This window comes from Neomonachus schauinslandi, chromosome 5, assembly GCF_002201575.2.
Source record: "Neomonachus schauinslandi chromosome 5, ASM220157v2, whole genome shotgun sequence".
In the NCBI taxonomy this organism is placed as follows: domain Eukaryota; kingdom Metazoa; phylum Chordata; class Mammalia; order Carnivora; family Phocidae; genus Neomonachus; species Neomonachus schauinslandi.
The window spans coordinates 73,935,219-74,064,811 of record NC_058407.1 but is presented as its reverse complement, the minus strand read 5'-3'; the positions used below and the strand labels follow the sequence as shown (position 1 = coordinate 74,064,811).

General features: G+C 35.8%; 1 protein-coding gene across 1 annotated transcript; it reads right to left on the bottom strand.

Annotated features, from left to right (window-relative positions):
• Positions 1-11,229: 11,229 nt before the first annotated feature.
• SYT10 (synaptotagmin 10) lies at positions 11,230-76,850 on the bottom strand. The gene is made up of 7 exons (XM_021690387.1): positions 76,700-76,850; positions 57,519-57,876; positions 43,056-43,623; positions 20,373-20,493; positions 17,288-17,459; positions 14,308-14,437; positions 11,230-11,301 (listed from the first exon to the last, which is right to left on the bottom strand). Exons 1-7 carry the CDS (start codon positions 76,848-76,850, stop codon positions 11,230-11,232), a joined length of 1,572 nt encoding a protein of 523 aa, XP_021546062.1.
• Between the last annotated feature and the right edge of the window lie 52,743 nt (positions 76,851-129,593).

Below are 129,593 nucleotides of genomic sequence, written 5' to 3'. Positions count from 1 at the left end.
ACCTCTGGCAGCCACCAATCTGTTCTTTGTATCTATGAACTTAGTAGTTGTTTTTTTTTTTTTTTTTTTTTTTTTTTAAGATTCCACACATAATGAGATCATATGGTGTTTGTCTTTCTTGGTCTGACTTATTTCACTTCACATAATGCCCTCGAGGTCCATCCATGTTGTTACAGTAAATGGCAAGATTTCATGCTTTTTAATGACTAATATTCCATTGCATATATATTTCACATTTTCTTTATCCATTCATCTATTGATGGACACTTAGGTTGTTTCCATATCTTGGCTATTGTAAATAATGCTGAAATGAACATGGAGGGGGGTGAGTGCAGATACCTTTGCAAGTTAGTGTTTTCATTTTCTTTGCATATATTCCCAGAAGTGAAAATGCCGCATCATATGGTAGTCCTATTTTTTTTTTTTAAGATTTATTTATTTAAGAGATAGCTCACACGAATGCGGCAGTGAGGCAGGGCAGAGAATCTCAAGGAGATTCCGCCCTGAGCAGGGAGCCTGATGCAGGGCTCGATCCCACAACCCATATGATCACAACCTGAGCCTAAACCAAGTCAGACGCTCAGTTGACCGAGCCACCCAGGAGCCGCTGGTAGTTCTATTTTTAATATTTGAGAAACCTCCAGACTGTTTTCCATAGTGGCTATCCCAATTTACATTCCCACCAATGGTGCTGGAGAGTTCCCTTTTCTCCACATCCTTGCCAACACTTGTTATTTCTTATCTTTTTTATAATAGCCATTCTAATAGTGTAAGGTGACAGCTCATTGTGGTTTTGATTTGCATTTCCCTGATAAGTAGTGATGAGTATCTTTTCATGTGCCTGTTGGTTATTTTAATGTCCTTTTTGGAAAATCTGTTCAGTTCCTCTGCCCAATTTTTAATTAGATTGCTCTACAGTTATTGAGTCAGAAGAGTTCTTTATATATTTTGGATACTGACCCCTTATCAGATTTATGACTTGCAAATATTTTCTCTCATTCAGTTGGTTGCCTTTTCATTTTGTTGGTGGTTTTCTTGGCTGTGCAGAAATTTTCAGTTAGTGTAGTCCCATTTATTTTTACTTTTGTTGTCTTTGCTTTTGGTATCAAATCATTAAATGTAATATGATTTATTGGTCTTTTTAAAAAATGTCAAGCATATTTTTTAGCTTAAGAAACCATTTCTGTCTCTAAAAAATTTATACTCTAAAATAAAATTTTGAAAGTTTTTGACATTTAATGCCATTTGAAGTTGAATTTAGTATGTGGACTCTATTTTTCCCTATGAATAACCATTCTTACAAGTGTAATTATTAAATAGCTCCATTCTTCCCACAATCTAGTATGTCCTCTGTCACATATCTAATTTCCACATCTACTTGACATGTTTTTGCTCAATTTGTTTTGCCAATTTGTCTAACCTTGCACTATTGTCACACTGTTTTAATAACTATACCTTCAGAATAAGCCATGATATTTTTAAAGTCTCAGCTCTTCCTCCTTCTATTTCAGCAATATGACTGTTCATAGACCTTTGCTTTTCTAAACACATTTACATCAAGTCCTATTAAAATAAAAAAAAACCTCATTTGGGTTCTGATTAGAGTGGCTTTGAAACTTTGAGTTGCTTATCAATTTGGAGGGAATTTAAATCTTTCCATTTTTAAGACATTCCATAATTGCCTTGGGCTATTTCTAAGAAACTAGAAAGTTTTAGCCAAGTGTGCCTACCCCAAGTCATGAAGATATACTGCTTGGTCTTTCAGAAGCTTTATAGGCTTAAGACTTAAAATTAGGTCCAATATGTCTGAAATTAACTTTTATGTATGATATGAAGTAGGTTTTCAAATTATTATTTTTAAACTGAATTTCCAGATGTTCCAATACCATTCTTTTCTGCTTTAGGATTCATTTAGGGTTCTTGTGTAAGGATATGGGATGTACAAAGATATATTTCCTAGAGGTGGCACTGGGCAGTAGAGAGTGACTTCTATGAGAATCTGGAGGTTTTTAAAACAATTAGCAAGATTTATAAAACTCAGAAAAGAGGTTTCATGGCTTGAACTAGAATAGTGGCAGTGGAAAAATAATTTAAAAATGAGATATGATTAGCAGGATCTTATAGGACCTAAGTTTTTTACCATGCTCTTTCTCTTCCCTTCTTTGCCCTTTTCTGTAAGGTCAGGGTCAATTTGGTATCTCCTCCCTTCTTTTTAGCAACTTGATCTTCATGTACACCCAATTTATGGCTCTTACAAATATCTATCCCATCCATAGACATTAGGCATTAATGATAAGAATGGTATTGGTGACAAAAACCAGTACCTATTTGCATAATGGTTTACACATTATAAAAATGACATATACATTAACTAATCAGTAGGTCAAGCAGACAAAATTGATCTCAATTTATAGATGAGTAAAATAAAAGTCAATGAAGTTTATATATCTTTCATCTTTGTGATTTACCTACAGAGGCAAAAGAAGCCAATAAATTCTCCTTTGTTTCATAGCATGTTTAGTGTTGTGTTCTGGGAAAGCATCAGCTAATAAATTGTGCATGCAGTTTGAGGGCCAAAGACCTAGATTTGAGGCCTGGTCCCACCATCTACTTCATGACTTCGAGCTTTCATTTAACCTCTCTCAATCACAAACACCATCTTTGGGAAATGGGAGTGATAAAACTCACACGCTTTGTGGTAAGGACCAAGAAACAGCATGTGTGAAAAAAGAAAAAAAAAAAATTTTTAAATTGCATAAATATTAGCTTTTATATTTCATGACTGTAGAGAATAAAAGCCCAAACCATTTGTTCAAAGCTGTGCTCTACCATTAAATATTATGTATATCCACTTAATTGATCTGAACCTCAATTTCTCCATTTAAAAAAGGTCATAATAATACTTCATAGGGATTTTGTATAAATAGGGATAAGGTATGCAGTGAGCTCAGTGCTTGGTGCATAGTACATGAGCTGTGTGTTTTAGGCAATATGCCCAATTTGAAACAAAACACAACAAAAAAACTCTCCTTTAATTCTTCACCCTTGCTTTCAGTTATAGCTTCTGGTTGAGGTAACTCTATAGCTTTTAGTACTGCTTCTCCGTTGTTGTTCACTAATTTAAGTTGGTTAGATTTGTGTGCTCCTGGAGGCACCATTTACATACACTACAGTGTGATCAATACCCTCAGGAATTGTGCAATTTGGTGGCCTGTTTGTGTTTTGTGTTCTCAATATGATCCTTACATGTTAGTTCCTTTATGTTCTGATTTGATTTCCCATCTCTGACTCAGGTGTAGCTTCCCATTTAAGATAAAATGTTCAGTCTTATTCGTTCTGAAATTCACACACAAAAAATTGCTCATGAAAATGCATATAAGCTAACAATTAAACTCACTAAGTGCATTCAAAGTGGGAATTGATTCTGTTTACATAATTCATACTCATATTTGGAACTTTGGATGATTTTTTCCATTTGGAGGAAAAGTGGGTTAAAAAACCAGAAACTGTCAAGTGTCCTATTTGCGGTTACTATTCAGATTTTTGGTTTTATTCTCTGTAGACATTAATGGATATATATTCCTATTGTGTTGTATTATTTTATAAGAGTGGATAGAATCAAAACTGTTCAAATCTCGCACACAAAGGAATTTTAAATAGCTTACCCATGAATTGGATGCTTTCAATTTGTCAGATACATTGGTGGTGACAGCCCAAATTGTCAAGATAGCAACTCATGCTTTTCAAGAGATGATAAATTTTGATTACAGTTTGCTTTATATTTCTCACATATATTTTTAATGTATATTTTTCATCATATATATTGTATAAGTTGCCTATATGATCATAATCTAATTATTATGCCTTCTGGTTAGCAGAATGGAGCTATGTTTAAGATGTGATCATATGAAGAATTTGTATGCATTAAAAAAATGGGATAACAACCTCTAACAATCAGTGAGGAAGAAATTTAATAGAAGAATGGGAAAAGGCTTAAATGATGAAATCCAAATTTCCAATCAATACATATGAAAAGTGATCAATAACACTAGAAAAAAAGAAATAAAAATTAAAACATTGAAGAGATATCATCTTTGTCATGTTCAAATCGGCAAAGATTTGAATAATAACACTACCAAGTACTGACCAGGGTACTTAGAAACTATCTTATATTGTTAGTGGAAGTGTAAATTTTAAATCAGTGTGGATAGAAATATAAACGTTTGTTGAGATATTTGGAAATACTAACAAAAACAATCTTTAAAAGTAGACATTTAATTGCTTTTTTCAGAAGCAACTTGGATTTCATTTAGGTGCTGCACACCTCATTTAGGTTTCTACACACCATTTGGGTGTAGAAACTTAAGTAAGGCCAGACAGGTCAGATCACTAACTCTTTATCTTGCATTCTATCCAGATTTATTTACTTGCTTCTTCTTATAAGCTGTTTTTTTTTTTTTTAAGTGATGATTCTAGTATAGCACATCTGGTTTATCAATGATCATGATATCCTTAGGTGTTGACCACCTAAGACTAGTTGTGACACAAATGTTCCTTATGAAAATCACTTTGAAAATCTGAAGAAAAACAGAAGCAAATGAACAAAATAACTGGTATACTCCAGCTACTGGATCACTTGCTATTTATAGGGACTTTTTGCAGATGAAAAAAACGTAACTAACATGCGTAGGTAGTATTTACATTTGATTAATGATTGTTTCATTATTCCCTGATGGAAATAATCCAGGACCTTAAATTAAGTTTTGCAAAAAAATGGTGTGTATTAAATGAGATTTTTAAGATACATTCAGTTGCTCGTGTTAGTGAATTATTGATAGATGCATCACACAGCTCTCTAATGAGTGGCAAAGACAATGACTACTAAAGTAAAACTTAGCAATACAAAGGTCTCAAAATTAAATCTTAAAAAGGTATTTTCTTCAAAGACAAAAATAATTTATAATCACTTTATTTATTTTTCAAAATACATATGAAACCGTAAAATTATATTTCAAGTGCTTTTCCATTTTCTTTTACAAAAGTAATCATAAACTGTACACTTCATAACAGCTTTGAGGTTTCATTGTTACATAATTCATCTGAACCTGACAAATATGTTCCCACACATTCTAAAGAAGACATTGTAAAAATACTGAAATGTATAACATCTTTTAAAGGTGGTTGCAAAACATTTGTTCTAAGTAATACAATTATATGTGGTCAAGTTTCACAAATGTCTGGTTACCATGTACAAAAACCCGAAACACAAATTTCAAAAGATTTTAAAATTTCTGCTCTATAATGCGGAAGTCAAAGATATTGATTTGAACAATGGCTACGTATTACATCACAAACCAGTTAAAAAGTCACCTTATGAACAATGACTGAAGGATACCAAAAAAGATCAAATATGATGGATCTAAATTATTCAATATCATATGTGAATGAAAAATGTTTGTGTTTTCTGGCAGTTTAGATAATTGGCAAATATCATGGACTATTTGTTGGTTGAATCATCACATTTACAATGTGAGGCAGCTCTTTTCTATTTTGACATCGATTCTTCATTCTGAAAGAAGGTCTCACTTCACTGTGTTCCATAACTTACCCATATACTGCCGATGAACCCCATCACTTCTCTCAGTTGGAAGGGTCAATAGAAAGTCAATGCAAATGACATGAACTTGGGTTGGACTCCTTATAAAAAACTATAAATGCAAATGTTTTTTATATTAAAGTTGGTTCACCTACTTCTTTCTTATACAGTGATAGAATTTATGAAGCTATTCATACTGGGGATTACTGTCTTTTAAATGGAAAGCTTAAAGGGTCTTTTTAAGGAAAAAATAAAACCCACAAAATGATCTATATAGAGTAGATACAGATAGTACAAATAGAGTAAATCATGCAATATTTATGGAGACCGATTCTGTGGCTAGCTTGTCCATAGCCTTAAGGATTATAGTGTTTTTGTTGTTGTTTTTGGTTCACAAACTTTATTCTACAGCAAAATTATTGCCAAACATAATTCTGTGTATTGATGGTCAGACTGGGGGAAAAAAAAGTTTTGAAATAGATAACAAAAACAAAAATCCAATGCATTAACCATCCAACATTGAGACTTACTTCTCTTAACAATTTTTCATTCATTTCTATAATATGCCTCGTTATGCATTAAATTGTTTTTGAGGGGACAAAAATATGAAATTGAATAATTGAAATCCACCACCCTGTACAGTAAATAGGGATTCTATGCACAGCAGATGTAAATCGCAACAAAATTTCTGAAGAAAATGACCTATTTTTACCCTTTCATAAGATCAGGCATAGTTTGCTCTTTGGAGAGGGTTCTTATGACCCAGGTGAACTCAGAGGAGATTATTGTCAGTTGAAGATGAAAACATTTCCATGTAAATACTATCTGTACCTCTAGATCTATCAATAGCAAGTCATTTCCAGTGTTTCAGTGTAGATAAAAATAGAATTATTCTAATCAATTCCTCCTTGTAGGAGTGTATTTAAATCATTTCAAGCATAAAGAAGCCTATCTTTTCTCTTAAACACCTACTTGTTTTTTAAATCACCATTTCTAGTATTCAAAATGTTTGCATTCAATAAATCCTTAAACCTCACTTCAGCCCTTAATTTAGCTCTTTCTTGTTAAGTATCTATAGCATGATATTGTCATGCCATCAAATCCAACCCTGGTTACCCACCTTCCTGATGAACAGGGTGAAACGAAAATGCCTTTTTACTTTGATAAGAAAACACTTGAACTGAATATTAATTTACTGCCACTGTTCAAATAGACATCTTTTTGGTTAACTGTTAATGGAAGATGACAAGTATTACCAATGCATCTTTTTAAAAAAAATATTTTATTTATTTATTTGACACAGAGAGAGAGACAGCAAGAGAGGGAACACAAGCAGGGGCAGAGGGAGAGGGAGAAGCAGGCTTCCCGCTGAGCAGAGAGCCCGACGCAGGGCTCAATCCCAGGACCCTGGGATCATAACCTGAGCAGAAGGCAGACGCTTAACAACTGAGCCACCCAGGCGCCCCGCCAATGCAACTTTTACTAAATTACAATTCACGCTAATTAACATAAAAATGAGTAAATATAGGAAAAGTCTTTTAATGAAATAGAAAATTCTTACCTTAAAGAGCATCGCTAAGTAATACATTGGAAACAATTTCGTTTAATCAGCTGTTTCCTATGTAAAATATAAACTCACTATTTTCTTTTAAAGAATGAGTCTTAGTAGGTTCAGATGAATCATATCCTGAGCCATGTCACTGAGGAACTATCAAAATTCTGTGTCATGAGTTTTTTTTAAGCAGTATTAGAGGATTTACCTTACACTAGAAGTTAAAGGTGGCACAAAGGAGATTTCAATTTTGCATTCAAAATCTTTATTTCTATGTGCTTTAAAATCTGTGTTTAACTACCATCTAGTTATGTAGACTTTCACTTTAAATTATTTACTTTCTGTGCTTTTGCATCATCTCTTACTGGCAGCAATACATTCTTAGCCTAAAAACTACAGAAGTTTAGATCAATTAAAGTACATCAGAACAACCAGAGCTGCTTCAAGAAAAGTTGTGAAGAAAACAGATCTCCACATTTTCTTTAGATTTAGTAGAGGTTGAATGACTTTCTTAACTCCTTATCAATTCTTTTTTTGTTTTGTTTTGTTTCAATTATCAGGTAATTAAATTACCTGGTAATAATCACAACTAAGGTGGCAAGAAATAATCAGATGGAACTGCATTCCATGAAAATATATCTACTTAGTTAACATCAAGTACTCTTTTTAAAGAGGTAAAGAAATGACTATGTGTTCAAAGTTAAGATTTTGTGTCTCTTTATTATTAATAGCCTTTGGCTCTTTTGAGAACTCATTCTGAAATAAGTTATATTCTGTTTTATGGATAACAAAAGCTGAGAAGGGAGTGAAAGTTTGGCTTTTTCATTTTTAAAGCAATTATTAAGTTAAAGTCTAATGAGATTGATAGTTCCTTATTGAGTCTGCAAAATTTTAAAATAATAAACATTATATGAGAATAAACACGGGTGGAAATGCCAATTAAATATCACAATCAAATAAGTTCAAATATATTTGCTTTTATCTAAAACCTGAGTCAGTATTGATCAGTTGTGATCTCCCTGCAGTAACTAGAACAAGCACACACTCCCCAAAACTGCATAAGAAAGTGGATGCTTGGCTCTGCATTCCCGTCTCTAGTTCCCTGGCATAGTCATAATGATATTTTTTACTGAACTGTGAATATATTAATATCATGAGTTTTTACGTGTGAAACAAAATTCCAGAATGGCTAGCCTAACAAAGAAAATTAAAACTGTCAAGAAACATATTATTAAGAAACCACTGTAAAAAAAAAAAGCATCCGTTCAGATTTTTCTGAGATTATACACTCCTCAAACATTAGTATACTTTTCATATTAAATTTCCTCATTCCTCTGATTACTTAGTGAATTGGGTAAAATACATAAATAAATAAATAAATAAATAAATAAATAAATAAATAAATAAATAAATAAATAAATAAATAGATAGATAGATAGATAGATAGATAAATAAAATTTAAAAACCAAAAAGAACATTAGTATTGTTACATAATGAATCAAGACTTGCTCCCTTTCCCTAGACTTAGGTTTGACAAGTCCCTGAATAGTCCCTGAAATTAGGTGTTCATTATATACCTAAACTTCGACTTCAGAATCGGTCAGTGCTATCCTCAAAGTGTGGTGTCCCACACAAATTAGTGGTGGATATCTATAACATCAAAATTTATTTTAAATACTGAAATTAAAAACATCCTTCTTCAATCACACACAGGAGGAGGATAATATAGGTTTGCATGGATGTCTCTGTGTAAAGAGTGAGGGTGTATTGTATTGAAAGTGCTAAGATTATGTCTTTATAACATAAAATATCCTCTAAAATGATCACAATTTATGGATAGGAGGGTACACCTCCCTCATGCATTGCATGAGAAAGTTGTGGTTGTTTCTCCTTCATCTCCCTAACAGGATCAACAAATATTGGGCATGATGAGCTTATTCTAGTCCCTATGAAACAGTTTTTAAAAATTACCTTAAAAACATATTCATATTTTAATCCATAATCCCCACAGTAAAGTCTCCTGTTTGGCTGGTTGTTTGTGTTTTTTCATCACAAGCATTGGCTTTTTCTCCATAGGAGGCAAAGAAAAGCAAGAGTTTCTAAGAATGCATACAAAGTCCTTTAAATATGTTTTCAGATGAAAATAATTATTATGCTCAGGAAATATAGTTGCTACCTAATTGTAAGCTGCAGCTATATCTACTAATAAAACACCTGTCTGCAAAAATGTCATTTTATTAAGAGTATAACTTGTCTTCCCATTTGACAATTTTTATTTCCTAGTAAAACAAAGAATTCCAAAATGGAAGTGTCATCTTCAGTCAGACTGTCTATAACAAATGGTTCTTTTAGGCTTCATAAGGTAGCTACGTATTTTCAAACAGTTTCCTTCTATTATTTTCTGTCAGCTAATGCTAGCTAGAAATACTTGCTTTTACTAGGATGATACAGGCATTCTTGAAAAATTTTAGGGGATTGTGTTTGCCTTTAAAATGTTAAAGTGTAAAATGTTTACATCTGAATTAACAGTAATGCCATCATATGAGAGATGCCACAAACAAAATTTCACAGCTTTTAAATTTTTAATATTTAGAAATAAGAGATTTTACTAAAATCAAAATTTTATAACTGCTGATAAAATTTTCTCATTCTGATGAATATGTTTTTATATTCTAAGTACAGATTTTCTTGCTCTTTTTTATTTTTGTGTTCTTTTAACCTTCTATCTTGGGATAATCTTGAAATATGCACTATCCATAGTATATATCTCAAAAATAAGATTGGGGTCATTCAATATGGATACCTTCTGATAGGGCCCAGACATGAGACAATAAAAAGTTGACCTGATTTAAAAGAAAGTCCCGTCATGTAAAAACATTTGCATAGTTTTTACAACTCCTGGCCTGATCCTTGATCCTTTCATGAAAGGACTATGTGTCTTGGCCTTTAGAATTATTTTTATTTTTATTAAATGTGTAAGTTATGTTATTTATGGTATATTTATATAATTTTCTGAAAAATAAGTCATCCCTTCTTTAGGAAAATACCCAATTCTAGTGATTAGTTTCTGATTGGGTTTAGAAGTCACTATTACTATGTACAATCTAATTGACAATGAGCACAGACATTTATTGTCCCTTTGGTGTCTGTTAGTATGTTCTGTCAGAAATATGGATCTACATGATAGTTTCATGTCACAAAATATACATGTCAGAGTACTTGAGAACCTTACAAACACTTAAAAAATGAACAATTTCTGATTCTATTCATTAGGAATACTAATGCTACATTTGAGATAAAGAGTATTAGAATTTTTAAAGTATCAGTTAAATAGTTCAACAGATGTTTGAACTAATGTAACATTAAGACAGTATAAAATGGTAGCCCAAATGGTTCAACCTCCATTTTCCAGATGCTAAGTATTACTTCTTAAATTTAACTCAAAATTGTTCTTTAAATTATAACATTATCTGTATGTTTTAAAGAATGAGCTTGAGAGACAAAGTTCTGAGTTTAGCAGAGCCAAACCTCACTGAGGACGTAATTTGCTGAGAATGAAAGAATATATTATCAGATAAGTAACATTAATTTGCACAAGGATTTAATGCTGTGTAAGTTAAGTTCAAAATTTCCATTAAGGTTTATATGGAACCATCTGCACAACTAGAGATTAACATTGTTGTAACAAGATCAAAACCATACATACATGACGTGTGGTACTTTATACAATAGCAGCATAAACTATATTTAATTTTAGATAAATACAGATTCTTTTAAAGGTACGCATTTCTTTAGTTATGCAAAGAGTTGCAACTTAATGAAAACACTCTTTGTGCTAATAGGCATATGACATGAAGAATAAAATGCCTTATGCAAGTAAGGGATATTTGTATTCAAGTAAGATATATCAAGATGTCCAAAGTTAATGAACAGACAAAAAAAGTAAATGAAAAATTATATGTCAAGTTTGTTCATTATCAAGATATATTTTAAATGAGGAAATCAAACCTTCCACTCTTTTTCTGATCTGATGAGCACAGGGTCCTGGTTCCTTATTATAATGGTCTTTATTTTGGAGGCATTATGGTGTGGAAGGTGGTTTGGGTGATGGACAGGATCCTTGACTATCAAAACTGGTTGCTCGGCCAGGTAACTGAAAGACAATAATTTCATAATGCATGATCTAGTGCAAAAAAATAATAAAGTGGGTAGTTGCTGCTACCTTTTACTAGTGCATATTCTACCCATGCTATGCGTGTCTCTGAAGAGAAGATGGACATAATTCCCCCCACCCTCGAGAACTCACCTCCTCAGGCAGCATGATGGGGCTCAGGCGTCTCATGGAGATGTAGGCAGAGCATGATGCAAACTGGCAAGCACAGCAGCACTGTACACACAACTATTCATGACTGCAGACTCCTTTCACATTCGATGATAGGCTTTTAATTCTTACTGTCAAACAATTAATGGTTTGTGGTAGTGGGGGGGGTGACTGCTAGGTAAGAGCAAGAAGGCTCAAGGTACAAGAGACTGCACTGCACTTGCTCTAAGGCAGGAGGTGATTTTTCCAGGGGCGAATGATGAGACAAGAGGGACTGACTTTGGCTAATGGGAGCTATGAGAGTTGATGAATAATTTCTCATGGCCCCTAAATATTATGCGTATTTAAAAAGTTCCGTTACAATGGGATCACCTTTTGACTAGGTACAAGTAACCAGATTTTCCAAATGATGCTTTAGTCTCTGTCCCACCAACTTATCCAGTTTTCAAATAATTGTCCCCTTCTCATTTTAATCCCTTCTTTGGCAATAAAACATATGATTATACACTCACCACTTTCCCAAAATGCAAAATCCAGCCAGTTCTTAGGTCTCTAGTCCATATATTCTGTTTGACCAATGAATGTAGGTGCAGGAGTTGGAAAAAAGGAGCTACTTGCTGGAGAAAGTACATTTACATAGTCTTTTAGTCCCATTTGTCCTCTGATACTCAGCCGCTAGAAAAATATCTGGGATCTTCTTCTGATGCCCATATGTAGCTTGTTCTTTCTGTATGTCCTACAATGACTGAAAAGTGTTCACATGTCCTGAGACACAAACATATGCCTATTCCAGAGCTCCCCTTCACCAGATAAATGTGTAGCTGCTTATGTAACAGTCATCAGTATTTATAATATAATATACCACCCCTGTCTTTTCATTAGTGAAAAGTTCTTGCTCACATTATCTCTTTTCTCCTTACATAATTCCTGTGAAGTCTGTAAGGGCATGCATTTCTATTTGCATTAAATATGGAGAAATCCAGCTGTAGACAGAACAAGTGATCTGCTCAGGATTAGACAGCCAGAGGAGCAAGGATTAGATCCCACATCACTTTTCAGTGTGGTTCTCTGCCCAGCAAACTTTACTCTCATGTCTAGATTCTTAGAATTAATATTCGCTTTTCAAACTTTAATTGAAAGCAAGATGAGAAGCAGGAAAAGGATAGTGATTGTATAATAAGGAGAGTATACTTTATACTTTAGACAATACACACCATTGACATGAAACCCAACTTTCCCAAGACTTGCTGAATACATCTATTTGTACTTCTGAAGCACTCTAGGGGAAAGTGCTGTGTGAATGGGCATTCATGTTTGTGTATGTGTGTCTTTTATGATTTACATTAAACGAAGTGAGATAAAGATTCAGAACATTAATATATATAAGCAGATATCTTTTTTTTTTTTTTTTTAAAGATTTTATTTATTTATTTGAGAGAGAGAGAATGAGAGACAGAGAGCATGAGAGGGAGGAGGGTCAGAGGGAGAAGCAGACTCTCTGCCGAGCAGAGAGCCCGATGCGGGACTCAATCCCGGGACTCCAGGATCATGACCTGAGCCGAAGGCAGTCGCTTAACCAACTGAGCCACCCAGGCGCCCTATAAGCAGATATCTTATCCATGAGAATATCTGACCTCTCTTGACTGAGCATGCAGTGTTCATACCGTGTTCATCAAATTTTCCCTATAATGTCCTGGGTAACACAGCCAAGGTCACATTTTTCTGACTAAGCTGAAAAGAACCTGGGTCCACTGACATTTAGTTAATTACACTGTGCTGCCTCCTGCATGTAAGCCAGTGCTTAAGGCCAGAACAAGAAGGAGAACATGAACAGATGGCAGTGTATTCTTCACTTACTATGTGGCCATCATAACTGTTCTTTTAATCGAATGGCAGAAATTCCATCATCTACCCCACATCCTTTTGTCAACCTGCATTACTTCTCAATCAGGTCACATAAAAGACTTACTTTGTGACTTTTCAAGAGTCTCCAGCAATTATCTTTGGGAAAGAAAGTCATTCCATCTAGCAACATTCCGTGTATCAAGTAGACTGACCACTAACTTAAAGGCTAAAAATCCCGACAGAAACTGGTGTTGATACTTCTGGTTAATATAACTATTAATAGTAGTTATAATCAGAGCTAACATTATGTCAAACTCTGTGCTAAGCACTTAAAATTTGGCATTTTATTTAGTTTTACTCTTTGAGTTTGCTACTATTACAAACTAACAGCAGAAATGTAGAGAGGTTACAGGAACTTGCCCAAAGTTCTCCAATAAGTAGTCACACAGCAGAGCCAGGCTTTGAACTTGGGCAAGCTGATGCCTCAATATTTTAAAAATCTGTGAGCACTTTTACTTACTGCCCAGAGTACTGGGAGATATACCTGTCCCTTTACATAGAGGAGTTGTATTAGAAGATAGTACTTCTATTTAGGGATTCTAGGAAAGTTTAGGTGAGGTGGCTATTTTCACAAAAGAGAAGCAGCAAAATTCAGTTTCCAGTTAGTAATGAATTTACTTGACTGCTCTATCACTCATCGATACAAGCTTTCAGGCTATACAAAGAAAATGACAGACTTGCAATTTTTATGAGCTTACTGTCCAAAGGAATATCAAACCCAGAAAATTTAGTGGTTTCTAAAATCCTACAAGGCACACAGAACTTTGAATACTGGATGAAAGAGTATGTGGGATGGAAGTAAGAGCAATGTTTAAAAAAAAATAGATGAATATATAAAATGACAGACAAATGTTAGCAGGTAAATAATATATAAGGCAAAAGAGATAAAAAAAAAAAAAGAGAGAGAGTAGATGCCCGGGAACCACAGCATACCTCCAGCAAGGGGTGCCAATGTGTTATTGGTTTTCGGTGATAGGCCAGCATTTCATTCCAGTGGTCTCGCCCAAGACCTTCAGCGTCCAGTCCTGTTCTACACACTCCTATGACCTCATTGTGTCCTACCCTATGATTTGGAGAATATTACACTTTCACTCCAACATTCAAAGATAAATGGAGTTTCACACAGCTTAGCAGAATTTTAAACATATGATTTAAACACTAGATTTTATGATAGGTTCCAAATGATCCTGCAGGTTAAACTACTGTAGGTCAAATTAAAAATCTTAAGTAAACAAAATATACTACACAGGATATCAATTCAAATATGAATTTGTAAAAGGAGCACCCACAAACCACTTTAGTTCTCTGTAACTTGAGCACATTTTACAAAAAAACTGAATGAGAAATGCCGGCTGCTCCTTACCTATATTGTTGAGTTTCCTTTTTAGCAGCACTACTATTAACTTTAAGTGATATAAATCAGATATTGTTTTTTTCCACAAGGCTTAATGTTTTATAATGACGCTTAGATTTCTTACCAAGAGCTCAATACCCAATTCTTGTACAAATGACCGTATTTAATTGCCTCTCCGTGACATGTCACCATATGTCACTACTTGTACTACAATTAAACAGGGTAGGGCTATCTTCAGTACTGTGGATTTGATTTATTAATGCACAGCAACAGAGCATACTGCACATCATTGCTATTTTCTATTCCTGTCCTGTTTTCACAGCAACAAATTATTGTTATTTGTTATTATTATTGTTATTATTATTATTGTTAATATTATTGTTATTATTGTTATTTCAAAATGACAATGATACTTAATAATTTTGAGAGCTTATTATGTGCCAGACACTGTTATAAGTAATGTAAATGTACTGAATCACTTAATTCTCACACCATGACCATGAGTATCATTATCATCACCTCATTTTACAGATAAAGACACTAAACACCCAGAAGTTAAGGGACCCACCTCTACACAGTAAAAGGCAGAGACAGGATTTGAATCAAGACAGTTGACTCAAGTGTGCATGTGCTAAGTTGCTTCTCAAGAATGGAATGTCATTTAAAGGCATTTCTGCAGCGTTCTTTTGACAGACTTCTCTAAGGAGACTTTAGAGATGATTTTAGGACCTTTCATTACTTTCTTCCTGTCACTGATATAGATATGAATGTTTAGTTAGTTGTTTCTTCCATATGAAGTTTCCCAAACAAGCATATTTTTTTAAAGATTTTATTTGTTATTTATTTGAGAGAGAGACAGAGATAGCAAGAGAGAGCAGGAGCAGGGAGGAGAAGGAGAAGCAGGCTCCCCACTGAGCATGGAGCCCAATGCAGGGCTCGATCCCAGGACCCTGGGATCATGACTTGAGCCGAAGGCAGACGCTTAACTGACTGACCCACCCAGGCACCCCCAAACAAGCATATTTTTAGGAATAATTTTTTAAATCTTTCTTTTGTGTATATTGTCAAGATCCATTTCCCTGAAATTGTCTGCATGACAAACGCTCTATCTACCTGCAATCACTGTGAAAAATCAATAACAATACTTTTTTGGAAAGCAGAACAAGGGCTTCTGATGAAAACACTGCAACATTTTTAGAGTTTGAAATTTTAACTAATTCAAGACTTTTCTCTCTCTAAATAGTGACAGTTTTTTTTCCAAACTGTGATATTAATTAATTGCAAATAGATGGTATAAATCATTTTACTTTTTTAGTGCTTCATTTTCTAGCTCTGAGCCAGAGAATAGCATATTAATTTCTCTAGGTTATAGGGTCCTGGTTACTACTATTTTCATGATACTATAAAATGGAGCACTCCTTTTGAATACATTAGTACAAAATAAACATAGTAGAACACTGTCTATATGCTCGTAATTTTGTAGGTTAAACATAACAGTATACCTTTCCAAAAGGTTTATAAATATAAAAGGTAAAACAATACAAAGAAGTATATAACAAGGGCCAAATAAGAGATCTGAACCTTTGGTGGGACAAGAGTTCAGAGGAAGAAGAGGTTGGTTAGCTGAGAAAGACACAGAAGGGGTGACTTGAGCAGGGTTGTGAAGCCTGGGTGGGATGAGATCACAGAGCAGGGTGACGTTTCAGACAAGGCAAGAGTGGGAGAGTAAAGCTGGAGCTGAAGCAGGAAGAAACGTCAGAGCTGCAATTGGGAGTTTGCAATTTATTTTATGGAAGAATTGACTCAAAAGGTGTGAGCTGAAAGAATTACCTACAAAGCACATTTTTTTTTAAAAGATTTTATTTATTCATTTGAGAGAGAGAATGGGAGAGAGAGCACGAGAGGGGGGAAGGGTCAGAGGGAGAAGCAGACTCCCTGCCGAGCAGGGAGCCTGATGCGGGACTCGATCCTGGGACTCCAGGATCATGACCTGAGCCGAAGGCAGTCGCTTAACCAACTGAGCCACCCAGGCGCCCTACAAAGCACATTTTAAGATTGATGTGAAGGCATCAAGGCTGTGTCCCTATGGCCATTATTCACCTTCCACCCTTAATACTCACTGTTAATGGTTCTGTATTATGCTAATGTCTTTCAAATGGGAAAAGTGAATCCCAAAGATTTTACATAACTTGCTCTTGGGTAAGAATTATGATATTCATATTCCTGCCCAGTTGGGAAAACAAACTCCATTGATTGTGATTTCTGTTGTTACTGTAAAAAGACGTCACTATAGTGCTTTCTGTAATGGGTTCCATATTACTTCTGCACTACTCTTTCACCAGCCCCAGGTGTCCTGTTCTTCGACTTAAGAATGACGTCTTTTGGAAAAGAAAAAAGAAATATTATAACATGGGAAAAATGAATTTTGAATGAACAATTTTTTCCTCTTCCATTTTTAATTAAAACTGTTAGAGCAGTAAATAACCTGGAAAGTTGAATTTGCTCTGCATATGACTAAACATGGCTGTTCTTCAGTGAGTGAGAAATACATGTACATACCTATCGTAATCCATGACCGCAATGGAGAGGCTGACCTGGTCCACATTTTCTGGAGGGATATCGAAAATAATGGCCTCATTGTACACAGGGTTTAGAGTATTTTTCTTTGTAGTTGTTTTCCTCTTTTTTAATCTTCGACCCTCACACATCAGAGACACTTTGACATAAGGATCTAGGAATGGTAAGGTAATTTCATTAAAATGAAAGTAATAGTACAAAGTATAAATAAAACTGTAGTTAATTGCTACTAAATAAGAAAAGTGGTATATTAAGCCTTTTAGTGTTATCAGTTTTAAATTCAAAATGACTTATTTAGGGGCAATAGACTAACACTTTCTTTTAAATGTAAGAATTTATCTTGAATGAACCAAAAAAGCACTAACTTTATCTGTTTTTAATACAACAGAGAAAACCTAGTCTATCAAGAGCCAGTGCAGAACTGTAATAATGTCTTCTAGTCACAGCTATTTGAAGACACATTTTGTTAAAAGTGATTTCTAGGGAATGTAATCCTAACAAGTAAGTATAATTGCCTTAAAGTTAATTTCCTTCAAAATGATTTAGGATAAGAAGACTAAAATTTGTGAGAGTAACATTGTATCTAGTGCATATGTGTGTGTGTGTGTGTGTGTGTACCCACAATGAGTAGAAGTTAGAATTTCCTCAGTTGTTGGAAAGGTACTAAAATAAGAAGTTTCATTTTACAGTCATAGTGTTGGTGCTTGATAAGGGGCTCAGGCTGAAGAAATGATCACTACAAATATATTAAATACATTGTGTTTAATTATAAACAATAGTATACAATAAAAAAGGTAATATTTGGTTTAAAGATGTTCTCAAGGAAGGTTCTTGACATGACATTGTCTATATGATGCTGACTTGAAAGGGAAAAAATTAGTAGGGGTATATTTTTATGGGCCAAAGGGGTCAAATAAATGTTTAACAAGTTCTACCCCAGTTGACTGATCTCTATTTTTACTTCTCCCACCTTGAGTAGGAAAACTGTTACAGTATTACAGAAAATTATGCAGTATTATACGAAAGTTTCTATAAAAGCCTTACTTTTGTACCTTTTTACAAGAAGGAGGTATGGCTTTGGGAGGGGGTGTTGGCACTGGGGTGAGAATGCTAGCTGGTTAAAACAATCAGTGTCTGCTCTACATTCATTTATTTTTCCCCATTTATTCTGGTGGCCCTCCAACAGTAGCACCACCACATCTTTCTCCCTCTTTCCACCAATGTAGTAATACGTCTCATTTCCTTAGAATAAGCCAAAATCATGGCAGTATAAATTTACTTGAATTTATGCCTTTTAAGCTCTAGAAAAATGTATCTGTATATTGCATAAGCATTTCCATCAAGGAGCAAAAATATATTTTCTGGCTAGAAATAGGGTATGTAAAGGAAAACAAAGTAAAATGGCAATGTTCAATGGCTGTTTCCCATTTACTTCTCAATTTTTAAATAATAGGCAGTATGTTCTAAGGAAGAAACTCACTTCTGTGATACTCTTTTGTGTATGAGGCCCCAGGCCTAGACCTCTCATTAACAATGGGAACAAGGCATGCTTTATTCCCTGCCACCCCCATCATATCTCTGACGACATTTCTCCACCAGTGGTAAGGATAATTTACTGGTTCCTTAGTTGATTCACAAACCTCTTGTGAGAATTAATGAGGTGGTGTTCTCAGAGCAGGCACTCCTCCCATGAAAAGCTTCATATAAACAAAAAGTAATCTTGCACTTAATTACAACTTTGATGCTGTCTGCTTGTCTCAGAATTTGATCTCTTTTGATATATGGTAGAAAGAGTAGGATAAACGATAATTTGCAGAGTACACTGCTTAAATTCTTCAACATTTACTGACCCAGGACTTTTTCACCAAAATAAATGTGGAATTTACTTTCTTTCTACATTTATATATCAATGGTGTGTTGCAAATTTTGAAAAATGAAAAAATTATTCACAAAACAGTTCGAAAGTGAAGATGATAGAGAACGACCTACAATGAGGAGGCTCCCACCCATCTGTTCCCACATGTCTCTCTCCACCCCTAGTTTTCCTGTGTCACTCTGCTATTTCTTTTTGCAAATAGTAACAACATAAATATATATTGTAACACTCCCCATTCTTACACAGAAAGGAGCATGATATCCATATTTATTTTTGCACCTCACTTTTTTTTATTCACTTAGTATATCTTGGAGCCCTTTCTATACTAGCACTTAGAGTTCCCTCATGCTTTTTGTAACGCAAATTTAGTTTATTTCTTTGTTCTGAAGAACCACAAAGTTATAGATTCCTTTCCCATGTCATCCTTTCCTGTATCTCCACTACCATTTCTTATTTGTTTAATTTGACAAATGCTTACTGACCTCCCTCCTCTGTCCTAATCCATTTTTTCTTCTATAGAGCTGTGCCAGAGTTCACATGTTAAGTTAACACACACCCCTCCAGACTGTAGTGATATAAATGAAGGGGTAAAAGAGCATGATGTGGCTTTACCTTTTCATCCAAATTAGCACAGAAAGAGAAATTTCCTCCAAGAACATCTTTAAGAAACTTCAAGAAGCATTCCTTTACTTTATTATTTCTTTCAGTCCCTACACTTGCCCAAATTTTTATTTTGAAAGATGGTAAGAATGCAAATGCAAATGATGGCCTTGGAAACTTGTTATTTCTCTGCAGATCAGGTGAGGGAGATAAATTCAGTCTACGTGTGTTTCCATACTTGTAGGGTAATGCAAACTTGAGGTCAAGGATGTTGTTTTATAAGCAACTGACTAGTTAGAAGTAGGGCAGTGATTGGTAAATTATGAATTTTTGAGAACAAAATCGGTAGAGAAAGAAATAAAAATCCAAGTTCATAGTCAATCTATTTGATAACATCTTTTAAAAATTTTGTAATGATAATGTAAACACAAGAGGTGATTTGAAGTACTTTGGTAATTTCTTTTTCTACTTTGATATTAATACCCCACTATAAACAAATGAACTCAAATTCAATAGCCATATATAATTTTGGATACAGGAAATGTTTTATTTGGAATGTACCCTTGACCCACTAGCCAACTGTGTACATACCTGATGAGCCAGTGATGTCCATAGCCTTCAGATTTCTGCACTTGATGACCGTCAATGTCATACGTCCAGCAGTTGGCAAATAACAAAGGGAGAACATGATTTCACCCAGATCTATACTTTCCTAGAAAGGCAATTGGTAATGTTAGTAATTTCAAACACCAGATAGTGAAAACAAGATATAATTGAAGAGGCTAAGTGAAAAATCACTTCAATAGAATATTTGAATGTCATTCTAAATTGTTTTATTAAGGATACAGATAATATTGCAAGAAAGCTGTTCTAAACAGAGTAAGAAAAGAAAGTATATTCCAGCTCCACTTGTGTTTTTAACAGGAATCTCAAACTTAATATGGTCAAAACCAGACTTCTCATTCCACTCACTCCCATCTTCCGAAACCAATCCCTCTGTCAGTCCTTCCAAAACCCAGTCAAGGATGTCTTCATTCACCAGAGGCAGGAGCCAGAGCCCAGCAGGTGCTTTTATTCTTCTCTTTCCCTCACCCTTACACATCCAACCCATGTCTTGTCTACACTGTCTACAAAATAGATCCCAAATTAGTGACTTCCTTTTCAGCTGTATTAATACCATTCAAGCCAATATCACTTCTCAGGATTACATTATGAGTCTCTAAAGTTGATCCATCTCAGAAGCAGCCAAAGTGATTACTTATGAAATGCAAATCAAGTTATTTCATTCTCCTGCTTAAAACCATCTAAGGGCTCGCGATTATACTGGAATAAAATTCAAACTCCTGGCATATTAGCGGGGTAACTATAAATCTTGGTATTTATGAGAAATTCTGGGTTTATACCCATTGTCCTGGTATAATTAGTAGGAACATCCCCTTCAATTCTTGAATATGTCTTTGGTTTGGACAGTGCATCACAAGGTCACACATATAAGGCCCTGTGTGATTGGGATCCTGTCTTTCTTTTCTTTTTTTTTTTTCTTTAAAGACTTTATTTATTTGAGAGAGAGAGACACAGTGAGAGAGGAAACACAAGCAGGGGGAGTGGGAGAGGGAGAAGCAGGCTTCCCGCCAAGCAGGGAGCCCGATGTGGGACTTGATCCCAGGAACCTGGGATCATGCCCTGAGCTGAAGGCAGATGCTTAATGACTGAGCCACCCAGATGCCCCCTACCCGTCTTTCTAACTTTATTTCTCGCCTCTCTTCTCAGCTTATTCTGATACAGACTCAAAAGCCTTTTTTTTTTTTTTTTTCTGTTACTCAAACAAATGCAGTTTGTTCCTGCTCTTGCCTGGTGCATTTTCTTTTTTTCTCATGTATCTTTCCATGGATGACTCCTTCTAACTATGCAGGACTCAACTCAAACGGCATCTCCTCGGTAAGACCTTCCCCCTTCCTATCCTATGCTCACCTACTCACAGATCCTTCACATTTTTTTTTCATAGCACTTATAATCATCAGAAATTATCTTTTAAATTCATCTTTTGTTTCCCCAATTCCCATATATAAGGTCTAGGACAGCAGAATTCTTGTCTTTTGATTGCTACATCCTCCTGAAGTGGCTGGTACATAGCTGGCTCTCAGTGCATCTTTTTGAAGGAATGAAAAGATTATAGTTCAGATGGACAAAAACTGACCCGCTTTGTATCAAATATGAATTTGAACTGTCCACAGTACCCTGATATATATTTCCTCTCCATAGCTGCACAGATGGTGGACAAACGAAAATGAGTGTGAACAATGCATATTTAGGATGCTTGTCAAAGAGCTGTTTACAGGATTTAATCAAATCATTCCTGGTAAGACAATATGTGGGAGATTTAATTTGGCAGGAAAAAAGTTGCTATGCACCCAGGCCCACAGAACTAGGTTCCTAAAAATTCTTTTTTTTTTTTTAAGATTTTATTTATTTATTTGACAGAGAGAGACACAGCGAGAGAGGGAACACAAGCAGGGGGAGAGGGAGAGGGAGAAGCAGGCTTCCTGCCAAGCAGGGAGCCCGATGTGGGACTCCATCCCAGGACCCTGGGATCATGACCTGAGCCGAAGGCAGACGCTTAACGACTGAGCCACCCAGGCGCCCCGGTTCTTAAAAATTCTTCATGACAGGGCGCCTGGGTGGCTCAGTTGGTTAAGCAACTGCCTTCGGCTCAGGTCATGATCCTGGAGTCCCGGGGTCGAGTCCCGCATCGGGCTCCCTGCTCAGCGAGGAGCCTGCTTCTCCCTCTGACCCTCCCCCCTCTCATGTACTCTCTCTCATTCTCGCTCTCTCAAATAAATAAATAAATCTTTAAAAAAAAAATTCTTCATGACAAACTATTAACCTTTGTTGGACTTACTCTTACAGCTTAGGTTCTGATTTATGTAATTCCTGTTTCTTTATTCATGGTCTAGAAGTAGTAGAGCCTGCTAATTAAGAGCATAAACCTAGAGTCATTTAAACTTGTGTTTGACTTCTGTTTTCTACTTCCTAGCTGTGAGATCCTTGGAAATTTAATTAAGCTTTGAATCTCTGAAACTTCATTTTCAAATTGAGGAAAATACCCACTCAACCATGGTTTTAATCATTAAATGAGATAATGTAAGTAAAGTACTGACATTACATGTAAGTAATGTAAGTAAAGTCTACGGCATTTAACACAGTGTCTGACATACAATAAAGGATGTTGTTTTATTCATGGCTGTATTGCCATCACATGGAGCAGTACCTTACACAGATCAGGTGCTCGGTAAGTACTGGATAATGAGAAAAAATTAATTAAGGAAAGCAGTTATTACTTTTTAAGAACTTTAGTAAAAAAAATATTTTAAAGCAAAGATATATCCAACTGGGTCTCTTCTGGGCTGTTGGAATGCTGCAAACCCAAAATAGTGAGCAAGATCCAACGGGAGAGGCCTGAGAAAAAAAACAGAAAGAGTACAACCTCCTACTAAGGATTCATTCTTTTCACCACCAAGCAATTACTGAGTATTATTTGATAGGTGTGCTGGTAGGTGCCATACATACCAAGATAGATTTGGCATGAGTCTGTCCTTGAAAATCTCAGTTGAGAAGGGAAAGAGTAGGCTCTAAAAGGCTAAGAAAATAAGTCTGGATCTTATTTTATCTGATGATTATCTTCCTGTTTCTCTTTCTATCTCTTTTCCAGTGTTTCTTTAGGCTGAGTCAATAGAGTTTTCTCTGAAGTTTTCTGTCTGGCAGCCACCACCCCTCCCTTTCTCTCACTGTGTTTTTCTCCTTCCAGGAACTATCTATAAAAGTAGGCATATTTTGGGCGCCTGGGTGGCTCAGTTGGTTAAGCGACTGCCTTCGGCTCAGGTCATGATCCTGGAGTTCCGGGATCGAGTCCCGCATCGGGCTCCCTGCTCAGCGGGGAGTCTGCTTCTCCCTCTGCCCCTCCCCCCTCTCATGCTCTCTCTACCTCATTCTCTCTCTCAAAGGAAAAAAAAAAAAGTAGGCATATTTTGTCACCAGCTGGTAAAAAAATTAAGGGATCCCTTTATGAATGTAGAGAGCAAGTATTAAGTTCTACCAAGAAACATGGTGGGAGGGGCGCCTGGGTGGCTCAGTTGGTTGAGCGACTGCCTTCGGCTCAGGTCATGATCCTGGAGTCCCGGGATCAAGTCCCGCATCGGGCTCCCTGCTCAGCAGGGAGTCTGCTTCTCCCTCTGACCCTCCCCCCTCTCATGCTCTCTATTTCATTCTCTCTCTCAAATAAATAAATAAAATCTTTAAAAAAAAAAAAAAAGAAACATGGTGGGGATGGCAATGGAGAAACTAGGGAGGAAATAGGGGACATGATCTCAGAGATGAAGTGATTACAGTCCAAGAGGGAACGTACCACATACAAACAGACAAAAGTACACAGACAGAGACATCTAAAGGGATTAGTAAATAAAACATATTTTTATGTGTATGATTGATATGGTTTTACTTTTACACATGAAACAATCTGTGGAAGTAATTTTTCTACTTCTCTAGATATATCACATGCTTACTGGTTGGAACAAAGTTTACTGTATTTGGTCCCATCTCTCAAAGGTCCTTTCTATCCAGCTGCAACATGATTTTGACTGTCTGTTATTAACAGGTATTGGTAAACATAAAGAAGTTAAACTGAGGAGCTGACCAAAGCACTAGCCTAAATAAATTGAAAGCAAAGAGCATGATTAAAGAACATTCCCAGGCAGCTCTGTATGACAGGCTAGCTGGCTTTTTGCCTACTGTTGTAGTAAGAAGTCTCCTTAAATATTTAAACTCCATGAGGTCAGGAGTTTTAATGAAACTGGAATGAACTGGTGGTAAAGATTAATGTATAGTATGCATGCATAATAACTGCACAAAAGTTAGATTTTTCATTAGACTAGATATTTCCTTCAGGAAGTATGAATGTGAAAGAACTGAAATTGCATACACACTGAAAAGGGCAGAATACTCTAAGGTAAATACCAATATTCTACAACTTTTTAAATCTGGAAGCAATCTAAGAGATAATTATGAGAAATGAACTTAATGAAGGTAAATGGCTGTATAACCTTTAAAAAGGTCCTGTAACAAATATAACAGCAGAACTCCAGATTTTGGCTACAGTCCTACGAGCTAGTGTGCACTAATTGTTGGTAACCCCACTGAGTCTGTCTCTGTGTCGATGGCCCAGCTCCAGAGAGTGGGTTGAGTTTTCACTTCTTCTCTGCCCAAGATCACTGCAATTTATAAGGCCATACTCAGTCCCAATAGTCTGAACCCCCTCCTGCACTGCAAAGACCCAGAAAATAAGTTAAGTTGAAAGTTCTCTGAACATATAGCATAAATAGAACAAAGTTATATGGTGAAATTCTTTTAAATGAGACTACCTCATTTCTTATTCATTTACTATTTACTTATTCATTTACCCATTTACTATTAGTTTTGACAAAATTCTAACAAGAATGTTTACTTTGGTATATTAATCTACAGCAGGTCAAAACACACACGTGGAATGTGGAGATGGGGAAACTAACAGCTGTCGGTCTGGTGAAGGCAGCAATAAATGATAGCTGGAAAGACACTACTCATACAAGAAAGAAGCAAACATTTGAAAAAGGATAACAATCTGGAATCATTTTGTATCAAGAGGAACTGACACTAATAATGCCTCACTAACTTAAAAACATCATTTTATTATAGATTTCAACAGTAATTAATATTCAAAATGATGGTTTTTGAGTCACTAAGCTTAGAAAAAATATTCTATATGTTCTAAGAAAGTAGAGAAGCATACACTATTTTTTTGGAGTTATTTTTATCCAAAATCCTTAAAATATTTGAACTGGTAATTTTGGGTTTTAGTTTCTTAAAATGAGAAAGGCTTTGGGTTTCTGAAAAGTTTAATTATGGATAACCTAATTTATTTCAATTCTATATAAACATGAACTTCCCATATTAACCTTGGAAAAACCATTGTATCTTTGGGCAAATAATCATTTGAAACCCTGCTTTAAGTCTAGCATATAGTGTTCCATAAAATTTCTTTCAAGTACGAAGACCATTCTCATACACACTAATGTATTTGTTGGAACATTCACAGTGACAATCTTCTGACTGTATTGTGAAAAAGGCTAACACTGCGGCTGGGTCAGGGACTTACATTTGATTTCTTCATCCTGGTTCCACACATAGAGCTGAGTAGATAAAGATCACTTTCTAATAATTGGCTAAAGTTAACCTCATAAACCTAGTCACAGTTATAAAGATTTTTCCATGTACCATCTCTCCAAGATAGAAATAAAAGTCATTGGAAAGATAAGTTGATATACAAATAGTTGCGTTGTACATCTTATTTCAGGACTGAGCTAATAGTAAGATTAAACTATAGCAACTGAGTACAGAGATGGAGGGGAAGCAGATTCAAGGCTTGATAACTACAGCATGTCCTAACCAAGGGAATCACCCCTGGAGGGAAGTAAACAGCATATTAGGGTTTGAGAACCTAAAGACATGGGACTGGCAGAGAAGAAGAGGAATAATGTTGTATGTGAGTACGATGATTAATATTTACAAATAAGAACGGGCAGTTTATGTTGAGAAATAAGGAGTTTGGTGACATGTCGGAGGAGGTTTAAGGCTCTATGTAGTTTATTCTGTGACTCCTATGGATAATAGGGATAAAAGGGATCCAAAGGTGTTGGTAATATGAAAGAGTGGGAGCTTGGCAGAATGAAAAGGGCATATAGGTTCCCAGATCAGAAAAGCCAGAGTTAAAATCCTACATCTCCCATGTACTAGTTGGTAATGAAAATAATATTTGGAAAAATTTTCTTTGTTTTGAGTAGGCTAGATTAGGATGAAAAAAAGAGAGGGGTGGGGCGCCTAGGTGACACAGTTGGTTGAGTGTCGGACTCTTGGTTTCAGCTCAGGTCGTGATCTCAGTGTCATTAGATCGAACCCCGCATCGGGCTCTACACTCAGCATGGAGTCTGCTTAAGACTCTCTCTCCTTCTACAAACCCCCAACTCTTTTCTCTCAAATAAATAAATATTTAAAAAAAAGGGAGAGGGGCCATTAAATTAAACAGGTATGTGAAGGTTGGCTGAAGAAAGGTTTGAATTCAGAGATATATTAGAAAGTAAGATCATTAAGACTTACTAAAAAAAAAACACAACTGGTTGCCATGGTGACAGTAGTCATCATATCCACTTAGCACCCTAAATGCTGCCTGCCTTCCACATTTCCTGGATGGTAAGAAAATGGATGGTTTTCCTCACACTGTTAAACAATGTGTTAGATCAAATGAGCAACTTCATTAAATTACTAGTTTTTCATTCGTCTGCTCACAAAATGAAGCTACTGTGCAATGCAGACCCAGAGTGGGTCTACTGCATTCAAACTACTATAAAATATTTATTTCTCTCTGACTCACATCATCCATCCACCTGAGAAAATCATGGAATTTAACCTTGGGCAATCCACTTAGCTTCACTCGACCTCAGTTTCTTTGGTATAACATGAGGGTGTTCAAAGAGATGAACTAATTTATTTTCCAGCTCTAAAATTTTGTAACTTTAAGCACTGGTAAAATGAGTACTAAATAGTATATATAGTTCAAGCATGTTCAGGAATGTATGAATAGGCCCCTTTAGCCCTTGTTTGCTATAGACCCAGCAGAGCTTCATTAGAAAAACCACAAAGGATCAACTAGTGCTAATAGCTCAATTTCAAGTTCAAGAACAGGGTCAGGGTTGATCTGGTTGGGGATACATGGGGAAAGACCATACTGGATAATGAACATACCTGATTCTTTTCATGAAATCTAGGAGGACTTCAGAGGTAGGTGACTTTTAATCTGAATTTTGAAGAATGACTAAAGGTAAAGAGAATTAAAAACAGAGGGAGCAGCATATAAAGAGGCTTGAGATGCAGAGTGGGGGGTCCAACCATGACTAAAAGGTAAACAGAGACCACTGGCTCTGGCAATGACATAGGATAATTTAAATGGCAACACACTGGCCTTATTCTAAATGACCCCTCCTTGTGGTGCCTGCGTGGCTCAGTTGGTTCAGCATGTCTGGCTTCTGCTCAGGTCATGATCTCAGGGTCCTGGGATCGAGCCCCACATTGGGTTCCCTGCTTAGTGGGGAGTCTGCTTCTCCCTCTCCCTCTGGCCCTCCACCCTGCTTGTGCTCTCTCTCTCTCTAATTAAAAAAAAAAAAATGACCCCTCCTCAGGAATACGTAGATCAACCCTGATTTTTATCGTAGTCAGGATGAAATCCATTTTCATGGTTATGACAATTACCTGGAAGGGTTGCATTTAAATTATAAATTGATGATATACAAAGCTAATATATGTTATGGGCCCAGTCTGACACACAGTAGATGTTGAACAAAAATAATATATCTTTCCTTGTTTACAACAATTTGTCTAGGATTAGTGACTGGCATAAGGTTGATGCTCAATAAAAAAAAAAACGTATTGAATGAATAAATCATAAAAGCATCAGGCCAGGTCATGACTTTAGTGGCAGTAAGGATATCTACTGTTTGAAGGACTGAAGGCTACTCAGTAACCAGAGAACAAGTTAGCAAAGACACTGTTTATGGATGTTGTGTGCAGGCTCTGAGTGGAGCCCCCTGGAACTGTGCAAGCGCATGTGTATGTATGGTAGACCTGGGAGTATAATAGTCGTTAAGAGTTTTGAGCCATGTAAAGATACGCTAAAGGTTTGGGGAGCTTAAGTTAGAGGATACTTATCTATTGTTTTTTACTAAACTTTATTTTTCATAGATCCCTCTACTCTAGTGTGATCTGGAATTATGTTTGCTGTAATTCTATAGTGCATTGGAATTTCAGAATCAAATGTATCCTTAAGGTGTATAAATTGCATTTTTCCTTGCACATCTGGGCATTTCCACCAAACAGGCAGTCTCGTGACTCTGGGAGGCAAAGAAGGAGGAGGAAGCTGTTTGATGGAATACAATTAGAAGGGGTGCCTGGGTGGCTCAGTCGGTTCAGCGTGTCTGCCTTCAACTCAGGTCATGATCCCAGGGTCCTGGGATCAAGCCCTGCATCGGGCTCCCTGCTCAGCAGGAAGCCTGTTTCTCCCTCTCCCACTCCCCCTGCTTGTGTTCCCTCTCTCGCTATATCTCTCTGTCAAATAAATAAATAAAATCTTAAAAAAAAAGAATACAATTAAAAAATGTAATTAACATTAAAATCTTCTCCAGTTTCTAGCCCACTTCCTTCCTTTTCTTTCAAAGAACCACAATTTTTGCACAACACTTCCTTGCTGCCCTTCCTCCTTCTCCTAGTGATTGTGATTAAACCAGATCTCACCATGGTCAACGAGGATGGGGGAGGCAAAGGAAGGTTCTGTCACAGCACCTATTTAGACTCCTGGACTTTTACATACATTTGCATTATTGATTCTTCCCCACCATCTCCACTTGAAGACGGAAAATGCTCAGTAGGTGTCCTTTAGCAGGACTTGCTTGTATTTCTGCAGGAAGGAAAGAACACACTTTTCAGTAAGTGTGTAATATTAAGTGTTGTGCTTGGCCATGGCACAAAGTCCAGGTGAAACTTTGCTGAAGTCAGGGCAGAAAGGGGGCAGAGAACATGGCAGTGTTGGAAATGGGATGATTACAAACCCCACTGAGCATTAAGTGATCAATAGTCACGACCCAGAGCTACTATTGTCAGCGACGCTATTTAATAGTGCCATGTTTCTGCTCAGTGGGAGAACAATTTTCCGCTCCCAATCCCAGCGGGAAATAATTCTGCCTGCCAAATGGTTTAGCTTTTATCCTATCCAACACAGCCTCAGACTTAGCCACTAGGAGGGACAAAATGCTGAGGCTGTAGAGAAGAGCTGAGGCCTTGGAAGAGCTGAGGTCTTTCACAGACTTAACAAATCAAATTTCATAACTACTGGTATAATGAGCAGCCTGAAGCAGAGGGGATAGCCCAATGTAGACACTGGGACAAGAGCAACTTGGGGCACAAGAAGATCCAACTTTAATAAGAACTTTTCCCTTTATAATACTGATTAAGAGATACCTTAAACTTTTTGGTGAGAGGAACTGGAGACTTATTCTCAAACCTTAATCACTGCTTATAGATAGTGGCATAGAAACTTGCACAGTACACTATGCAGCTCTCCTTGGAGTATTTGAAAGTTTTATTTTTTTAATTTATTGTTTTTTAAAAAGATTTTATTTATTTGACAGAGAGAGACACAGCGAGAGAGGGAACACAAGCAGAGGAAGTGGGAGAGAGAGAAGCAGGCTTCCTGTGGAGCAGGGAGCCCAATGCGGGGCTCGATCCCAGGACCCTGGGACCATTACTGGAGCCGAAGGCAGACGCTTAATGCCTGAGCCACCCAGGCACCCCTATTTGAAGCTTTTAAATACCTGAATTCCTCATTAGAGACATCCCTCTCAGTACGGTTGTACAAAGACACTTGGACTGGATGAACCTGGCTTCCCTATTTTAGGGTCTACCTTAAATTAATTTATATAGTTTCACCCCTATTGTGTACTGACTCATTATGATTTCAAACCCATGTTTTGAAAGCTTGTTTTGGACAACACTGTTTGTGGTTTGGACTTGTTTTGAATACCTTGTCTCAATGAAGTTGTTCTGCAGTTAGATATTAAAATTTTCTTACCAAATTCTTGCACATGAAAAGGAGAGGATCATTACCTCATTGATACCAGAGTAATGGCAGGGTGTCCATCATGTGATGGACCTTAAAACTTGAAAAACCAAGATTTGACCAGTAACTTGAGAGTGTTTGGTCTGGGCAAGGCTCCTCTTTGCTAATCTGAATAGCTGTCTGTCGATTTTGAGACAGCCGCACCTGCCATGGCCAGGCTACTCTTGGTTGGCAGTGCTGGGAAACTGTGCAGCAGTGTCAGGAAGAGAAGGGACACGTGTTCCTGCCTTGGCCAGGCTACTCAGGCCAGGTAGTGAGGCAAGCTGTGTCCCTCGGGTAGTAACCTTCCGGGCAGCCCATCTTCTCTGCAACGTGGTGCGGCCGCCTGCTAGCTACACCCTCCTAGCTCCTGCAAGGCCAGCAGCTGATACCCACAGTTCAATTGGAAAGACCGACTCTACCGAGAGCAAACCTGCTAAAAGGAGTACCTCAATGAAATGTGGACTTTATTTCATTCACTTCCTCTTGGCCTGAAACAAGAGTGTAATTAATCTATTATTGGCTTGGTATCTCTTTATTGGCATACTAAGAGACGTTATCCCATATGCTATTGGTTTGTGAAGCATTATTATACATTATAATTCCTATGGTGAACCCATGTTAAACAAATTACTGGCAAAGACAATCTAGTCTCTGAGCATGATTTGATGCAAACCAAACAACCTCTGCTCTCCAGTGTCTATTCTCCACATAGTTGTCAGAGATCTTATCGATGCTAAGTGACACCATGGCTCACTTCTGATCAAAAGCCACCAATGGTCTCACAAGTCACTCAGACTAAAACTAAAAGCTCTTTCCATGGCTCGAGGGCTCCAAAAGATCTGACCTTGAGCTATCTCTGATCTCATCTCCTAACAGTGTCATCAGAGAGTTCCCTTTCTGACCACTCTATCTAGAGTGGCCCCGCTCCGCTGCCACTTCCTGTCCTTTTGCCCTGCCTCTGTTTCACATAGCAGTTCATTCATTGGACACACTACCTATTTCCTTCCTTATTACCTGCCTCCCTTTTCTAGAAAGTAGGCCTTATACACTGGGGACAGATTATGCTCTAAAACATCCAGAAGAATGCCTGGTAAATAGGAGAAATAGAGTTGGTTGAATTGATGGATTTAAGATTCCTATTCTGTAAGTGAGCAGAGCAGGTAACTAGCCTCCATTACAAAATGTTCTTTTTTTAAAAAGATTTATTTAGAGAGCGTGTGTAGACGTGTACGTTGGGGGAGGGTCAGAGAGAGAATCCTTCAAGCCGACTCCCTGCTGAGTGTGGAGCCCTGTGGGGGCTTGATCCCACAACCCATGAGATCTTGACCTGAGCCTAAACCGAGAGCTGGACATCGAACCGACTGAGCCACCCAGGCACCCCTATAAAATGTTTTTCTATCCATTATTTTCTCTGGATGGCCAATATATCACACTTGCTACTCATACATAACTAGACTGTAAGTTACATATTTGCAGCCCATCTTCTTTGACCAAAGCCTGACTGGGCACAATTTTCTGCTTCTGATTATCAGCTCCTTTGTGGACTGGCATTTGATAACTGCCCGTACTTATAAAGCATCCCTTTGCTTACCATGGGGTGTGGGATTGTGCATAGAGCATTTAAAAATTTAAAAGCACTCCAAAGACATGAATAAAACTGATATTCAGTCAGTAAGATCTCTGGTTTAGTGAATTAAAGTTATAGAAAGACTGAATGTGATATAAGCCATGGCATAGTCTCTTATAACATTGTCATATTTTATTCAAGATTGAAGAAAAGGATCAAGAAGAAGTATCTCATTCATTTTTTAAAAAAAACATGAAGGTGATTCATTTAGGAAATTTAATTATTAGGGTAAGAAATTTAAAACATGGAAGACACTGGATATTAGCAACCAAGTAGGTAACAAATAGCTGTGTGCAAGAGTGTAGCATGTTGGTGATAAATGACACTGGGCAACTTTTACAGGAAGTTCACATTTATTATCTCATGTGACTTTCAAAATATTCCTGTGGGGTTGATATTATTATAAAACTTTTTTTTTTTTTTTGTGGATGAGGAAACAAGTGCAAAAATGTGAAGCAACTTACCCAAAGTAATGGAGGCAGAAGGGAGCAGAGCCAGTTTTCCAATGAAACTACACTCACTTCAGTTCCTGTAGATTTCTGCTTCCCTCTGTGACTTTCCCCAGCAGAAACAGTGCTTCAAATTTTACTAGCCAGGACAACAAACTTTAAATTGTTTTCATGGCCTTAGATTTCAAAGCTAGCAGTTGAAGTACTATATTTCTTTGAAAAAATGCTTTAGAAATTAGAAAATCAGTTACCTGATTTATAGGAAACTTTAATGCAGTCTATTAGAGAGAAGGAGGAGAATATTTTGAACATTCACATTTAAAAGTCAACTGCGTATTCCCTTCACTATATAAGAGCATGTTAATAATAAACTAGGTAAGCACAAGAAAGGAACAACTTTAACTCATGGTACCTTTAGAACTATACTGAATTCCTAAAACTTGCAACAGATACAGGCACGTTGCTAGCATGTCATGGGGCTGAAGAGCTTCTCCTTATCTCCTGCAACTTCCAAACATTAAAATACAGTGGGACACAAATGATAAAATTCAATTATACCCCACATACAGATTTTTCACTAATTACATCTGAGAGGAAAACTTGCCTAGAAATTTCCTGAAATAACATTGACTCCAACTGTTCTTTTAAAAAGGCCAAGAGAGTCATTATTTAGTTCTCCATGTATTTTGATACAAGTTGTTAACAAGATAGATTTGATAGGATTAGACATTTTAAAGGCCTTAAACACATATTTTTATCATAAGTATCATATTAAAAATTTATTTAATTCAAATTATGTAAGTATTTTGAGATTTCAACCCTGTAAGCCAAAAGTTGAACTTCCATGTTAAAAAAATTCAATTCTTTTAATTTCTTTTTAGTATATTCCAAACATGGTAACACTCCAAGATAATTCAAGACAAGGAACACTGAACTAAGAGTTAAAGATTTAAAATCTAGTTCTGGATCTTCTATTAATCAGCTGGGTGAGCATAAGTAATTTTTTTTAAAGTATTCCAAGCCTTCATTTTCTAAACTATAAAATTAAAGGATTATACTTGAACTCTCTAGCAATTCTAAAATAATACGACCACATGATCTAGACATGAGTGTTCTCAAAATCCTACTCCAAAATACTCTAGAATTTTAAAATTAATATGAAAAGACTTCTGACCTATTACAAGTCTCATGCACTTTACTCTGAGTAAAAGATCACTGGTCAATATTTAAAATGTATTGATTTTATTTGTATACAATTCTCCCAACTTAGGTATTTTAAAAGCAACAAATTGGAGAGCTAAGGAATGCAGGAAGCATGTATACTTATAATGGGGATGAAATAGTGTAATAGAAGAGCAATTGACAGAAATAAAAATCTGCTTTTTAAATTTATTATAACTAATGGTCATAAAGATCACCTCTCTTCAGAAAAGGTCAAATTATTCAGTACATTTTACTTAAAAAACAGGGACATGCATAGTGTTTTATAAGTGTTTCTATTTTAAATTTTTAAAGTAAGAAATTGGGCACATAAACATGTTTTGAAACCTATAATATTAACATACACTTTTCTAGATGACTCTAAATAAATGATGTATTATTCCTGTCTGAAATCTTGATTTTTAAGAGGCAGAAATTCTGACTTTTTCTTTTTCTTTTTTTTTTTTTTTAAAGATTTTATTTATTTGTGAGAGAGAGAATGAGAGAGAGCACATGAGAGGGGGGAGGGTCAGAGGGAGAAGCCGGCTCCCCGCCGAGCAGGGAGCCCGATGCGGGACTCGATCCCGGGACTCCAGGATCATGACCTGAGCCGAAGGCAGTCGCTTAACCGACTGAGCCACCCAGGCGCCCCTGACTTTTTCAATTGTGGTGAAATGTGAGATTCCATTTTAAGGAGTTCCTTTGAAATTCTCTGTGTATAAAGACTAGAGGATTTTAGCATGGCCATGGTTCTTTCTCACTTTCTGTGGTTGAAGGCCTTGTCTTACAATCAAGCGTTTAAAGGACTAAAGGTAATGAACACACAGAATATCTCAGACACATGGCAAAGTCCAAGAAGGTTATAGGAAATTAAACTGTTTGTAGTCAGGAATTCTTTGTTGTTGTTCTTTTTTTCCCCTTTAGCCTATCAGTCAGGGATCCAGGAGGAAATAGATGGCACACATAAACTAGGCTAATTCCAGAGGGCTTAACGAATGGACTATCTACAGAGATGTGAGCAGGGATCAGAAAACCACAAAAGAGGGTACAGCACCGGGCACTGGTAATGGGGGGGGGGCTGTGATGACCCCTAGGTCTGAAAGGACAAGGGAAGGGGAACAGCTACCTGGACTCAGAAGGAAAAATGGTGAAAAGAAAAGGCTGCTTTGAGAGGAACTGTGCCCTCAGGTGAAGGACACAGTCAGACTGAGGCAATCTCTCAGAGCAAGATGAGAGAATACATATCCAAATGACATTCTCCTCCTGCCCTAACATTTCTCGCCAGAACCCAGAGAACAGTGTCTGTGGACCTAACAGTCCAGCCCCCTGAGCTACCGAACAGTGTGGAGGATGATAGAGAGTGAACCTGAAGGACCACACGGAGTACATCTAGCAACTTTAGCTCCTGAAGTTTTATAAGATGCGCTCAATAAGCACATGTACAGGTTGGTAAAGGAACAAAGAGGAGAAGTGCCCGGTGTAAAAGGAAGAGTCAGGTTGCAGATGAGGGGCATGCAATGTGACATTATGAGTATATACTTCATAAAAAAATTATATACTCACTGAATCACAGTACACAGTCACTAAAAAGATTTAAATAAACTCTTAGACAAAACTTTCCACCCTACATAGATAAGCATACCACCTAAAACTACCTCCTACCATAATAATAGGACATAACCACTTTTTAGTACCAAGATCTTTATTCCTGTTTAATATGTAAGCTACATAACAACAACCAAAACCATATCCTGATGATAGCATCTGTAAAACTTCTTGGCAGCGAACATACAGTAAACATTGACCAATGCCTAGCTCTGCTAAGCATTTATCTTATTTACTCTATTCAACAAACTATGGTTTGCCTTCCCATAATCCCTGTTTTACAGATAAGGTAATTAAAGTTTAGAGAGATTTTGTAACTTGCTCAAAACCATAGAGGGAAGTGACACAGCAGGGATGCAAAGCTTGTTAGTTTGTCCCAAAGGCTAAGTTCTTCAGTGATTAGGCTACAGGGTTTTCAACAATAGCCAGATAGGGAGAGGGTAGAGGGATGAGGGTAGGCAATGGGGAAGGGGGGAGAGGGAGAGACCCAAGGGTGATAGAGAAGTTAGTTATAAATCTTTACAAGTTGAGCAAGGTAGGAATTTAAATTAGAAACTATGTGGATGCAATGAATTTAGGCAAAAAAAAAAAAAATCATCTTGCTTTTTGAACAACCCCAAATATTATGACTAAAATATAGTTAGCTACCAATTTTTGACTGATGTTTTTTCAATGATTCAAAATGTCTTACTGTGCTTACCCAACAATTCTCTATTTATTTAAAAAGTGTGGCATCAGTGTTGAATTAAGACTAAAACTGGTGGGGCGCCTGGGTGGCTCAGTCGTTAAGCGTCTACCTTCGGCTCAGGTCATGATCCCAGGGTCCTGGGATTGAGCCCCACACTGAGCCCCACATTGAGCCCCGCATCACGCATTGGGCTCCCCGCTCAGCGGGAAGCCTGCTTCTCCCTCTCCCACTCCCCCTGCTTGTGTTCCCTCTCTCACTGTGTCTCTCAGTCAAATAAATAAATAAAATCTTAAAAAAAAAAAAGACTAAAACTGGTGGCACCAATTTAAGTTTTAGATATGCATTAACTTTTTTTGTTTTGTGAAACAAAATGCTATAACCAATATTACAGGGATCTACTGCTTAAACTGATAATAAAGGCTAATTTAATTGTTGTGGGCTATTTTAAAGCTAATTTGCCTGCAATCTTTCATGTGAAATGCAAAGGCAGTCAAAACAGCAGAACACTGAAGTCCTTGTTCTCTAAATGTACATAGATGAGGTTTAACTTTCAAAATAATATAAAAAACTATGGTGATTTATTGAATACCAAATATTCATGAGACAAAGTTCCTTATTTTTTTTTTCCCTTTTCCCCCATTTGCCCATCCCTCTACTCGCTTCCCCTCCGGCAACCACTAGTTTGTCTGGTGTTTTTACGGGTGTGTTCCTGCTTTGTTTGTTTGTTTTGTGGAGACAAAGTCCCTTAACAGTCTTCCTGAGTTGAACAGGTGTTAAAGCCAAGAAGAACCACACTTTGGGAACTTTCATAATCTTTTGATAGTCTATGATAGACTCTATTATTTTGAACTTAATTTTAATTTGATTTTATATTACAACATAGGTACTTGCTATAAATTCTTGCAAAATGACTAAAAGACATTATAGATAGGTTCATAGAATTTATCTGCATCATTTGAGTTAATAGTCAATTAATGGTGGCCCATTAGCAGATGTGGTATCTGTGACACTCCAGGACAGGGTTTATGGCAGAGATGAAAGAGAAAATTAGGAATGCCTAAGGAGGAGCAGATCCGGGTTCATTGTCCCAATCTGCAGGCCTATGACTAATATTGCTTGCTGCACCCCAAAGGTTGAGCTAGATGGCCCCTAACCAAAAAATTTACTCTCTACTGCCTTGCCTTCCACCACACTTTTTCCTTTAGAATTAAGTTGGAATTTTGCCACTCTTTAAAATGTTATTGGATAACAAATTATTCCAGAGTTAACAAAATTTAAGAGAGAATTGATAGCTAAATGCAGAAAACCAAAACAAAATAAAAAACAGTATTATTTTGATCCTGGAATAGATTCAGGATGCTCACGGGAAAAATTAAAAATATGTCACTAGAAGCAAGAAAACAAATAAAAAAACTTTTAAACATTTAAAGATATTTTGGTACTGGGTATTAAAATACATAACTTCAAACTCAAGCTCAGCTAGTACATTCAGCACTCTGGTTGGTACAACAAACACAATAGTTTGTATTTGGCATGTCAAGGTCTACTCTTTCAAACTTGACAGATCCTTGGTTAAAAGATAATAGATTAAAGTACTTTATAGCTGTAAACCAGGTCATTGTGGTTATGTGCATACACTCTTTTTTCCTGTGAGAATTCCTCAGTGTCTGAACATCATTGGTGCTGAAAAAATGTTCATTGATTAGATGAGTAAATAAATATGTAAAATAGAGCTAGTTCTATTCAAAAAAAGAAAAGCTTTTCTTTAGCTACCTATACTTTCAATGGCTTCTTGAGTGTGCATGAGATCACTACATTTAAATTAGTCTTTATAATGAGTGACTTCTTGAAAAAAGTTAATTAAAAATTTGAAAAATATACTTACATAGCTTAAAAAATTAATGTATATGGAGCAATATGTTGCAAATCATTCCTTTTCTATGTTCAACTAGTTTCTACCATTTTTGCCAATAGGTAACTATTAGATTCTTGTGTGTCCTTAAATAGGCTTTACTAATATATATATAACCAAATATGAATATATATTTCTTTCTCATTACCAAAATAGTGGCATAGGGTACACACTGTTCTTCAATGTGATTTTTCCCTATGTTGGGAGATATTTCTATATTAGTGCAAGCGATGACTGGCTTGCCCTATTTCTGTATATAGTGGGATGATCCTTCAAGTGAAAATTAATTTTTTGTAAAGAATAAAGACATACCTTTTTATTTCCTTATTCCTCAAACTTCCTTTTTATTCCCAATCTTAAATTTTAAAAACCTTGCTAATTCCTGATAAAAATATTAATCCTTCTTGTATAGAAATAATTAGTAATGAAATTATGAATACAAAATATGTGACTTTTGTTTCAACCTGAAAGGATTTTTGACAATAAAATATTCCTGCTTTATTCTGCATATGAATTTATGCCACACACTGAATAAATTTTTAATTTTTTGTTACAGAAAGTAGTTGATGTTAACAAATAGAACTAAGCATATATTTATTAATTTGTAAACAACAGGGTACAAGACTGCATTGTTTTTGCCCTCTGGTAGTGGCAGATTTATACTTATATACGTTCTTAAACTTGACCTACTATGAGAATTTGCTACATTAATTTATTCAACAAGTATTTACTGATTAATTACAAAGTGCTCATATACGCTGTAAAGAATACAAGAGATGTACAAGATGATTTCTGTCTTCCAGTTTAGAGGCAAGGGGAAGACATAAGACATCTACTTGGAAAATGTTTAAATACATGCCTCAGATGGCACTTCCATGGCCGATGCTAGCTTCTTTCCATTTCCATTACTACCAGTCTCAGCCAGTCTTTATTTCTTCTAATCTAGACTGCCATGTTAGACTCCTACCTGGCCCCCTACATTTCATAAGCCCTCACTCCTACCCAGCGTACACACAATGCCATAGAGGGTAACAGCTCTAATAGTTTCACTCTTCACAAAATAAATATAAACCTCTACAGCAATAAAGGGCTTACTGAGTGTGGTTTAAATAGAACATTCTAGTTTTGGTTCCCTTTGGTCCCTTCTTCATCTCATATTCCCAAACTCACAAGCCTACTGTTTTCCCCCTGAAAATGTCCTAGAACTTGCTTTCTTTTTCCTCATGCTGTTTTCTCTTCAAGAAACATCCCTTTCCTTTTTTCAGAATTCTGTCATCCTCATATGGTGATCTTTTATACTATATTCATATTAGACATAATCTGTATGAGAGAGAGCGAGAGCGTGCGAATGTGTGTGTGTGAACAAGACCACATTTGTGGAGGTTATCAGGAAGATATTATATAGTTATTAATTATATATTAGCATATACTTTACTTCTTTGTTTACTTGTTTCTTCTATTAGACTAAAGTTCTTGACCAAAACTTGTATTTTACTAGTCTTTATTTCTACTTTAGAACAAAGTATAAGCTTTGTACATAGAAGGTTCTCAGTGAATACTTATGTAATCAAATTGAAGTTATTTGAATCCAATGCTGTAGAAAAAAAAATCAATTTCATTTAGTGAACTGGCCTAGGAAGATTTTTTGAATAAGGCCTTGGACAGGTTTTTTTTTTTTTTTTAAAGATTTTTTATTTATTATTTATTTATTTATTTGACGGAAAGAGAGAGAGCACAAGTAGGCAGAGCGGCAGGCAGAGGTAGAGGGAGAAGCAGGCTCTCTGCCGAGCAGGGAGCCTGACGTGGGGCTTGATCCAAGGACCCTGGGATCATGACCTGAGCCAAAGGCAGCCGCTGAACTGACTGAGCCACCCAGGCGTCCCTGGACAGGTCTTTGGATACATGGGGAAAAAACTGACAGAGACTCTATGATAAAAATTTGTTGGAATGAGACACAAAATAATTAAAAACAACAATCGCAAAAAAGCAGCAACTCTGATTTCCATAGAGTTCTACTTTTAATAATCATATCATTGGCCTGAAAAAGTAAAAAGATCCATGGCATTTATATCAATATGATAGTAAAGTAGGATTTAATGATACTAAAGAGATTCATTAAACATTAAAAATATATCAACTATTTCAAGTTGGTAACAAAATTTTTTGACTAAATTCTAGAATTTTTAAGTTGGAGGTTTGCAGGATATAAAGTTACTCTTTTTAAAAACTCATACATGATTATTTCAAATAAGAACCTTAAATTAGGGGCGCCTGGGTGGCTCAGTCCGTTGAGCGGCTGCCTTCGGCTCAGGTCATGATCGCAGGGTCCTGGGATCGAGCCCCGCGTCGGGCCCCCCTGCTCAGTGGGGAGCCTGCTTCTCCCTCTCCCTCTGCCTGCCACTCCCCCTGCTTGTGCTCTCTATCTCTCTGTCAAATAACTAAATAAAATCTTTAAAAAAAAAAAAAAGAACCTTAAATTATAAGAGTGGCTTAAGATCTATGTTTAACTAGTTATTTATGTGTATTTGTCATTAGTGTCTCCTGATATAAAGAGATTTATCTGTTACATAAAATCTGTGTTTACATAGTTGGATCACCTTTACAGGTTTCTACAAAACTTGGATAAGTGAAGGTATATGACTACATTTCTTTTTATTTCTTTCCTTTCTTTCTTCTTCTCTATATAAAACTCTATATTTCTGTATGAAATTATTTAAAGTTAAAATGTGTAAGAAAAGATTTCTTAAGCAAACTTCAACTCACATTTTTTCACTTTATTAATCTGAAATATAAAATTGTTTACTGATTTTTCAAAAGCTGAAGAGAAGCTTTACTTAAACATTACACTAACCATAGAGATGATACTAGTGTATATTACACTAACCATAAAGATGATACTGGTAAATATTTGGTGTCATAGTCAAGAAATTTAGGTTTCATTACTATCTTCCCAACAGAAAAGCCATAAGCAGTATCTAGAACAATGAGTGGCTCAATGTTCCAGTTACAGAGAAATGTCATTTGGCTAGAATAATTTAATAATATATTTTATTATCTACCTACTTCTTTTTGTATCCAGAATATTGAAATGAAAATGTCGATAGATGTTGTACTCAGAATAAATACACTCCCAAAGATGGCCACATCCTAATTTCTAGAATCTGTGAATATGTTACCTACATGGCAAAAGGGACTTTGCCGATGTGATTAAGATTATTATGAACTTTAAGATGGGGAAGTTATCCTAGATTACCCACGTGGGCCCAAGAACATGTTTTGGAACAATTTTTTGCATCCCTATTACTTAGAACATGCCAAACCCATAGTAGGCACTTAGCAAATATTTGTTGAATGAATAAAAGAAGGAATAATATAATATTGGGGAATCAAGAAAGAAAGAATGTAACAATTAATTATTATCTGTATTTGTAGAATTCTAGGTGTCATACTTTTTAAAACAGTAAAAATCACTGCTCACCATTTTTTTCCCTGTAGGAATATAGGTAATAAAGTGAAAAACACCATGAAATCAAAAGAGCCCCAATGTACCTTTGAAATATGATCCAGTTTGAAAATTTCTTCTTTGTTCCCGTGGAATAAAAACCTAACAATTGAAAATGTTATGATGATGCAATGCAACAAATTGGAAGTATAAAATTTTAAGTTACCTTATCCGTATAATAATTATAGTGAAAATATAATGACCCCAAATACTGATTTTAATTAGTAAAACACTGATGGGAGAAAAATAAAAAAGGAATTACTCTGAATTAAAATATAATTTTCTTATTTTTAAAATAATCCCTTATCTCTATTAAAAACTCCAAATTTTAAGCTTATAAATTTTGGTAAAATTTGGACAAAAGATGGTAAATTCATAAAGACAACCTAACCTGGTGGTAAAAAATTAAATGGCTCCATTGAAAAACCCAAAAATCAGAAGTACCTGGGTGACTCAGTTGGCTAAGCATCCCACTCTTGATTTCTGCTCAGGTCATGATCTTGGGGTCATGAGATCAAGCCCCATGTTGGGCTCTGTGCTGAGTGTGGAGCCTGTTTAAGAGTCTCTTTCTCCCTCTCCCTTTGCCCCTCCCCCCCCCCCCCCCGGCCCGCTCTGGCTCTCTCTTAAAACAAAACAAAAAAAACCCCCAAAAAACAAAACAATTCTGCAGTCTAACCTAAGTGACCAGTTCTCTAGTTCCAATTCCATAATTCTGTCCTAGACACATAATCTCAGATAAAACAGATTCATGTAACAAAGAACACAACATTTTTTAGTATAACAAAATTTATGCCTAACTCAAATATCCAACAATAAGAGAATGGTTAGGTAAATAGATCGTATATTTAAACATCATGCACTAAAACAAATGTAGCATGAAAGAAAATCAGTGTCGAAATTTTTAAACATAGTTTGATCTCAATAATTTTAAAACATGTATAGAAAAAATTTAGAAAGCAATATGCCATAATATTACATATAATTGGTAGCATTATAGAATATTTTAATTGGTACTGTTTTTTACTGTTTTCCAAATTTTCATTATTAAAGTTACTATTTTATATTCAGAGAAAGCATTTTGTAATGGAAAAGAAAAATTCTAATATAAACAATCACTTATGATCATTCAACATTTCAAATTCTGTAATCATGTCTATTTCATGAAAGCCTCTGTAGGAATGGGCTGTTTTAAACTCACCCAAGAGCTTTTCAAAATATCATCAAAGTACATTTTAGGTTTGATCTGAGGAACAAAATCTTCTTAAATAATGAAAGTCAATATTAACTACAAAGAGACAGGTTAAATAAACATTTTATGAGAGAAACAACCACTATTTTTGGTAACTTAAAGAGCTATTTTTTTATTTACATAATTACTAATATTGTGTTAGGTGGCTGAATTATTATTATGTATGTAATCAAATCCTACCTTTGCAGGTTCTTAGCATATAAATTCTATAACTTTGTACACTTACTACAATAAGCTGGTGATAATTAGTTTTATATACCCCTGCTGGTCAAATAAAAACCAGTATATTGGTGGAATTCTTACTTACCGTGGTAGCACAATGAATATCTTTCCACACTGTGGCTTCCCTGGAGAGATCAGAGACTTCAAACAAATTATCAAGAATCACTTCCCCAATCATGTCATGTCTAGAAAATCTGTCAAAATCATATACACTGAAATGTAGTTTTCGGTTGCTTAGTTGATCATATGCTACAGGAAATTGAAAAGTTTCATCAAATAGAGGATTTAAAGTCTTTCTGTGCACACGGGTCTGAAATTTCTTCTTCCTGTCTGGAAGAAGATACATCTTCATATAAGGGTCAGAAGTGCCTGTGAAGTCTTTAGCAGGGAGATCTAAGGCTTTGATAATTTTAACAACTAGAAGTTCATTTTCATAGTCATACTGGAGGGTGAAGTTAAGTTTCCCACAGGTTTTGATATCTTCTTGCCTGTTGCCCTCAGAGTCAACTGATTTCTGTTTGTAGAGCTCTGGTTTTATCCTCCCAATGCTGGTTGTTGTTTCTCCTCTTTGTAAAACGGGTTCTGTGCCCATGCTAAAATCAACACTGGAAACCTGCATTTGCCTCGGTAGGTGTCTCCGGAAGGAATTGTGGCTGTACACACACACACAAAATAATTTAGGAAGATCATTTGACGACAACATTATATGGTGGCATATAAACCTTCCCCCATCCCCAGGATAATGAAAGCATTGCATTTGTATCAATAGACAGACAGACAGACAGACAGACACACACACACACACACAAAGAGCTACTTTTGAAAAATGGGAGAAATGCAATATTCAAAGGAAAAGGCTTCTAAAATGATAGAAGCACCTGAAACACTCAAATGTACATTTTTTATGAGCTTTTGGAATTTTGTACAATCACAAGCATATAATTACATAAATTACATACTGTTGTAAAAAAACATGATTACCAACAAAGTTTAGTATTCCACAAAATACCGTGAATCATCAATCATCTGGTTATATCTAGCTGTCAGTCTTATGCAGACAAATCATTCAGATGGCTGGTTTCTTTATATCTACATATTTGTGTCTCATGAATCTCCTGTCTTACTGACTACCCCCATTACAATAAAAAACATAAGTCCACCTATTCTTACACTGTGTTAATTATTTCTAATACTTAAGATAATTAAATGAGTATTTACTTGCAAAGAGAATATATTGTGGTGACAGCCAAAATTAGTACATTTTTCTTTTTTCAACATGGAGTGGGCTTCAGAAATCCTGAGGATTAAAAAATGTAGAATTTTAGAATTTGGGGCCAACATAATAGAGTGTTTTAGAATTCAAACTGACTTTCCTATTATCACTGTTACTACTAATCTAGTCAACATTTCCAGAACTGGCTGTATCAACTAACTAGTGCCTTGTAAATGTGACTTGCGCTAAGATCTGGTTCTCTTCTACTTCCTCTGTGATTTCTGGCAGGAACCATATCAACTTATGTGACTACTCAATGCTCAGTCCCAGGTATTTTGTTCTTTATTCTCCTTGGTCTCTCCATCAGTCTAATCATTTCTCAGACTATAACTGTCATCTTAAATCTGATGGTTCCTTGCATATATCTCAGATATATAAACTTCTAGTTCCATATTTCTATCTCTGTAAGGGAGATTTCTAAATGGTTATCTTAATTTTGCTCCAAACTCAAGCAAATTCATTATTTTCTGCTTTTTACTCCCAAACTGGTGCTCCCTTCCACAATCTTAGAAAATAGCTCTAACATTATCAGCCACATATGCTTGGGAGCCTGCATTATGCTTTGGATCACCTTTCCTTTATTCATGAGATTTACTCAGTTTTCTAAATCTTGTTGATGTTTGCTTTGAAACATCCCATATACTTGTCCATTCTGTTTCATTTCCATTGCTACTCAGTCCAGATCCTCATCACCTTATATTTGGCTTTCTATACTAGCCTTTGGCTGATTTTCCTTCTTTCAGCACTCTCTTATACTTAATATCTATGTAGCACTTACTTCAAAATCCTCTACTCACTTCTGTTGTTTATTACATCAGGTCTACATTATTTTTTACAGCAAGCGCTAAGTAATACTGAGGCTATTGCTTAACTAATACTTGATTCATTGATGCACACATAAGGACTGATTTAAGAGGGATAAAAAAGTAGTGATAATCAGAAGTAAGATACCTAGCCAAGATACCATTTGAGAAATAGCTCAAAGAGCTGAGGATATTGAGCCTAGAAAGGACAGGAATCTGACTTCTAATATCCGAAGGACTGTCATGGCAGAATTAATAAGAATCAGTGGAAGTTACAGGTAAAGATAGACTTCAGCTTGATATAAGGGAACATTTAAAAATATCTAGAGCTGTACAAAATGGTGAAGTAATGAACTTCCACAAACACAATGTATAGAAACAAAGGTCAGATGTTGAAGGAAAAGGTTTCTGCCTCAGGTGAGATGCTAGACTTCTAAGTGTTTTCTAACCCTTAATTTCTATGATTCTCTATCATTCTGTGACTCTTTAATAATTTTATTCAAGATATCATTATTATGATATCATAATAAAATAGAATTTTATTATGCAAATTGTAAATTATGTAAAATCAGAATTATAATCTGAGGTGTTCCAAATTCATTCTCTTACAATGAATTAGCTTATTTTCTATTAATGGGACTGAAATACTAAACAACTATCTTTTTTGTGTGTTTGGCATTTTCCATATTTCCTTTTTGTGTTGTTGTTTGAAGTATTTATTTATATTCTAGTTAGTTAACATACAGGGCAATATTGGTTTCAGGAGAAGAATTTAGTTATTCATCACTTACATATAAGCCCTAGTGCTCATCACAAGTGCCCACCTTAATGCCCATCACCCATTTAGCCCATCTGCCCACCCACCTCCCCTCCAGCAACCCTCAGTTTGTTCTCTATCATTAAGAGTCCATTTTATGGTTTGCCTCCCTCTCTTTCTTTTTTCTTCCTTCCCCTATGTTCATCTGTTTTGTTTCTTAAATTCCACATATGAGTGAAATCATATGGTATTTGTCTTTCTCTGACTGACTTATTTCTCTTAGCATAATACACTCTAGCTCTGTCCACGTCATTGCAAATGGCAAGATTTCATTCTTTTTCATGGCTGAGTAACATTCCAGTGTGTGTGTGTATACCACATCTTCTTTACCCATTTATCAATTGATGGTCATTTGGGCTCTTTCCATAATTTGGCTATTGTTGATAATGCTGCTATAAACTTTGGGGTTCATGTGCCCCTTTGAATCAATATTTTTGTATCCTTTGGGTAAATACTTAGTAGTGTAATTGCTGGGTCATAGGATAGTTCTATTTTCAACTTTTTGAGGAACCTCCATACTGTTTTCAGAGTGGCTGCACCAGCTTGCATTCCCACCAACAGTGTAAGAGGGCTCCCCTTTCTCCATATCCTCACCAACATTGTTGTTTCCTGAGTTGTTCATTTTAGCCATTCCGACAGGTGTGAGGTGGTATCTCATTGTGGTTTTGATTTGTATGTCCCTGATGATGAGTGATGTTGAGCATCTTTTTATGTGTCTGTTAGCCATCTGTATGTCTTCTTTGGAAAAATGACTATTCATATCTTTTGCCCATTTCTTAACTGGATTATTTGTTTTTTTGGGGTGTGGAGTTTGAGAAGTTCTTTATAGATTTCGGATACTAACCCTTTATTAGATATGTCATTTGCAAATATCTTCTCCCACTCTGAAGGTTGCCTTTTAATTTTGTTGATTTTTTCCTTTGCTGCGCAGAATCTTTATCTTGGTGAAGTCCCAATAGTTCATTTTTGCCTTTGTTTCCCTTGCCTCCAGAGATGTATCTAGCAAGAATTTGCTATGGCTGATGTCAAAGAGGTTGCTGCCTGTATTTTAATCTAGGATTTTGATGATTTCTTTTCACATTTAGGTCTTTCATCCATTTTTAATTTATTTTTGTGTGTGGTGTAAGGAAGTGGTCCAGTTTCATTCTTCTGCATGTTACCGTCCAGTTTTCCCAAAGCCATTTGTTGAAGAGACTGTCTTTTTTTCAATCAGATATTCTTTTTTGCTCTGTCAAAGATTAGTTGACCAGACGGTTGAGGGTCCATTTCTGGGTTTCTCTTCTGTTCTACTGATCTATGTGTCTGTTTTTGTGGCAGTGCTGCCTTGATCACTACAGGTTTGTAATAGAGCTTGAAATCTGGAATTTGATGCCTCCCGCTTTGCTTTTCTTTTTCCAGATTGTTTTGGCTGTTCAGGGTCTTTTGTGGTTCAATATGAATTTTAGGATTGTTTATTCTAGTTCCGTGGAGAATGCTGGTGGTATTTTGTTAGGGATTGCATTAAATGTGTAGATCGCTTTGGGTAGTATAGACATTTTAACAATATTTGTTAAATATGAGCATGGAATATTTTTCCATTTCTTTGTGTCCTCTTCAATCTCTTTCATAAGTGTTCTAGTTTTCAGAGTACAGATCCTTTACCTCTTTGGTTAGGCTTATTTCTAGGGTCTTAACAGTTTTTGGTGCAATTGTAAATGGGATCGATTCCTTGATTTCTCTTTCTGCTGCTTCATTATTGGTGTATAGAAATGCAACAGATTTTTGTACATTGATTTTGTATCATGTGACTTTTCTGAATTCGTGTATCAGGCCTAGCAATTTTGGGGGGGGAGGCTTTTGGTTTTCTACGTAAAGTATCATGTTGTCTGTGAATAGTCAAAGTTTGACTTCTTCCCTGCTGATTTGGATACCTTTTCTTTTTGTTGTCTGATTGCTGAGGCTAGGACACTAAACCACTATTTAAATACCATAGAAATGGTACAGCTAATCCCATTCTAATTCTTTTTTGTTTTTTTAAGATTTTATTTATTTATTTGACAGAGAGAGACACAGCGAGAGAGGGAACACAAGCAGGGGGAGTGTGAGACGGAGAAGCAGGCTTCCTGCCGAGCAGGGAGCCCGATGCGGGGCTTGATCCCAGGAGCCTGGGATCATGACCTGGGCCGAAGGCAGATGCCCAACAACTGAGCCACCCAGGCACCCCCCCATTCTAATTCTTGATATTCTTTAGCACTAATCTGATAATGGAATACCATTTATTTCTTTAAGCCTGTATATCTATCCTTGATACACAGGATTAGGGGCTTAAATTAGGGACAGGCAACCATTAGAGAGTATTTAGGAAAGTAAGAAGAATTTTAAAAGGAATACAAGTTCAGACCAACAATAGTACAAATCTCACTCCCTTCACTTGCCAGTTGCATGACTCTGGGCAGGGCCTCTTAGGGCTTCAGTCTGAAAAATGGGTGTAATGGTATTACCCACGCCATAATGTGTGTGCAAATTATGTGAAATGATGCATGAAAAATAATGATATAAATTTAAAAAAATAATAAAGGAATATAAGTAGTATATGTTCTGTATTATGACAGGAGTCTAGTATAACTTAGTTCTATATTCAGTGTACCTAAGAGATTAGGATATTTTGTTAAATAATTTAATATTTCTGCCCAAATCACTTTTACTTACATAATGATTTAAAAAAAAATTTGTAAACAAAATACCCCCAAAGGTAAATTCTTTATTTTAAAAAAAAAATTTTTTTTAAAGATTTTATTTATTTATTTGACAGAGAGAGCGAGAGAGCACAAGCAGGGGGAACAGTAGAGCGAGAGGGAGAAGCAGGCTCCCTGCCAAGCAGGGAGCCCGATGCGGGGCTCGATCCCAGGACCCTGAGATCATGACCTGAGCCAAAGGTGGACGCTTAACCATCTGAGCCACCCAGGCACCCCTAATTCTTTATTTTTTATAGATTGATTCCATTCACACTCACTTATACTTTTCAGTATCATAAAATTTTAATCTTCTATCCTCTCCCTAAAAATCAGTAATTTCTTTCTTATGTCTCTGAATATAATTGTACAGCTGTAAAGCCCCTCCAGCAGGAATCAAAGAGTAGTAATGCCCTATAATTAGGGCAAATAGTGTATATTCTAAGTCATAGTTTAGCTATTCAGTTAAGAGTAGCTTTAATTATTACAATGCTAAACTATTGCCATGACAATACAGATCTTTTTTTCTTGCTCTCTCCCCAGCCCACCGGCCCCTTTTCTTTTTCTCTTTTGGAATGACATGATAAGTGGCTAGTCTCACACAAATATACAACCAATCAAAGTATACGCCACTTGACTGTTCCTGATCTCATTCTTAGCCTTCAAACCTAGAACGGCACCACCCAAGTACTTCTCCAGGTAGGGAAGGAAAAACTTCCCCTACCTTACCTGGAACATCTGACAGTAGCTGGAGTCAAAATTACTTGATGCCATAGGAGTAACATGCATTAACATGGTGATTTTCAAATACTTATTACCAACAGATCCTTTCCTTCAAACAAAATCAGACGCCAGAAGTTGAGTATGTAAAGACAGAGCTGCTCTGGTTATTGTGTGGGTGGAGTCTTGGAATCTCACTGGAAACCAAGCCAGCTTTTCCCTACTACCCAGAAGAAGGTGCTTGAAGATCGTAACACTGAGAGGAGATGGGAAAAGTGCTGGCCTGGAATCAGACAGTGTGCTCCCAGCTTCCCTTGGGCAAGTCACTTAACTTGTTTGAGCTTTACTCTCCTTATCTATAAAATAGTCCTTTCACAGTGTGAAGACTGAATGAGATATTAGATAAGACGACTTTGAAAACTATAACTTCTTGTACTCGATAACAGTTATTATCATTAGAATTCAGCTGAAGTGCAAATACCATAATGAATTCTCTGGTTCTGATGATCGCAAGCCTAGGGTTGCTGTTTGGGGCTGCAGAGGTGGAACAAAGTCATTCCTGTGTGAGCACGTCCTGGGCCACAGCCCTGGATAACAGGGCTCTCTAATTCACTCACTTCTTAGCACCTAGCAGTTCTCTTTCACTTAAATGGGAAACTTTTATCCTCCTATTCTCAGCTGCAGTGTCTTTTTTTTTTTTTAAGATTTTATTTATTTATTTATTTGACAGAGAGATTGAGAGAGAGAGAGAGTGCACAAGTAGGCAGAGAGGCTGGCAGAGGGAGAAGAAGCAGGCTCCCAGCTGAGCAGGGAGCCTGATGCAGGGCTCCATCCCAGGACCCTGGGATCATGACCTGAGCCAAAGGCAGATGCTTAACTGACTGAGCCACCCAGGCGCCCTTAACTGCAGTGTCTTTATCATCTGTTAAGTTTACCTTAGATATTGCTTGAGAATTCAGAGAGGAAAAACAGAAATATATTTAGCAGCATTTTATTGATTTATTCAATACGTTTGTAAGGAACTCATCTCTCCTTGTTTTTGTTAGTACTGAACTTTTTATCAGAAACTATGAGCATATATTAAAAGCTATAGCCCCATTTCACAGTTAAGAAGGCTTGAATAGTTAAGACTAAATCAAGTGTGTGGTAAACTAAGTTTTCATCTTTGTTTCCTGTTTTCCTCTATTCATTTTGAAACAAGAACAGGAGTGATTCACTCAATACACAAAAATCTCAGCAAAAAAACCCACCCACAAACCAACAAACATACGTAATGCCACGCCTAACCAAGGCAAGGCACTACATACATGAAGGCAGACTAAGTTGTATGTCACAGTGAAGTTTTAAAAATAAATATTGGACATCAGCAAAATCCTCTATAGCCTTAATCTCTTCTTTGAATGTTCTTCTCACCTTATTGCTCAGTAGAAACATGGCTTTTCTTTAGGACATCGTTTCCTCTGTGCCCCTCTCGTGCGGCGGCTGATACGTTCCCCACAGTCCTTGTTCCACTAGCCTGGAGGTGGGGCAGTCCTGCATTCCTCTTGTTCCCCATTGTCACTTTGACACCATTCTCCCTCCCTCCACCTCTACCAGCCCTGAAGCTCAAGTCAGCAAGTCACATCCCCATTATTACTTATTGTTAACCGTCTATTGATTAATAAATCACTCCCTTTAAAGTCTTCATTATTTTCATTTCATGGTTCACTAACACTCTCTTTGACAATGTTTTTGTTCTAATTTCTAGCAATGCACATGTTTCTTTCTACCTTGTGGCCTCTAGGTTCTTTGAACTCCCCTCCTGCAATGATGCCCTTTACTTACTGAAATTACTACCATGTACATAGATTTTGTCATCATTAGCTACAAACTCTCCACAACCCCAATGTCATGCATACCTCTCTCTGATCAACACCTCTTATCTTTCTAGCTCAGACCCTCTTATACCCCTCAGACAACCTTTCCAAATGACGAGAACCTCTAATCTGTGACTGTACCACCATTTCATAATCCCTACGTCCCTGATATCATTTCCCTCTTATTATCCAGTTTTAATTCCATGGCTAATCATTAGAGTCACTCTCAGGGACACATCCCCAATTCCCTATTGCTCTCTACCTTCTTAGTTGCAGGACAACAACAACAAAAATAACTGCAGCTCTGGTTGAATTCAAGCCTCCATCATCTCTACACCTGCCCATGTGCAAGTGAATGCAATTGGAGAAAAACATAAAATAACTCTCATTGCTCCACTTTAAATTCATGACATTTCTCAGGTAAACCCAAATGTAGCACAGCAATTTCTTCTCCCTCTCAATCTCCTAGATTTGCAAGAAGACCATTTCACACCTTCTCACCTCTCTACAAACCTCCATCACCCTTCTTCCTCATGCTAAGGCTCAATTGATGACCTAGTTTTCCACTTCACTCAGAAAAATTGAAGCAAAGAGCAGAACCTTCCACAGACACCATCTCATCAACCCTTTCAGCAGATCTGTAACCCATATATTTTGCCTTAAAGATAATCCCATTTTCTCTCATGTCACCTTCAAGAATATTCCCTCTGATTCTTGCATTATTAATCCTCCCTCTCCGTTGGATCACTACTGTCAGCATAAAAGCACACTGTTGTTTCTCCTATCTTAAAGAAAACCTCATACCACTTCCTCTCTCTGTACTACTCTGTTTCTCTGACACATTTGTAGCAAAACTCCTTGAAAGAGTTGAGACAGTCCATTCACTGTCCAATTTGTTTCTTTCTATTCTATTTAAACATACTCTAATTAGCTTTACACATGCTCAACTCCACCATAACCACTCTTGAAAATGTGAACAATGACTTCCCCACATTGCTAAACTCACAGGACAATTCACAGTCTTTATCCCAGCCAGCCTTACTGGAGCCAATTAACATTTAATCTCTCCCGGTTGTTTACATACACTCTTCACTTGGCTCCCAAACCCTCCTGGCTTTTCTCCTACTTTACTAGTCTCTACTTTCTAAGCCTACTATGCTGTTCCTGATGTCTGCAAACAGTGTTTTGAAATTACTTGTTTTCACATCAGTCTTCCATTCCTCAGCACTTTTGCTAGACGGTGGTCTTTATAATGGCAGAGACTATGTATTATTCATCTTTTCATGAATTTCATACTAACATATACTGGGATTTAGGAAAAGTTTGTTGGAGTTTGTATTAAAATAATTTACCCTAGGGGCACCTGGGTGGCACTGTCCGTTAAGTGTTGGACTTTAGGATTTGGTTCAGGGCATGAGCTTAGGGTCCTGAAATCAAGCCCCTTGTCAGGGCTCAGCACTGAGTGTGGAGCCTGCTTGAGATTCTCTCTCCCTCTCCCTCTGCCCCTCCCACTCGTGCTCTCTCTGTCTCTCTCTCTCAAATAAATAAATAAATCTTTTAAAAAAATCATTTACCAGGCACCTGGGTGGCTCAGTCAGTTAAGCGTTTGCCTTTGGCTTAGGTCATGATCCCAGGGCCCTGGGATTGAGTCCCCTGTGGGGCTCCTTGCTCAGCAGGGAGTCTGCTTTTCCCTCTCCCCCTGCCCTTCCCCTGTGGTTGTGCTCTCTCTCTGGAGTGCTCTCTCTTTCAAATAAATAAAATATATATTTTTTTAAAGATTTTATTTATTTATTTGAGAGAGAGAATGAGATAGAGAGAACATGAGAGGGAGAGGGTCAGAGGGAGAAGCAGACTCCCTGCCGAGCAGGGAGCCTGATGCGGGACTCGATCCCAGGACTCCAGGATCATGACCTGAGCCGAAGGCAGTCGCTTAACCGACTGAGCCACCCAGGCGCCCGAAATAAAATCTTTTAAAAAAATCATTTACCCTAATACTCCTGTGACTAATGAAATCAAATACCCCAAGAATGATTTATATTATAAAGGAGGGCCCAATCAATTTATAATTAGTGTTTGTAAAGAGGAGATGATATTTATCAGTGCCAGAAAACAAACTCTCCAAGTCTGATTTTATTTTATAAGGTTTTGTCTCTGACCTTGGTACAAACAGCCATCCCATTTCAGAAAAGAGTTGTTGTATTTATTGAATACATGTTTCATGAAAAAGCTTATTTAACCATCTCAAGCATCTGTACAGCATTTTTCATGAAATTTAATTCAAAGAGATAGATCTCAGGTCCTCACAGTTTTGGGTAAGTGTTGCTTCTTGCTATCCTAGCTAGGTATGTATCTTTTAAACTTTCCTTTTGTATAACATCTTGCTTTCCATTCCTTACAGTGCCCTGGATGAATAATTGCAATTTTTGCTATCTTTTCAGAGGAATTTAATTAAAAAAAAATCTCTTAAACTATACAATCCAATTTTATGTATTTTTACATAATGCTTTCATTTCTCTTATGTGATGATTTTAAAAATTACTTTTCTAAGCAACCATAGCTTATTGTAAATCCATGAGCACATGTAAGTCAGTGATTTCTTCCCATGAACATTTTCTTGCTTTTGTTCATAAGTTCAATTGGCTCCGCCATTAGGTTTCCTAATTATTTTTCAGTAGGTACTTAGAATCCTCTCTAACAGTGGCTAACCTACATAATTCCTCATCCTCAACAAATTATTTTGCCACTTATTATTCACCTTTTCTGGGCACCCTTAATGAATGCACAGAAAATTGGTCCTCATACTCATCCTGGGAGTATACCATCATTAACCTCTTTCTAATATGGTCAGTTTATCTCACCACCTGATGCTGTTATTTAAAGGAGCAAAGTGAAGTGGAGAGATGACCAATCAATCAAAAGTGTCACTTGATGCGTATTATGTAACTACACAGTGACAGAAATTAGGAATGCATAAAAGTAGGCTACACAGTCTCGTTCTCTGAGAACTTAGCATTGAGTTTGGCAAGTAGCTACAGCTCAATATTAGGACAATAAATAATTGCTAGATTGTAACTATGGCTTTAAATAATAAAGGATAATAAGCTTATAATTGGGCAGAGAAAATAGACTCTCAGATACATTTTCCTTAAACAGCTTATAGTAGATAAAAAAGAGGTCACCATTCTAGATGTGGGAAGCAATATAAGCAATTGCACAGAGATAGAGGTAAGGTCTACAGGAGGATAGTAAAAAGACCAAGCATTCCTTTCGTGGCAATCATAAAATACCTACTTGGATAGATAGATGGGGTCATCAAATTCATTTTTTTTTTTAAACCAACAAATATAGCCTGAGTTCCTACAGTACTTTGTCTAGGTGTCAAGAGCAATACGAAGAGCAATCTTGGGCAGATTTTCTGCCTAAGAAAGCAACACAGAGCTATATGTGTGGGGGAATATGGAATTAAAATGCTTGAATGGCAGCTTGGTATCATCAGATTGTAATAGTTCAAATGGCAGGCTTTGCAAAGGTTTAGGCTATACTTGTAATGATTTGAAGTGTCACAGTGCTTTTTATAAGGGATCTTAGATTCTTCCCTTTCAACTTCTCCCAGGCTTTTGTCTTTTGGTTGTTGTTTGCTCTTTCCTGATTTTTATCATGCCTTAACTATTATATTAGTTTCCAAATAGATGTCTTTTTCTTTAGTCTGTCCTATAAGCTATTGCCAAATTAATTTTTCTAAAACCTAGCTCTTTATCAAGGGCTTTAACAAGGGACTCTTCTGTGGCAAATATTTTTTGATAGGACAGAACTTGAACATCCTGGCCATGATTTCAAGGCCTCTTATACTTTGATTCCAGGCAACTTTCTCTTCTTCCTTTACTCCTCCACTAAACTCTGTTTTCTGATCAAGGTATTTTACCTGCTGTTTTCATGGCAACATTTCCTATTCTATGTCTTTTTGCATAAAATGTTTCCATCTGGGATGCACACCTTCTCCCAATTGCCATTCATGTGAATTCTTGGTTTCCTTTAGCCTCCGCTTAATCTCTCTTCTCTCAGCCTCATGCTGGAAATAACTTTTCTGTTCTCAGAATTCCACATTCTCCACCACAGTTTGCACTTGTAATTCCTTATACTGAAGTTGGTCTTATATGTCTTATCTTTGCATTATGTTCTAAATTTTTTTCCAGCTCCCTTGGATTTGCAGAGTGGACGGAGTGTACATAATACCTGCTGATACCCATTAGTAAATATCTACTTGAATAAGACTACTGGATGAATGAACAATCAATCAAGATACAGGCTAGAAGAATGTTAGTAATGAAGAACTACATGGATGCCTCCTGGCTGTTTGGCCTCTGGCAGGCTGATGGGGCCAAATGGCCAGGCACTTGTAAAGGAAGACGAGAACTTGGAAAATGTGCCAGTTTCCACTAATGCTGTTAAGTTAGGACCAATCAAAATGTTAATTATAGAGACAAATAAAGCTTGAAAGGGTAAGATGTTTGTCATCTACTGTCTGAGCCAAGTCAAAGGGAGTCCTAACAGCAGACTGGAGCTGACATAGCCTAATAAGGTGATGAAATCAAGCATTAAAGTTAAGTTAATTATGTGTGTGTATGAATGTGTGCGTGTATATGTGTGGTTTGATTTTGCTAAATTTCAGTGAAGTTATGATTTGAGCAGAATAATCTAATTTATGATAATGTACCTTTGATCTCTGTGTCCAAGTGGGCTGCATAATGAGCTCAGCAATTTCCTCCTCCTTCTACAAAGGTAATTTCTGGTATGATGAAATAATTAATGTAGATGAGGGGTTTTGAGAACTAAGTGTAATCAAGTTTTTTAAAAGGAATTCATCCCAACACCAAAGAGATTAAAATCATGACTCTGGTCATTCATAATAACCACTTACGATTTTAGATTTCTGAGTAAATTGAGCAGGAAGATACCCTTATTTTTCAATCTCCAAACTATCTGTCCTCAGCAGACTTTGTAACCAACATCTTGATTTCAGAAAACTATATCCCCCTTGGCTTTAATGCTTAAAATGTGAAACCATCAATCTGGATAAATTTGAATTCTAACTTTCTCCAGCTGCATGACTTTAGGCAAATTTTTAAATCTCTCTGGGCTTGAGTTAACTCACAAGTAATGGGAACAATTAATAATACTTACTTCATGCAGATTGGCAGAGGATTATCAGGAAGGGTGCCTGGCATAGTGGCTAAATTGTAAGTGCTCAAAAATAATTCTTTCTTTCTTCCTTTCCTAGCCGCTCATATAAACAAGGAAATTCAAAGAGGCAGATGAAATGATACCAAAGTTCTAGCAAAACTCTGAATTTGTATTCCACTTTTTCTCTTAGAAAATATGAGATATGTATAATTCAATCTTTATGTTTTTTTAAGATTGAGAGAAAAAGTGTCCTTATGTAGGGTGCACTTATCAGTTAAAAGAGCTGAATAATTCTGAATGCTAATAAGCTCACTGATGTACACAGCTGCGGCTAATATTTAAAAAATGTTTTATAAATTAATTGAACGTTTTTACCCTAAAATTTCTGAGTCTCTTTACGGCTTTAATCTTCACAAAAATCTATTTTTCTTTTATAGTTAATGCAATCGGAAATACATTATAGCAAATTATTTTCATTCAAGCAATCTTTTGCTGATTTTTCCAAGCGGAGTTAAAATGTATCTCCACAAAGAGGCCTCCCTTTTCCCTCTTTTTGTGTACAATCTTTAGTATGCTCATGATATTCACCAAAACTCTTTGGCGGAGCTTATCACACTCTGCCCAGTGTAAGAGTTTGTCTATGTGGGTTCAAATAACAGTTTCCAGTGGTTCCATGTTGACAGTGTAGTTGCTAAACAACTGCAGACTAAACTTTAGTCTCTGTTACTCAATTTTGATTGTGAAGTTCTAGATGATTTCATGACAGACATTGCAAATGGCTGTTTTCTCAATATTTATTGGTTGACTTAAACTAAATTGAAAGACTGCAAGTAGCAACTATCAAGCCATGACATTTCAAGGTAAAGAGTTAATAAATAATAGTCTGTAATTACATGATTTTACTGAGACCTCAAAATCTACTAAACTCCTTTCTTGGTACTGCTCCCTGTTTGGATCCTTTGTCCTCAGTTTCTCTCATCCTTGCTTACTCTACCCTTTTCCTTTTTATTCAATTATCTGTTTCCTATGTCCGTCTCATTTCTCCTGTTTGTCTTTTCTTTTCTCCTTTCCCACCTCAGTTTTTTTTCTCTTACAAAATCACACACACACACACGCACACAAACACACACGGACACACGCATGCGTGCACGCACGTACCCAGTTTTATGTATTTGATCTTTCCTTACCGGGATGAAGATGTAGGCTCAGTAGTTTGTCTTTGCACACGTGCATGTTTAATTAAATGCTCTTTTAAAGCAGTTTGGACTTCTGCTGGGATATCGGGGGAAGTGTGGCTGATTTTTATAGCAGGTTCAATAACTTTTAGAGCTTGCTTTTCATTTTCTTTAACTTCTTTTTTCTCTTCAGTCTCAAAAACTTCAGTAGGAGCACTTGAAATGCTCTGTGGAAGGGTACTGATGTTGGAAGTCACTGGTTTGCTTTTCCAGCAAGGCCAGCACAACTTCCAGAAGACAAAAAGTGAAACAACCAACAAGGCCAGGCCACAGAAGCTGACAACCACCGCCAACAAGCTGACTGAAATATCTGGAAAAAAATTACAATGTAAAGAAATATTAATTCATTGGTAGTATAGATAAAAGAGCAGCAATGGTGAGATAATTTACATTATGATTATTATTAATAGCTTTCTGATTGAGAGTTTCAAAATTTACTTTTAAGTTATCTTTGTAGGGAGGAAAGATTAATAATTGCGCCTGGAAATTCTCAAAAGAGATATATGAAAATTTCGAATTGTACACAGAAAAAGCATATCACTTCCAAGAACACTACAAAGGGTCCAAGGGTTTGCAAACTGAAGGGTGGCAACTTGCAACCTGCCTTGAAGTTATGAATCTTAAGAAACTCGGGAAATGCACACAACAGGAAAGACTTCTGTTGGCTTCATCTTTTATCTAAAGATGTAAACTTCTCACTCTTGAAGCAGGGAATAATGTTAAATATTTGCATAAACCACTTTCTATAGTCTACATAAGGATAACATGTTACTAACAGAGAATGGGTATACTAGTAGCTGTATTTTTAAACTCCCCAGGTCCTTTCTGATAACCTTGCATGTTCCTACTTTCTAAAGTCCCAAATTAGTGATGCGTTACTTAAGTATCTCTAAAATATTCTTACTTCAAAATAGTCACAAACTTAATACATGCTCATTATGCAAAATAACTTAAAGAAATATAGTAAAAAAAGTTAGTAAGATTGAGTAAATAAATGAATGGGGGAGAAGAAACAAATCTCCTGTGCAGAAGAATTCCAAACAATTTACGTAGATACTCTGCTCTCAAGGAGGTGGAGCACAGCTCCCCCCTCCTTAAGTGTGGCTGCACATAGTGACTTCCTTTCAAAAAGGAGAGTATGGAAAAAGGTAAAAACAAACAAACAAACAAACAAATAAAGGGTAACTCTACAGTGGAGAAACCTCACCGGGGTGATCAAAGTGAATATCGACAATAATGAATCATGTTGATAGTATGCACCCCTGATAAGTGATGAATATGGCACTCTACCTCTGTGGTCTTCTTCCCCAAACCCATAACCTGATTCTAAACATTAGAAATATATAAGACAGATTCCAGTAGGAGGGCACTCGATAAAATATCTGACCAGTACTCTTCAAGACTGCCAAGGTTCTCAGATAAAGAGAGAGTCTGAGAAACTATCACAGACGAGAGGAGATTACAGAGGCATGACAACTAAATATAATGTGGCATCCTAAACAGAGTCCTGGAATAGAAAAAGGATATTAGATAAAAACTAAGGAAATATAAATAAAGTATGGACTTAAATTAACAATGTATCAATACTGGTTCATTAATTATAACAAATGTCCCGTATTAATGTAAAATGTTAATAATAGGAGAAACTGGGTATGGGGTATATGGGACCTCTGGACTATTCCCCCCAATTTTTATGTAAATCTAAAACTGCTCTAAACAGTAAAGTCTGTTTTTAAAAAAGTTAATGATATCCCATTACCCACTTCCATTTTCAGCCTCCTAAGACAACCAATACTAGCAATCTGGTGTAACAGTACTCTTCAAAACCAAATCGAGTTCCTGTAAAGGGAGATTTTTCTAGATGTAAATAACCATGTAGTTTTCTTTTACAACTTTGCTTAGCCTCAGTGTAAAATATGAAACCAATATCTTTTATTTGTTTAAAATAAAAATGTTAGGAACATGTTAGAGGCTGAATTATGTCTGTCCCTTCATCCCTTCCACTTTCTTATATTGAAGTCCTAATGCCCTAGAGCCTCAGAATGTGACTGTATTTGGAGACAGGGCCTTTAAATTAGTAATTAAGGCAAAATGAGGTCATCTGAGTAGGCACTATTCCAGTGACTGGTGTCCTTATAAGAAGAGGAGATTAGGACAAAGATACTCAGAAAGACCATGTGAAGACACAGGGAGAAGGCCACCCTCAAGCCAAAGGGGAGAGGCCTCAGAAAAAAAAACTAACCCTCCTGACACCTTCATCTCAGACTTCTGGTTTCCACAACTGTGAAGAAATAAGTTTCTGTTGTTTAAGCCACCAGTCTGTGGTACTTTGTTACGAAAGGCCTAGCAATCTAATAAAGAACAAATCTAATTTCCTTTAACCACTACTGTAAATCCAGGATTTCCCACCCCTCCTTAGAAGCAACCTTTGATCCCAGTTTGGTGTGTATCTGGCCAGCCCAAGCACTAATAAACAAAGATAATTCTTTAAAAACCCACAAAAACACAGAATTGTTTAATATACTTTTAAAAAAACATAAATAGCTTACTGCATATTTCTTCAATTTGCTTTATTTTTTTATTCAATGATCCTTGAGGTCTAACTTCATCTCACATAGTATTCCATAATACTTCCTCGGGACAGATATTTAGATTATGCCCAGTGTTGTGCTGTTACAACATAGCTACAATGAGTGTCCTTGCACCCTTCTTGTGCATATTTGTGAGTGTTTCTCTAAGGTAAATATCTAAAAATAGAATTGCAAAGTCATGGATTATGCACATATTTAATGTTACTAGGTATTTCCAAAAGAACCTCAAAGTGACTATAACAAAAACATGATATGAGTTTACCAGTTCCTACAGTCTCAGAGAAATGCTGATGTACTTTACTTTTCACTGATACAATTGGGAAATGATACCTTGCTTTAATTTACATTTTCCTGATTAGTAAGATAAAATGGTTCTGTTTAAACTCCTAATTTGTAGCTAATGGAAACCTATTCAGAAATTGAAATAATTCCAAGTTTTTAATGCTACTTAATTATAAGAATAAAAATTAATTTGACATGCTGTTATATATAGATATTAATATTTTATCTCATTTTCCAGTTACTTATTAAAGCACCCATTGAATATATTTCCCATTTATACTCCATTGATGAGGAATGTGATACTTTATATTTGTAGTTTATTTTTACTTTTTAATTGTTCATTAGCCCCATAACTTGAAAAAAAGAAAAAAATACATAAAATGTGCTTCCTGATTATTAACTTTGGTTTTAAATGGAGGAATAAATACTACAATTATGGATTCATAATCTTTATGTATATTTGGCTCCATTTACATTATATTTTATGGATATTTTAACTCAGTTAATTTCTTCAATCTGCTAATTTCTTTTTTTTTTTAAAGATTTTATTTATTTATTTGAGAGAGAGAGAATGAGAGAGAGCACATGAGAGAGGGGAGGGTCAGAGGGAGAAGCAGACTCCCTGCCGAGCAGGAAGCCCGACGCGGGACTCGATCCAGGGACTCCAGGATCATGACCTGAGCCGAAGGCAGTTGCCCAACCAACTGAGCCACCCAGGCGCCCCTCAATCTGCTAATTTCTACCCAGTTGGAGCCAAAAGCCAAGAAATAAGGAAACTGCAGGACAACGTGGGGTAGGGGCAAGAATGGAAGTAGTTTTCAGCCCACAACTGAAAATGCCTCCCTTCTTACTTATGGACATTAGAGAACTTATACTCTATGCACAAAAATTTGATGTCATTTGTTTACGCCACTGTTCCTAAGTGATGGGCTTTGGCATTCACAAGGTTGTTCTCATCTTAGGAGAAAGTCCTGTGGAAATCTCTGACCTTAATTCCATTTTCCCTACTGCTGACAATTTTCTTTCTAAAATCAGTATCTGGTTCTACCATTTAGGGGACCATAAAATATTTCATCCATACTAAGTTACTCATGAAAGTGAAAAATTGTGCTATCAGTAATGAGGGTAGCTGGAAGAAATCAAGTCCTGTCCTGGCAACTGAGATATATGGTCGCCTTACCTCTCTTTGCCTAACATCCTTCCGGGTCCCCTCTTAACCATCTGAGACAAATCCAAACTTTGTAAGGCATTCCCCAGCATCTTTGTGATTTGACCGCTCAGTATTGATCAGCTTTATTCTTCTGCCACTTTCCCACCTAAACTCCTTCCCCCGACCACACATTACTGTCTTATGATTTTGTTTAGCCCGTTTGACGTAGCTCCAGTGCATTTTCTTCTCTCTGGCTGCCGGGCAAATTTGTATTCAACAATCAGATCCAATAGTACCTCTTTCTTGACACTCTCTGCCTCTTCTATTCCTAAGGGCTTTGAGAGCACCTCCACCGCTGTAACACTACTATTATAATAACTGACTGGCTTCTAATCCTTTACCTCAAACTCTGAGACATGACGATGTGTTTCAAAAATTATTTTCTTTTGGATGTTAGAAAGGCAACATGACGCACATTATCTGGGGCAACATCCAGTAATCAAACACACCCATACGTCTATAATGAAATGTATGAATTAGTCACACTGAGTGGGATCACTGAAGATTTTAAATAGCTTAATGCCAATTCAGGTAAGATGTTGATGCCAAAGTGCTACAATTTACAAAATACTTTGCAGTTTTCAGGTTTTGAGGTTTCATAATTGTGGATAAGAGATTGTGGATCTGTACTTATTTTGTTTTTCCAAATGTTCCCATCCTACAAATACTCTCATTCCTCGATCCTTCAGAGCAGAAATCAAATGTATTCACCTATTTTAGTGTCTGGTATTTATTACATGGTCAAAAAAATGTTTATGGAGCTACTGCATACATATTTTGGGAGTTATCTGACAAGGAACTCAAATGTCTGTGGATTTCAAGGTGGCTGGATGAAAAAAAAATTGAGTAATTTGGAGGAAATATGCAGAAATTCTTGTACTAGGAAGATAGTATAATACAGCTTATAATAGCTTATTGATCTGGGTTCAAATGTCAACTCCACCCCTGTGACTTTGGGCAAGTTGGTTAGGTTTTAAGAGTCTTAGAAAAAAGGGGTATTTATATTTATTTCATAGGATGTCGTGAGGTTTAAATAAATGTATATAAAGTATTTAGCATTGTAATTTGCATAATATGTACAGTGATGGGTTGCTATCAACTATTTACTTTCCTTTAAACAAGAGTACTGAGGGGAAAAGAGGCATAGTTATAGATTAGATATGGATTGAACGGTGATTCACAAATTAGTAAGAAGAGGAGAGACTTATCTGACGATATCTGGTACTGAAAGGCGTGAATTTGTTTAAAATGAACACCATCATTTCTAGGTAAATACTAATGTTTCAGGAAGCTAACAAATAACATCCCATTTTTCTACACATATGTGCTCAGAACAACTGAGAGACATACACAACGTTCAAAGAGGTAGCAATTAAAATACTAGCAGCTCTCTGCTTAAGTCTATCAGAAAGTAGTTGATAATATGCTACCTTAATTTAATTAGACTTGTCCATACAGGGACAGCCTGGCTAGACCACCATCGGTATTCCCCATGAGGACATCGGTATTCCCCATGTAAAATTTACTACACAGAGGAGTAGGGAATATTTGTTTCCTGAGGATATGAAGCTTACACCTCAAAGAAAGGAGAAATAGGTAACTCATTTCTCAGAGACGGGGGTGGGCCAAGATTCCATTATTCCTATCTTGTAGCTCCTCTGATCCAAAAACATAGAGCAAAGGGGAAAAGGCATTTGTTCTCAACAGCAGAAAGTGAAAAAAGTTGGGATAGTTAGAATTTTATCCTGCAAAATAAAACTAAAGTTATAAAAATAAGCTTATTGTATTTTATATATTTTTACATTGCCTGCTATTGTAATTATAAGTAAATTATAAGTATTAAAAAACAAAACCAACTATTTAATACTTAGGTCTTTATAATTTTTTTCAACAAAATTTGTTTAGCAAAATAAAAAAAAATCTGACTATAAAAAGATTAAGGAAGGATCTGGGAGAATTTACAAAGTCATCAAAATATTTTAAATGATTTTTTTTTATGATTATGAGTCAACAATTAACTATGGCATGAAAAACGTTATGAGTCTGGACTTAGTTCAAAGAAAAATTAGTAGTCCCAGTCTTGACCATACATCAAGATACACAATTTCGGAAGTAACACTCTAGCTAGGGAGAAGATAAGAGTGGAAGTCAGACTAGAAGAGGCAAAAGTAGTTAACAGATTACGATAGTCATCCACAGAGGGATTACAGTGGATCTGAATGAGGTTTGCTGAAATGGGGAAAAGAGCAGATTCAGGAGATCACTGGGAAGTTAAAACTCTAGTTAAGGAGTGTGAAGACTGGACAAGAATGTGAGTTAGTGGGAGACAAACAGGATGATGAAGTCAGGAAGACCATGACTTTAGCTTTGGTCATATTGATTTTGAAGTACTTGTGGTCAGGCAAGTAGAAATTTGAGGAAGCTACTGGTCATACATGACTGCAACTACAGATAAAATTAAAGGACTTCCTTAATATTCCTTAATATTCCCTAAAACATTCCTTAAATAGTGGAATCTGGATCCAGGAAACAGAAGACAGAAGTTCCATAGAAACCTGAGTACATCAATATTTTTTTTTTTTAAAGATTTTATTTATTTGTGAGAGAGAGAATGAGAGACAGAGAGCATGAGAGGGAGGAGGGTCAGAGGGAGAAGCAGACTCCCTGCCGAGCAGGGAGCCCGATGCGGGACTCAATCCCGGGACTCCAGGATCATGACCTGAGCCGAAGGCAGTCGCTCAACCAACTGAGCCACCCAGGCGCCCAATATTTTTTTTTTTAAGATTTTATTTATTTATTTATTTGACAGAGAGAGACACAGCGAGAGAGGGAACACAAGCAGGGGGAGTGTGAGAGGGAGAAGCAGGCTTCCCGCTGAGCAGGGAGCCCGACGCGGGGCCCGATCCCAGGACCCCGGGATCAGGACCTGAGCTGAAGGCAGATGCTTAACGACTGAGCCACCCAGTCGCCCCTGAGTACATCAATATTTAAAGAAAAAAGAACTTAAAGGAACAAAGAGCCTGTGTGCATAGAAGACTAAGAAATAGTACAGAGGTATGGGGAAAAAGTCAGGTCAATGTGTTTTCAAAGAGTTTGGAGAAAAATATTTTAAGAAGTGATCAACCATGTAAAAAAAGTTAAAGTAAGTTCAATTAGAACAAGTAACATTAACAAGTAGGTCTTTGGTGAATTCAATGCAATTAGTGAAGCAGAGGCTGTATTAACTAGTTTAATATGGTTAAATAAATGATAGGAGTGAGGAAGTGGATTCTATGAGAGTAGATAATTCCTTCAGGAAACTGGATGTAGGAAAGGAGAGAGAAAGCAATAACTAGAGTAGCACATGGAGTTGATGTAGGTATTTTATTAGGATGTGTGATACTCAAGCATGTTTTAAAAATTAAGGGAAGGAATCAGTAGACAAGAGTACATAGACAGTTAAGGAGAATGAATAATTAATGTTGAAATCCCAAAAGAGGAGACAATGGATGGATGGGGTCTGAAACAAAGGTGAAAGGACTGCCTCATTTTTTCCTTTACAAGAAAAAGAGGATGCTTCTGGAACCAGGTAAGTTTATAGGTCTTTGGGCAGAAAGTCAAGTGAATTTTTGTTTATAATTAGTATTTTCTCTCCTAAATAGGAGTTAGGGTCAACTGCCAGTTATTTTGTGATATTTGGGGAATAGTTTGGAATATTTAAACACATTTGGAAAGTTTGAAAATAGGAATTATAGAGAACAGGAGAAAATTAAATAGGAAAACACAGGATTTCTGTTCAAAATTGAGGCTTCTTTTGAAATGGGAGGCTAATAGAGTGATACTATCCTGCCTGGTTTTAAAATCTCCTAAATATTCAGTTGCTCTGGTGTAGGGATAGAGAAGAAGATTAATTTATCCATGAATGAGGTCCCCCTTCCCCACAGCGCAGGAAGATCCAATATACTTCAAAGGAGAAAGTGACTGAAATGATGCATCATTAAGTATGGTGCCATATTTATTGACAGAGAATTCAGAGAATTAGAAAGGTGAATGGACTAGAGTTTCCAAATGAGAAATGGTGAAAGCATAGGAACTTTTGGTTGGGGACTGGGGAGGTAAGGTAGAGAAAAGAAGATCACTAGAGAAAAGGGGTCAACACTGGGAGGCCAGGGTAATGAATATAAGTGGGTTGCCTTCTCTGCAGGGCTTCTGAAGTTACCCATTGCAATGGGCAAACTTGATGAGTAGGATCAATCTCAAATTTTTAATGTCTCTGGATAGTTAAAAAGAATCCATTATATGATATTCATCTTATTATATCTTGGTAAGACTAAGAGTTAATGAAATATACAGATACTAGATTAGGTGCCAAGATAATCAGGTTTAAAATTTCTCAAACTCTGGTTTGATTACATATATATGCATAACCATTACTTTACCACTATCTACTTACCTGTCTGTCTGTTTGACTAGATATCTCTGACTCACTTTTGCTATAGAGATCTTACTCTTTTATCGTGTCTTAATATCTCAAAATAAAGTGAGCCATTTCTAAAAAACTGAGAAAAGACAACTCTCATCAGAAAACAGAGTAAGCCAAAAAATGTGATTCTTCAGAAACTTAGTGAAGCAGAACTTTGCTAAAGTCTATACAACCAGACCATAACATTTGCATTCACTGAGGCCTGTAGAAAGTGTTAGATCTAATTGCCTACTACCTATGCAGATGGAAATGATCACACAGAAAAGCACAGACCAATTGGCATGCTCTCAATTTCCATCATCACTGCCTTAATTGATTTTCTTATCTGTGTATTTCTGTATCATTTTTTTAATTTAAAAATTCTAGTTCTTTAGTTTTCAAAATGTATGCACATGTGATTTCTTGTAATTAATCAAAAATTATAATTTAGTTCACTGATTTTCCAAGCCTTTTGTTTCTTTGGTTGCTTCCCATTATTGCCAGAACATAGACCATATTTATGGCATCATTCCATAGAGAAAGAGGGAGAATAAAACTCAAATCAGCAACTCTTATTCAAAGAAAGCTGAGGAAAACTGTGTCTAGGATAAAAATTTGGAATTATCTTTGAAGTTAACCTATTTATCCTATTCATATGGTATTACAGTTGACCCTTAAATAAGGAGGGGATTAGGGGCACTACCCCCCAGTTGAAAATCTCCATATAACTTTTGACTCCCTAAAAGTTTACCTTTATTTATTTATTTTTAATTTTTTAAAAAAATTTTATTTATTTATATTAGAGAGAGGGAACACAAGTGGGGAAAGGGGAAGACAGAGAGGGATAAACAGACTCCCTGCTGAGTGTGGAGCCCCCAGGCCCCGAGATCATGATCTGATGCAAAGTCAGAGGCTTAACCAACTGAGCCACCCAGTTGCCCCTGTTTTTTTTTTTAAGTAGGCTCCATGACCAGCATGAAGCCCAACATGGGGCCTAAACTCAGGACCCTGAGATCAAGATCTGAGCTGAGATCAAGAGTCAGATGCCTAACTGACTGAGCCACCCACGTGTCCCCAAAACTTAACTATTAATAGCCTACTGCTGACCAGAAGCCTTGCCAATAACATTAACACTTGATTAACACATATTTTGTATGTTATATGTATTATATGCTATATTTTTAAAGTAATCTAGAGAAAATACAATGTCATTAAATAAATCATAAAGAGGAAAACACATTTAGAGTACTTAACTGTACTATAAAAATTCCACATATAAGTGGATCCGCACAGTTGAATCCTGTGTTGTTCAAGGATCAGCTCTAATATTATAAAAGGCCATAATTCTGATTTCTATAACAAGGGGCAAAATTAACAGTGACTTACGCAAGGGAGAAGTTTATTTCTCTCTTGTGTAATTAACTGTCCTAGCATAAGCAGGTCAGAGCATACACATCTTCAAGGTGTCTAGAATCCTGGTTTCTTCTATACTTTTGTTTTGCTATTCAAAGGTTTTTGCCTTCTCCTTAAAGTCCAAGATGGCAAGTTACCATGTCCACATTCTAGGCAGTTGGGTGGCAGAATAATAAGGGAAAGGGAAGGTGAGAGTATGTCCTTTCATTTTAAGGACACAGTCTGGAAGTAGTACACATCACTGTTGCTAGCATGCTAGTGGTCAGATTGATTGATTTTTAAAGATTTTACTTATTTGTGAGAGAGAGAGAGAGAGCAAGCATGGGGAGCGGCAGGCAGAGGGAGAAGCAGGCTCCCTGCTGAGCAAGGAGCCCGACACGGGGCTCGATCCCAGGATCCTGGGATCATGACCTGAATCAAAGGCAGACGCTTAACCAACTGAGCCACCAAGGCACCCCTTGATGGTTACATTTAGTCACATGGCTGCACCAAACCAAAAAGAAAGCTCAGAAAAGTTGTCATTTTTAAATTAAAAAAATTTTAAATTTATTTTAATGCTGCCACATATGTAACTAAAAATCAAGGATTCTGATACTGTGAAATGAAAGGGGGGAAATTAATACTAGGAAACAACTAGCAGTCTCTTCTTCATCTATCAATCCAATACATAATCAATCAACATATCATCCTTGCAACAATACTTCTTTAATTTCCACTTAACTGTATTGACTTTTGCCTTTTTCTTGAATTTCAGTAAATGATAAACAACTTTGTTAATAATATACTTGATTGTAAAATGCGTATTTTAAACCATTTTCATTTTCTGAAATCAGAATATATTTTAGTATCAATGGCTTGTTACAATCACTAATAGCCAGGAAGTAAGTGTGTCATAATTTATTCTGTCTGAGTATGTGCTAAAGCAAAAGCATCAACATTGACAGTCATAGAAAGTCAAGTCTAAGTGGCTTGAAAGAAAACAGTGGAGAAAATAGTGAAGCTCGGCCCTAAACCTTACAAGCCAAACTTTTATTGGGGATAGGTGGAGAAGGCAGTGAGTCAAGTGAGTTTGCCAACATTGCTAACATTGCACATAACTGTACAGGTAGCTTAAAGCACAACACCAGTGGTCTTTATATCTTTTATGAATTCTTTTAAGGCATTCTTGATGGCATGGGGCCCAATAATGAGTGCAAAACAAAGGTATCACCAATTCTGAATCAAAAAGCCATTTGCTGCATCTAAAACTAATGATGTAATGTATGGGGATTAACATAAGAATAAAAAAATAAAAAGATAAAAAAAAAAAAAAAAAAAGAGCCCGGCTGCCCCCACACCACCCCAGACTCCTTTGTTTTAAAAATCATTTGGGCCTCTTGTTTTTTCTCTTCCCACACTTTAAATTCCTGCTATTTTGTTTTAAATTCATCAATAATGAGTGAGCCTTCGAAACCCAAGGACCCCACTTACACCCCAATAAAAACAGAATCCTAAGCCCTTCCTTACTCTCCCCTGCCTCCCCATGACCTTGCTATGACACTCCAGGTGTCCTGTGTAATTTGCACAATGTGTGAGTAGCAAACCTTTATTTTCACAGTTTCCTGATGGTTGTTCCTTGCAATCATGATAAGAACCACAAGGGCCAGTCCAGCCACAACAAAACAAGTTCTATGCAACTAGATCACATATATAAATTCATGTCCCATCATTGCAGCCACTAACCACTGGTACCCCAATCTGTTCAACATTTCTAATATGCTGTAATTTCCAAAATTTTATATAAATGAAATCAAACGGTATGTAGCTGTTTAAGATGGGCTTTTATTCACTCAACATAATACTCTGTATCATCAAATTCGTTTGGTGTATCAATAGTTAATTTTTTTTATTTCTGAGTAGTATTTCATGATGTGCATATAATACAGTTTGTTTAAACATTTAGCTGTTGAAGGACATCTGGAATGTTTCTAATTTTTAGCTGTGACAAATAAATCTACTATGGACATTTGTGTAAAAAAAAAAAAAGCCATTCAGAAGAATCATACTCAATTTTAATTTAAAATTATTTAACCCATTTATGTCTTTTATGTTTTCCTTTTTATGTTTGTTCAAGAGTGATATGATTTTAAAAATTTACGTCAGTTTTAAAAGTCTTTACATAAGCATGAAATAAAAATTCTATGTGATAAGAAGGCATTAAGCCACAATTTGACATTTCTTTTTCCTTTTTGGTATCATATAAAATACTGGTGCATCTTATCAATAGCATCTTAGATTCAATCAACTATGGAACTACATATAGTATAAAAGTATCCAAATGCATAAAAATTCTTTACATATGTTCGTAATTAAGTAAATAATTTATAATCTGTGATTATCTATTCTACATTTACAATAACTTGAACTATGCACGGTGTTTAGCTAATGGTATGAATATATTTTAATGTCTGGCACAGTGGCTTTCACCTAGTGTTCAATAAATGTTGAATAGACGCATAATGCTAAAACCACCTCTTGGATACAGTAACAACTCATACTGTAACATATTAGAAATGATAATATGCTTCTTGATATTGTTTTGTCCATTATTCCTATAAATCTATGACTACTGAAACAGAACTAAAGGAATAATAAAGACTGTAAACAGTAGTCCTCATTGTTTGACTGAAATAATTCTGCAGGAGGAACAAACTGACATTTACAAGGTTTTTTCAATTGACTGTAATGTTGTCTCTATTCAAAATAGATGTTAAAGAACAGATCCTAGCACACCTCAGAATCCACCTGGATGGATGAAAAAAAAGTTAATATCGGTCCCCCCACCTCTGTCATTCTACCCTTCCAGCTCTGAGGCATCAAAGCACAATTTCATGATTATATAGTCATGTGATATCTACACACACACATACACATACACACACACACACATGTGTGTATGTGTATATATATATACACATATATATATATACACATACAGAGTTTTATTTTCTGATAGTCTACCTAAGCCACGTTAATGTCAGCTCTTACAGCTTCAGTGGTCATTTAAGATATTTAACATTATAAGGAAAAAGAAAACAAGTTTAATGTATAATAACAAGAAGCCATCTCTTCAGTCAGGGATTCTGTTTCTAAACTTGGCCAGTGTTGGATATTCCACCAACAGAGAAAATTGGTATTGTACAAATTAGAAACAAGCAAAATAATTACTGACCTTTAATAATAACACTTCCTATTAGGAGGTCTAGTTTTCTTTGGCATCATAGCACTGTTAATAATGATATATATAGATGGTTGATAACGTACATTACATACCCAAAATATGGCAGGAAAATAAAGCAGAAAATGTTTTAATGTATTATTCTTCTAATGACAAAGTAATAAAAATAATTTAACTGACAATTTCATATCTGTTTTCATTATAGGCTTATTTATGGACATACAAAAGGAGCTATATTTATAATTATAGGAGTTCAAAGTTGTGCATTTTGACACACTAAAATCTTTTCTATGATTTTACCGTTCAAATAAATCAGTTATATTTAGCTAAGAATTCATGAATAAACACTCATGTCCATTTAATTGCAAATGCATTCATGTACTCAAGAAAAATGAAGAATGTTGTGTCTTATATTTGCGTGACAATATATCCAATAAAAAGAAATTTGGGGATTTGGGTCATAATTACACACTGAGAAATCTTATTAATATGGCACGTGGGTGGCTCAGTTAAGCATCTGACTTTTGATTTCCACTCTTGATTTCGGCTCATGTCATGATCTCAGGGTTGTGGGATGGAGTCCAGCATCAGGCTCTGCGCTCAGCGGGAGTCTGCTTCCCTTTCTCTCTCCTTTTCCCTCTGCCCCTCCACCCCGCTTATGCTATGTGCACTCACTCTCTCTCTAAAATAAATAAATTACCTTCCAATATGCCACTAATTATAGCCAATAGTATTATAATAGTTACGAGCCTATCTTTACGAGCCATTCCAGTGTCTATAGCACCAAGAATGCTCTCCCCAGGAAATCTTCCTATTCCTACTTTTTGCCGAACCTAGGATAGGATCTAAGGAGCCCTGGTTCTTATCCTAGTTGCATCATTAACTGGCTGTGATTTGAGGGGAAGTTGCTAACTTTTCCTGCCTTCATTTTCACCACTGCTGCAAAATAATTTCTAGTTCTAAGTGGTATGACTAATAGGTGTTTGAATAATGATATGATTATTTTTCCCATGCTATTTTCTACTTCAGCAAACAGGCTTTCTTTTACTATTATAAATTGATATTTTAAATAGATATTCCCACTTTTCTAGAACTTCAATAAAGTCAATAGGTTTATTATGCAACACTTTCACATTTAGCCACTGGATCTTAGCCTTTCCTGAACACACTCTGGGGAAAGTCACTGGACGTCCATATGGGGTTCAGTTGCTTTTTCATTAGTATCTTGCTCATGTTCTAGGTTTTAAATGCCTCAAATGCTCTAATTTCAGCCATTATCATAAACTACATATTTTGCATGCCTATCTACCTAGGACCCTGTATTGGACACTGGAGACACAAAGACACAAGTGTATATAATATAGTTTCAGAGGAATTTGAAAATTATTAAATAGCACCCATCATTTTACAAATAAGGAAACTGGGTTCTTGAGGATATATTAATTCATTTATTCATTCTTTCATTTGTTCGACAAATATTTATTGAGACTCTAGTAGGAGCCACAGATTTTTCTAGGTACTGAGGATAAGACAGTAAACAAACCACTGCTCTCAAAGAGCTTATATTCTACTGACTTAATGTACACATCAGGAAGCACACAATTATGTTTTCAAAATATGGATAATTTTAATTGTCATTAGAGATTCCAATAAACATTTGTGATAGTTTATCTCCCACCAGCATTTTGTAAAAAAGAAATCTTATAAGTAAATGCAAGTGCATTCCATTTGTTTTTTGCATAAAACAAAATAACAATGATGATTAACTTTTAAAGAAAATGAGACTTGAATGAAATGGGCAGCTATAGATCTTGTATAAGAAATCATTCCTGTAAGAATCAGATTTCAGAGATTTACAGCTCATATAAAGAGAAAATATAGATGTTGATTTGTTTCAAGAAAAAAAAAAGATTATAGCAAAAAAGGCCCTGTCAATATTGCCAAAATACTGATATCTCAGAATTAAGAAAAACAGATGTTTGCTGAGACTGGCTTGGCCTTTGAAGGTAGTTGTTCATTTGCCTTTGGAGTAAATGAGACCAAGCACAATATGTATTCATGATCCTGTAAAAATGAGACTAGAAATAGCAGGTGGCCATTCTTTATTGGAATGACAGTGTGGAGGAAGGAAAAAAAATCCTCTCATACATCCTTCTTCATATGGGCCTATCTGAATTCATTATGGTTCAATTACTCTTTCTCAGACCTACAAGTCTTGAGGAAACATTTCCTCTATATTTCTAAATTGTAACTTTTTATACAACCATTAGAATGTGTAAAACTCAGTGGTGTAGTGATACAAGAATTATATATTGATTGAGTAGTCATTTCCTTTGTGTCTGTAGAGAAAACCTATGAAACACCCTTATTCATGTTAAGCCCTTATCATAGACTTAAAATGCTTTAATCTCAGAGGAAAAATCATGATATAATTTTAAAATTTTACTTAGCCATCTCTTTTATTAGTCAAGTAACTTCAAGGAAATTCTTTGATAGACCTACTTATCCCCACATCTAAGAAATTGAGGAACATAGGTATGAATTTAGAAAAATTCGTTTAAACTTTTATTTTAGAATTTTTAGTCCCAAATTAAAAGTATAAAATGCAAAATTAAAACAATGATGAATTAAATGTTTATTTAAATATTTAAATTAAGGTCAGGTCTATACAATTATGATGTGACTGTGTACTTCAGTGGGTTTGATTAGTTATGATTTATGAGGTCTGCCTTTTAAGCAACATAGTTTCCTGAAACCTCATAAGCATTTGGATATGGAGCAGCAATTAAAGACTGACCAGCAATGAACCCAAATGCAGTTCAAAAACTATTACGTATCTTAGTTACAGTATATCTGAAAAATAACATTATAGGCGGATATATTGTTTTGTATTTTCCCTAAGCATTCTAGTATTAGTCATATTGTGCATGAAGATGAACTTAGTGGGTGACATGTCTATGGGGAGGGGGGAGTATCAGTGGTAAAAAGAAGGCAAAAATTTGATTTTCTAAAAATTGCACATGATGAACCTTCTACTGTATGAGTAATGTTGACATCAATAATATCTCTAATAAACTATGCCAAGAAAGTAAACTGGTGTCGGCAGACGCAATCTACGTCTTCACAAATTTTATGAAAACATGGGATTGGTCAACTTGATCAGTAGATCCTTAATGCCAATAACACTGCTGCTATTTCTGCTATTGCTGCTATAGTAAAGAGGATGGTTTTTATTGGCATTTAAAAAAACCGGTAGAATATCTTATTTATATATATGATTCATTAGTTCTTTAATGTAGAATGACTTTAATTGGGATTACCGGAATTTCTCTCCTTCTACTCCTATGTGAAGGAATCTAAAAATATACACAATCTGGAAGCTTGAAATTGTCACTGCAACCTTTGAATAACTGACACCATATGGGCAGTGCTGATTAACAAAGTAAATAACCACTGTACCATTCAATGTCGATGTCCTCCTACAAATAATGTGTTTCCCATTAAACAAACAGTGAGTAGAAGGATCACCTACTAGAAATGTTTTTATTTAGGGTCCTGTAATAAAGGGCACATGTGCATAAGTTATAAGAAAATGAACAATGTGAAGCTGAGTGGCTAATTAATACAAAGGTTCAGTAAATAATATTTGAATCCATTCCAAAGGTATCTATTGGTGTTGGGAATTTATCTGTGGATTAAAGTATTTTATTTCTAATTGTTGCACAGATTTACAAATAGAATATGTAATCTTATGCATCTTTATATCTCATATACAACCTAATAGAATGTCTTCTTTAGTGGTGGCCACTCAAAATATATTCATATATTAAATCAAATACCCCATTTGGATAGTATACATATTTCCCTTAACAGAAGAAAAATATCCATGTAATTGTTTTAGACTAGGTTTTCCCCACTTTTTTCTTTCCAAGGGAAAGTCCAAAAGGAATGAGGACTACAACTACTTCTTGTAGTGCTTACAAGTCCAAACCCTTTCTGCAATTCATGAACTGTGTTTTACCTTAAGTTTATATGGTTGTGTACTTAGAAAGATTTATAAGCTAGTAATTGGTTTCCAACCTTCACAAATTATTCTCATTACCAACCCATCTGAGACCCAGGAAACCACTACTTGGTGTGTGATCACAAACCAGTTGGATTACAGCATCAACTGTTAAATGACCAAATTATAGGTCTTTAACTTTAAATACTCTAATTTCTTCCACTATGCCCACCTTCTCTGAGTCTTATCTTTAGCATTTCTATCGCTAAAGACAGTTCAGAAGACTTTATCCAATAGCACCACAAAGGACTTTTAAGGTCACACTATTTTGAGTGTTTATCTCATGCTTAGCAACCACACACATGATGCGCATATACACAGTATTCACCAATCCTTTCCACTAATAGTTGTTTCATACATTCCTAGGAATTAACACCCACTGAACAAGAGATAAAGACTTGTGTTTGTATATTCCCAAAATGTCTAAATTTCCAGCATGTGGACAGCACCAATTATGTATCATTCTGCTCCAGGTCCAAGTAGCAGCATCTCCGCAGGTTCTGCCAACTGCAGACAGAAAGAAGCCTCTCTTGGTTCCTGTTGCCATGATCAGAGAATTTGAAAATCCCGAAGATATTCCATTTACAAAATGGTATGTAAAAGCTAAACCACATTTAATCCTCCCCCCCCCCCCCCCCATTTCCTCTCCCTTTTCTTTGGTGGTGGTGGTGGGCAGGAGAGATTCACTAAGTGTGCCCTCCTGACCTCCTTCCAGCTTCCCAGGCTTTCTGCAGTCGTGCTCCACTCGAGTTGAGCGGTCCAGCTCTCACTTGTTGCCCTGGCTACCCTCAACCCACGAAGCCCCGCCAGGAGAGCCCAATGACACGAAAGCAAAGGGAGAGAAACGAGACCTAGGGCAGGAATGGCAATCTTCCAGCCCTATGCCGAAAATCCCGAAACCAGTGTTTGTTTCCCAAAGCAACAAGTGACCCTCACAAGGGACTCTTGAAACCACGCGGCCCGCAACTCTGGAGTCCCTCTCGTTCGTGTGAACAGCAAACAGGCTGCACAAACCAAACATTGCGCAGGTGGTTAAAACCCTACCCAAGCGTGACCAAACAGTAGTTCTGATACGGTTCCCCCCATTCCCCGAGAAAAATCTGTCTCCTGAGGCTTCTTTCCACCTCCAGATTTCTGACGGTCAATGTCCTTCACCATCCTACCCCATTTCTTCACAAGTTTCCTGAACGGAGAGGGAGGATGCCCGTGTGTTGGGGTGTGTATGACAACATGTGTGTGGAAAGGATTTATAAGATCTTTATATGTGACCTGAGCCTTCGTTGTCGCCTCAAAAAAAATAGGACCAATAAGCCCTGCTGTTTTGCCAACGTTGTCAAGAAGCCCTACAAAATCATATTTAATAAAGGGACTTGGACACTGTCAAAAGCTCGACAGGTTGCAGCCGCTAGTTACCCCTCCTGGGAACCTTTCTGCTCCCGGAATCCAAGGCAGCCCCATTTGCAAGGCGGTTCTTCGCTTCCAAGCAGGGTTTTTCTCAGGTCCGACCCCTTCCCCAGGCTCGCGACCCGCGAGACCAGAGACCAGAGAGGGCAGCGCGAGTCCCGCGGGCGAGCGGCTCCCGCGGGCAGCGCTGGGTAAGCGGGCTGGGCGCAGCCGCCCGCGCTCGCCTCGCCGCCGCGGAAGGGAGCCCGCAGGCGTGGGAGAGCGGCGGAGTGGGGGTGCGGGAGCCGGGGAGCGGGGGGACGGCGCGGCGGGCAAGGAGCAGACCAGGGAAGTGGAAGAAGCCGGGCAGGTGGAGACGAGGACCACAAAACCCGAACAGCCGACGCTCGAAGTCTCCAGGAGCTGAGCGGAAACAAGGAGCAAGGTAGGAAGGCGCGGCATCCCACAGACGCCTGGCGCCTCGCGGGGTCCCGGCTGGGCGCGCGGAAGCGAGAGGAGCCCTCCCCGGTTACCTGTGCTGCTTCCGCCCTGGTTGCCCCTGTCCCGGGGGAAGATGCCCGAGCACTTCTCCCACTCCACCTGGCCCGCGAAGCACAGCTCGGTGACGATGTGCAGCGCCTTCTGGCATAGGCTGCTCACTCCGTCCTCCTTGTGGAAACTCATCGTTTGGCCTCTTACTCCCCAGACAACCGTCCTTTCCCCTTCCCGTTACCTCTAGGCTGGCCCCTCGGGCGCCCTAAGCCATCGCCCGCCCGCGGGGAAATGGGCGGGAGAGTGCGCTGCTCAGAAGCGGCAACTCTTAGGAGCCGCAAGTTAGCCCCATGGCAGGAGTGGAGGGCGCAGGGGAAGGCGGAGAGGCTGGGGCGGGAACCCGCGCGAGGCGGCGGCGGCGAGGTTTGCGCCAACTCTCCCGCCGTGCCAGCCAGTCGAGGCGAGCCGGAGAGAGAGACCCGGCATGGAGTGCGGAGGGGTGGGGGTTGGGGGGGGAGACGTAAAAAAAGCCTAAGCCCTCGGCTCGCTAGAACGCCCCCCTCATCTTCCCAGCGCGTTTGTGTTTCTGGCCGGTGCCTGACGGCGGCGCGTCCAATCGCAGCCCGGCGCGGGCCTGGACGACCCGGGGCGGTACCCGCAGCGCCCCCTCCCCCGCTGAGCTGGGGATGGAGTTGGCCCGGGAGGAGGGGCGGCCCCGCGCCCTTGCTGGGGCTGCTGGGGCTGGCTGGGGGTGCGGGGCGGGGGTTAGAGAAATCTCCGTTTTCTCCGTACTTTTCCCAGCCTCAGTCCTCTGCCCCTCCACCTTTACGACACATGTGTGCTGCTCTCTCTGGTTTCTCCGATTTTACTTTCCTGAAAAGTCATTTCAACTGAACACAAACTGAAAAAGTTAAATTTAAAAAATGAATAGATGAATAATCAAGCCAGACGTCTATACAGAAAAGAAAGATGTGCCTGGAAAGCTTGTTTAAAATGATTTCTAATGATGATGTTTTAGAGGCAAAATTTAACCCGAGAGTTCTTTTTATTGCTATCACTGAAATTCACCGTAAGGTACGTTTCCTATTTACCCAGTTCAGTTCTTCTTTATGCATAAATACTATGATTAGTCAGATTTTAATTTATTGCCTTTGATTTTTCTTTTTTTAAACTCAGGTATTGCGCAAAACGAAATGTTATTTGTATTAATATTCACTGTTGATTAATCCGTAATTGGCAATTGAGAATGCAATTTGTCTTTATCACTTTTGCACTTAAATACTGAAAACAGCAGGGCATGAGTATTAAAGGGGAGGGGAGTGAAGTTCAAATCTGTCACACACACACATCTGTGCTTAACTTGATGAAATTGCTTTCAGGTCCTTCTTTCAATCTGTAAAATGAAGGGCTGGGACTCTCCTGTTCTTATAATTCTTTAATGCAAATGGGTGAAAATCACTCATGGAGCTACAACTACAAAATAATGTTAATAAGTGTGTGCCACAAAGTTACAGTAAATGGATTTACATTGTTTTTAAATTGTTTTGAGACAGAGTTTGATACCCTCTTATAACCTGAAGATTGATTTAGCCCTTATTAGGTGGGGATCTTTATTTTTGAAGTGGAATATCAGGACCTTGTTAGCATATTTATACTAGGAGAGTAAGTAATCTTATTTTAAGCTACTAGGCAGTTTATGATAAATTATTTCCTGTGTTAGGACACTATGGTAAATTTACTGTAAATACTAGGTATGGCATCCCAGTAGCTAAGCATTCATTAGTTGAATCATTTTGACCTGATTCATAGGACAATTGGTATAACTAGGACTATTTTTATCATGAATCAAGACAAACTAAAATCTGCAGGCTTCATTCGCTTTTTGTTTTTATGCACATTGATTTGGATGGTTTTTAGATAAGATTGACTATTTTGAAATGATTTCACTGTCAAAAAATATTAAATATCTACTGTATCTTTGAAGTAAAGTAACACACTTTAATAGGGCCCTTTCCAATTGTCCTTGCTTTCCAGTCCTCCAGTCTAGACAGACCCATATAAGATAACCTGAAATGCAATTCTGTTCTTTCATATTTACTATATGAGCAAACCGTTATGTGGGAGTCCAAATGAGTAATTTATCTCTATACTACTTTCAGACACTAATTGCTTAAGTGGGGTAATGCAGGTCTCTCTCATGACCCTCTTATGTTTGATTTTGGTGTTAAATATTATTAGGTAAATAAATTCTGAAAATAACTTTCCTGGTATTTGTTTACGCTGTTCCTGGCCTGTTGTTACTCTTACCCGTGTTTCCCCAACAAGCAGAGTTAATATCAATTGTATATTCATTTTTCTCAATTTGTCTGAAATATTTTTGCTTTAATCTAAAATTAATACCCTAAGGTTTTGATTTTTTTCCCTTTGTTCTTTAGACCATCTCATACAGCTCATTAGCAGGTGAATCAAATCAGTTTTTTCTTGTCACTTATTAACAGCTCAGGTAAGAGGTGTGGGAAATGTAGAAACTGCATTCAAGGTCACTATTTTCAATGCTGAAGGATAAGCTGACAAGAATTTAAATTTACAATCTTTTAAAAAATGTTGGCGAATTATTTCAGTTAACAAGAGCCTACCCATCAAGTAATCCAAGCAATACAGATTTGCATTTACTTCCCCACCCATACTCTGAAGGAGTTGCTGAAACAGTAAAGGAGGGGAGAGCAGGTTAGACTGATTTTACTAAGCACAATTGCTATACTAAGTGATATATGAGGCATTGATAGTCAAAATATACAGGTAGGTCTCTGACACAGCTTTCTTCTAAATGATCTCTGCATTAAGTAGAGGAGGAATTGGTATGGAGTTGAAGATCCCAGGAGCACTCATTCCCATCCCTGTAAGCTAAGCCACCCTCTTGAGAGGTAATTTTAAATGGTCAACACTACGATTTCCCTGCTTGTTTAATCCTCTCTCAATTCTTTCTCTTTCCCCTTTCCATGGCTCTTTCAAAATCTGGAGGGGAGGGAGTTATCTTCTTAGGTAGAGATCTCCCTAAGGTAAGGGGAATTTGGGAATCATTCCTGACACTATAATTTCAAATATTACCTGACGCCCATATCAGGCACTAAGAAGGTGGGTAAATGAGGAAATCTCAGAATAGCTGAGCTCAGTCTGAATGAAGATCAGAGACAAGTATTAAATTGTAACTTACTTAAAACTTTCCTACCTTACTTTTCTGTTCTACAGCTCAGATTCATATGAGCCCAATTCTAATTGCCTGTACATAGGTGAGCCTGCTTCTATATTCCTTAATTTGGAGGGTGGCATCACCACTCACTCCCAACTGGTAAGATGACCAGACTTCTGGTTTGCATGGATGGGTATTGCTATTGAAAAATCCATTTCTATTCTGACTCCAGATCCTTTGATCAGCCTGATTCATCATTCTGGAAGGTTTGGTGTCTTCTCTCTTTTCAGTGTGTTCATTTTGTTCATTCATCCTGATGGATACTCAGTAAGCACTTCAAACACTCAGTTTTGAATCCTTCAATTTTGAGAAATTCTAATGATTTATTCCTTCACTAATTCTCTGCCTTCTTTTTTTCTGTGTAGTTCCTCTCTGGAACTCCTTTATGTTGAATTTTTGACTGCTAGGATGGAATCTCTAATTTTCGTTTCTCTTCTATTTTCCATTTCTATCACCCCCTACTCCTTGTGCTCTAAGTTTTGGGAGATTTCCTTGGCTTTCTTTTCTGAGCCTTCTATCAAATCACTACAATTTCAGCTATTATAGTTCTAAGATATACATACTTTTTTGTTTAATGATTGTTTTGGTTACTTATTTCTTGGATATATAGTCTGTGCTTATTTATTTGACCATATTAATTATATATTTTTAAGTACCCACCCCCCCCCCCGCCCCGCTTCTAACTTGTGTCTTTTTTCTCTGGATAACTTTGTTTTGTTTTGTTGTTGTTCTTCTTGTTGTAAAATTTTGTCAGCTGTTTGATCCTCTATTAAATAATGAAGTATAAATACTCAACACTAAGATATGGAGTTGAAGGCCTAAGTATACTAGTAAGGCTTATAACCAGGGGCTTCATTGCAAGGTGAGTCAGGGTATTTTGAATTGGAGCACCCCCAAAGATCAGAGAGGGACTATCTAATCTTTTGTTAGGGATATGGGGCAATAATTCAAGTCTCCCTGCTTTTATTTTCCAATCCGGAGCCTGTCATGGTTCTGGCCTCTTATAGTTCTGGTGCCTTAGGTCTGGAGCTTTTCTAGTTCAGTATCTCCAGGGGGAAACTGTTTTACTTGCACGTTTGGGGAAGGGTCATCACCTGACCAGAGGAGCTGTATGGACACTTGAGCCTCCAGACACCTTCAGAGTGACAGTCCCTGCATTTTTAGCCTTTCCCTCTACTGCCATCCTCTGCGGAGTCAGTACAAGGTGCCTCCATTTCTGAGGTTTTCTGAGACTCTGTGGGGTGAAGCACGAGCTTGTCATTGCTTCTGCTCTGGAGGTTTCAGCTCCCTCTGCTCAGTAAGGCGGTCACTACTCCTCCACTGCTTCCATCTTGTAAACCATTTGACAGCTTCTGTCCTTACGTCATCTCCTGTGTCCTTTCTATTCTTTCTGTCCTTTTGAGTTTATAGCTTTTTATTGCTCTATTGTCATCTCAGTGTCTTTTCAGGACAGTCAGGAACACACGTACATTTTCAATCCATCATGTTTAACTGTTTAAAAAGGCAATTCTGATTTATGTCACTTTCAGTGCCTTCCCCTTGTGCTTTAGTTACATCCAATACCTTGAATGGGACCTGTGGAGCCCTAGGTGCCACCAGTTTCTTTGTTCTTTTCTGAATTCTTTGACTTGTGCTTTCTTTTCATTTCTATTTCTCCTTTGTAGTGCATAACGTAATTTACATTAAATAATTAATTTGATATAAACTAGTAGGTAAAGAACCTTTCCTCCCTCGTCCCTGCTCATTTCCCTGAGCCTTCACTGTGCCAACAGTAATAGTCACTCAATATTTGCCAAATAAATTAATGTATGTCTTTTGTTAATCCTCGTTCCCTCTAGTTATCAGAAATAAAAGCCTTTATTTACTTGTTTAAGAAGTACCAGGGTATAGTAGAAACTGATGAACTGTTCTATTCCCAGGGAAGTTGAGAGGAGAGGGATGAGAAGGAAGAGTGAGTGATAGTAGTGGACTATGTCCTTTGAGAAGGAAGAAAATGGTCATTTGTATCTTAGGAACAGACACTAACTTTTGAATACCTGCTTTGTGCCAGGTCTGTTATGTATATTCTATACATGGTTTAATAATAATGATGATAGTTTTTGTTTGATATGTAAGCTATATAAAACTTAATACTTTGTAAGCTAATTGTTACAGTAACTCTTCTATTGACTCATATAGAACAGTGATAGGTATAGTACTAGCCTTTGTACATACATTAACTTACTTAATTCTTTTCTTTTTTCTTTTTAGAGTTGGGGGGAGGGGCAGAGGTAGAGGGAGAGAGAGAGAATCTTAAGTAGGCTCCATGCCCAGCGAGGAGCCAGACGCAGGGCCCGATCTCATGACCTCGAGATCATGACCTGAGCTGAAATCAAGAGTCGAACGCTTAGCTGACTGAGCCACGCAGGTGCCCCTATATTAACTTAATTCTTTCAACAAGCTTGTGAGATAGGGCCTATTATGTTCTCATTTTACAGGTAAGAAAACTGAGCCACAGAGAGGTTAAGTAGCCTTTCTTAGGTTACATAGCCACTGGTAGTAGAGCCTGGATTCAGACTAATGCATTAAGGTTGCAGAAATTAGGTCTTAACTATTGTAGTAGGCTGCTGCTTATCTATCCTTATGGCATGCTTGTAGGATGGGCAGGATGAGATTAAAAGGCTACTCAACCAGACAGCTATAATTGGTAAAAGTGTATAATGATACAATTATGACCTTTATCTACTTGACATTAGCAGTCAGTCCCTGCCCCAATGGTTATGCCATTTAAGAACTTAGAATGCATTTTGTCATACTCTTCTTCTCTCATATAATTAAATAAATGTACTGGTGGACGTGTGTATACATAGGTGTTCTGTCACTGTTTATTTTCCAAAAAGGTGCGGTTTTTGCCTGACTGTAATGACAGTATCTCTAGTCTCCCTGGGTAGCTTTAACTATTTTAAATGGCTATAAATTATTCAACATGATGATATACCATAATTTATTCAACCAACACCCCACTGATAGGAATTCACATTGCTTTCAGTTATTTACCACTGTGGATCTCTCTGTAGAGTAGTAGTGTATGTTGCAGTAAACCTCCTTGTAACATTTACTTACATACTATGAATTTTATTTATTTGATCTAGATTCCCAAGGAAGAGAATTCTGATATGTGAAATCACATTTAAAATCACATTTCTACCAGGAATATATACAATATTATTTTTTTCTTATCTCTTGCTTAACAAAATAGATGTTATGAATTCTTGCCACTATTTTGTGTGACTTTTTTTTCAGACTTTACTAAAAAGCATGAATTAAATGGTCATATATATACATTTTTGTAAATTTTATCTATATAATGATTTTATCTATATATAAATGAAGTTAAAATTAAAGTTTAAACATTTATTTTCAATTAAAAAAGCAAGAATATGGGGATATCCATTACTTATCTTTTAAATTAGTAATTTCAAACCATAGCATGCATCAAAATCACCTGGAAGGCTTGCTAAACCACAAATTGTTGAGCCCCACTCCCAGAGTTTCTGATTCAGTAGGTCTGAGGTGGGGGTCTGAGGATTTGCTTTTCCAAGTTCCCAGGTGATAATGCTGCTTGTCCAGGGACCACACATTGAAAATCACTGTTCTATAGAGCCTCTTTAAAATCAAGAAGTAGGGGCATCTGGGTGGCTCAGTCGGTTAAGTGTCTGCCTTCGGCTCAGGTCATGATCCAGGGATCCTGGGATTGAGCCCCACATCAGGCTCCCTGCTCAGTGGGGAGCCTGCTTCTATCTCTCCTTTTGCTGCTCTCCTGCTTGTTATCTCTCTCTCTCTCACTCTCATAAATAAATAAAAAAAATCTTTAAAAACAATCAAAATAAATCAAGAAGTATTCCAAAGAATTTACACCAGAAGTAAGTTCCCCAATAATCATACCTGGTCATAACCAATCTAAAATAACAAAAGATTGAAGGTGTTAGTTAAATTAGGTAGAAAACCTTAGTTTTGGTCTAAATTCCATCATTTGCCGACTGTGTGATATATAGCTTACTCTTTGAACTTAGTTTTTCTTTTCTTTTTTTTTAAGATTTTATTTATTTATTTGACAGAGAGAGACACAGCGAGAGAGGAAACACGAGCAGGGGGAATGGGAGAGGGAGAAGCAGGCTTCCTGCGGAGCAGGGAGCCGAATGCGGGGCTCCATCCCAGGACACTGGGATCATGATCTGAGCCGAAGGCAGTCGCCCAATGACTGAGCCTCCCAGGCACCCCTAGTTTTTCTTTTTTAAACCTTAGAATAATATTCTGTTTTACTTTCTATCAAAGGATTGTCCTGAGGCTCAGCAGAGGCAACAAATGTGAAAATGCTAAAAAAAAAAAAAAAAGTTGTCAAATACTATGCATATACAAGTTATCATCATCATTCTTTGGATTAGGATTACTTGTTATATAAACCATACAAGTTACAATTTATCATTCCTTGTCAAGGCTTTTTTCAAACCTACATCTCATTCATAAATAAAACAACGGAGACCCACAAAAGCCTTAAAAAGTAACAATACATCTTTGTCAAGAGATAAGTGATAATATTACCTCACAAGCGCACCCTTAACTTCCCTAAATTCCTCTTTAGACAGTGCTGTCCTCCACTTTCCACTCATCGAGGAGGTCCCAGTTGTTCCACATCATATTAGAATATTCTATCATCTCTGTAGCAATAGCCCTTCTCTGAAATTATCTTGATTGTTTATGTGTTCACAATCTATCTTCCCCATACTAGAGTCCACACTCCATGAGAGCTAGATCTCTCTGACTTTTTTCACCCACTACCTCCCCAGAACTGAGGACAATGATGGGCATAGTAGCAGTGAAACAATGTAGCTTTTTAGGGACTAAATGAAACTGTACCACAGCTTATAAGTAGGTTTTATCTGGGACTGACAGGTTTGAAATAGTCACTTAGGATGCGCTATGCCAATTCTTTTTTTTATTATTATGTTATGTTAATCACCATACATTACATCATTAGTTTCTGATGTAGTGTTCCATGATTCATTGTTTGCGTATAACACCCAGTGCTCCATTCAGAATGTGCCCTCTTTAATACCCATCACCAGGCTAACCCATCCTCCCACCCCCTCCCCTCTAGAACCTTCCGTTTGTTTTTCAGAGTCCATAGTCTCTTATGGTTGGTCTCCCCCTTCAATTCTCCCCCCCCTTCATTTTTCCCTTCCTTCTCCTAATGTCCTCCATGCTATTCCTTATGTTCCACAAATAAGTGAAACCATATGATAATTGATTTTCTCTACTTGACTTATTTCACTTAGCCAATTCTTAAACATCAGAAAGTTGAAACTTTACTGGTTATTTTGGGAAGTTCCAGAGGAAGGATATAGTGATCGAATGTTTTATAAATCAACATGATTACAGTTTATGCATTCATTGAACAAATATGCAATTTATATATGATTAAATTAACAGTTTGTAAGTTTTTAGGAACTTTTTAATTCCAAGACATATTCTTGGAAGAAAGCTCACCTAGAAAAAAACAATTCTAGTTTGGTACACTAGAACCAATTCTGCTAATATGAGGTACACTTTTCCCAGCAGAAAAAATGAAAAATGATAAAGTTGTTGTGTCTACTCTTGGAAGCAGAACTAGGTTAAATGGTGTAAATCCTAGGAAGATAACTTTGGCTGAATATTAGAAACAACTTTCTGATGATGATTATTCTCATAATATTTCAATTTGAATTTGTTGAATAAGTTTTCTGCAGAAGCATTTGTAGCATTCTTGGCTCCAAACATTAAAGAGTTAGTGCTAGAACATAGAATGTGCTTATGAAATAAGGAGCATACTGTTTTTCTGAATAGTCATTTTTTTTAGGATTATCACTAGTTTTCAGAGTGTTACATTTACTCAATACTTTGGGATTGCTTCTTTTTGGACTGAGTTCAAAATCAATTCACATGCTACCAAGAAAACCAGAGAACTTCAGGATAACACCATTTTTTAAAACCTAAATTGTAGGGGCGCCTGGGTGGCTCAGTTGGTTAAGCGACTGCCTTCGGCTCAGGTCATGATCCTGGAGTCCCTGGATCGAGTCCCACATCGGGCTCCCGGCTCAGCGGGGAGCCTGCTTCTCCCTCTGACCCTCTCCCCTCCCATGCTGTTTCTCTCTCGCTTGCTCTCTAATAAATAAATAAATAAATAAATAAATAAATAAAAATCTTTAAAAAAAAAAACAAAAAAACCCCCTAAATTGTAGTAGTGTAATTTGATTAAATGTTTTATCAATGTTGAATACTGGCTGCTTAATGTTAACTTAAAAAAAAAAAAGAATCCAAGATTCTTCTATGATAAAAACATTCAACAAACTGGGAATAAAAGACAACTTACTCAAGCTGATAAAAAAAATATAAAACATGGAAAACCCCAGTTAACACCATACTTAACAGTGAAAGACTGAAAGCTTTCCTCCTAAGAGCAGGAAACGATAAGGATGTCCACTCTTGCCATATCTATTCAATGTTGTACTGGAGGTTCTAGCCAGGGAAATTAGGCAAGAAAATGAAATAAAAGGCATCCAGATTGAAAAGGGGGAAATAAAACTATCTCTATTTACAGAGGACATGATCTTCTATATAGAAAATTCTAAGGCGTCTGTATCATAACTATCACAGCTAATAAGTGAGTTCTGCAAGGTTATAAGATACAAGACTAATATTTTAAAAGACTGTATTGCTATACACTAGCAATGAATGCTCCAAAATGAAATTAAATAAGGAGTTTCATTTATAATAGCATCAAAAGAAAATATTTAAGAATGAAGTTAACATAAGCACAAAATTTGAACCCTGAAAACTGCAAAACATTGCTGAAAGAATTTAAAGAAGACTTTAATAAATGAAAAGTATCCTGTGTTTATGAGTCAAAAAATTGACCTGCAGATTTAATGCTATCCATATAAAAACCGCAGCTGCTTTTTTTGCAGAAGTTGATGGAATGATCTTAAAATTTATATGGAAATGTAATACACTCAGAATTACCAAAACGATCTTGAAAAAGAAGAAAGTTGGGGGATTCGCACTTTCCATTTTCAAACCTACTAAAAGCTCTATAGCAATTCAGACGATGAGGTACTTGTATTGATCAATGGAATATAATTGAGAGCCCTAGTGGGGAAAGAATAATCTTGTCAACAAATGGGCTGGGACAACTGGTATCCACATGTGAAAGGATGAAGATGGACCCTGTTTACCATCATACACAATAATTAACTCATAGTGGATCATAGGCCTAAATGTAGGAGCTAACATTATAAACCTTTTAGAAGAAAACGTAAGAGTATATTTTTGTGACCTTAGGTTAGACAATGATTTTTTAGATAGGACACCAAAACCTCAATCAACAACAACAAAAAAATTGAACTTAATGAAAATTAAAACTTATGCTTCAAAGGAAATTATCAAGATAGTGAAAAGGCAATCTATATGTTTGGAGAAAATATTGCAAAACATATATAATAAGGGATTTTTATCTAGAAAATATAATGAACTCTTTTTTTTATTATGTTCTATTAGCCGACATATAGTACATCATTAGTTTTTGATGTAGTGTTCAACGATTCATTAGTTGCATATAACACCCAGTACTCATCAACAGATGAATGGATAAAGAAGATGTGGTCCATATATACAATGGAATATTACTTAGCCATCAGAAAGGATGAATACCTACCATTTGCATCAACATGGATGGAACTGGAGGGTATTATGCTAAGTGAAATAAGTCAAGCAGAGGAAGACAATTATATGGTTTCACTCATATGTGGAATATAAGGAATAGCGCAGAGGGAAAACTGAATGGGAAGAAATCAGAGAGGGAGACAAACCATGAGAGATTCTGGGCTCTAGGAAACCGGGTGATGGGTATATAATGAACTTTTACAAGTCAACAATAAAAAGATAACCCAATTAAAAAATAGGCAACGTACTTGGATAGATATTCCTCCAAGGAAAATATACAAAACATCAATAAGCTTATAAAAAGATGCTCAACTCATTAGCCACTAGGGAAACACAAATTAAAACCACAATAATATACCACTTTAAAGTAAGTAAGATAATTATTACTAAAAAGACAAGCATATGTTGGAGAGAATGGACTAATTAGAACTCTCATACATTTCTGGTAGGAATATAATTGGTGCAGCCACTTTGGAAAACAGTGTGGAATGTTCTACTAGGTATCTACTAATTCACTACTTAGTATCTACTCAAGAAAATTGGAAACATGTTCACATAAAAACATGTACAGTGCTGTTCAAGCAGCATTATTTCTAGTAGCTAGAAATATATGTGGTGTATCTATACAATGGAATATTACTTGGCAATAAAAAGGAATACATTATTGATACATTCTACAGCATGGATGAACCTTAAAAAGATTGTTTTAAGAAGCCAGTCACCAAAGAGGACATATTATATGATAATCATTCATATGAAAGTCTAGAATACAAAATACATAGAGACAGAAAGTAAATTAGTGGCTTTTAGGGTCTGGGTGGGTGGAAAGAACTAGAGAATGGAGAGTGGCTGCTAATAGAGATGGGGTTTCTCCATTTTCATTTGAAAATATTCCCAAATTATATAGTGGTAGTGTTTGTACAACTCTATGAATATACTAAGACCCACTGAGTTATATACATTAAAGTGTGACTATTCTGGTATGGGAATTAGATCTCACCAAAGCTGTTGTATTTTGTAAAATGCTGATTTGTCACCATGGAGTTTATTTAATTTTGAATGCCTTAAATATTTAAAATTAATTATGAAATGAAAATTCCTTTTAGAGAATTTTGAATTATAAAAATTGAGACCATAACATACAGGACAAAAATATACTGAAAAAACACCATAAAAATTGAGAAAAATACGTGTGGCATATATGCAATAAAAAGGCTAATGACAATAATAGTATATTAATAATAAAACATCTCTTACAAATCAATTAAAACAAAAGCTCAATTTTAATGAAGTAGGAAACATGAATTTAAGAAGCTGTACACATGACAAATTAACATGTAAAAATAACTTTATTAATAGTCAAATAACTACAAAGTTTATCAATATGACAATCTTTCTAGAAATGGTAAGGTACAATGTAGGCCAGATTTGGGGTGAAACTGGGTAATCGTATGCACTGCTGGTAAGACAAATTGAAACCATATTTCTCTAAATTATTTAACAGCATTACAGTTTTGCATACTGTACTGAGAAATTTCCTTCTAACAGTGTATCCTAAGGAAGATATCACAAATGAGTTCATTGATTTAGCCACAAAAATATTTATTGAACCATTGTAATATTAAAACATTTTATATTGTTGTAACAATCTGCATGTCCAAAATGGGGGATTTATTACATCACTTGTGTATATCCATAAAATTGAACACCGTTCAGCTATTCAATAAAATATAATCAGATTATAGAGAAGTAGGAACAAACATTGATTTATAAATAGTAAGAAAAAGTAACAAAAAAAGTAACAAAATGCTCACAGTGGTTATGTCAGTTGTTGGGCTTGGCTTGGTGGCTGTCATGGCTGAAACTCAACATCTCTTCCAACCTCTTCCCAGAGGCTTTCCTATACTAGAAAATAGAGTAGAGACTAGAAAAATAGAAATTCCATTTCTTAAACTCCACTACAGCTTGGGTTCTGTATCTAATTAACGTCCATGAACACCATGTCATTGCAGGAGATTTCCAAGTTGCAGGTGAAACAAAAGCTATTATACTCTTGCCATTTTCTAAACAGAGTTGGAGAAGCATTTGATTTTTTTGTTGTTGTTGCAGCATCATCAGGGGTCCCACTTATAATATGATTGCTAAGAAGCAATAGTTAAGTTTTCTAAGAGAGATAGATACTTGTAGTCTTTTCTTGGAAATCTGTTCTTGGGTGAGAAAGCCTAAGACTCACAGTCATGATCTACCAAGAAAGAATGGCTGTTACTTCACTATCACCCTAATGTCTTGGGACATCCGTAGGACATCCATGTTGCTGTTGTGTAGTATGGCAGGCACAGAAGAATTGTAGACCTTGTGCCTAGTCCTGGCAGTGAGGTCATGATTTTGCATCGTAACTTCTAATCTTGAAGAATCAGTAGTTAACTGTGGTATGGCAGTAGAATTCATTTCTGAAAGCACAACCTAGAATTTTTCTCTTCACCCTTTACAATAATTCTGTAAGCCATTTAGCAGTAAAATTTCTTTCGGTTTACACTGGCAGAAAGGATTCGGTTCTCTGCAGTTGGACTCTGAACATGGATACAATTGGATTATTTTTATTTTCATTCTTTAGCTTATATATATTACATACATTTTCAACAACTATATATTACTATTATAATATAAAAATTTATATAATAATAATATTGTTTAGAATAAATCTGAAGTTTACAAAGGGGCTTCTTTTAAGATTATAGCTTTTGGAAGAAAGTATTGTAGTTTGGTAGTTAAGAGTTGGACTCTGGAGACATGTAGGCTTAAATCCTAGCTTCCTCCTGTAGCATTCTTAAGCAATAACACTTCTAAAACCTCAGAATTATTTGATATAAATTGAGGATTAGAACACTTTATTTATGGTGTGAAGATTAAATGAGATAATGTATGTAAGGGTGAGATCCCAGTGCTGAATATTTTATAGGAATTCAATAAATGGCAACCTTGCAGTCTCCCTTAAACATTCATAGAGCTCACATTTCTCCATCTTGATCATGAGAATATCCATGCATATCTTTCTTAAATGCTTTGCTTTGAACTGCATTTCATTATATTCTTTACCCCAAAATAAATTTAGATAAATGTCCTAATCTCATGAAAATATTAAATGAAAGTTATTTCTCCATGTGAGTTTGTATTTTATACTTGACATTACTTAAGAAAACAAACTCTACTTTATATTTAAGTGATTTTAGTATTCTTTCAGCACAGTGATTGTTTCAAATTGAAATAAGTGCCAGCCTGTTGTTCAAAATACAGCAACACATCAATGTCTGATAATTAAGGGGTCCATGCTTTGTGGATCTACATGCATAGCTCTTAGTAGAGTTAATAGTAAATGAGGGCACACAATGAATTTACTAGGAATTTAAAATAAGAATATGCTTCTGATTTGTTTTTAACACAAGTATCCAGAGTACACAGGGTAAATATTACCCTTGAATATTGAATATTTACACCTGAATATTGTATGATTACAGATAGATCTCTTGAAACTGTCAACAAACTCAAAGCACTTCATCTAGTAAAGCTAAATGGTTTCTGCTGATGTAATTGCATTTAACTTATTCTTTGGCAATGTTAAGTTGCTAATGGAAAGGAATGCAGTATGTAGCCAGTGCATAAACAGATAGAAAACCACCTTTCACGGGGTTCAAATTTATCATCTTGGTTTTATTGGCATATACACCAACTAACTGAGCTGATCTGCTGTTTTAATTATGAATAAATCCTGATATATATCTATCAGTTACTTTGAATGTGTGATTCCTATATTCTTGACAAAAATGATGTTCAGGAGATTATTCCTTGAGCTAATGTGCTCCTGAGTTGTAGGAAACTATTTGAAATTCCTTTCTGCTTTAACTAGTGACAATGAGATTAGGAATGCCTCCTTACAACTTCTTCTTTTAAATAAGTGCTTGGCAATAATTTGTTATAGTGAGAACTTGTTAATTAAGTAGGAAAACTCTATTTATTCATTCAATCAGTTCATTCATTCAATATATATAGGTATGAGACCTACTGGGCAATTTTCTAAGTGGTGGAGATACAGCAGTGAACAAAATAAGTAAGGGATGTAAATGGTGCAGCCATTTTGGAAAACAGTTTGGAAGTTCCTCAAAATGTTTAATATAGGGTTCCCAATATGACCAGAAATTCCACTTCTAGGAATCTACCCAAAAGAACTGAAAACATGTTCACACACAAAATAATTGTACATTAATATTCATGGAATTTTTATTCCTAATAGCCAAAAAGTGATAACATCCATCAACTCATCAATGGATAAACAAATGTGGTATATCCTTTTACTGACACACATTGGGCAATAAAAATGAATGAAGTATTGATATATAACACAACATGGATGAACCTGTAACATTGTGCTAAGTGAAAGAAGCCCATCACAAAAACCACATATTATATGATTCTATTTATAGGAAAGGTTCAGAGTACACAAATCCATAGAGATAGAAATTAGATTACCAGCTCTCAGAGTCTTAGACAAAAATGAGGGAAAGGGAAATGATTTCTAATGGATATGAGGTTTCTTTTTGGGGTGATAAAAATGTTCTAAAATTATATAGTGGTGATGTTTGCACAACTATGTGATTATACTAAAAAACACTGAATTATACACCTTTAAAAGGGTGAATATTATGGTGTGTGAATTATATCTCATAAAGCTCATTTTTATATTTAAAAAACTAAAAAATTAATTGTGAATCCTTTTTATGCCAGGTAATGTCTCAGGATCTGGGGATACTGCAGGTGTCAGAAAGTATAAATCTGCATTCAGAGTTAATAATTTTTTAATATATGCTATTGAAATTGAAAAACTATGCTCTGTATTTGAACAAAGTTTAACTAAATGAAATTATTAGTGGGTGTTATGGTTGGAGAACTCTTATATAGAAGGGGTAGGATTCTTCTTCCTACAATATTATGTGAGGAATTGTAGCATGACAGAAGGTGTTACTAAAGAGATGGAACATACTTCTTAAATTTAGGATGAATCAACACATCTTAGGAGCTTGTAGAAGCATATTTTCCTATAATTTTACATCAGAATTTCATGGAAGATAGCCATGACCTATAGAAAATTTTAGGAAGTGACAGAAATTAATATCACTCTGTGCCTGTCCTCATATTGAAATATCAATGTACCTGCTGATATTGTCCCATGGTTTTAATTTTGGAATAAAGTGAGCAACCAATAGTGATTTTTATAAAAATTTAACTGTGAAAACAGCGATTTACATATTAATTATACATTAGATGTAACATAAGAGGTGATTTCAACGGAATGATAATTATACGCAACAAATTACATAATAATATGTTGTAAGGAAAACATGGGTCACATAAAGACATCCAAATTGATTAATCATTTATTCAGAAGTTGCTATTGTCATTTCCAAGCAGAGGGGTCTGCTGTGGTTAGTTTTACATGTCAACATGACTAGGCTGTAGTACCCAGTTTTTAAATTAAATTATTTATTTATTTAGTTTTTAATTTAATTAATTAAATTTAGACTTGCTAGCCCCCACAACTGTGTAAGCTAATTCTTTGAAACAAATCTTTTTTGTTAAAAAAGATTTATCTATCTATATCTATATCTATATCTATATCTATATCTATCTATCTATCTATCTATCATCTATCATCTATCTATCTTACTAGTACTATTTCTCTGTTAGAATCCTGACTAATAGAGATTTCGGTATCCAGAATGGTTCTAGAAAAAGGGAATTTTAGGGTAAATTTTTAAAATTGGTTCTGGGTGTTCTGGAACTGATTCTCTAATCTCATCAGATTTAAAAGCTTTAATGACTCTATCTTGAGTGGTAAAGAGAACACTGGTAACCCATGGCATGATGTGGCTATAGAGAAATGCAAAATATTGCCATTGGATACTCCACATACTTACCCAACTAGAACATACTGGGGCTAGAATATAAATGTAGTTTATTCAGACTAAAATCTGTGAAGTTTCCACTGCATGAACAATAGTTCAGTCTTCTAAGAGTGATAGATACTTGTAGCCTTTCCTTGGAAATTTATTTTTGGGTGAGAAAGCCTAAGACTCACAGTCACAATCTACCAAGAAAGAATAGGTGTTACTTTACTATCACCCTAATGTCCTTTCAGACTTTCTAGAATTAAGGTCACCCTTTTACCCAGAGTGGCTACACTCAAGCTGTTAACAGAGTCAAAACTCAATTTTTCTGTCACATTTACAATCTTATTTGTTATCAGAAGAAACAAAAATCCTGGTGCTTGTAATGACATTGTACCAAGGGTCCATAGCAGGCCATGAAAAAGGACATAACAGACATTTTTGCTTCCATGTAAGACATAATAGGAAATGAATTAAATATACTTCAAGTTTTATTTGACTTTCTAGGCAAAGACTCTGAGTATAGAGCAAACTTGGTAGTTTACATTGAGTAGTTACTGAATTTTAGGCCTTGCATTTATTCTTGCATCTTACTCTTTATAGTATAGTAAGACTAAAATATCTCTCAGTTTCTACTTTTTATTTGATCATTAAATAAAATTTAAGTTGCCCACAAAATAAATTTATTTAAATTCATGCATCTATTACCATTGTGGAGTTTCAAAGAATAGAGATTAGGGGGCACGTGGGTAGCTCAATCAGTTAAGCATCTGACTCTTGGTTTTGACTCAAGTCATGGTCTTGCGGTTGTGAGATCGAGCCTCACATTGGGTTTGGTCTCGATCTCCATGCTCAGTGGTATCTGTGCTCAGTGTGGAGTCTGCTTCGTAGTCTTCTCTCCCTCTACCCCTCCCCCTGCTCATGCACACCAGTGCACATGTGTGTGCCCTCTCTCAAATAAGTAAATAAAATCTTAAAAAAAGGGTAGAGATTATAATTTTGCCAGTAAAATGGGCACAGATATATAAAAGTAAAAAAATATTAAATGTATATATATATTCATTAAACATCTATGCAAATAAATTAGCAATTTGCTCCTCTGGATATTCATCAGGGTTACCTACAGGGCTTCCTAAAATACTCATGCTTGGATTATACTGTAGACTCATGAATAAGATTCCCAGAAGGGGAGATGCCAGAAACCTGCATTTTTACAAAGTGCCAGTGGCTTTGATTCATAGCCAGTGTTGAAAAATACAAAGGTCAGAAAAGAGAAACTTTAAAATTTGCAAGTTAATTGAATCAATTGTTTTTCTACCCTGATCCCTCTTTATGAGCCCAATTTCCCATCCTACACACACATTCCTGTTCATTTTTATTAGATTCACTTTGCTACCACTTTAATTTTGGACTTTCTATTTAATTCCACCCTCCTGGGCTGACAGGAATATTTTCTTTAATTCTGTCTTCTTGTTTTGTTTAAGGACTTGTAAAGCCCTGGCATATATCAGTTCTGGTTTGGTGAATATATTCTTTGAAAAAATTATTTTAATTGAGTTTTCATTCATATATATATGTATACAAATGGGTTAGTATCTAGATTGTTTCCTTGAATTAATTTGCTTGCTTTCTTGGAGGAAAGAAACAACAACATTTTGAGAACAAATACAAATGACTTATTTTCCATTAGCTGAATTCTGGAAGAGCAGTGAGAAATCAGCTGTGCAAAGCCACCAGATTGAAGAAGCACACCCATTCTGAATGTTCTCATTTTAAACATATATATAATTATTTTTGCATTGCCTTTTTATTTTGTTGTCTATAATAAAATTCAAATGGGTAACATGTCTCTCTCTTTTTTTTGTAATGTTAATGTTGGTAAATGGACAAAATTTTCTTTGCTGTCTATGGGCAATTTTCTTATTGATATTTGAATAGCAGTATGAACAAAAATGGAATTAAGATTAAAAAAACTTTTTATTATAAAATAAGTTCTCTTCCTGAGCTTATTTCTAATTTGAATTGAAATGAAATGTAGAGGGAAAAATTATCTGGTATGCTAGTCTTTGCAGTGTGACATTATTATTCTGTAAGTGGGTTTCTCATATCTGGGGTGCAGCATGATTCTTTAGGGGAGAATTTAGATTTTTACAATCATAGCCCCCTTTTTAAAGATATTTCATCTTGCTCATACCAGCTAAAAACTTACAGTCATCATTATATTAAAAGAACAGAAAATGGTAAATGCCTTTAAAATGTTCTTGCAATTTTATATAATTGCAATTTTTATAAATTTTATATAATACTGTATCCTTGAATTTGATAAAATGTACTACAATATGTGGAATAAGATCCCTTAAAAAGATACCTGCTTAAGAAATTTTACTACTTTTGAATTCTACTGAAAAGATCTCTAGAAAACATAATGGGTATTGTTAATAGGGTAAGCATGGAAAAATAATTTGATTTATAGGATTCAAAGATTTAGCAAAGCTTGTCAATCATCTAGGTCCTATATAGAGAATATGTTCAAAGTAAGTTATGAATTCAAGTAAGATAGTTCTTTCCATTTGTAATTCAAGATTCTGTCAATAATTTGTACTTTTTTGGTATAAAACATTTAAAAATACACTTTAACAGTGATGATATGGAAAATAGAGTAGGGAACTCACTCCACTGAAATTATCATTAAGGTGGCAAAAACAGAATAAGCTTCTTAGAGCTCTAGAATCTTATGAAAAATTTATAGCAACCAGGAAAGTACTTAATGAAGGAAATAGCTGCTAAGTTTTAGCATTTAAAGAAATGTCAGTTGGGTCACTGGCTAAATCTTGAGACAATGGAACAGAGAATGAGTGACTACATACAATATGGAAAACAAATTTTGCTAAAATAGCTTGGAGAAATCACTAAATGAATGGATAAGTGCAGCCCTCAACAAGCAACAATAGCAAACCTAGGGAAGGGGGAGAGGAGAAGAGTCTGATTTCTGGAGTTCCCACATTATAATATTCAAAATATCAACTTTGCAGCAAAAAAAAAAAAAAAAAAAAAGCATACAAAGAAGCAGGCAAGTATGGCCCACTCCCAGAAAAAAAAAATGGACAGAAACCATAACTGAAAAAGCCTAGACATTGGATTTAATAGACAACATTTTAAATCAACTGTCTTAATTTTCTCAAAGAGCTAAAAGAGGCCATTGAAAGAATTAAAAGAAACCAGGAGACTGATGTCTCATGAAACAGAGAATATCAGTAAGGACATACAAATTATAAAATAGAAATCAGATAGAAATTTTGGAGCTGAAAAAAATGCAATATATTGTAGTATATTTGAGTAGGCAGAAGAAAGAATCAATAAACCCAAATAGAGGACAATTGAAAGTATCCACTCTGAGGAATAGAAAGAAAAAAAAATGATATTAAGTGAACTGGGCTTAAGGAATCTTTTGGGCACTATCAAGTGGACTAGCATAGCATTATGGGAGCTCCAAAACAAAGCGTTAAAGAGGAAAAACAGTATATAAAGAAATAATGGCTAAAAACTCACAAACTTGATGAAAGAAGTGAATCTACAAATCCAAGAAGTTCATCAAACTTCAGTAGCATGAACTCAAAGATTAACACTGAGACACATAATAAAACTGAAAAACCAAGGATGAAGATCTTGAAAATAGTAAGAGAGAAATGAGTCATCATCAACCATTGATCCTGAATAAGATTAATAACTAATTACTGTTAGAAATCATAAAGACCAGCAGACAGTTCATGACATATTTAAGTTGCTGAAAGAAAAAAAAAGCTGTTAACCAAGAAGTTTATATCTGGGCCAACTATCTTTCAAAAATGAAAAAGAAATTAAGATATTAATATAAAAATAAAAGCTGTAGACTTGCCCTATAAGAAATGTTGAAGGTAGCCCTTTATGGTGAAATGAAAAGACTAGAAAGTAACTTGAAGGTATACACAGAAATAAAGTACTCTAGGAAAGGTAACTACACAGGTAAATATAAAGTAGGTATTATTGTATTCTTGGTCTGTAACACCTCTTTCTTTTCATATATGATTTGAAAAATAAATGTATAAAACAATTATTATAAAAACCTCAGCAGAAACACAATGAAAGATGTAATTTTTGACAATAAAAACATAAAGGGGTCATGGAGCTATATAGAAACAGAGTTTGTGAATGCTATTGAATTTAAGTAGGTATCAATTAAGAGTAGACTGTTCTAAATTTATGTTGCTAATTGTAATCCCTAGGGAAGTTACTAAGAAAATTACTGAAAGTATACAGAAAAAAAATGAGAAGGAAGTCAAAATGATACACTGGAAATAACCAAGCAGAAAATAAAGTAGTATTAGAGAAATTGAAGAACAATAAAAGTTAAGAACATACAGAAAACAAATTTCAAAATAGAGAAGTCCTTACTTATCATTAATCACTTTAAGTGTAAATGGATTAAACTCACCAATTCAAGACAGAGATTGGCACAATAGATTTAAAAACCCAAAACATGACCCAGGAAACTCACTTTAGATCCAGAGATACAAATAGGTTCAAAGAGAAGGGATGGAAAAAAGATGCAAATAGAAACAACAAGAGAGCTAAAGTAGCTATTATAATATGAGAAAAGGAGAGTTTAAGTCAAAATTAATCAAGAAGATATAAAAATTATAAACATATACCAAACAACAAAGCCTTAAAATATTTGAAGCAAACACTGACAGAATTGAAAGGAGAAATAAACAGTTGTATAATAATCATTGGAAATTTCAATACCCCACTTTCAGTAATGGATAGAACATTTAGATGGAAGACTAATAAGGAAGTAGAGGACTTGAACGGCATTATAAAATAACTGGATTTAACAGACATATATAGGACACTGTATCCAAAAACATCAGAATACACATTCTTCCAAGTGCACATGGAACATTGTCCAGGATACATGATATAAAAGCTGCAGTTGTCAAAACAGTGTGGTACTAGTATAAGAATAGACATACAGCTAGGTGGAATACAATTGAAAGTCCTGAATTAAATCCATATGTTTGTGTGCAATTGATTTTTAAAGTAAGCTCTATACCAACATGGGGCTTGAACTCATGACCCCGAGATCAAGGGTTGCAAAGTCTACTGACAGAGCCAACCAGGCACCCCTGTGTGCAACTGATTTTTGACAAGGGTGACAAGTCCATTCAATGAGGAAATAGTAGTTTTTTCAACAAATGGTGATGGCACAACTGGATATCCACATACAAAAGAATGAAGTTATGCTTACTTCACCTGGTACAAAAAAGTTAACTCAAACTGGATCAGTTATGTAAGTATAAGAGCTAAAGCTATAAAACTCTTACAAGAAACCATAGTGATACATCTTCATGATGTTGGATTTGGCAATGGATTCTTCAATGTAACACTGAAGAACAAGCAATACAAGAAAAAGTAGATATATGGGACCACGTAAAATTTTAAAACTTTTGTTCACCAAAGGACATTATCAAGAAAGTAAGAAGACAACCCAAATAATAGGAGAAAATATCTGTAAATCATATATCTGGTAAAAGTCTATTATCCAGAATATGTAATGAATTTTTTCAACTCAACAAAATGACATCCAACCTAACTTAAAAATGGGCAAAGGACTTGAATAGACATTTCTCCAGAGCAGATATATAATGGCCAACAAACAAGATGCTCAACATCATTAGGGAAATCCAAATTAGAGCCACAATGAGATACTGCTTCACACCCAGGAGGATGGCTATAACTTAAAAAAAATGAAAAACAACAAATGGTAAGAATGTGGAGAAACTGGAACTATTGTACATTGCTGGAGGGAATATAAAATGGTGCCGCTACCATGGAAAACAGTTTGGTGGTTCATCAAAAAGTTTAAGCAGAATTATTGTATGGCTAGTATTTGCACTCATAAGTATTTATTCCAAAGAATTGAAAACAGAGATGCATACCAATTCTTGTATATGAATATTCATAGCAGCACTACTTAAAGTAGCTTAAAGGTACAAATAACTCAAATGTCTTTCAATAGATGTATGGATAAGCAAACGTGGTATATACATAGAATGAAATGTACCTTAAAAAGTAATGAAGTACTGATATATGCCTCCATGTAGATGAAGCTCGAAAGCATTATGTGAATGAAGCCAGGTAGAAAAGTTCACATATATTCCATTTATATGAAATAACCAACATAGGTAAAGCTATGAAGACAGAAAGCAGATTGGTGATTTCTAGGAATGAGGCAAAGGTGAATGGGGAGTGACCATTTAATGAGAATAGGGTTTTCTTTTGAGGTGCTAAAAATATCTTGGAACTAGAAGGGGAGACGAACCATGAGAGACGATGGACTCTGAAAAACAAACTGAGGGTTCTAGAGGGGAGGGGGTGGGAGGATGGGTTAGCCTGGTGATGGGTATTAAAGAGGGCACATTCTGCATGGAGCACTGGGTGTTATGCACAAACAATGAATCATGGAACACTACATCAAAAACTAATGATGTAATGTGTGGTGATTAACATAACAATAAAAAATTTAAAAAAAGAGTAATAGCACATTATAGTATGCTTATTTTACGATAGTTTGATTTTTTTATATTTAAATTTTTACTCCATATGGAAATGATTTTGCTTTTCATAGAAAGATATTGATCCAATTTGTTCATTTTCATATTGCTAACCAATAGCAATTGGTCTCAGTTCCACATTTAAAATAATTATTTTCTATTGTTTTTAAACTATAATGTAATAAAATTCTTATATATGTTTGGACCAAAAAAAAAAATCTTGGAACTAGATAGAGGTATGTGGTGGTTGAGTAACATTGTGAATGTATTAAATGCACTGAGTTACATACTTTTAAATAGTTAATTATGTATTAAATACATTACACCTCAATAAGAAAATAAGGAACCCATTACATTCTGGTAACTTTTTTTTGTTTGCTTTTAAATGATGGGAAAAAGTTGTGCTAGTCAGGGTCCAGTCAAGACAGAGAAACTACATAATAATTTTAGCAGGGAAGGTTTAATATAGAGAATTATAATGGATTACCTACTAAAATAAAGAATGCAAGAAGAGCAGATACAAGGAAGAGCCCCTACTTTTTTGGCTGAGACAGAGCACTGAAAGAAGGAACAAATATGGAAGAACCTTCTTCCCAAGGCTGAGACCTAGACCTGGTTAGAGAGGGTATAGCAGTACCTTATACAATGGTGAAAATGTTCGCTGAGGTCCTGGGCTGGGGAACTTGCTGGTAATCCTCCTGCAAGGATGTGAATTGGGAAACTGCCTGCTGGGGGAAGGAGTGCTGTTAGCTGTTGTGCACTGCAGTTTACCCAGAGGAGTATCCTGAAACCAAGAAAAGACCCTTCCTGCTGCTGAGTTCCTGCAGCACTCTGCTCTAACAAAGCTTAACATGTACCAACTGGCAAAGGAAAATATTTACAAGCTTACATTATTATTTCCACTATTGCATAGCAGGAGGGAAAAGAGGGTTTTCAGCAGAGAAACAATCTTTAACTGGCACAAAATTATTTTAACAAAGTAAGTTTTAGATCAAATAAGTTACACAAAGGTATCTTGGCAATAGCCCCCAATATTAATTCATGAGTCATGTAATAATTCATATGTGATTACTTACTTGTCATTTGGGTTTGTGATATTACTTCCAATCATCTATGAGCTGGAAAGATATACTCCTTAGAAAAAAAATGTAAGTTAAAAAAATAGGCATATTAAACTATAATATTCAATTGAAGGTATTAGATAAAAATATAACAATGAATTTAAAAACATCAGTAAGTCAGGCTTATTGATAATTAATTAGCACATAATTTTTCCATTTAGTCTCTCAGAGGCTAATCATCATTTTCAAGTAGAGTTTTTCCAGGGTACCTGTGTAAGAAGTAAAATGATAAGTAGCTGTGCTGGAAAATACACTAACCATTTCTAAATTGTTAAAAATAAAGAAGCCAGATTTTGATCAATCTGAATAACCATAACATTGAATATAATGACAAATAACTGTCAGGACACAATTATAGCATCCCTATTATAAAATATTTACTTTTCTAACATTTTTTAGAGCAAGGTATAATGTATCCAAAATAAATTATTGCAATACAACATTGTTTAAAGGTTATTATTTTATGAGATAAAAATTCCTGTCTCAGCTTTGACATTTTTTTTGAAAAATGGGTTCCATTTCAACATTTATATAGCAGCAGGAGACCATTATCTTGTGACAATACTTCATTGCATTGACATTATCTGTTAATTATCTTTGCCACCACTAATTTCAAGCCTGGTGTGCTGTATATGCTGGCTCTTACCAGTTGTATGATTGCTCTTTCTTTCCTCATTGAGTCTGAAAAATATACAAAGCTTAATTAAAAGTGAAACTCAGACAAAGGTTATACTTTGCACAATCATAAAATACAGAAAATGAAAAACAGTATAGCTTAATAAATAATTTTATACTTAATAGGGACTATGTTCTTACCTTTTTCTAATATTATAAAGTGTTCATATGAGCTGCATGGATATTTTAAATCTGAAAACTAAAGGAGAACATTTAATTATTGATATACAAAAACATTTAGCAAAGGAGAAAAATTTTGTAAGCACAGTCATAAAACATAAACAGATGAGTAGTGTGAAAAGAGATTTATTCTTGTAGACAAGTAGATCAATAAAATTCTGACAATAAGCCTATCAGTTACTGTTGTTATTAAATTGCCCCTTTATCAGTGTGCTCATTACTTGGAAACATTTTTCTTTTATTAATTTTAATTTTAATTTTTTAAAATTGTTTTAAAATTTTATTTTATTATGTTATGTTAGTCACCATACATTACATCATTAGTTTTTGATGTAGTGTTCCATGATTCATTGTTTGCATATAACACCCAATGCTCCATTCAATACGTGCCCTCGTTAATACCCATCACCAGGCTAACCCATCCCCCCACCCCCTCCCCTCTAAAACCCTCAGTTTGTTTCTCATAGTCCATAGTCTCTCATGGTTCATCTCCCCCTCTGATCCCCCCCCCTTCTTTTTTCCCTTCCCCCCTTCCTCTTTTTTTTTTTTTTTAACATATAATGTATTATTTGTTTCAGAGGTACAGGTCTGTGATTCATCAGTCTTACACAATTCACAGCACTCACCATAGCACATACTGTCCCCAATGTCCATCACCCAGCAACCCCATCCTTCCCACCCCCACCACTCCAGTAACCCTCAGTTTGTTTCCTGAGATTAAGAATTCCTCATATCAGTGAGATCATATGATACTTGTCTTTCTCTGATTGACTTATTTTGCTTAGCATAATACCCTCTAGTTCCATCCATGTCGTTGCAAATGACAAGATTTTGTGTTTTGTTTTGTTTTGTTTTTTGATGGCTGCATACTATTCCATTGTATATATATACCACATCTTCTTTATCCATTCATCTGTTGATGGACATCTTGGCTCTTTCCATAGTTTGGCTATTGTGGACATTGCTGCTATAAATATTGGGGTGCACGTACCCCTTCGGATCACTACATTTGTATCTTTGTGGTAAATACCCAGGAGTGCAATTGCTGGGTCATAGGGTAGCTCTATTTTCAACTTTTTGAGGAAACTCCATACTGTTTTACTTGTAAACATTTTTAAAGAGAAAATTGTTAGTTCTTTGTGTATGTGTATGTTTGTGTACATGTGTGTGCATTATTATTTTTTTAAGAAAAAAGCTACCTATTGAAGGCTTACTTTTCACCCTTATCGATTCACATGCCTTCAGTACGGTATTCCAAGCTTAGGTTTTTTGTTTTTTAACTTACAGAGGCTTATCTTCTGCCCCTCAGGAAAACTCATAGAAGAGGGTATTTCTAATAAATTTATAACACCAAAAAGCAACTCAAAAAATAAATTGATATTATTGTGTTTTTTTTTAAAGATGCTGAAACTGGGGCAAAGGTAAAACCAAATAACCTGCTTAAGTGTACACTCTGATATTATACATGTACAATGCATAGTTGCCTGACATATGGCAAAAAAATCAACAGATCATGGGAGCTATTGAAAGTAACCAAATACATACAAATCTACTGGATATTTGACCAGAAACATGACATTTTCTGATATTTAACCAAAATATGAATAGATCCTTTTTTGCTTTTTGGAGAATTTTTAATGGTGTCTATATGCGTGTCTTACTGGGTTTGTATCTGTTTCTGTCACTTCCTGATACATATTCTTTGGTTCAATACCAAGATGGAAGATACAAGAGTCTGACATTTGAGAATATAATATTTACAGTGGGAAAATAATCTCTTTTCTACTATTAAATAAAACATAGGCATAGTCTCTCCTAATTAGGCTTTATATAAGGCTTAAACTGGTGAATAGGTGAGAATAAGTTAATACTACTTAATATTATGTGTTTTTTTTTTTTTTTTTTTTTAAGATTTTATTTATTTATTTCAGAGAGAGAGAATGAGAGAGAGCACATGAGAGGGGGGAGGGTCAGAGGGAGAAGCAGACCCCCCGCTGAGCAGGGAGCCTGATGCGGGACTCGATCCAGGGACTCCAGGATCATGACCTGAGCTGAAGGCAGTCGCTTAACCGACTGAGCCACCCAGGCGCCCAATATTATGTGTTTTTAATTGCTAAAATAATATTTGTATCATTAAGTCAATACAAAATATATTTTATAGCAAAAGCTATTAAAGAAAGGTCAAAATATAATTTCAATGGGCTCAGGCCTCCATGAACATAATTTACTTCTGAACATTAAGTTTGTAATAGCATAATCTCAGGTTATATGAGAAAAAAATTCAAATAACTATAAACATTTGTGGGCAAATTAACCATCATCTTATGAGATTTCAACATACCTATCAAATAATGAATCAAGCACACATTAATAAGGATATAGGATAAAATTAGTAAGCTTGATAAAGTGGATACAACATAATTGAAATTTGAACAATTCATATCGTTCTTAAAACATGTTTTTTTTTTTTTAGAGAGGGTACACACGCGTCTGCTCACCGGGGCGGAGGGAGGGGAGGGGTGTAGGGAGAGGGAGAGAGAGAATCTCAAGCAGACTCCCCGCTGAATGGGGAGCCCTATGTGGGGCTCAGTCCCACGACTGTGAGATCATGACCTGAGCTGAAATCAAGAGTCGAACACTTAACTGACTAAGCCACCCAGGAGCCCCATGAACAACTCTTATCTTTCTTAACCATTCATGAAATATTTACCGAATTGAACAATTAACATGACATAAATGAAGCCTCAAAATTTTTAAATAACTGGTAATCGTATAGATGTGCTCTGACTATAATTTAATCAAAAGTTCATATGTTAAAGATAATATATATCAAAAGCCTTGCATTGCAAAGAAGAATTTCTAATGCACATGATAACATATTCAGAAGTATTTTGAAGTAACCATATAGTTCTTATCCTTTCTTTTATTAATGTGGTGTATCATGTTGATTGATTTGTGAATATTGAACCACCCTTGCAACCCAGGAATAAATCCCACTTGATCGTGGTGAATGATTTTTTAAATGTATTCTTGGATTTGTCCATTGACTGATGAATGGATAAAGAAGATGTGGTACACACACACACACCACACACACACACACACACACACACACACGAATATTACTCAGCCATAAAAAAGAATGAAATCTTGCCATTTGCAATGACATGGATGGAGCTAGAAAGTATTATGCTAAGCAAAATAAGTCAGTCAGAGAAAGACCAATACCATGTTTTCACTCATATGTGGAATTTAAGAAACAAAACAGAGAAACATGGGGGAGTGGGGGAAGAGAAGAAAACCAAGAAACAGACTCTTAACTATAGAGAACAAACTGATGGCTACCAGAGTGGAGGTGGGTGGGGGGATGGATTAAATAGATGATGGGGATTAAGGAGTGCCCCCTTGTTGTGATGAGCACCAGTGATGTATGTGTGCTGAATCACTAAATCATATACCTGAAACTAGTAGTACACTGTAAAGTAACTGGAATTTAAATAAAAACTAAAAAAAAGGTAGATAATAATGATATAAATCTCATTGAGACTTAAAAGATTTGAGTAAAGAATATAGAATTGTATCTGCATGTAATAGGCATTATGTAAATGTTATTTTTATTATTGTAAAAGCAGTGTAAGAGATCCATGGCATTACTACATTAAAGAAGTAAGAGCTGAAAATTTAAAATTTAAAATACACCATTAACAATAAGCATGGAAAATATAAGATATTTAGGAATAACCCTAACAAAATTTGTAAAACATTTAATGAGTTAATTTAAAAACTTATTGGAAGATAGTCAAGGAAACTTAATTAAATGTAAGAACATATCATGTTCATGGACTTGAAGCCCATTTAAAATATCAAATTTGCCCAAACGGAACTAAAAATTTTAACCAGTTTCAGTTAAAATCCAGACAAGTTCTTTTGTGTGTGTGTGTGGTCAAATTTCTAATGATGAATCATTCTAATGATGATTCTAATAGAAGAGTAAAGAACAAGACAGGGAGACAGGGAAAATGGGATTTGTTCCAAAGATTTAAGGACTTGTTTCAAACATATAGGAATATTATTCGTACAGTTAGAGACAATCCAATAACACAGGATAGCCTAGTAACAGACCTATGCAGATATGGAAATTTAATATATGACAGAGGTAGCATTGCACATGGTGCACAAAGGGTGAATATTTCTTTTTTTTTTTAAAGATTTTATTTATTTATTTGACAGAGACAGTGAGAGCAGGAACACAAGCAGGGGGAGTGGGAGAGGGAGAAGCAGGCTTCCCGCTGAGCAGGGAGCCTGATGTGGGACTCGATCCCAGGACTCTGGGATCATGACCTGAGCCGAAGGCAGCTGCTTAACGACTGAGCCACCCAGATGCCCAGGGTGAATATTTCTGTAAATATTATTGGGATAATATTTGAGAAAAAAATCAGTGTTTACTGGATTAAAATTTAAGTGTGACAAAGCTTTTTAACTTGTATAAGAAAATGTAAGAAATTATCTTCATGGCCTTGGAATAGAGAAAGGACATCACACAAAGGCACAAAACCTTAAATAAATATTTGATAAATTTTATTACATTAAAAAAAACGGACTCATCAAAAGACATTGTTAAGAAGTAAACAAAAATCTATACTGGAAAGCAAATTGCTTTCAACACATACGAAAATTTTTTAATGTATTATATAAAATATTACAATATTAAAATATGAAAAAATAACTAAAGTTTTGAACAGATATGTCACTAAAGGAAATACATAAGTTGCCAAAAATGTGAAAAAATGCCCTATACCATACTAATCAGAGAAATGCAAATTTAAACCACAACGGTTTACATTTCAGACTCATCAGGTTAGCTACAGGTAAAAAGTCTGTCAATACCAAGTGTTGTTGAAAACATGGAGCAACAAAAATTTTTATATACTCCTGGTATAAATTTGAACTCTAAATTTGGCAAAGACTGATACTGAAAATGCACATACCCTTTGACATAGGAAGCACTGTCTTAGACATATACCACAGAAAGACTCTTGCACTGTTCAAACACAGATGTGTTTAAGAATGTTCAAAGCATCAGCATTTGTAATCTCGACAAATGGAAATAGAATAAATATCTACCAGATGAACAACACAAATATATTGCAATATGGTTAACTGAACAGTAAACTGCATTGCAGAGGAATGAACCATACCACTAATATAGAGTAAAAAAAAAGCAAGTTGAAGATGACATAAAATGATATAACTTATAGTAATAATAACATTCATGTGCATTTACTTGGATGATTTACTTGAGTGCCTCTGGTACTACCTTGCCCCATCGTCAGTGTGACCAAACCCATGTAACAACCTAGGCCAGGGAAGCATGTGATTACAAGGATTCAGACACTGTGAGAATTAAACCTTGCCTCATACCTCCAGATAAGCCAGCCAAAACTGCCATGTAATAGCTAAGGGGAGGAAAATTTGAATGGCAGTGGGAGAGGATGAGTGTGAGTTACATCTCCAGAATTAACTACAGTAATCATAGTTCATTCTTATAACCTCCCTCTTCTAAGTTTTCTATCTGGGCAAGAGCCCCAAAGGAACATGAACGAGTAGGGAGTTTTGTCATACAGAAGATTCCAAATTATTTGGAATCTTCTGTATGGAAGAATACTTCTGAATGGTAGATTTGTCTTTTCTCTTCCATTTACCTATTGAATCATTTGTTTATATCAGTATGGATTCATGGGGACTTATTTTATACTGTTATAACCCCAAAGTATTTTATTTATTTTTTTGCTGAAATTATTCCAGCTTTGGCCACTGGGTACTATTTCATTTGGTTCCTATGTCCTTTTGACATATCACCATCATTATGTTTTTTCACTTAATTTAAAAATTATATTTTTATTGGATATTAAATTTTGGCATGGGCATTTTTTCCCCTAGTACTTTCATAATGTTGTCTTGCCTTCCACTGTTTTTACTGTTAATCTTTGCTTTTCTGAATGTAATGTCTTTTCTTGTTTCACTTTATCTTTGGTTTTTTAGCAATTTTATGATGACCACATGTGTTTTTTCAATATTTGTTTTTTAATTTAAAAAATTTTTATTTAAAAATTTAAAAAAATTAATTAGAGAAAGTGTGTGCAAGCTGGGGGAGGGGCAGAGGGAGAAAGTGAATTTCAAGCAGATTCTGCTCAGAGCATGGCGTCCACTGTGGGGTTCAATCTCATGATCCTGAGATCATGACCTGAACCAAAATTAAGAGTTGGAGGCTTAATCAACTGAGCCATCCAGGCATGCCTGAATATGTGTTTTCTTAATCCTGTAGCAGGTTTGCTGAATTTCTTGAAGTTTTGGAGCTTGATATCTTTCATCAGTTTTGGAAAATACTCTGTTTTATTTCTTCCAGTATTTCTTCTGTTTCATTCTCCCTCAATTTTTTTCTTCTAGATCTCTAATTATATTTATATCACACTATTGGATATCATTCCACTGATCTCTGGTGTTCTAGGTTTTCATTCTTTTTTTCTCTTTGTGTTTCATTTTGGATAATTTCTATTGAGCTATCTTAGAGTTTACTGGTCCTTATTCAACTCTTAACTCATCCAGTGAATTAAACATATTAAATTTTATTTTAATACAATCTAAAGCTTACAAAAAATGGTAAGAACAGAATAATGGACTTTAAAAAGACTTATTGTAGAGTATGTTGCCCACATGATGCCCTATCATGCCCCAATACTTTAGTATGTGTTTTCTATAAAAGGACATTCCCCTACAAAAACACAATACACCTGTATAAAATCAGGAAAATAGAATTTACTTCTTATTACCATCTAATTCTTTGTTTCCAGTAAACTTTTCCCACACTCTTAGCAAAAGTCTATTGGGGAGAATCAGTTGGAACTAGCTGTGTATTTTCAGTTTGTACAAATTCCAGTTCATCCCACCAACTCATACTGTCATTAAAAACTCTGCTAGTAATTCCTTAATTCAGTAGAGTATCTCAGCTTGCGGCAACATCAATTCTCTGCTCTCCATATTATTAGGCAAATGTTCCTGGTGAAAGGTATAGCTGCTAAATTCTAGTCATTTAGGAAGGGCTTGTGTCTCTTTTTAATAAAGTTTCTTTAGATTTGTTTGTTTATAATGTTTTTTTGTTTCGTTTTTCTAAAAAAAAACCCTATCATTATTTTATTTGTTACAGTGGGAACAATGGTCTGTCTTATCCTATATTTTGCTAAAAGTAAAACTTCTGCTTCTATGGATTGCTTCTCTATTTTTTCCCTTTTGAACTGATTGTGTAATTTTTTTCTTGTCATTTTTATTCTCTAACCAGTTTTGAAGTTACACATTTTCTTGTTATTATTTTCTTAACTATAATAGAAGTTAAAACATATATGCTTGTTAAAGTCTCAAGTTTCTCCTTTACCCTCCACTGAGAGGATTAAGTTAATTATTCCATGAACTCTCCTCTCAAATGTCATATTATTGTTGGTATGCATCTTAATTAGATATTTTTAATCCCACAAAATATTATGTTATACAGCCAATGTTCATTTAATTTTACTTACATATATATAACTTTCTGAATCATTTTTTTCTTGCAGCTCAGACTTTTCTGTTAGCCCTTAGTTTCTGCCTGTAGTAAACTCTTAAGAATTTGTTTTGGTCAGTCCTTTGGTAGTGGCAAATTGTTATGTTGGAAAACTCTTATGGCTTGATTTTTCTTGAGGTATAGTCACTAAACTGTGAAACTCATCCTTTTTTGTGTGGAGTTCCATGACTTTTCATAAACACATGCTGCCATATTACCACCAACAAGATTAAGATATAAAACATTGCCAACACCTCAAAGAATTCCCTCTTGTCACTTTTTAGTCAGTTCCTCTCTCAGCTCCAGCCCCTGGAATGATCTGTTTTCTGTTCCTATAGTTTTGTCTTTTCTGGAATGATAGTATGCAGATCTTTTGAATTTGGCTTCTTCCACCTAGCTTAATGCATTTGTGATCCATCATGCTGTTGAATATACTTCATTCCTTTTTACTGCTGACTAGTGTTCCATTGAATGAGGTACCACAGTTTGTTTAACCATTCAGTAGTTGAAGTACATTGGGTTGTTTATAATTTTTGGCAATTATGAATATAATAGCTATAAACATTCACATATAGTTTTTTACATGTACATAAATTTCATTTTACTTGAACAAATACCTAAGAATGGTATTGTAAGATCATATTGTAATGATATGCTTAACTTTACAGGGAATTGCCAAATACTTCCATTTGACTGTATCATTTTGCATTATCACTCACAATTCATGAAAGTTCCAGATGTTTGGCATCTTTATCATTTCAACCATTTTAATAGATGTATGATGGTATCTCATTGATTATAATTTGCCTTTCCCTGATCACTAATAATATTTAGCATTATTACATGTGTTTGTTTTCAATGCATATATCTTCTTTGGTGATGTATATACTCAAACCTATTTTTTAATTCGTTGGTTGTTTTCCTATTATTGAATTTTGAATTCCTTATATATTTTGGATAAAATCCTTTGTCCAATGTGTTTTGCAAGTATTTCCTCTCAATCTGTGGCTTGACATTTTTTCTTTCTTTTTTAAAAATTTTTTATTTAAATTCAATTTAGTTAACATATACTGTATTATTAGTTTCAGAGGTAGAATTTAGTGATTCATCAGTTGCATATAACACCCAGTGCTCATTACATCAAGTGCTCTCCTTAATGCCCATCACCCAATTACCCCATCCCTCCACCCTCTAGCAACCCTCAGTTTGTTTCCTAGAGTTAGGAGTCTCTTATGGTTTGCCTCCCTCTCTGTTTTTATCTTATTTTATTTTTCCTTCCCTTCCCCTGTGTTCATCTGTTTTGTTTATTAAATTCCACATGAGTGAAATCATACGGTATTTGTCTTTCTCTGACTGACTTATTTTGCTTAGCATAATTTTATTTTCTTAATGGTGTCTTCCAAAGAATAGAGGATTTTTAATAGAAGAAATTCAATTTATCTATTTTTTTGAATGGGTTGTGCCCTTGGTGCCAAGAAAGCTAAGAAATGTTTGCCTAATCTAAGATCTGCAAGATCTGTCTTATGTCTTCTTCTAGATTATTTATAGTTCTGGTTTTATACATATGTCTATGATCCATTTTGAGTTAATTTTTATATATGCAGAGAGGTATGAATTGAGACCCAATTTACATATTTATTTATTTCATATGTATATCCAATTGTTTTAGCACTTTAAAAAAAGGATTATAAATTCTCTGTTGAAATAGCTTTGTTCTTTGTCTAAAATTAATTGACATACACCTGTGGATTTATTATTGTATTTCAGTTGTGTTTTACTGATCTATCCCTTTACCTTGATTTATAGCTTTATAATAAGAGTTGAGATCAGAATCTACATTCTTCTCTTCACCAACACTAAAGCCCACATTTTCTTAAGGTTGAAAGATCTATTCTTAATCCTGCATCATCAAATGATCTTAGTCAGAATTGCAAATTGGTTGGTATTATTTCCTAAATGTGGTAGAACTCACCAGTAAATCCATCTGATCCTGGACTTTCTTTGTTATGAGGTTTTTTATTACTGATTCAATCTCCTTACTGGTAATTGATCTGATCATATTTTCTATTTCTTCATGATTCAGTCTTGGTAGCTTGTATGTTTTTAGGAATTTTTCATTTCTTATAGGTTGTCCAATTTGTAGGCACTGTAATTGTTCAGAATAGTCTCTTCTGATTTTTTATTTGTGTATTATCAGTTGTAATGTCTCCTCTTTCATTTCTAATAGCACCCAGGACACTTCTTTAATTTATTCATTTGAATCCTCTTTCTTCTCTTGGTAAGTCTAACTAAAGGTTTGTCAATTTTGTTTATCTTTTCAAACAACCAGCTCTTAGTTTTATTGATTTTTTCTATTGTCTTTTTAGTCTCTATTTCATTTATTTCCACTATGATCTTTCCCTCTTTCTACTAACTTTGATCTTCATTTGTTCTTCTTTTTCTAACTCCTTGAGGTTAAAGTTAGCTTTTTAAAAAATTTCAGCTTTTTTTCTTGTTTATTGCTATGAACTTCCCTCCTAGAACTGCTTTTGCTGCATTTCATAAGTTTTGGTATATTATATTTTAATTTCCTTTTGTCTCAAGATATTTTTGATTTGTCTTTTGATTATTTCCAAATTAATTTTATTAGTCTACTGTTATCCTGGTACAAAACCAGACGAGGACATTATAAGAAAACAAACACACAAACAAAAACTACAGACCATATCCCTGATGAGCACAGATGCAAAAATCTTCAACAAAATATTAGCAACCAAATTTAACAATGTATTAAAGGATCATATGCTGTGATCAAGTGAGATTTATTGCAGGTATGCAAGAATAATTCATCACTTACAAATCAATCAGTGTGATATACCACATCAACAAAATGAAGGATAAAAATCATGTTCATTTTAAGGTGCAGAAAAAGCATTTGACAAAATTCAATATCCATGCATAACAAAAACTCTCAAAACACTGGGTATAGAGGGAAAGTATCTCAACATAATAAAAGCCATTTGTGATAAACCCACAGCTAACATCATTCTCAAAAGTAAAATGATGAGTGCTTTTCCTCTAAGATCAGGAACAAGGCAAGGATGCCCATTCTTATCACTTTTATTAAACATAATACTGCAAGTCCTAGACAGAGTAACTGGCAAGAAAAAGAAGTAAAAGACATCAAAATCAGAAAAGAATAGAAAAGTACCTCTATTTGCAGATGACATGACCCTAAAGACTCCACAAAAGAAAAAAAATTGTTAGAACTAAAAAATGAATTCAGTGAAGTTACAGAATACAAAATTAATGTACAAAAATCAGTTGCATTTCTGTATGGTAACAATGGAGTATAAAAAAGAAGAGATTAAGAAAACGGTCCCATTTACAATTGCATTGAAAATAATAAAATACCTAGGAATGAATTTAGCCAAGGAGGTGAAAAACTTGTACACTGAAAACTGTGACACTGATGAAAGAAATTAAACATGACACATGGAAGAATATTTTGTTTATGATTGGAAGAATTAATATTGTTAAAATGCCCATCCTATCCAAAGCAATCTAGATATTCAAGGTAATCCCTAATAAAATATCAATGGCATTTTTCACAGAAAAAAGAAATCCTAAAATTTGTGTGGAACCAGAAAAAATCCCAAATAGCCAAAGTAACCTTGAGAAAGTACAACAGAGCTGGAAGTATTGCAGTTTCTGTTTCCAAACTATATTACAAAGCTTTAGTAATTGAAACTGTATGGTATTAGCAGAAAAATAGACATGTAAATTAATGGGACAGAATAGAGCGTCCAGGAGGAGGCAAGATGGTGGAAGAGTAGGGGACCTTGTTTCATCTGATCCCTTGAATTTAGCTAGGTAACTATCAAACCATTCTGAACACCCATGAATTCAGTCTGAGATGTAAGAAAAAAATACCTGGAACTCTACAAGTAGAAAAGCGACTGCTTTTTGCAAGGAAGGAGGTGTGGAGAAGTGAATCTGAGGGGAGATATTGGAAGATAAAATGAGGGGGGAGAGATCCTCCATAAGATATCTACTGGAAAGTGATATAGCCCCAGAGGACAAAACTGGAACCCTTAGAAATCTGCTCTAGTGAGAGACATCCCTGTCTGAAAGGGGCTCAGGGAATGAAACAGGCAGAATTCTAGGTGGGTCAGTGTGGTCTCAGAATCCCAAGAGTCAGAACTGACAGGGGTGCCTGAGCCAGTAGGGTTCCCAAGCAGTAGAACAGGGAAACTAGTTATGGGCAGCAAGCCTGAGAGGGGACTCTCAGCTCAGGTCACCATAAACTCTGAGCTGGCCAGATTGGGTGACATCTTTCCACCCAGATTGGGCACCCTGCAATGGACTGGAACACAGAGACCATCCATCATCCCCTGGGATGGTGGAGCAGGTATGCGCATGATCCCTCAACCACTGGCAGTGCCAGGGTCCTACAAAGGGCAGCAACGGCTGACCCTCAGAGCCCCCTGGGAGAATCGCTGTTGGCACACACCACAGGAGTCTGCAGCGTTTGGCACACACAAAAGTGAAGACTGTTTGTCCCAGAGGGTGTACTGAAGATGGGGGACTGTGATCTTTCAGCTCTGGGGCTGGAGATCAGGGCAAGGCCATTTTTATTTTGATCCTCTAAAGAGACACAGAAAGCCTTCAGGGAACAAAAGCCACATAGAGGACCAGCTTACCCTGAGCCCAGACCCCTGGCGAGGGGTGGTGCAACTCCATCCAGACAAAGACATCTAAGAAGCAGCACAGCAGGCCCCTCCCCCAGAAGACCAATGGGAAGAACAGGTGCACAAGGATCCCACAAGACTAAAACTCCATCTCTAGGGGAAAATAGTATATAGAACTTGAGGTTTTTTTCTCATGATTCATTTATCTTTCAGTTTAAAATTTTCCATTTTTACTTTTTTCCCTTTTGAACTAGTTTCTTATTTTATCAACTCTTTGTTTTTAAGTCACTTTTTAACTTTTATTTTTTACATCTACATTTTATACATATATGCTTCATTTTTGGCCTTTTTTCACTCTATCCAATTTTATTTTTGTATATATAAAAGTTTTGCTTTCTTTGCAATTTTGGGATTTAGTGTCTTCTAACACACAGACCAAAATTCACTCAGGAATACATGGATCCCCCTGTTTTGTCCACCCTGTGAGATTATAATCTCTCAGAGGGTGAAGAAAGAGAGAGGGCCAGAAGGTATATTTGAGGAAATCATAGCTAAGAACTTCCCTAATCTGGGGAAGGAAACAAGCATTCATGTCCAAGAGGTAGAGAGGACCCCTCCCCAAATCAATAAAAATAGATCAACACCCTGACATGTAATAGTGAAGCTTACAAATTTTAGAGAAAATCCTGAAAGCAGCTTGAGACAAGAGGCTCCTTACCTACAGGGGGAGAAACATCAGAATAACATCAGACCATCAGACCTATCCACAGAGACCTGGCAAGCCAGAAAGGGCTGGCATGATATATTCAGGGTACTAAATGAGAAGAACATGTAGCCAAGAATACTTTATCCAGCAAGGCTGTCATTCAGAATAGAAGGAGGGATAAAGAGCTTCTAGGACAGACAGACACTGAAAGAATGTGACCACCAAGCCAGCCCTGTAAGAAATATTAAGAGGGATCCTATAAGCGAAGAGAGATCCCAAGAGTAACATATACCAGAAAAAAACAGAGACAATCTACAGAAACAGGGACTTTACAGGCGATACAATGTCACTAAACTCATATCTTTCAATAGTTACTATGAATCTAAATGGACCAAATGCTCCAATCAAAAGACACAAGTTATCAGATTGTATGGAAAAGCAAGACCCATCCATATGCTGTCTGCAAGAGACTCATTTTAGACCTAAAGACAGCTCCAGACTGAAAGTGAGGGGGTGGAGCACCATTTACCATGCTAATGGACATCAAAAGAAATCTGGGATAGCAATCCACATATCAGACAAGTTAGATTTTAAACCGAGGACTGTAGTAAGAGATGAAGAGTGACACTATATCATACTTAAAGGGTCTATCCAACAAGAAGATCTAACAATTGTAAATATTTATGCCCCCAATATGGGAGCAACAAATTAGATAAATCAGTTAGCAACCAAAGTAAAGAAACACATTGATAATAATACATTAATAGTAGGGGACATCAACACCCCATTCATAGCAATGGACAGATCATCTAAGCAGAAGATCAACAAAGAAATGAGGGCTTTCAGTGACACGCTGGACCAGATGGACTTCACAGATATATTTAGAGCATTCCATCCTAAAACAACAGAATACTCATTCTTCTTGAGTGCACATGGAACATTCTCCAGAAGAGATCACATCCTGGGTCACAAATCAGGTCTCAACCAGTACCAAATGATTGGGATCATTCCCTGCATATTTTGGACCACAATGCTTTGAAACTAGAACTCAATCACAAGAGGAAATTTGGAAGGAACTCAAACACTTGGAGGTTAAAGAGCATTCTACTAAAGAATGAATAGGTCAACCAGGAAATTAAGGAAGAATTTTAAAAATTCATGAAAACAGATGAGAATGAAAACACATCTGTTCAAAACCTTTGGGATACAGAAAAGGTGGTCCTAAGAGGGAAGTACATTGCAATACAAGCGTCTCTCAACAAATTAGAAAAATCTCAAATACACAAGCTAACCTTACACCTAAAGGAACTGGAGAAAGAACAGCAAATAAAGCCTAAACCAAGCAGGAGAAGAGAAATAATAAAGATTAGAGCAGAAATCAATGAAATAGAAGCCAGAACAGTAGAACAGATAAACGAAACTAGAAGCTGGTTCTTTGAAAGAATTAATAAGATCAATAAACCTCTAGCCAGACTTATCAAAAAGGAAAGAGAAACAACTTAGGCAATCTGAAAGAAATGGATGCACTCCTGGAAACTTATAAACTACCAAAACTGAAATAGAAGAAATAGACAATCTGAACAGACGAATAACCAGCAAGGATATTGAAGAAGTAATCAAAAACCTCCCAAAAAACAAGAGTTCAGGACCAGACGGCTTCCCAGGGGAATTCTACCAAATATTTAAAGAAAAAATGATATCTATTCTACTAAAACTGTTTCAGAAAATAGAAATGGAAGGAAAACTTCCACATCCTTCTATGAGGCCAGCATTACTTTGATCCCCAAACCAGACAAAGACCCCATCAAAAAGGAGAAATACAGACCAATATCCCTGATGAACATGGATGCCAACATTCTCACCAAGATACTAGACAATAGAATCCAACAGTACATTAAAAGGATTATTCACCAGGACCAAGTGAAATTTATTCCTGGGATGAAAGGGTGGTTCAATATTTGCAAATCAATCATCATTATACATCACATTAATAAAAGAAGACAAGAACCATATTATCCTCTCAATTGATGCAGAAAAAAGCATTTGACAAAATACAGCATCTTTTCTTGATTAAAAAGTGTAGGGATAGAGGGAATATACCTCAATATCATAAAAGCCATCTACAAAAAACCCACAGTGAAAATCAATGTCAATGGGGAAAAACTCAGAGCTTTTCCCCTAAGGTCAGGAACACGATAGGGTGCCCACTCTCACCACTGTTGTTTCACATCATGTTAGAAGTCGTAGCCTCAGCAATCAACAAAAAGAGATAAAAAGCATTCAAATTGGCAAAGAAGAAGTCAAACTCTCACTCTTCGTAGATAACATGACACTTTATATGGAAAACCCAAAAGACTCCACCCCAAAATTGCTAAAACTCATACAGAAATTCAGCAATGTGGCAAGATAAAAAAATCAATGCACAGAAATCAGTTTCATTTCTATACACTGACAATGTGACTGAAGAAAGAGAAATTAAGGAATCGATTCCATTTACAATAGCACCAAAAACCATAAGGTACCTGGGAAGAAACCTAACCAAAGAGATAAAGGATCTGTACTCTAAAAACTACAGAACACTTATGAAGGAAATTGAGGAAGACACAAAGAGATGGAAAAATATTCTATGCTTATGGATTGGAAGAATAAATATTGTTAAAATGTCTATGCTACCCAGAGTAATCTACACGTTCAATGCAATCCCTATGAAAATACCATCGACATTTTTACAGAGATGCAACAAAGAATCCTAAAATTTGTATGGAACCAGTAAAGACCCCAAATAACTAGAGGAATGTTGAAAAAGAAAACCAAAGCTGGGGGCATCACAATGCCTGACTTCAAACTATATTATAAAGCTTTGATCATCAAGACAGCATGGTACTGGTACAAAACCAGACACATAGATCAATGGAACAGAATAGGGAACCCAGAAATCAACCCTCAACGCTATGACTAACTAATCTTTGACAAAGCAGGAAAGAATATCCAATGGAAAAAAGACAGTCTCTTCAACAAATGGTGCTGGGAAAATTGGACAGCCACATGCAGAAGAATGAAACTGGACCATTCTCTTAAACCATACATAAAGATAAACTCAAAATGGATGAAAGACCTAAGTGTGAGACAGGAATCCATCAAAATCCTAGAGAACATAGGCGGCAACCTCTTCAACCTCTGCCATGGCAACTTCTTGCAAGACATGTCTCTAAAGGCAAGGGAAACAAAAGCAAAAATGAACTATTGGGATTTCATTAAGATAAAAGCTTTTGCACAGCAAAGGAAACAGTCAACAAAACTAAAAGTCAACCTACGGAATGGGAGAAGATATTTGCAAATGACATATCAGATAAAGGGCTAGTATCCAAGATCTATAAAGAACTTATCAAACTCAACATACAAAAAACAAATAATCCAGTCCAGAAATGGGCAGAAGACATGAACAGACATTTCTCCAAAGAAGATATCCAAATGGCCAACAGACACATGAAAAAGTGCTCAACATCACTCAGCATCAGGGAGATACAAATCAAAACCTCAATGAGATACCACCTTACACCAGTTAGAATGGCAAAAATTAACAAGACAGTAAACAACAAATGTGGGCGAGGATGCAGAGAAAAGGGAACCCTCCTACACTGTTGGTGGGAATGCAAGCTGGTATAGACACTCTGGAAAACAGTATGGAAGTTCCTCAAGAAATTTAAAAATAGAGCTACCCTATGACCCAGCAATTGCACTACTGGGTATTTACCTCAAAAATACAGATGTAGTGAAATGAAGGGCACCTGCACCCCAATGTTCATAGCAGCAATGTCCACAATAGCCAAACTATAGAAGGAGCCGAGATGCCCTTCAACAGATGAATGGATAAAGAAGATGTGCTTCATATATACAATGGAATATTACTCAGCCATCAGAAAGGATGAATACCCACCATTCACATTGACACGGCTGGAACTGGAGGGTACTATGCTAAGTGAAATAAGTCAGTCAGAGAAAGACAATTATCATATAGTTTCACTCATATGTGGAATGTAAGAAATAGTGCAGAGGATCATAGGGGAAAAGAGGGAAAACTGAATGGGAAGAAATCAAAGAGGGAAATAAACCATGAGAGACTCTTGACTCTGGGAAACAAACTGAGGGTTGCTGAAGGGGAGGGGAGTGGGGGGATGCGGCAACTGGGTGATGGGCTTTAAGGAGGGCACGTGATGTGATGAGCACTGAGTGTTATATGCAACTAATGAACTATTGAACACAACATCTGAAACTAATTATGTACTATATGTAGGCTAACTGAATTTAAATTTTTAAAAAAAGAGTACAGATATACCCATGCATATAGGTCAACTAATTTACAACAAAGGAACAAAGAATACACAATGAGGAAAGGATAGTCTCTTTGATAAATGGTGCTGGGAAAACTGATCAGCTACATGCAAAAGAATGAAACTGGATCTTTATCTTACACCATAAACAAAAATCAACTTGAAATGCATTAAAGACTTCAGCATAACACCTGAAACCATAACAACCCCAGAAGAAAACAGAGAGAGTAAACTCCTTGACATCAGTTTTGGTAAAGACTTTTGTTTTGATTTGATGCCCAAAGCAAAGGCAACAAAGCAAAAGTAAATGGTGGTCTATGTTAAACTAAAAAGCTTCTGCACAGCAAAGGAAACCTTCAACAAAGTGAAAAGGTCACCTATGTGTGGGAGAAAATATTTGCAAATCATAAATCTGATAAGTGCCTAGTATCTAAAATATATAAAGAACTCATACAAAACAACAGCAATTAACAATCTGAATAAAATATGGGCAGAGGATTTGAATAGACATTCTTCCAAAGAAGACATACAAATAGGCAACAGGTACATGAAAAAGTGCTCGACGTCACTTAATTATCAGAGAAATGAAAATCAAAATCACAATGAGATATCACCTCACACTGTTACAATGGCTATCTTAAAAAAGATAATAGGTAACAAGTATTGGTGAGGATGTAGCCAATAGGGAATCCTTGCACACTGTTGGTTGGAATTTAAATTGGTGCATCTACTGTGGAGATTCCTCAAAAATTAAAAATAGAATTACCATATGATTCAGCAATTTCACTTTCAGGTATATATTTGAAGGAACAATATTACTATCTCTAAATTGTATCCACATGTTCATTTCAGTTATTTACAATAGCCAAGACATGAAAGCAACCTAAGTGTCATTGATGGAAGAATGGCCAAAGAAAATATTTTATATATAGCCATCAAAAACAAGGAAATCCTGCCATTTATGACAAAAGGATGAACTGACAGTGTTATGCTAAGTAAAATAAGTCAGACAAAGAAAGATAAATACTGTATGATCTGACTTATATGTGGAACCAAAAAAAAAATCTGAATGCATAAATACAGAGAACAGATTGGTTTTTGCCAGATATGGAGGGTGGCCAGTGGAAGAAATTGGTGAAGTTGGTCACAATGTACAAACTTTCAGTTATAAGATAAATAAATTCTTGGGATGGAATATGCAACATGATGACTAAACTTAACAATACTATATTATATATTTGAAAATTGCTAAGAGAATAAATCTTAAAAGTTCTTATCACAAAAAATAAAATTTGTAGCTATGTGTGATAGATGTTAACTAAACTTATTTTGGTAATCATTTGGCCATATATATACATCTATCAAATCACTATGCTGTATATTTTAAGCTAATACACTATTATACATCATTATTTCTCAATAAAACTAGAAAGATGGTATTTTTTCCTAAGTAGTAAGATGATCAAAATTTTTAATGGGACTAAGTAAGGCTCTTTGCTGATCAACATTTTGTAATTTTTCTATGAATATGAATAAATAAGACATAATAGTTTTAAAGATTTGCCCATTCTTGAAAGCCCACATAAAAGCCATCTGTTTTAATATTTTGCTATTTCCTGCCCTCTACCCATAGCAATGAATCACAATTTCCTCTGAATTCCCACATCATGTTAGTTATTACAATCTATAGCACTGAAAGAAAAAAAAAAGATTGTGGTCAATCTCAGCTTTGGTGCTCTGCAATTTCAATTTTTGCTCTCGGGTTCTAAATTTTCTTAAATGTTGATCTGGTGGTTCTTTATTATTCTGTTAGCTCATTAATTTTTAAAGGAGTCTTAACAATGTTTTATGAAGTATTCTGTTGTTTTTCTGAGAAGATTGTCTATATAAATTAGCTCATCACTGATAAACAAGTTTGGATTATCTCTTACGATTTTAAAGTATTTATTCCATTAACATAACACTTATTAAATTGCTGTCTTTGTGTGTAAAAATATAACCTACTTTCTAAAAAATACTATATATAATATTAATAAGAACAATTGGAAGAATCAACATTATCTTTTTTATAACTAAGGTATATTGAGCACCTGTAATATATAGAAATATGACAGAAAATATCTCTTTCACTAGCATATCTTGCCAAGTGTCTTGCAATGAAATGTAAAAACTTGGGCTGAAATTTTGTGAATTGTTATTATCTACTGTGTTCCTATGAGCTGAATGTTGGTAGAATGGTTCCCCTTCAAAAGAGGACCTAAAGTTTTTAAACACCCATGCGCCTATAATTATACCAAAAATTTAACAGTTTTAACGGTAATATTATTTTAATAATGCATCAAAGAATAAGGGTATAATGTATTTGGAGTGGAAGCAGCACTATTTCCTTTGTCCTTAACATATGCAGTAGACTTTCTCAGGCTAACAAGGAGGCAGGCAGACCAAAAGATTATAGAATTCCAAAGTCTGATATTTTATATCAAGCTCAAGAAATACTGCATTATCTGAAACTGGTAGGATCACACTGGTATTCAGAGTGAATAATCTATGCTATGTATTTTAAAGTAAATTGATGCATGATTAAACAGTAACTGCTGACAGGGTCATGAATGATACTGTTCAGGAGCTTGTTAAACAAATCTTGTCTCTATGGGAATTGAATTTCTATATTTGCCTGAATTTAAAATGTTATATCTTATTCATTTATTATTTTATTGATATCTTTATTCTTGCATTCACTCATTTTCTCAACAAGAATTTATATATCATCTGGTAAAAGATATATTTACTTTGATAAATGACCAGTAGAATTGAAGACCTGCACTCAAGTTTTACCTTAACAGATGACATCAGAGAGATTACCACTTCACTCATAAAGGAGAGAGAATTTGACTTTGGAAATCTCTGAGGTCCCTTGTTCTGTGATTCCATATACGTTACAAATTTGTACAATACAGATGTTGTCATTTACAACATACTAAGGAGGTAAGACAATGACATATTATGTTAGGACACCCGCAAATAGCTTAAAAAAGTGTTACTCAAAACTTAAAACAATTCATTTTATTATTCATTTTAGTAAAAGTGTTTGAATGCAGAGGCTGTCAATAAGTTCAGGAATCTTGGGGAAGATCTAATGGTCTTTCAAGCCAACAATCTTGATCTTGAGTGTCCCAATGACTCACTCTAACCAAAATCACAAGACATTTAATGTGTAATGTAGAACGCCAATTTGTTTATTTATTTTAATTTCCAGTGACACAAATGATTTCCAGTGAATCATCTTGGGCAGTGTATTCTTTACACCAGAAAAACTACTTGGGAAGCTTAACTATCAAGTGGGATTTTCTTTCAGGAGATTCACATAGGCTCCAAGCAATGGGAGCTACAAATAGGATTTTATGTTTAATAGTATAAGGTTCTAGGGTCTATGCAACCAAGTCAATGAGATCAGATAGTCTGATAGTAATTTAAGACATTTGCAAGTGCTAACTTTAACTACCCTGCTGACTGGTTATCTAGACTCCCGTCTCACCAACCTCCATTTAGAATGATGCATTACTTAAGATTTACCAATACATTCAACTAAGGAACAGTCAAATCTTGTGGGTGTCTTTATAACTTTTTGCCTAGCTTTAATTCAGTATGTGTGGAATTTAGAGCATGTCTTATTAAAGGCAATATTAGTCACTTATATCCAAGGACTTGGGGTGGGATGGGTTTTTTTTTACTTGTTTAGTACACAGAATCTATTGGAAAGTGATAATGTCATTTTTGAAACTTTTTAAAGTTCAATGTTAAGATAATTATTATTTTGATTATTTCTGTACTGTTATTGTTTGAGGCATTGATCTATGTCCTCTTCTATTATGAAAAGTGCCAATATTTTAGATTTTAAAAACTTAATTTGTATGAAGATGATCCAATTGTAGAAATATGTGATGGAAACTAAGATAATCAAGATATTACAGTCACATTTATTATATATTAAAGACTTTGTTTCTATAATTTAAAAATATTTATTGATTATATTGTGTAGGTTTCAGTCATTAGGTAATAAAATATATTTCCAAATGATATAGTCTGGACTATATGAGTTTTAAATTGAGTCATTATGACAGATCCTGTACAATATGTTAAACACATTGGTACACATTGTGACAATTTTCCAGTATTACTATTACTGCAAATTTATTTGGGTTTAGTTGCCAAGAAACGTTGGTCGCATTGTTGCTAATTTGTTATTATCTCTCTGCTCCAAATCTACCTTTATATACTCTTTTCTGTGGTTCTAGAGCAGGAACTGCAAACTGTATTACCCAGACTCATTTCCTAGAACACCTCTGCCAACAGGAGGCACCAGGGCAGTGGTTCTCAATGTTGGGTGCATGTCGGGATCATCTGGGGAACTTTGAAGACTATTAGCACCTAACTTCCATGTCCACAATTTCAGATTTTATTATTTGCTGGTGAGGACTGGATGTCAGGCTTTTTAAGATTAAGTGATTCTCATGAGAAGCTAAGACTAAGAATGATAATGCTATAGGACAGTAGTCAGAGACAAGGTATTTCCTCCTGCTTTGATCTTCCTTCACTGACACCTGAGCAGCTGACATCCTCAGCCGGGGAAGCTGCCTCCTGTTTTCAGCCTCTTTCAGGCATTTCCAGAATCACAATTTTGTATCCACTTAAGGATATCAGCAAAAGCTCAGTGATGCCTCTACCTCTCAAAGTTCTTAAGGTCCTACTAGCACCCAGGACACTTCTCTCCTTTAAAAATCTGAGCACCCATTTCACAAAGCCTCACCTCTGAACTCCTAATTTTTGAGATCCCCAATGTATTCTTTTATGCCACCAGTTTTGGAAATGGTAGCTGATTGTTACCATTATTATCTCTGAGTTATTAAACATCTCCCTTTCGTTCATTCATCACTCCAAAGCTTATGTAACCAATTTTCTATATTAAAGTTCTTTTGTGAAACTATGTAAATGTTTTCCATTTTCCTGGCTGGACCCAACTGCATCTAAACTTCATCTTAACTATTTTAATGATATGGCTCTAATAGTCATAGATTAAATGGGAAATTGGAATGTAGTAACATTAGCCCTTGGATCACTAAATTAGAAATATGGGGAAATTTTTTCCAGCCTTTGTCTCTGTCTCTCTCATTCTCTCTCATCTCTATCTCTCTTTATCATCTCTATCTTACCTATATCTGTATCTATCTACATTTCTTTTTATATCTATTATCTGTGGAAGGAGGTGAAATTCAGAAGGTGAAAGTTTATCTTGGAACCTGATTGTAACTTGAAAAATTTAGTACTTCTTATTATATGCAGCCAAGAGGTATAGGTGGTGTCTTATTAATAAAAAGTGAATACCATATTGCTTATTATTCTGCTTTTAAAAGAACAATAAGAGGTTGTTTAAGAGATGGACTACAATTAAGAATACTGTTTCTAAGACTAGCATTTAGGGAAATAATTTGATAATATTTTAAATATTCTAATTTAGACATTACATTTAAATGTTATGTTAAATAGATCAAAGTAAGTTTGATATTTTTCATATGGGAGATTTCAGTGACCACTATTTTATTATTTCTTTTCTGTGCATGGCTATTTAGGATTAATGTAGAAAATAACTGGATCATTCAAATGTGATCAGTACATTTTCTGTTTTCTTTGCTTTGTGTCCAGTACAAATGTAATATGCCTGAAAACAATTGGTGTCCATGATAGCTATCCAAAACAATATAGAATTACCTCTTTCAAGGGAAATGGATTATTTTATCCATCATACTATAGTTTTAGGGTATAATTTGTGAGAGGATTTAATTTTTGTCTTATTTTTCCCCCAAGAGCCTTCTGTGGTAGGTATTCATGAACTCTGTTCTTTGCTTTGTGGTATAAGATATTGGAGACATTTTCTAGTTAGGTGCAGAACTAAAAACATTCATGCCATGTCTATTTTCTGTATAAACAACAGAGTTTTAAATAAGTACCAAAATAAAAATACTTAGTGTAGAACTATTTGAAAAAGCAATGAATTAATAACTCATAACAAGGATGGCAACTCTCACTACTTTTATTCCAACATAGTACTGGAAATCCTAGCCATAGTAATTAGTCAAGAAAAAAGTGTGTGTGGGGGGGAGGCATCCAAATTGGAAAGGAAGAAGTAAAACTGTCACTAATACTATATATAGAAAAATCCTAAAAACTCCACTAAAAAACCTGTTAGAACTAATAAATGAATTTAGTAAAGTCACGGGATACAAAATCTATATACAGAAATCTGTGTTGTTCCTATACATTAATAACAGACTATCAGAGAGAGAAATTAAGAAAATAATCCTATTGCAATTTCATCTAAAGGAGTAAAATACCTAGGAATAAATTTAACCAAGGGAGTGAAAGAATCTCACACTGAAAATGAAGACACTGATGAAAGAAATCCAAGAAGACAAAAATAAATAGAATGATATTCAGTGCTCATAGATTAGAAAAACTAGTATCATTAAAATGTCTGTACTACCCAAAGCAGTCTACAGATTCAATGCAATCTCTACCCAAATACCCATAGCATTTTTCACTAAACTCGAACAAATAATTCTAGAATTTGTACTGAACCAGAAAAGATCCCAAAGAGCCAAAGCAATCTTTTTTAAGTTGTTATGTTAATCACCATACATTACATCATTAGTTTTTGTTGTAGTGTTCCATGATTCATTGTTTGTGCATAACACCCAGTGCTCCATGCAGAACGTGCCCTCTTTAATACCCATCACCAGGCTAACCCATCCCCCAACCCCCCCTCCCCTCTAGAACCCTCAGTTTGTTTCTTAGAGTCCATAGTCTCTCATGGTTCATCTCCCCCTCCGATTTCCCCCCCTTCATTCTTCCCTTCCTGCTACCTTCCTTTTTTTTTTCTTAACATAGATTGCATCATTTGTTTCAGAGGTACAGATCTGTGATTCAACAGTCTTGCACAATTCACAGCGCTCACCATAGCAGGTACCCTCCCCAGTGTCAATCACCCAGCCACCCCATCCCTCCAACCCCACCCCCCACTCCAGCAACCCTCAGTTTGTTTCCTGAGATTAAGAATTCCTCATATCAGTGAGGTCATATGATACATGTCTTTCTCTGATTGACTTATTTCGCTTAGCATAACACCCTCCAGTTCCATCCACATTGTTGCAAATGGCAAGATCTCAGCCAGCCTTTTGATGGCTGCATAATATTCCATTTTATATATATATATATATATATATATATACCACATCTTCTTTATCCATTCATCTGTTGATGGACATCTTGAGAGCCAAAGCAATCTTGAGAAAGAAGAATAAACTTGAAGGTATCACGCCTCCTGATTTCAAAGTATATGGCAAAGCTATAGTAATCAAAACAGTATGGTACTGGCATAAAAACAGATACACAGACAGCTCAATGGAACCAAATGGAGAGCCCAGAAGTAAACCCACACACATATGGATGACAAAGGAGCCAAGAACATACAATAAAGAAAGGGTAGTCTCTTCAATAAATGGTGTTGGGAAAATTCATCAGCCACATGCCAGAGAATGAAACTAGAGTACTATGTTACACCATGCACAAAAATTAACTCAAAGTGGATTAAAGACTTGAATGTAATACCTGAAACTATAAAATTCCTAGAAGAAAACATAGGCAGTAAACTCCTTGACATCAGTCTTAGCAATGCTTTTGTGGGTCAGACTCCGAAGGCAAGGGAAACAAAAGCAAAAATAAACAAATGAGACAATATCAAACTAAAAAATACTTCTGCACAGCAAAGGCAACCATTGTCAAAATGAAAAGGCAAACTACTGAATAGGAGAATGGGAGAAGATATTTAAAATCATATATCTGATAAGGGGTTAATATCCAAATCATATAAGGAACTCAAACAACAACAAAACAAACAACCTAATAAAAAAATGAGCAGAGGATCTGAATAGATATTTTTTCCAAAGAACAAATACAGATGACCAATAGGCACATGAAAAGATGTTCCGTATCACTAATTATTAGGGAAATGCAAATCAAAACCACAGTGAGATATCACCTCACACCTGAGAATGGCTATTATCAAAAAGACAGGAAATAATGAGTGTTTATGAGGATGTGAAGAAAATGGAACTCTGTACACTGTTAGTGGGGTTGTAAATTGGTGCAGCTATTACAGGAAACAGTATGGAGATTCTTCAAAAATTTTAATATAGAACTACTATAATTCAGCTATTCCACTTCTGGTATTTGTGTAAAGAAGACAAAAACACTAATTTGAAAAGATACAGGCACCACTATGTTCATTGCATTAGTTACAATAGCCAACATATGGAAATAACCTAAAAATCCATCAGTGGATGAATGGATAAAGAAGTCTGGTATATTATTATACACAATGGAATATTACCATAAAAAAGAATGAAATCTTGTCATTTGCAACAAGATGGATGGGCCTCAAGGGTATTACGCTAAATGAAATAAATCAGAAAGATAAAGACAAATACCATATGGTTTCCCTTATGTCTAAAAAACTACAAAAACAAAACAAAGAAACAAAAAACAAAACAAAAATGAACTCATAGATGTGGAGAACAGATTAGTAGTTACCAGAGGGGAAAGGGGTTGGGCAGTGAGCAGAAAGGGGTGAACGGGGTCAATTGTAGGGTGATGGATAGCAATAGACTTTTGGGTGTAATCACTTTGTAGTGTATATAGATGGCAAATTGTATTGTTGTACACCTGAAAATTATGTATAAAAATACCCCAAAGTTTAAAAAAAGCTAGAAAAAACTGAAATAAGTAAAAAAGAAATATACGAGTGGATTCACAGACTAGACTAAAATTGTAATAGCTTGGGAGGACAACTCTCTATTAGCAAGATTAATTTAAAGATAATTTGTAGTTTTGCATTTTATGATAAATGTATATAGTTGAGAATTTTGTGCAGATGAGTAACAATACATAGAATCACAAGAGACCAAACTCTTGTTGAGAGAAAGGTAATAAAGTAAATAAGACATCTATATTAAATAGTGACAGGTGTTTCTTGTATGATGAATGCCACCTCTTTCCTAATAAAATTCTTTACGTCACCAGCATATCTGTGTATTATGCATACAACAACACCTTAAAATAATCAACTTCATATAAGTTATAATTTATAGTATTTTTACTGAATTTTACCATCATCTATTAAATAGCAACTTCATCTTAGTTTTCAGCAGAGGGCACTGGAACACATCATGGAACAACAACAACAAAAACAATCTAATGGAAAGACGTACTCAACACATAGAAAACAGTTTTAAAAATGTCCAGCATTTCACATAAGACAATTAGACATAAGCAACTGATAAACTTATCAACATTTTTTTAAGTCAGTATTTTACACGATAATGAATTTGTGAAAACTTCAGTTTCTATTGCAATTTTCAAAATGCCTACTTTGTTCTTTCATAACACAATGCAAGTAACCTATTATAATTTGCGACAATGTAGCTTGCTTATTTATATGGATTAGGTATCTAGCTATGATAAAAAATTTCACAGCTCTTTAATAAACTAAATCTTTCTGTCTTTGACATAATAAATGGATTTATCAGTCCTCAGAAACCGACACTCTTTTTTGTTCTGTACAAGTTCATTAAAATATGTATGATATGGAAGCATTCTAGCTTGGTTTCTGCCATAAGCCAGATGATAAAGATAAAGCTCCTTTATTTCATTGTATTTAGTAGAGATAGCAAGACATCTAATGGCTCAAATAATGAGCTTTTATGAGTATTCAGTAAAGAAGGTAACCTTTTCTTTTTAGGAAGGCAGTTGTAATGGTTACATAGTATTATAAAATTGAGACTAAAGTTGTTTTGAACACTTCAGCTTCAGATTAAGACAAAATGGGTGATTATAAAAAAAGACAATCAAAATAAGAATACAGAATAATTACTGTAAATTTCTTCCCTTTACAATGAACATATTTTTTTAAAAGATTTTATTTATTTGTCAGAGAGAGAGAGAGCACAAGCCAGGGGAGCAGCAGGCAGAGGGAGAAGCAGACTCCCCCCTGAGCAAGGAGCCCCATGCAGGACTCGATCCCAGGACCCTGG

Bases quoted from the DNA above. Each gene is read 5' to 3' on its own strand.
- SYT10 (XM_021690387.1), bottom strand. From the start codon at position 76,850: ATGAGTTTCCACAAGGAGGACGGAGTGAGCAGCCTATGCCAGAAGGCG. The intron at 57,877-76,699 runs GTAACCGGGGAG...ATTTTTTTCCAG, and splicing joins CCAGGGCGGAAGCAGCACAG to ATATTTCAGTCAGCTTGTTG. The intron at 17,460-20,372 runs GTATGTACACAG...TACCATTCCTAG, and splicing joins GGACATCACTGGCTCATCAG to ATCCTTATGTCAAAGTGTCT.